The following is a 125172-nucleotide window of genomic DNA, read 5'->3' as shown; positions in this document are numbered from 1 at the left end:
TCATCCTCAAAAACAACAGCCTGTTGCATATTCATACACCTCATTAGTGATGCATAAATTCCATTCAAAGACAGGATTCTGTCTGGTCAGTGTCAGCTTCTTCCTCTGAATCCTAGCGGTGCCTTCAAGGGGGAAAGAAGTTCGTTCTTTTTGATAATGGAGCAATAAATTCCCTTTCTCTGAACGATTCAGGTGTCCTGTGGCTGCTATGTCACTGTGAGTGCTTTCTTTTAAAAAAAAGTATCCTACATAGCACAGTTTCTATTTTAACATTTTTTATATAACTTGAAATTATATTTAACACACTACTTAAGAGAATTAATACAGCATTACTAACACAACACATATAATATGCACTTTAATATTTGCAAAAAGCCAATCATAAAATACATGCATTTTTCACACTGCTCCTACCCACAACACACTAAAAACGCCAAAACCCAAATTTCTCACCGAGTGATGCACCTACACTGTTTTCTATAATCTATTTAATACTTTTTGTGGGTATCCAGTCCATTCTGGAGTTCAGGAAACTTTCCCCATGGATGAGGGTCAGAGCCAGGGCACCCTAGAGCAAACACAGAAATACTCCCTGTGTGCTCAGAGTTTCCACACAGGGTGTCCCCATTCTTGCATCCCTCACATCCCAGCTCGTCCCGGCGTCACTTTGCCCAGCTTTAATTCCCTGGCACGCTTGGCTGAGCGCTCCCCACCCCTTTTTTTGCTGCCTCCTATGGCAGGAGGGAGCGCAGGATTTTTTGCCCTCGCTTTTCAGCGGCTCCAATGTCATTGCCTTGGCGACCGGGACGCTACTCCCGTGTGCAGGGCACTGAATAACGCCGATCCTCAATCCCAGGCCTGCGGGAAACCTCTCAAAATTCAGGTAAGAGATTTAAAAAAACCCCACAAAAGGAAGCCCCTTGCTCTGGGGGTGTGTGAGTTTCTCTACATTGCAGCTGGAGGGTGATTTGTGGTGGGGTTGTGACACAATGTTGAAGTTTTCTATTCTATTAGGTTGGTATTTCTATTCGTCTGTGAAGTTTCTATTAGTTTGCCTTCTTTAATGTTTCTATTTCATACTATTTTCCCCTCTTGCTTTTACAAATGAAAAGCCACGCTTGTATCTTTTAAGGGAAAAAACTCCGGATAGCAACTGGACTGGTTCTTTTCTGGAAAAAGTTTCTGTAAAAAATTTTTTAGAAAGTGAAAAGCAAGCCATGCTTGTATCTTTTAAGGGGAAAAAAATTCCAGATACTGACTGGACTGATGCTTTTAAAAAACTATTTTGGAAAGTGAAAAGCAAGCCATGCTTGTATCTTTTAAGGGGAAAAAAATTCCAGATACTGACTGGACTGATGCTTTTAAAAAACGATTTTGGAAAGTGAAAAGCAAGCCATGCTTGTATCTTTTAATGAAAAAACTCCAGATACTGACTGGACTGGTGCTTTTAAAAAATGATTTTGGAAAGTGAAAAGCAAGCCATGCTTGTATCTTTTAAGGGGAAAAAAACTCCAGATACTGACTGGACTGGTGCTTTTAAAAAATGATTTTGGAAAGTGAAAAGCAAGCCATGCTTGTATCTTTTAAGGGGAAAAAAACTCCAGATACTGACTGGACTGGTGCTTTTAAAAAACGATATTGGAAAGTGAAAAGCAAGCCATGCTTGCATTTTTTAAGGGAAAAAATTACCTCCAGATACCAACTGGACTGGCACTTTTCTGGAAAAAAACTATTTTGGAAAGCGAAAAGCAAGCCATGCTTGTATCTTTTAAGGGGGAAAACTCCAGATACCAACTGGACTGGTGATTTTAAAAAACTGTTTTGGAAAGTGAAAAGCAAGCCATGTTTGTGTCTTTTAAGGGGGGAAAAAACCTCTAGATACCAACTGGACTGGTGCTTTTCTGGAAAACTTTCTTGGAAAGTTTGCTGCCAAGTGGTTTAACTGGAGTGAGAGCACTTTTGGAGGGGCTGGATGCTGGTGGGATGCAGGGCTGCCAGGAAGGGATTGAGAGCAGCAGCCTCAGCCTCCTGCCCCATCTCAAGAGAGAGGATTTCTCTCTCTTTTCCTTGGGAAAAAATTGTTGATAAGCTGCTGGAGCCCATATAAGGGTGCTGAGATTCAAAGTGTGCTGCAGGAAAGCTCCCTGGCTCTCCGTTGCTTTCACAAAGCTCATTTTGAATTTAACAGCCTGGGATGAATGAATGATAGCACAGGGCAGTGTTGGCACTGTGGGACTGGCAGCATTTTTTTCAGATATTAAATCGTTTGCTGTGGGCTGGATGAGCCTGATGGGTCAGATCCCAAATCATGGAGCAGCTCTGTGTGAGAGGTGGAAACAGCTCTGAGAATTCCTGCTGTCTCAGAGGGTCCTCAGGAATTAGTTATAGCCCTGTTAGATTGAGTTTGTGCATTTATCTCCCTTTCAGGTTGTCGTGTTTCCTTCTGGGCTGTTGGAGTGGTGGGATAGCAGTGAATAACAAATTCTGAGCATTTCTGGTGCCAAACCCAAGCCCTGAAGGTGATAGCGAAACTCAGTGGGCAAACCCAGCTAGATCCCAGCAAGGCTGAGATCCCACAGTGCCCTTCACCTCATTGGGATGAAAAAAATTGAGTTTGCAATAATTCCAAAGATCTATTAGATCTTATTAATAATTCTAATATTTATTAGAATTTCTAATGTATTTATTATATATTTATTATATTTTATATAATAGATATATTTTATATATTGTATTATATTATATATATCTGTATAATATATATTATACATTATATATTATATTTATCATGTGACCTCTGTGGCCACAACACATGAGTGAGGCACAGTTAGATAGGTTGAGGTTCATCTGCTCTGCTTCTCCAGGGACTTGTTCTCCAATATTGATGAAAAAAAATGAGTTTATAATAATTCCAATAATCCATTAGACCTTTTTAATCATTGTAATATTTATTAGAATTTCTATTTTATTTATTATGTGGCCTCTGTGATCACATGTGAGTGAGGCACGCTTGGATGGGCTGAGGTTCATCTCTGCTTCTCCAGGGATCATTCCAAAAGTCTATTAGACCTTATTAATCATTCTAATATTTATTATTATTTATAATTTATTTCTTATGTGACCCCTGTGTTCCCAACATGTGAGTGAGGCACGGTTGGATGGGCTGAGGTTCATCTCTGCTTCTCCAAGGAGTTATTCTCCACTATTGGGTTGGCTGCAGGGACCTTGATCCCTCCTTTTCCTTCTCCCTCTGTCTTTGGGGCTGGTTTTTCCACACCACCATGAAAAACTGAGTATGTGGAGCATTTCCATGCTAATCTTTGGGCATTATTTCAGTGGCTGTTCACTGGGAAGCTCCATGGGCAGAGGGAAGCGGAGCCAGTCCCGCATCCCTGAGGTGGCCACAGAGGTCACATAAGAAATGAAATAGAAGCATCCCGGGGCTGAACGGGTCCCACGGGGCTCACAGGTGGGACATCACCTCCTGGCAGGTTTTCCCTCCCTGCTGCCGGGCTCTTTTCCCGTGTGCAGCCTCCCCGCAATGCCCTGACAAGCAACAGAGGGAAGCAGCAGCCCAGGGAACGCTGGAGCGCGGCTGAACGCCGGCAAACCCCACGGCAGCCCTGGATCCCTGCTTTGCACTTTTTGGTCTTTTTTTTTCCTGTCAAAAGCCTGCCATTAATGCAGTGCAGGTCCTTCCTGAGCTGTGCCAGCCGTGCCAAGCATCCTCCATTGCCTCACTGAGGTGGGAGGGTGTGATGGTGTTCACAGGGGTCTGAGGATGAGGGAAGAGACGAGGATCTGACTCCATGTTTCAGAAGGCTGATTTATTATTTAATGATATATATTATATTAAAACTCTACTAAAAGAATAGAAGAAAGGATTTCCTTAGAAAGCAAAAAATAGAATAGCAAAGAATGATAACAAAGGCTCTGTCTTGGACTCTCTGTCCAAGCCAGCTGACTGTGATTGGCCATTAATTAGAAACAACCAACATGGGCCAATCATAGATCCACCTTGTTGCATTCCACAGCAGGAGATAATCAATGTTTACATTTTGTTCCTGAGGCCTCTCAGCTTCTCAGGAGGAAAAATCCTAAGGAAAGTCTTTTTCATAGAAGATGTCTTTCATAAAACATCACTGTGCTTTCCCAGCTTCCCAAATGTGAAAGCCTCCCGCAATCCCTGAAAAACATTGGGGAACCAAAGAAACTTTGGGGAACCCTATTTGTATGTAAATTGGTGGGCAAATTCCTTACCAAGCCAGGTGCTTGGTGCTGGGCTGTCACTCTTGCTGCAGAGGTGATGAGCAGGAATCAGTGTGTCACAGACATCTTTTATGAAAAATCTTTTCTTTAGGATTTTCCCTCCTGAGAAGCTGAGAGGCCTCAGGAACAAAATGTAAACAATGGTTATCTGCTGCTGTGGAATGCAACAGGTGCATCTGTGATTGGTCTATGTTAGATGTTTCTAATTAATAGCTAATTACAGCCCAGCTGGCTCAGGCAAAGAGTCTGAGACAGAGCTTTTGTTATCATTCCTTCTTTTTCTATTCTTAGCCAGCCTTCTGATGAAATCCTTTCTTCTATTCTTTTAGTATAGTTTTAATGTAACATATATCATAAAATAATAAATCAAGCCTTCTGAAACAAAGTCAGATCCTCGTCTCTTCCCTCATCCTGAGTCCTGTGAACACCATCACAATCAGAGCAGCAGGGATGTGCTTTAACAGCACCCACCACCCCAACTTCCCCTTGTACCCCTCAGCTCAGAGCTCAGACACCAGAAGAAGCTGGCCTGGCTTTGCTCAGCCACAAAGAGTGAAAGGGAACTTCTGAAACGCCCTTAAAATAGTCAGATTTGTTCCCTTCTGAGAACCAGAGCAGCCACGTGGTTGGAGCTGGTGTCACCCTGATGACCACACAGCCGGGGCGGTGCAGAGGTGCTTTCTCCTCGGGAGGAAAAGGCCTGGCTGCTTCCTGCAGCTGCTCTGGGCCAGGGAAAGCAGCATGGAAGAGGGGTAAGAGCGCCAGCAGTGCTGTTCTGTCACTTTTATCATCTGTTCTGGGCTTCTCTTTGAGCTGCTCGTGGCTCCTTTCGTTTCTCTGTGTGTGTGTCACACGTGGGGTGAGCAGGGATGGGAGGACATCAGGCTCTGCTTTTGGCTGTCCCCGACGTGGCACCCGTGGGGAACGAGCTCTCTTGTGCCCTCCTGTACCCTCCTCTGCCCTTCTGTGCCCTCCTGTGCCTTCATGTGCCGTGGCAATTCCTCCAGGCAGGGCAGCTGTGGATGCTGCGCTTTGTCGAAACTGACGGGGAAAACTTTGCTGCTTTCATTTTAACTCCCTCCCCTGCATCCAGACAGTCCCCAGCTGAGTCCCAGGGGCCCCACCTGAGTATGCTTGGCTCAGGGAGCATCCCTGGATCAGAAAGCAGCTGACCTGCACTCCATCACCCCTGGATTAGGGAGCATCCCTGGCTGCACCTTCAGGAACATCCCTGGAGCTGCTGCCCTGCACTGGAGCATCCCTGGATTAGGGAGCAGCTGCCCTGCACCCCCAGGAACATCCCTGGCTCAGAAACACCCCTGGCTCAGGAGGAAGCTGCCCTGCACTAGAGCATCCCTTTCTCAGCCCTGCCCTCAGCAGCTCCCGCCCAAAGCACAGGAAGTGTCAGGTTTTCGCTATGAGATGGGATGCTAACACCAACAAAGGGGAAAAGGGACAGCCAGCCGTGCCTGGGGGTGTCAGACAGGGCAAGGGAGAGGTGCTGCTGCTGGCAGGGAGAGGCTGAGGGAGGAGGATGATGGTTGCCCACAGGGGAAGGCAGCACGAGGCTCAAGATGGCTCCGAGAAACTTCCGGCTGCAGCTGCTGGCTCTGGGAGGCCCTGGGCACATGGGGAGAGCTGGGCTGGGCTGCTTTGCTCCAAAAATCCTCCTGCAGGGAAAAGGGGAACGGCCTGGGCTGAGCGTTATGTTATGGTGCTGGTTCTGGTTATGACTGTGCAGCAGCAGCCAGGAGGGTTTGGGTGAAAAATGGGTTAATTTCGCTGGGTTTGGCTCATCCCTGCCTGCTGCCCTGCCTGCACTGCTGGGCTGTGGGCACTGTCCCCCACCATGGCCAGTGGTGTGGGCAGTCAGGATGGGCTCTGGTTCTGAGTGTCCCCCCAAAATGGCCCCTGGGAGTCTCTGGCCCTGGGTGTCCCCATGATGGTTCTGGGGGAATCTAGTCCTGGGTGTCCTTCACGATGGTTCTGAGAGTTTCTGGTTCTGTGTGTCCCCAAAATGGCCCCTGGGGGCCTCTGATCTGGGGTATCCCCCACATTGGGCTCTGGAGGGTTCTGGTTCTGAGTGTCCCCATGATGGTTCTGGAGGGATCTGGTCCTGTGTCCCCCCCAGATGGTTCTGAGGGGCTCTGGTGCTGAGTGTCCCCCATGTTGGGCTCTGGAGGGTTCTGGTCCTGTGTGTCCTTCCCGATGACCTCTGGGGGTCTCTGGTCCTGAGTGTCCCCCATAAGGGACCCCGGGGTCCCTGACCCGACCTGTGTGTCCCCTGCCATGAGCTCTGGGGCTCTCTGGTCCCTGCTGTGCTGCTGGGAGGGAGTTGGGATTGAGGGGTTCCTTGGAGAGCTGCTTTGCTGGAGTGAGATGGCACAGCACAGAACAGCACAGAATGGCACAGCATGGCACAACACAGCGCGGCACCCAATGACACTCTGGCAGCACTAACCCTGCTGTTTCCTTTCCCCCAGGGTGATCTATCCTCTGTCAGACTCCCCTGCTCTGAAGATGTCCCAGCCGTCCCCAGCTGATGAAGGCCCCACATTTGAGCACCTCTGGAGCTCGCTGTGAGTGGGGTGTGCTCATTCCCCATGGGGGCGTTCAGAGGCAGCAGTGGCTCTGTGAAAAAGACAAATTTCCTTTTGCATCCTCTGCTTTCCACAAACCACTTTTCCACCTGGCAAATTTGGCTCCCTGGTTTCAGACTTTGCTCATGGCATTCCATTTGCCACATATGTGCCATGGGTAGCAATGCTCCAGGACAGCATGGGGACAGTGTCAGAGGTCCCCTCAAGCTGGAACCCTCAATTCCAAAGTTAAACATCTCCCAGCCCCACCAAGACGTTTGCAAGCCTTCTGGCCTTTGAGCCTCATGCTCTAATCCAAGGGAGAAGGATTGTGCTTCATTTAATCTTCCTTCCTTGGTCCTCTCACGTAAAGGCATCCCAAGGTGACAGATATGCTGGAGTAGCTGGGTGGGTGCAGAATTTCCTGCACCTACAGCTCTGCCAGGTGGAAATAAAAGCAGAGGATGGAGAAAGAAGTTGGGAAAGAGACGAGGTTTGGGGAAGGGACGAGGTTTGGGGAAGGGACAAGATTGGGGAAAGGGACAAGATTGGGGAAAGGGACGAGGTTTGGGGAAGGGATGAGGTTTGGGGAAGGGATGAGGTTTGGGGAAGGGATGAGGTTTGAGGGGACTGTGAGTTTCTGGGGGTCGGTGGTGGTGGCACAGGCTGTGCTGGAGAGCTGGGGGATGACAGTGCCCTCACCTCCTGCCCAGGGAACCAGACAGCACCTACTTCGACCTGCCTCCAACCAACCCCAGCAGCAGCAATGAGGTCTCCAACAGCACAGAGGTCACCATGGACGTGTTCCAGATGAGAGGCATGACTGACTCGGTGATGGTGAGTGTGCTCAGAGAGCAGGGACGGGCACCTAAGCCGGGCACATCCTTGATTTCCCTGCAGGGATGGGCTGGGGGCTCTGGGGGAGAAACCAACCTTACTGGGGCAGGGTTAATCAATGGCACAAGGGTCAATAAAATCGTGGGTATTTATTGTTAGATAACATCAGTGCAGGCAGCAGTGGGGCAGGAGCTCTAGTTGAGTACCAAGTGTCATTCGCTCCGGGACAAAAGCCATTTGTGAGCTGCTGCGGAGGCAGAGCTGCTGGAGGGACACTCTGTGCTCCCAGCACAGCCCCAGGTCCGTGCTGCTGCCCTTCCTGACAGAAACCTTTGCTTCTATCTGAGACAAAGTCTCGGAAAAGCATCAGGGCTGTGCGAGGCATCCCGGCCGCTTGGGCGTGTTCAGGGATGCTCGGGAGCATCCCTGGGGCTGCCCCAGTTCTTGGCTGCATCTCCCTGCGGAAAGTCTCTGTTTCCCTGCAGAAAATCTGTTTCCCTCCAGAAAGTCGCTGTTTCCCTCCAGAAAGTCTCTGTTTCCCTCCGAAAAATCGATGTTTCCCTCCGGAAAGTCGCTGTTTCCCTCGCTGACAGCTTGCCTCCCCTCCCCCAGCGCCTTTTCCCTCGCTTTCCGCTCGCTTTCCCTCCTTTCCCCGGTCCTTCTCAGCGGGCAGGAGCAGGGCAGAGTGCTGCTAATTGTGCCTGTGCCCCTCGCTGAGCGAGCATCGCCTTTCCCCTCGCTGACGCTGTCAGCAAAGCTGAGCCCGGAGCAGCCTGGGGCGAGCGACAAGAAGGGCTCTGGACCAGAAGGGCTCTGGTAACGGGATGCCAACAGCCGGAGGGGAAGGCAAGAGAGGGGAGGGACCACCCAGTCCATGCTGATTCCTGCTGCTCTTGGCACACATCAGTGCCCTATCAGTAGTGCTGGTGCTCGGTGGCACTGAGCAGGTCACCCCAATGCTGTGTCAGGCATCTATCCCTAAATATTGCTGTCTGTCCCTCTAGATATCCATCCATGCATCCATCCATGCATCCATCCATGCATCCATCCATGCATCCATCCATCCATCCATCCATCCATCCAAAGACAGCTCCACATCTCCCAGACACGGAGCTCTCGTAGAGAGAGCCCTGCCTGCTCAGTGCCAGGGTGGACACCTCATTGTGCTGGGGACAACTGCACAATCCATCCATCCATCCATCCATCCAACCATCCATCCATCCATCCATCCATCCATCCATCCATCCATCCATCCAACCATCCATCCAACCATCCATCCATCCATCCATCCAACCATCCATCCATCCATCCATCCATCCATCCATCCATCCATCCATCCATCCATCCATAACTTCACATCTCCTCCCAGACATGGAGCTCTCGTAGACAGAGCCCTGCCTGCTCAATGCCAAGGTGGGCACCTCATTGTGCTGGTGCCAGCTGCCAGCCCCAGCAGGTCTCCAGTTCCCTGTGGCTGGAAGAAGCTTTGGGGAGCTTTGGGGAGCGGGATCCAGGCAGGTTTGGTGGTGGAGCTGGACCCCTGCTCTCCCTGCAGCGGGAATGGTTGGTATCGCCCAGTCCATCACTGGGCAAGCTGGGGCCTGCCCTGTGCTTTAATGAATAGTCATGAGGGACAGAAGGGGTGGGCCCCGTTTTGTTGTTGGATGCAGCGAGTTGACAGAACTAAGGGAGATGAAAAAAGCACAAAAAAAAGCCAACAGACGGCGGCACACGGACGGGCGGCCGGCGCAGCATCCCTGGAGCTGCCCCGCTCCCGCTCTCCTCCCTCTCCTCCCACCTCCCCTCCCTGCCCGGCGGCCGGCCCGACCCCATGAGTCCCGTGGCAGGAGCCTGCCCCGCGCTCCGTGAGCCCCGAGACAACTAAAATGCTCTACATCAGCGACCCGATGCAGCATTTCACCACGGTAGGTGCTGCTTGCTTTGCTTTGATGCTCTGCTTTGAGTTATCCTCCACTTCTGAGATACCTGATCCGGCTCTGCCTGGGTGCTGGATGCTCCAGGGGATGTCCCAGTGCACTCCTGTCCCTGTCCTGCAGCTGCTGGAGGAGCTGGAGCTGCTCCAGCCCTGTGTTGGTGCAGGATGCTGCAGCCTCAGCAGGCACTCGCTGCTCCTCTTGCTTTGCCCCATCTGCCTCTTGCAGAGCCCGAGGTGGGATTTAAAGCTCAGGTGCTGAGGGTGCAGGGTCCCTTAGTTGTGTGTACCGGTGGGAAGGGGCTCAGGCAGAGCATCCATCCATAAATCACAACCAAGATGTGAATTAAAGCTCAGGTGCTGGGTGTGCAGGGTCCCTTAGCTGTCTATGTACAGGTGAGCCAGAGCATCCATCCATAAATCACACCCAAGGTGGGATTTAAAGCTCAAGTGCAGGAGGTGCAGTATCCCTTAGCTCTGTGTGCACAGGTGAGCCAGAGCATCCATCCACAAATCACAGCCAGGGTGGGATTTAAAGCTCTGGTGCTGAGGGTGCAGCATCCCTTAGCTCTGTGTGCGCAGGTCAGCCTGAGTGTCCATGCAAGGAGCATCTGGAGGTGCTGGAAGTGTCTAAGGAGATCTGGAGGTTCTGGAGACCTCCAGCACCACTCTGTCATCCCAGCTGAGCCCACACTGCTCGCCTGCGTCCCCAGGCAGGCTTCCTTCCCCTGGTGGAAATCCCTGGGAGGGCAGGGCAGGTGAAGCTGTACCTGTGCTGCGGGTAATGCATTTCCAGCCCTGTGCTCAAGCACTGAGGTTGTTTCCTTAGGGAAAAGGGGTTTGTGTCTGTCCCTGGGATTCAGAACCGTCCAGCACAGGCGCAGAGGGAGCTGGAGATATAAGGAAATCTCTTAATTCCTGATTTTACCTTAAGTCTGTTGTTACCAAGCCTGTGTGTCCCATTGTCAGGGCTGTTCCATGGCAGGTCGTTGCTGCAGTTGTGTGAATAATTATCCCTGTGTGTGTATGTACATATTTACACACGCACACAAACACTCCTGCCTTCAATGCATCTTTTAGGGGAATGTTTCCACAATTTCATCAATTTTAAGCAGCAAGTCTGTGGTTTTTCATCAATTTTGAGCAGCAAGTCTGGGGTTTTGCCTGCACACCTGACTCTGGGTCTCTCCACCAGCACATTCCCTAAGTCTGGGGGCACTCAGAGTGCTGATTTTGCTTTGTGCTGAGGCAGCTCAGCCTGTCAGAGGTGACACCCTGGGTCTCACATCTCACCATTCCTCCCGAGGGAAGGTTTTCCCCCACCCAGAGCTCGGGATGCTCCATTCTGTGGTGGGTCCCCATTCACCTGCCCTTTCACAGCCACATGAACGCTCCTGTCTCTGAGCATGGGAGCAAAACAGCTCAGCCCTGATACTCCTGGATCAGCTGAGTATCATCCTGATACTCCTGGGTGCTGCCCCCTCCAGCAGCAATCCCTTTTCCCTTGCTGCTGTTCTCCTGGTTAATCCCTCAGCTTTTCTTGTGCAACCTCAGTGTCTCTGCAGCAGCTCCATTTCCCAGTTGGATGGCAAAAGCTTTCCTAATGTGCCTTTTTCGCCAGAGTTTCTCATAAGTTTTTCTCCCCAGGTGAAGCCTGGATTAAGGAGAGCTTGGCTTGTCTTTGGCTGGGCTATTTATAGAGCGGTGAGGAGGAATAGAGGGATTTAGGCGCATATTTTAGGGGAGAAAATGGCTGGATGCGTAAAAGCAAGCCAGATCTTGTTCGGCATTCCTCCACTTAGTCACAGGCTCCAACGACCTTGTGAGAGATGCAGGCAACAGGAGAACTTCCCTGGAGAAGGATGATTGCCTTTAAAACCATTCCACACCGGAGAGGGTTGGGTGAGGTTGGGATCCCAAGTTAAAACACGTTTTCCTGATTCCTGAGCCGTGAGCCTTGCAGCCCTTTGGAGAAGGCTGAGCCTGCTGGCTGTGCCCACGGCTGCTTCCACAGCTCTTGGGCTTCACAGATCTGCTCCAGAGGGTGCTGGGGACAGGGATGAGGGCAGTCCAGGGGTGCTGTGTCCCTGCTGAAATGCTGGGGTGACACATGGCAATGCACCCGGCACTGTGCATGGTCACCAGCACTGCCTCTGGGGCTGCAGGGTGAGAGCAATCCAGGAATTGCAGATTTCTGGGGGGAAAAACCCTGGGAATTGCAGAATTATGGGGGGGAAAAACCATCCCCTGAGCAATTTGGGAATTGGAGATTTCAGGGGGAAAAACCTGGGAATTGCAGATTTCTGGGGGAAAAACCCATCCCCTGAGCAATTCGGAAATTGGAGATTTCAGGGGGAAAAACCTGGGAATTGCAGATTTCTGGGGGAAAAAACCATCCCCTGAGCAATTCGGGAATTGCAGATTTCTGGGAAAAAAAAAAAACAAAAAACAGAATTGCAGATTTCTGGGGGGAAAAAAACCCCGAGAATTTCAGATTTCTGGGGGAAAAACCCATCCCACTTCATCTGGGAAACAGTTGTATTTGAGTCTGATTTTCTAAGGAAATACTAAGATTTCTTTAGCCACACAGCTCTTGGGAATGTTGCTGTGCTTGGGTAAAGGAGCTGCCAGCTCTTATTGGAAGAATCTGACAGTAATTGATCAGAAGAGGAACAAGGAAAAAATTGTAAAAAGTTATGATTTGGTCCAACAGGTCTGGAATAAGAGCCAGGACCCACCTAAGTGTGTCCATTTGCTCTGTGACCTTGCTGCAGCGCTTTACATCGCAGCCTCCTGCTTTGTAGGTTTGAGGTTTAGCCCAAATTAGGGCTGGGAGCAGCCATCCCACTGGAAAACAGCTACAAACCACTGCTGGGGAGTGATGTGGGGCTGTGTGTGTGTGTCCTGACCAGTGAACACAACAGGGACAGGCTGGAAAAGAGGGTGGAAAATGGTGAATGGCCGTGGCGATGGAGCGATGTCACGGCCAGGGATTGCTGCTCGCCTTGAGGGTGGCTTCACCGAGCTGTGACACTCTGGCTGCTGGAAGGGACAGAGCCCTGCGTGCAGGACAGGGCTGGCTGTCACTCCTCACCTGCAGCTGAACATTTCCCACACCTGAGCAAACCCCACCACATCCCTGCCCTCTCCTCCCCACCGCCATAAACGTGGCGTTCCCAAGGCAGGTGCTCCAGAAATCCGGGATTGGGGCACCTCGCTGGATGGAGCAGCTCAAAGGGGGTGATTTAAGCACACGGATTTCATCCCTCACACAAGTGGCGACCTGTCAGAAAACCCGAGCCACCCAGACCAGCTCCTTTGCCTCCCCTCCCGCAATGCTGGCCCTTTAAGGAGGCTGTAACAGGACACCCCAGCCCTGCAGAAAGGTGCCTGAGGTTTCCCCGTCTCTAAACTGGCTGGTGTTTTCTTTTTTTTTTTTTTTTTTTTTTTTTTTTTTCCCTCCTCCCCTTTTTCCCTTCCTCCAGTCCCAGTTCAATTTGCTCAACAGCAGCATGGATCAGAGCATCGGCAGCAGAGCAGCCTCCACCAGCCCCTACAGCTCCGAGCACACCTCCAATGTCCCAACGCACTCGCCCTACTCGCAGCCCAGCTCTACCTTCGAGGCCATGTCCCCGGCGCCCGTCATCCCCTCCAACACCGACTACCCCGGTCCCCACCACTTCGAGGTGACCTTCCAGCAATCCAGCACCGCCAAATCGGCCACCTGGACCGTGAGTTTTGGGGTTTCTGCATTGCTTTGGGGAGATGCTCAGCGCGGCCGAGCGCGTCGTCATCGCGCTCAGGGTGGTGGCATGGGGAGGTGACACGGGATGGAGCCACCACTGATGGTGACTTCATGGGCACAGGTGGTGGTCTTGGGAAGGGAAGAAGCTGGAAATATCCCTGCTTGCTTTCCAGGGTGTTTCTCCCAAAGGGGAGTGAAGCACAGCTGGGATGTCACTTCTCTCCTGGCGATTTCCTAAATTTGGGTAAATGTCTTCCATCCTGGAGAAGTACCTGCCTTGCTCTCACAGCGCTTCCCAGGGTGTTTCTCCCAAAGGCGAGTGAAGCACAGCTGGGATGTCACTTCTCTCCTGGCAATTTCCTAAATTTGGGTAAAAGTCCTCCAAAAATGAATGTCCTGGGGAAGTACCTGCCTTGTTCTGACGGCGCTTCCCAGGGTATTTCTCCCAAAGGGGTGTGAAGCACAGCTGGGATGTCACTTCTCTCCTGGCGATTCTCTAATTGTGGGTAAATATTCTCCGTCCTGGGGAAATACCTGCCTTGTTCTCATGGTGTTTCCAAGGGTATTTGCCAGCGGGTGCTGTCAGTAGTGAGGCCGTGGGTGAGAGGGACCTTTGCTCCTGTCCGTCCCCAGCTGTGCTGTGACTGCCATTTACAGCTGTGCCGTAAAATGTCATTTACAGTCCTTCTCCATCCCGGATTAGAGGAGTAACTTAATCCCTCCAAGTCATAGCAAATAACCGACCAGGATTTTAAGTGCAGCAGGTTTTGATGCCCGGAGATGTGGCTGCATAGGTCGGGAATTTTAAGGATTTTAAGCGCAGCAGGTTTTGATGCCCGCAGGGGTGGCTGCATAGGACGGGAATTTTAAGGATTTTAAGCGCAGCAGGTTTTGATGCCCGCAGGGGTGGCTGCACAGCCCCTGCTGTCTCTTGGGATGCAGATTTGCTCCTCTGCTGCTCCTGCTGCCCGGCACGGGACAGCTCTGCGAGCAGGGACCCAGGGGCCGGGCAGAGCACAAAAAGCTGCTCTGCTTTTTGTGGCAAAAAATTTCTCAGCCATGCTGCTGGCTCAGCGTGGTGTTTTTAAGGACTTGTGGCCAGTGGCACCAGTGTCAATCCCGCAGTGCCTCTGAGGGAGCTGCTGACCATGCCCAAGCGGGTTTTCTCCTCCGGGCAGCACTGGCAGAGCAGGAAGGTTGGGATGGGACGGCTGACACCCCTCAGGAGCAGCAGAATTCTCTCCGGGGCTGCGGTTTGACATTGCCATGGAACGGGCAGAGCAGCCCAGCGGTGTTTAAGCCCCGGCTGTGATAATGACCTTTGTTTGCGGAAGGTGACGGGTTTAATTGCCAAGACAATCGCTCCTGCTTGGCAGCATCCCTCCTGGATGCTGCGGTGCAGGGACACCCCGGGCAGCGGCCGATGGGATGCTCCCGGCTGTGCTGGGAGGATGCGGGACGGGACGGGCTCCGGCGGCTCGGCAGAGCTGGGGCTGTGTCCTGCCGAAACCAATGGGTGCTACAGCGGGAAAGCAGCAGCGATGGGGTGTTTGAAATCAGAATTCCCGGCTGGTGCAGTCCAGCAGCTTCCCCTGCTGCTTCACGGGACCGAGACTCGGTTGAGCGCACTGCCCTCGCAGGGATGGTTAAATCTCCATTCTTTCCACTTTCTCCCCTTGCGGCATTTCATTAGGAAGTGAGTAAAGCGGAATCCTCGGGCAGGATGTGATTCCAGCCCGCTCCTGTCCCTGCTAGGGGATGGATAACTCCTGTCAGCCGCAGGTAAATCTGCACAGGAGCTTTCCTTTCTTCATTCCCGTCCTAAAGCTCCCAATGGAAACCGAAACCAGGCACTGCAGCGTGTGCTGTCCTGGCACGCAGGGATGGGGGCCAGAACGTGCCCGGTGCTCTCTTTCCACTGTCCCCAGGTGGAGTGGGATGGTTTTGGGGTGGAGCAGAGGCAGTGCAGCAGGGCTCCCCTCCTGGAAACCATCCTGGGATCTTTCCACAGCTCTAAAGAGAGCTCAGGCTGTCTCGCACCACCCTGTGCTGACTGTTCTCCTCTGGCTGTGTCCCACTGGGAGCTCAGCTCACCAGGACAGAATGTGGCTGTTTTACCCAAGCCTCTGTGGGATTCTGAGCCGGCAGTGCCACACGGTGCCCTCTGAGCCTCGGGGGGACAGCTGGACCCGGGAGCTGCCCGGAGAACACGTTCATTCCATTCCAGGGGTGGCTGGGAGCATCCATGGAGCATGCACCCACCAGCTGGGACTGGGAGCCACCCACAGCTGCAAGGAGGGGTCCTGGGAAGGGTCCACAGTGAGGATTTGAATGCCTGAGTTGACTTTACCACTTGTGAGGACACTCAGAGGTGTGTGGCTCTCTGAGCCACAATGCTGGCGTGGCTGCATCCCCCAGAGCAGGTTGGCAGCAGGGCCAGTGCCCACCTGCACTGGGGCTGAGCCTGGTGGAGAGCAGCAGTGGGTTGGCAGCATGGGGCACCCTGGAGAGCACAGGGGGTGTTTCGTTTGCAGCAGTGATTCCTGCAGGATTGCCAGGGGTGGTGCAGCATGTCGGGCTTGCCAAGGTGCCACATGAGAAATTGTCCTGCTGGTGTGACTGCCTGTCCCTCCTGGTGTCCTCCTGGCTGGGGCTGTCACAGATGAGGCCAATGCCTTCCTCCAGCTCACTGTGACCTCTGCAGTGCCACTGCCACACCTGAGAGTTTGTCCTGGTTTAATGGGGAAAGGAGCTCAGCAAAACAAATGTGTTTTGTGTTGTCAGTGAACTTACAAATAACTCTGTGTGAGCTTCCACAGGAGCTGGGCACACACACCTAAGGTGAGGAAAAGCCATTGGGGAATGCAGGGAAGGGAAGGGGAATGTATGGTCAGCAGGGCTGGGGACAGAAAGGGACATTTGACAGACCAGTGATGGCCACACCAAGCTCAGCAGCACCAACCATCCTGGTGCTCTGCTTTGGGGCAGCACTGGGGAAGAACCAACAACCAACCCAGCCTCTTCCTCCTGGGGAAGCCTCGTGGCTTTTGAATACTCTGAGCTTTTCTGCACCCAATAATCCATGCTAGGGTGGTTGATCAATTGCCACCAACACTGACCACGAGCTGGGCAGAGCCATCACTCTGGGCAGCATTTTGGAGCAGAGAGGGCTCTGCTGCACTGGAAGGACTCTTAGCTGAAGGTCTCCTGCAATTTGGGGTTGAATCATGGAGGATCTGGCCACAGAAAAGGAAAGGACAGCTGGTGAGCAGGCAATGCCAAGACAAATGGTTTGTGTGAGTTAGCCTGGCAAAAGATTTGGCATCGTTTTTTGATATAGTCACGAGTTTTGGTTGATGGAGGTGTGTAGCCCAATGGCCTCCTGGTTTTGAAGGGTTTTGACTTGAATCCCTCTGGGAGATGTGGCATTACCTATTCTCTCTCTCCTAGAGCTCCTAAGGGCCAGCTGAGCTGGCCCCTGTAGAGTGCTGGACAAATACTTGCTGTACAGGGCTGGGCAAATCAGTGTCAGTGTCCACACATGGTGCTCCTGCCCACCCTTCAAACCCTCTATTGACAAAACAGCCATGGCCTGGGATGGAAATGTGAAGAAAATGAACAGTTTGGAACAGATGCTTTGTAGAGCAATACCACAGAAATGTTCTGCATGGAAGTTCCCCCCAAGAGGAGCAAGGGGGCTCGATGGTGGTGTACCCAGGAGATGGTTCCTGATAGCAGCCAGCTCTTTAATCTAATAGCAAAAGACAGAATGAGATCCAGCACTTGGAAGCTGAAGCCAGGCAAATTCAGACTAGAAACAAGGAGGTTTATTTTTTATTTTTTTTTTTTAGCAGTGAGGATAATTAACCATAGGAACAATTTACCAAGGAATGTGGTGGATTCTCCCAACTCCTGAAGGATTCAAATGAGGAGTCTGCATATCTCTCCAGAGATAAGATGTGCTTTAGCAGACACCCCTGACTCAATGCAGGAGGAGGAGGAGGAGGAAGGGGTCTGAGGGTAGCAGTGGGAGCAGAACATCATCAGGGGTCTGAGGGTAGAAGTGAGGGCAATGGGACCAGAACATCATCAGGGGTCTGAGGGCAGCAGTGTGGGCAATGCAACCAGAACATCATCAGGGGTCTGAGGGTAGAAGTGAGGGCAGTGGGAGCAGAACATCATCAGGGGTCTGAGGGCAGCAGTGAGGGCGGTGGGAGCAGAACATCACCAGCTGCTCTCTCTTCAAAATACTTCAAAATGCTGATTTTCTAATTTTAGAAAAGAGATGAATGGAGAAGGGTGAAGCCTTGGGACTGGCATTGCCCAGCTCTGTCCTGGCAGAGGGACTCTGAGCAGTGATGGGTGACATTTGTGTCCCCATCCCTGGACAGCAGCACCCGCGCTCGCCCATCCTGCGGGAAGCCCTCCGATCTGCTCCCACCTCCCTTTTCATTTTTAATGGCCTTCTTATCGCAGGGAGCAGCGGCCAGATGCCGAAAATAAGCTTTTCCCTGCGGTTGGAAGCCCCCCTCGGGCAGGCAGAGCCCGGGGAGCTGCGCACGGCAAGCCGGGGCACGCCGGCATCCTGCCCGGCCCCGGCGGCTCCGCTGCCCGGACACGCTGCAGCCCAATGCCGTGGGTTTCTCGCCGCAGCCCCTCGCCACGCCAGCCAGCTGGTAACTGATGGATAATTAGGATTTTTCTCAAGTCAGGTTGGCGGCAGAGCGCTGTTCGCCTGTGCCAGAGATGCGGAGGTGTTAATGGGGTCTTTGGCTTCCCGCAGCCGGGCTGCAAAGGGACGTGGGGGCTCCTGGAACCGGGAGGAGATGGACAAACCCCCGAGCAGGCAGGCAGGGGGGTCTCTGATACATCCATGGAACTACACCCGGGGTTGTCTTGTTGCTGTTTTGGGGAGCAAAGAGCCTGCGAGGGGAAGGCTGGACAGGAGGAGAATGCATCTCAATCCACGCGTTCTCCAAAGCCGTGCTCTTCCTGTGCTCAGGCTCCGTCATTCGCAGCCTAAGTGGTGAACAAGGCATCTGAAAAATAGGAGGGCTCCAAAAGATATTGCCCACAACCACTGCGTGCCTCACCATCGGCAACCTCGCCCTAACAGGAACACCATTCCTGGCAGGGTTCTACTCAAATCATTGAAAGCCTAAACACATCCTACCTAAACACCTGAGCCCTTCTTCTAACCCTTCGAACCACATTGTTCACCACAGTGTACATGATCCTCATGACCGTACTAGTACAGACCGGCTTTGTTTGAATCCGCCCTCAATTCCTGCTCCTGCTCCATGGATGGCTGTCCAGCAGTCACCCACAGCAAACCAGTCTGCATGCCAGTGCTCAGCCAGGGGAGATGGCAGAGTGAAGCTGGCTCCACTTACTTGATAGATCTTGCAGCTGGAGCATGAGCACAGAGGAGCTGAAATGCTTTCTGTGGTCCTGACTGAATGAGGAGGATGGGAGGAAGGTTCTCCCCTTGCTGGCCACTGTCTGTGGCTTTTTGGGGTAGAGGCAGATATGAAGAGGAGGGAAAATTCTTCAGGAGCATCTCTGTACCACAGACCCCCTCTGCAAACTCTCTCTGGCACCTTTCCATATCCCAGGAATGTTGCTGTCCAACAGACATGGCCTGGACTTGATTTGGGCAGAAACAGCTGGGGACACCCTGCGTCCCATATTTTGATATTTTGGTGCACCAGAAGTAGGAAAGCAGCCTCAGCACCAGCCTGCTCCAGAGCCCATCGAAGCCAACCACTGGAGGCTTTCCACCAGCTCTCTCAGGGTGTGGATGAGGCTCCAGGAGCTCCAGACACAATGGAATTAAGAAAAAAAGGCAAAGGAATTCGGTGTGTGATGTTCCAACACGATCCCGCTATCAGTTCCACTATCTCGAACGTGTCTGGTATGCACAGGTCAAGGGAATGGCTTCCTGGCAGTGCTGCTCCATGGGGAAGGAGAGGTGGGAGAGGGTTGGGAGCCCTGATCTCTGCTGCATGGGAGGGGGAAAGGATGCTGGTGTGCCCTTGGCAAACCCACATGCTGCCTGTGCCCACCTCAGCAGTGGCTGAGAGAGGGCAGAGGGGCAGCCCCTCCTGCATGGCACAGCCCTTCCTGCATGGCACAGCCCCTCCTGGGATGCTCCAGAGCCCGTGGTTTCCCCCTAAATCCTGCTCTTGCTGTGCTGGTTTTCCCATTTCCTTCCCAGCAGCAATTCCCAGCCTCCTTTTCCCTCCCCTCTCCTCCCAGCCTGCTCCCTGCACCCTTGGCAGTGTGAGCAACCTCCTTGCTGGATTTGTGGCTTCCTTTTTTGAGTGGGAGGGAGCTCTGGGCTTGGCTTGGACAGGGGATCTGAGTATCCACCACACAGAGGGAGTCAGACCTAGCAGGAGAGATTAAACCCTCAGAGTGCCAGTGCTGGATCAGCAGTGAGTGAGAGAGATCCCCGCTGGAAGTTATTTTAAGGATGTGCTCACTGGGGAAGGCAGGGAGAGGAGTCCTTTGGGGATGAACCAAGGAATTTTAATTAGCAGTAATGGCATGCTAATTAAGGTAGAAGAACACAGGCTGGAGCACAGGGAGCCTCCCTGTGCTGCTCTGCTGCAGAGCCCTGAGATCTCAGCGGTCTGTAGGGCTGAGGGATCTGTAGGGACAGAGCTGATGGTGGCTGGGGTGATCAGGGGGCTCTGCTGAGTGCCTTGAGACCCTCTGTGCTGGGCACAGTTGGTGGTGGCTTGGTGTCACCCCAAAGCATTGCTGGGGCCACAGGGAGGTGAATGTTGGGCATCCCTGAGGCCATCACTTCAATCCATCATTATTGTGGCACAGGGAATGGGGAGATGGGTTTTGGGACATCCCTTATGGCCATCACTTCATCATTATTGTGGCACAGGGAATGGACACATGGGTTTTGGGGCATTTCTTATGGCCATCACTTCAATCCATCCTTATTGTAGCACGGGGAATGGAGACATAGGGAGATGGGTTTTGGGACATCCCTATGGCCATCACTTCATCATTATTGTGGAACAGGGAATGGAGATGTGGGGAGATGATTTTTGGGACATTCCTTATGGCTATCACCCCAACCCATCACCGCTGCCGTGCAGGGACTTGGAGGCACAGGGAGGTGAGTGTTGGGGCACCTCTACGACCATCACTTCATCATTATTGTAGCACAGGGAATGGAGATGTGGGGAGATGGGTTTTGGGGCATCCCTATGGCCATCACCCCAACCCATCAGCACTGTGGTGCAGGGACTGGAGGCACAGGGCACCAAGGTACCTCTTAGAGCCATCCTCAGGGCAACATCCCCCTGTTCAGCCCACCTGTGTGCTGGACAGGTACCTCAGGCCCCGCTGGACACTCCCCTCTCCTCTCAACCACCAGTCGCACTCAACCCTGCCTGGTAGTAAATGAGCAACAAAGTAGCTCGGGGAGGAATTTCCAGCTCAGTGAGGAGTTTACAGGCCGGTGATTAAAAAATAGTTATTAAAAAAAAATTAGACAGAGAGCTAGGGAAAAAAAAAAAAATTAGCTGTGCCGCCGGCACGTCTTCCAGGATCTGCCGTAACAGATTCGTCCGAGCCGGTTAACGGTATTTGCGGTTTGCAAGATGCTACATGTCTGGGGAAGATGACAGACACGTTATTATCACCTCTCGCCTGAGATCTGCCCCAACCTGTCCCAGGATGCAGCTCTGCAGCTGCTTGCTGGGGAGTGCAAGGAAATTAGCAGCCGGAGGCAGCGCTTTTCTTTCTCTCTCTCCCTTGCCAGGCCAGTGGCTTTATTGGGGATCCATTGACTGCAGTCCTGGACACGTCTTGAGTAAAGCTAATGAGAAGGCTGGAATGTAGGAGAAGAGGAGGAGGGGAGGATTTGTGGAAAAAGCAATTGTTGAGCAAATCATTTCCTTCTAGAGGGAAAGGAGGCCTTGGCTGCACCTTCCCCAACAGGCAAGTCTAGACGCTTAGGTGTCAACAGTTGAAGATAAATAAGATTTTATCGGCTCCAAATCTGTTGGGACACATCCTCCTAGCGGTTCTGCTGCCCAGGGACGGCCAGGCGAGATGGACTTGGCCAGGAAGGCTTTCCAGCAGAGGATTCAGGTTATTTTTTGTGTGAGGCTGTCAGAATCCATGGGGAAAATCACCTCTCCCTGCTAATTTCCTGCCTGGGGAGGCAGCCCTGGGGCTGAGCAGCCTCTGGAGCCATCTCCTGGTGCTCTCTCAGGGTGGGCAGTGATGGATGCTGAGGCTCCACATCCAGGAACCATTGTGGGGCATTCACTCAGTGGCATCTTGTGGTGTCCAGCACATTTCCTTGGGGCAGCAGCACCAGGATAACCATGGGAAAGGCTCACAGTGGCTGGTGGCACCATGGGGTGACTGATTTATCTCCTGTTCCATCTGGCAGTGGTGCTGCATGGTCTCATCCCACCCAAAAAGCAGCTGCATTTCAAACACATCCAAAGGCCCTTTGTGGTACCAAGCTCTTGGGGAAACAGAGCTTAGAGATGATAGGTTGCTAGGAGTTAAATAATTTGGTTTTTCCATTTTTTTTTTTGCTTATTCCTGGTACTCTGGACAGACAGCAGTAGCAGGGAAGGGACAGAGACAGAGCTGGCATCACAGTATCAGCCCAGGAATTGGCGACAACACTGAAAGCTGCAGGAAATCCCAAAGGAACAGAGGTTCTGTGTGTTTCCATAGGCTCCCAGGGAGATTGTCAGTGCTGCCGCTGCTCTGTGCTGGTTCAAGCAACCCAGCACCCACAAGCCACAGAAACCATTTGTGTTCCTCAAACACATGCTAATACTCAATAACAGACAGTCTCTGGTGTTTTCCAGGAACAGAGGTGACCTGAGTCCTAACATAACCATGGAGACAGACACCAGAGGTCCCCAGGGTAGAAAAGGGTGTGGAGACACAGACAGGAGATGCCCAGAGCAGAACATAACCTGGCTTCTTTGTATGTGTGAAAGAATCCTGGAGCTGAGGTCTGGACATGTCAGGAAGGGGTTCAGGTGCCTCAAAATGTTGTTGCTATGCCTGGCAGCAAGCTGGCCACAGCTCAAGTGACCTGAGCTTTGGCTGTGACCAGCTGCCATGTCCTGAGAGGTCAGTTTGTCTAAACCCTGCAGAACGGGAAGGATGTGGCTGAACAGACTGAGGTTCCCCTGTGGGAACAGGTGGCAGGAACACAGCCATGGCACACAGAGAGCCAAGCAGCAAGGCAACCATGCTGGTTTGAGATTAAATCCCATCATTTTGATCTCTGGGCTCTGCTCTGCCACTGCCTCATGTCACACTTGAGCAGCACATGGTGCCTGTGGTCCCTGCAGGGTGCTGTGCAGGGTGTGGCTGTGCTGGGAGGCACCAGGACCTCAGGTGATGCAGCAGAGCCCAGCAGAGATGTGCATGAGGCTGATAACTATCAAATACAGATAACAGAGGAGAGAGATGTCTGCTCAGGGACACTCTACACAGTGCAGGTTTTACTGTCCTCTACAGAGAGTGTGCATTGCCAAGCTGGGCATGCAGAACCTCCTTGTGGCATCCCAAAACCACAATGCTGATTGTCCTGGTGGCCATGAGCAGAACCTCCTGGCACCCCAAAAACACAGTGCTGGTCGTGGTGGCCATGAGCAGAACTTCCTGGCATCCCAAAAACACAATGCTGGTTGTCCTGGTGGCCATAAGCAGAACCTCCTTGTGGCATCCCAAAACCACATCTCTGGTTGTGCTGGTGGCCATGAGCAGAACCTACTGGCATCCCAAAACCACAATGCTGATTGTCCTGGTGGCCATAAGCAGAACCTATTGGCATCCCAAAACCACATTGCTGGTTGTGCTGGTGGCCATGAGCAGAACCTACTGGCATCACTAAAACACAATGCTGATTGTCCTGGTGGCCATGAGCAGAACCTACTGGCATCACTAAAACACAATGCTGATTGTCCTGGTGGCCATGAGCAGAACCTACTGGCATCACTAAAACACAATGCTGATTGTCCTGGTGGCCATGAGCAGCCTGGCTCTGTGAGACCTCTCAGCCCTGGCTGCAGCTGGAGGTTGGCACAGGACGGCTCCACAGGGAGAGGAATCAGCAGCACAGCCTGGACTTTTCTTGCCCAGAATTATCAGCAGGGAGTTCCTTAAAAGAATAGTTTGTTATTGTGGAGGGATCTTTGAAGGCGATCCCGGAGCTGTTGGGACATGATAAGGTTATCAGCAGAGACAAGTCTGCACGGAGCGGCCGCCTTCCCCCTGCAGGGCATCACTCTGCTATTTAACAGAGATTTATCCATGTCATAACATGGTATAATGAGAGAATTTGTTACCAAAGAACTTGCCATAATGCACCTCTGCTCTTCCAGAGCAGTTATAGTTCCCAGGCATGTTGAGGGCTGCCCGGGAATGTCTACATGAAAAGATCCTTTGACAGGAGTTGTCAGTATTTTAACACCTGGCAAGGAAGAGCCCCTCCAAATAACCCTTGTTTTGCCACGGTGGCTCCTCTAAATGAGGGTGTTGAACCCCATTTTGTGGTGGGTGAGTGGGTCCCATGGGCTGCAGCCACATGGGAGTTTCCAGCCAGGAAGAGCAGAGTCACCACGTTGTGAGTGGAGCCCACACTTCCAGCTCAGCCCTGAGAATCCCTGAGAATCCCTGCTGGGGATGCAGGATCACACCCAGGAAGCCAAGCTGGCCATGGAGTCAAGGTGTAGTCAGCATTATCCGGTATGAGTGCAAAATTTGGGGATTTCTGTAGGGGTTTCCGAGCATCCTCTCTTGTTGGGTGAGTCCAAGTGCCTGCAAAAATAAGGATTAATGCTTGTTGTCAGGTTCAGGTGCATGTTGTACCTTTCAGCCACCACCCTCCAGTGACCACAGCATCCTTCTGCTCCCCCAGCACTGAGCAGGATCTGATCTTGGGACACCCAGGACACCCCATTGATCAGGTTCTGATCTTGGCACACCCAGGACACACCACTGAGCAGGTTTGATTTTGGGACACCCAGGACACACCGCTGAGCAGGTTCTGATCTTGGGACACCCAGGACACACCAGCTGAGCTGGTACCTGTGGCTGGCCACCACCAGTGCAGTGCTGGAGGAGCTGCAGGAGCTGCTGCTGTTTGCCTTGGCAGATCCTCTGCCCTTTATGTCTTCCAGAGACCACCTTAATGAGGCAAACCCAGATATGGTTTCTGTTTTTTGCCCTGTTCCAGTCCTCATGGTGGGAGCAGCTTGCTCAGCCATGGGTGGATCTACTCCTGTATCCAGTGCAGCAGGACTGGGAGATGCAAATCCTTCTTGCCTGACCCACAGCTGCACTGGGACATGTCAGAGCCAGGAAAACTGGGGACTGAGCCATCACTGTCAGCCCCTGAACACCCTCCAGCCCTGTGCTGAGCCCCTGTTTTGGGCAGCCCCAGCTCAGGGACTGACTGGCACAAGAAGAGCAGAGCCTGCCCTTGGCACACCTGTATTTGGATGGCTCAGGACAAGCTTTAACATCCCCACAAACGCTCTCTGCACGGTGGTATTTTTTTGGCACCGGGCGCTGTGTTGTGGGGATGAGATAAAATACCTGGAGCAGGAACATGCCCTGCCATGCAGGGATGGGCTGCTCCGAGCACAGGGGTGGGCTGGTGTATAGCAAACACATTCCTTGCGAGGTGGAAAACAGCGTGGCATGGCTGGGGTGGAAGGGAATTGCACATCCCCACAGCTGGGCAGTTCCTGGAAGGTGAAGGACAGGCTCTCCTTCCCCTCCTTCTCTGGAGGGGCACAGGCTGCAGCCCCCAGAGCTTCTCCCATCCAAGTTTGCCACTGAGCAAAATTCACTGTGTCCTCACGGGGAGGAATTTGGTGGCCACACACCATTTTCTGCTCAGCAGTGACTGCTGGCACTGTCTGCAGCTGCCACAGAGCATCCTCCTCCCACAGCCAGCCCAGACAGTGGTCCCCATCCTGTCCCCACCCTGTCCCCTCCATGAACCACTGCTGCTGCGAAGGATTGAGTCAGGATCAGGGCAAAGCCATCTTTGTCAGAACTAAACTCCCAGGTCCTGCCTAAACACTGTGACAGTGTTAATGGCATCAAGCATGATTTGCTCAGGCTGTGCTGTGTCAGTGCTCTGAGTGCTCCGTGTGTTAGAACAGACTCAGGATTGTTTCCAAAATGGGCTGAGTTTGAGGGTTATGGTGATTTCCAGTGAGATTCCCTCTGTCTCAGTGCAGTGGTGCCAGAGCCCTTGCCCATCAGGGAAACCCTTCCATGCCCCAAGAGGTGGCTGTATCTGGTTTATGTGGGTGAAATTGTCAGATTCCAACATTTCCAGGATAAAGGGAAGAGAAGGAAGCCCTGCCTTTACATCAGAGCAGCAGAGGAAGCTGAGGTTGGATGGGGCAGCACCCTCCACCCCACCAGTGATGCTCACCTGAGGGATGTCTCCTGTTTTCCAGTACTCCCCGCTGCTGAAGAAGCTCTACTGTCAGATCGCCAAGACATGCCCCATCCAGATCAAGGTGTCCACCTCACCTCCCCCAGGCACCATCATCCGGGCCATGCCCGTCTACAAGAAGGCAGAGCACGTCACCGAGGTGGTGAAACGCTGTCCCAACCACGAGCTGGGCCGTGACTTCAACGACGGTGAGGGCTGCATGTCCCTGGTGTCACCACCCTCCTGGGCTCAGGATGAGCACCCTGGGCAGCCATGGCTCTAACTGCAGGTTTTCCTTGCAGGCCAGTCAGCCCCTGCCAGCCACCTCATCCGGGTGGAAGGCAACAACCTGTCCCAGTACGTGGATGACCCAGTGACGGGGCGGCAGAGCGTGATGGTGCCCTACGAGCCCCCTCAGGTACCCGGCTGCTCGTGATGGGGACAAGGACCAGGAACCTCCCTGGTTTGGGGTGCTGGGCCCAATGTCCCCCTTGCCCTGGCACATCGGAGACCACTCTGTGCTCATCCCCTGGCACACTCCAGAACCTGTAGGTCCCAGCCCTGTGAAGCATCCAAGAGCAGCTCGGTCTTGTGAAGTGGGATGTAATGGGATATCCCCTCCACTCCTTCCCTTGGTGCCCCCACAGTCCTTGTGCAGTCCCCTTTTACCAGCTGGGACCATCCCCAATGTTCCCCTGCTCATCCTGCCAAAGCACCAGCCCTGTGCCAGAGGGTCCAGCCCTGATTCTTCACTCTGTGGGGATCCCAGCCTGCCTCCCCTCCTCTTCTTCACTCCGTGGGGATCCCAGCCTGCCTCCCCCCATCACTCCCCGTGGATCCCATCCTGCCTCCCCCCATCACTCCCCACTCAGCGCCTGCTCTCCCCTCCCGGCCAGGTGGGGACCGAGTTCACCACCATCCTGTACAACTTCATGTGCAACAGCAGCTGCGTGGGAGGGATGAACAGGAGGCCCATCCTCATCATCATCACCTTGGAGACGAGAGAGTGAGTGGCTGTGGGAGCAGGGTTGGGCATCCCTCCCATCGAGGGAGGCTGGGGAAGGAACCCTCCCTTTCAGGGAGCATCCCCAGGTGTCAGAACTCAGTGCATCCCTCTGGGTGTCCAGAGTTGCTGAGGACCCCATCAGGGGGCTCGGAGACCCTCGCACGCTGCCCAGAACACCTGGGGATTTGATTGTGACCCCTGGAGCAAGTTACCAGCTTTGTATGAGGACCTGAAAGTCACACAAGTGTGAATAGTATAATAATAAAATTATCACAGGGTGAAAATGTAGATTTTAGGATTTTTGGTATGGGGGTTATGGGGACAAGATGAAGGAGCTTGGGCATGTCCAGCCTTTCTCCTTCTTCTTCTTGTTCCCCATTTTCTGCAGTGATGTTGGCACTTTGGGATTGGTTTAGAGTAGAGGTGCACTGTCTAACAAAGGTGATAGGTATTGGGAATTAAGTGTAAATATGTTATACGTAGTTTGTAGTATAAAAGGACAACACAGAGTGCCTGTGGCTGCCCTGCTGAGCAGACCTCAGCTGGGCAGAAAGAAAATTTTATAGATAAGAATTGATAAACAACCTCAAGACCAAAAAGTGAAGAGTCCAGACTCGTTCTTCAGCCGCACAGGCTGAAACAGAGACATCCTGCACATCTCAGAGCAGCAATTAACCACCAAAACCCGAGACTCAGGGAATGGGATGGGGCTGCCCCAGCTCTTGGCACAGCAATGCTCCCTCTGCCAGCTTGGAGAGGGGCTGGCACGGAGGGACCAGGGACTGGTCAGATGGAACCTTCCCCTGCTCCCAGCTGCTCAGGGGCTCGCTGAGGGTCTCTGGTGTGGTTTCTGCCCTTCCCAAGGGGAAGCAGGGCCACTGACTGTGCTGTTCTCCCAGCGGGCAGGTCCTGGGGAGGAGATCCTTCGAGGGGCGGATCTGTGCCTGTCCTGGCAGGGACAGGAAAGCTGACGAGGATCATTTCCGAGAGCAGCAAGCCCTGAATGAGAGCACGGCCAAGAACGGCAACGCCAACAAGCGCAGTGAGTGCCCTGACAGGGGTGGGGGGCTCGGGACACTCAAAATCCCTGCCCTCCACAAGCCTGGGCTCAAATCCACACTCTGAGATGATGCTTTGACCTTTCTCCACTAAATCTCATAAGCTGGACCCCGGCCCTCTCCTCACAGAGCCTGGGCATGGCTCTCATGGCTGGATATATAAATTCATTATTGACAATAACAAAGGGACACTCTCCCATGCCAGGCCCCAAGGGAATGGTTACCTTTTTTTACAAAATTATCAACAAAATAAGAACTATTTAATAAACCTAAAATAATCAGGAAAAAAATACCTCAGGAGAATCAGCAACATGTACAGTAATATAAACAAAAGTGTATTTCTCCTATGAAATCACCTTTCATGGCCTTCCATGTGAAGTCTTAGCCATGTATTCATAACTTTCAAAACAGAGCTTGAAAACACAAAAAAAAACCACACAAAAAACCCCCACAAAGCCCCACCAGAATATATTTTCCAAAGCTATGATTACCTGGTAATCAAACAACTTTTAACTTACCAGTAAGCAAATGACTTTTAAAATGTTCAATGTACCACAAAAAATTTAGCTTCATAAACTTGTTCATAACATCATAATATTCCCTGTTTTGTATGATGCATAACCTGAATTTTTTCATAGAAAAGAAATGTTCTCTGATTTTAAAAAATATTAATTTTAATCCTGTCTCCCACAACTCTATCAATTGTCTTCTCCTCTCCTTTCCAGCCTTCAAGCAGAGCCCCCAGGGCATCCCAGCGCTGGGCACTGGCATTAAGAAACGGAGGCACGGGGAGGAGGAGATGTACTATGTGCCTGTAAGTGTGGGTGAGCTGCAATGGGGTCAGAAATCCATTTGGGACAGTGGTGGGACATCGTCCCCTCTGCCAGAAATACTTTGGGAGGGGGATGTGGCTACTTAGGACAGTAGAGGCCTTGGGAATAGGAGCAAAAGCATCCATGGAAGCACATGTCCAAGGGATTGGGGCATCCCAAACAGTCCCTGGCCACAGTGACAGTAGTCTGGGTGGAAAAAAAGGGAGCATGAGGAATTGGCCAGGTGGGACGGGAATAAAGCAAAGTCCTGGTGTTGTTCCCTCCTCCAGGTGCGAGGCCGGGAGAACTTTGAGATCCTGATGAAGATAAAGGAGAGCCTGGAGCTGGTGGAGCTGGTCCCACAGCAGCTGGTGGATTCCTACCGGCAGCAGCAGCAGCAGCTCCATCAGAGGCAGTGAGTCCTGCCCCAGCCCCTGAGACCCCCAAAACTCCATGAGACCCCCATAGCCCCTGAGACTCCCATAGGCCCTGAGACCCTCACAGGCCCCAAGACTCTCACAGGTCCTGAGAACCTCACAGCCCCTGAGACCATCACAGCCCCTGAGACCCCCACAGGCCCTGAGACCCCCACAGGCCCTGAGACCCTCACAGCCCCTGAGACCCTCACAGCTCCTGAGACCCCCACAGGCCCTGAGACCATCACAGCCCCTGAGACCCTCACAGCTCCTGAGACCCCCACAGGCCCTGAGACCCCCACAGCCCTGGAGACCCTCACAGGCCCCGAGACCCTCACAGCTTCTGAGACCCTCAAGCCCCTGAGACCTTCACAGCTCCTGAGACCCTCACAGCCTCTGAGACTCCCCAGTCCCTGAGATCCCCCCAGTCCCTGAGAACCCCCCAGTCCTCCAGGCCCCTGCAGCCTCCTGAGACCCACACAGTTCTGAGACATCCACCATCACTGAGGCCTCCATCATCCCTAAAATCCCTACAGTCCCTCAGAGCCCTGAAGCTCCTCAAGCCCCTGCAGCTCCTGAGACCCCCACAGTACCTGAGACTGCCACAGTCCCTGAGACCCCTAAAGCCCCCTCAGACCCCTGCAGCCCTTCAAGACCCTCACAGCCTTTGAGCACCTTTACTAGGGAGGCTGGATGGGCTGGGAGGGAGCTCCAGGCCAGAGCAGGGCAGCTCTATCCCGCTCACCCCAGTCTGACCAGAGTGCTCTCTCCCAAAACAGGAGCCAGCTGCAGACACCTTCCTCCTACGGCCCCGTCCTTTCCCCCATGAACAAAGTGCACGGAGGAGGGATCAACAAGCTGCCCTCTGTGAACCAGCTGGTGGGACAGCCTGCCCAGCACGGCTCCAGCTCTGCACCCGGCCTGGGCCCCATGGGTACGTCCTCTGTCAGCAGGCAGGGCTCTCCCTGCTCAGAAATGGGGTTTATTACTGATGTCTTGATTTCTGGGCCCCTCCCTGGGGGTTCCCCTGTTGGGGAAAACCCTCATGGAGCAGTTCTGTGTCAGGAAAAGGAGATGCACTGGATTTTTTCGGTCTTCAGCTAGTTGTTTATCATTATCTTATCAAAACCTCAGCACATTGTCTACACCAGACTTTGAGCACAGGAAAAGCACCCCCAAAATGATGTACAGATGTACAGATATACAGTTTCAAGGTCTTTTAAAGTTGCCCCATCCAATTAACTTTTAAAACATGCTTTATTTTTTTACCTATCTACCAATAACTCATCCCTTGTCTGTCCACGTAACCCAAAACTGCAGTTTTCCTTGACCAATCACCCTGTGCCACCAACACTGCAGAAAATGGAGTAAATGAAGAAGAAGAAGAAGCTTGGGACAATGCCCAATGCCCTTTATCTTGCCTCCATCTACTACATACCAAAAATCCCAAAACCTAACTTTCTCACCCAAGTGACATACTATTCTACTCTCTATAATATATTTCACACTTTTGTACACTCTAATCTATCTTGAAGTCCTGGAAGTTTTCTCCATGGGTGAGGGTCAAAGCCAGTGCTTCTCTGGGGGTCAGAGCAGAAAGAGAAATATTCCCTGTGCAGGGTTCCCACAGGTTATCAGGTTTGGGTGGTTTCTAATGGGTGCATTTGTTGCCACTGCCCAGGACCTGGAATGCTGAACAGCCACCCCATGCAGAGCAACGGAGAAATGAACGGGGGCCACTCCTCCCAGCCCATGGTGTCGGGGTCCCACTGCACCCCCCCTCCACCCTACAACGCTGACCCCAGCCTCGTCAGGTAGGGAAGGCACCTGGTGTCCTGTCTGTCTGTCCTCTGTTCCTCGCTGTGTCCCTCGCTCTAACCTTCCCATCTGTCTGGCAACTGGTCAGCTGGCCACTGGCCCCAACTGAGAAATCACTGCTGCTCCTCTCACCTGAGCAGCAGCACCTGAGCAACCAAAGCCCAGCTACCAATCAGTCAGGAACCTCCACTGCCCTCATACACCTTCCTGATCCCTGATCAATTAGAAATTAAGTACATCCTGAAGAGGGTCTTGTCCTACCTGTCCAATGGCACGTAGCTTTATGAGCTTCCCTCTTCCCCTTCCAGCAACACCTGGAAATGGCTATGTGGCTTATTTCAACCAGAAATGCATTTACAGCTCTGCAGGTTTTTAATGTTTTGGCCTTTAAAAAGACCACGGATGTTCTGACAGACCTTGGGCAAACATCCACACAGGGCAGAGCCCAGGGCATGCCCTGATCCCCCTCCCCAGTAGCTTGAGCTCCCTCATATTGTATGAGTTCCTGAGCCAAAATCTCAGATAATCATGAGGAAAACGTGTAGTTTTAGGAATGAACACAACCCCACAGTGTGCTTTGACCTTAGTGCCAGTGGAGCACCCATGGAGCTCTCCACATCCCCCACCTGCCATGGTCTGTCCCACAGAGATGGGACACAGCTGTTGTTCATGAGAACTTAATGCCACTTTATTTTCCAAACTTTCTCTGCAGTTTTTTAACAGGATTGGGGTGTCCAAACTGCATCGACTATTTCACCTCACAAGGGTTACAGAATATTTACCACCTGCAGAACCTATCCATAGAGGTAAATGCTTTGGGGAGATCTGTTCTTATACCACTTGTTTCCCACACCCGTTGGTCTGAAAAGCAAACCTGAAAGTGTTTTGGAGGAAGGGAAACCTGTGCCCCAGCCCCTCACACAGAATGTGTTCCCAGGATTGATGCCTGTCATTCCTGCCCCTTTGATGGTCCTTTGGAGGTAGCTATTGCTCAGGCCTTGGTGAAAATCACAACCAGTCCCAAAAAACCACAACCAATCTCAGCTTCCTCCAGACTCTCAGAAACAACAGAGATCAAAGATCCCCAGGCCAGAGCTCAGGGAGATTTTCCACCTATCACAGAGAACACAGCTGAGGTGCTGAGTGTGCCCCATATCCCACAGAGCCAGCAGGGACACCCCACAGCAGCTCAGGGAGGTTTAATCTGGTCTCACCTCTTCCCCTGCTAATCTTTAGAATGAAAGAGGCTGAAGTCTGGAATGAAATAGCCCAGATCAGGTAAAAGCAGGAAAAAGTATGGAGAGGATGCTGGAAATACCTGTGTGTGCCCAGAGCATCATCCTCTGCTGCTGGTACCTGGGGTGGCAGCAGAGCTGCTCCCCAGCCCATCAGAGGAACAAGAAAAAGGAAAACAAAAAATAATCCTGAACCCTTTGAGCCATGGAAAACCCTGTAAATCCCCGAGTTGGTGTTTTGACTGAGACAGAGCTCCTGCCTGACCCTGTTTTGACCTCGTTTTGCCCCAGGCAGGTGTAGCAGTGTCTCTACCTGGCAGCTGCAGCATCCCGCAGGAGAGATGATGATTTGTCACTGGTGGCTGGGGCCAGTTGTGTAACCTGAGCCTAGTTCTGGACCATTTGCTGAACTAACTCCATGACTGCCTCTCAGCTGTCCACGGGAACGTTTAGGAATGGCCAAAACTTGTGTCAGGGCAGAGCTGTGTGTCTGAGTTGTTTGTAGCTACTAATTGCATACTCGCTGTCTGCTCCAGTTAACACTCCCGTGAGTCTCTGTGCTGGCATTAACACGGACCCCTGGCAGCTCCCCCCTGTGCTGGTGTGCGTCCTGGCACATGTCCCCAGTCTGAGGTCACCCACCTCAGTGCTGGAGGCTGGTGCTGCTCCAGCCTGCTGGGCCAGGACCAGAGCAGAGGGCATCCCAAGTGCATGGCCACAAGGATGCTCCACACGCTGCTCTGCAACCTGTGTTCAAGGGGAATGATCCCTTCCTTCCTCCCATTTCCACATCAGTTTGATGTGAATCCCTCCCAAAACAACAACAAAAATCTCCAACCTGCAAACCTGCAGTTACTTGGTTACAAACGGGAAATAACCCAGGGTGTGGTGGTGCTCACAGGGGTCCCAGGATGAGGGAAGAGATGAGAATCTTGACTCCATGTTTCAGAAGGCTGATTTATTATTTTATTATATATGATATTAAAAGAAAATGATATATTAAAACTATACTAAAAGAATAGAAGAAAAAATTCCATCAGAAGGATAGCAAGGAATAGAAAGGAATGATAATAAAATCTTGTGACTGACCAGAGAGTCCAAGACAGCCAGACTGCGATTGGCCATTAATTAAAAACAACCACATGAGACCAATCAAAGATGCACCTGTTGCATTGCACAGCAGCAGATAATTATTGTTTACATTTAGTTTCTGAGGCCTCTTCTCAAGAGCTTCTCAGGAGAAAAAATCCTGGCAAAAGGATTTTTCATAAAATATGTCTGTGATGCCCAGGGGAGGCATCCATGGCCATGGGTGCATTGGGATGCATCCAAGGCCATGGGTGCACCACGATGGACCCATGGCCATGGCGGCAGGTCCAGCTCTGCCGTGTTGGGCTTTGCACCCATGTTTTCCCCCAAAAAAACAATCTGGGCCTCTCTCCTGCTGGTCCAGCCCCATTCTGCCAGCCGTGCCTCAGCAGTGTTATCCTTGCAGGATCTCGCAGCACTGAAGATCCCGGAGCAGTACCGCATGATCATCTGGCGGGGCCTGCAGGAGCTCAAGCAGAGCCACGACTACGGGGCCCAGCAGCTGATCCGCTCCAGCAGCAGCAACGCCTCCACCATCTCCATCGGCAGCTCGGGCGAGCTGCAGCGGCAGCGGGTGATGGAGGCCGTGCACTTCCGCGTGCGCCACACCATCACCATCCCCAACCGCGGCACCGCCGACGACTGGGCCGACTTCGGCTTCGACCTGCCGGACTGCAAATCCCGCAAACAGTCCATAAAGGAGGAGTTCACGGAGGGAGAGATCAACTGAGGGGCTCCAGACGCTGGCGGGGTGATAAACTCCCCTCCACCCCCTCAAAAATGTGTTTGCAGCCTTGGGCACCTGGAGAAGTTTAAGTTTGTTATATCCAGGGGAACTGAGGGCCCTGAGCCAGGCAGGAGGTGCCTGCCTGGGGAGGAAACTGGAGGTGAGGAGGAGGAGGAAGGAAAGGAGGAGGGCAGCCGAGCCAGCTCAGCAGCCGGAGTGGGGTTTCTGCCTGCCCACGGCACAGGAGGCACTGTGTGGTTTGTGTTTTCCTGGAGCATCCCTGCATCCAGCAGTGTAAGGACAGCACGTTTTTCTCATCCCTGCTTGCCGTCCGTGCTCTTCATGGTGTCCCAGACTGAGAGGGCTTTGCCACTGCAACAGACTCAGCCCTGACCTGACCTGTGCAGGGACTGGTGTGAAGCCACATCCTGCATTTCCATGGACTGCCAAATGCACCCCTTCCCTCAGCAGAGTCAGAAAAACCCTGTTTGTCCATTACCAATGTGTTCTTGTACTTAAAAGTTGGTGTATATAAACAGAATGTACATACAGGAAACTCGCTGTGCTGTAAGGAGAAAGATTTATTTTCATGTAAGCTATAAAAATTGATACTGACTCCTGAGACACTGCAGTGTCATGTAAATTAATTCCATGTTGTAGCATGTAAACATGCAGACAATCCTGTCTCCAGCCTTATCTGTTCAAATCTCAGTTTTTTCCCCTCCTCTGAATCTCTTGCATGCAGTTGTGGAGGAGGGGGAAAGCCAGTGATTGTCCTGGGATGTCAGAGATCTGGATAATCCCTCCCTGCTCCCTTGGGGAGTTTTGTTGACAGGTCAGACCTGACAAGCTGGAATGTCATGGTGTAAATTCCATCCTTTTGGAGCACAGCATGGACTGGCCGACCAATTCTCTTCTGTTCCTCGTCATTTTCCCCAGCTGCGATTTCTCTGTTGATTCAGACTGGGAAAAAAAGCCTTCACAGAAAGGAAGCACACAAATAGGTGTGTTCCCTCCCTGAATGTTTATTCCCTACACTTTTGGGAAGGCAATGTCCCACAACAGGTCTTGGAAAGGCACTGAAGTCTCAGGAGCTGCTGCTGTGGGAGGGAGGGCAGGGAGCTGCATTGCCCCCTCAGCCCTGGGTCACTGGACATTTTGAGGGGACCTGCACAGAGATGATGCTGCCCAGCCCATTCCCACTGCTGCACTCTCCCTCTGGAGGCCTCCAAAGGCAGCCCTGCACCTGCTTCCCACCACCCCCAGGCTGGGGAAGGGGCTGGATACCCTTCCCAAAGCCCTGCACCCTCTAAGCAAGAGCAGAAGTGCTGAAATCCCACCAGGGCTCACCTGAGATGTGACTTCTCCCCAGGCAGGCAGTGGCTGCTCCCTCTCCAGGGGGACAGGAGTGTGACCACTGGATGGAGGAGGCTGGGACCCTCCTTCCAAGGCTTTGTCTGGGTGTCCCACAGCAGCTCTGAGCCTTCAGCTGCCTCTTGTCCCTCCTCTTCCTCAGAGTCTGGTGAGCTGCAGGTGCAGCCACCATCCCTGAGGCCTCACACCACAGGGATTGGGAATCTTTGGGATTGGGAATCCCCTGGTGTGGCTGACGGTGATCTGTGTCCCCAGGAAATGGCTCAGCACTTTAATGCTTTAAAGCTTTGGCAACAACCACTCACATTTCCAGTGTTCCCGGAGCTGTTCCCAGCAGTATTAATGGATCACTCTGTGATAGGAATTGTATTTTTTGTAATGTTATCTTTGGAAAATGTGTTATTTTTATAGCTGTGGTTACTCTTTGTTTTGGGTTATTTTTTTGTTGGTTTGTTTTTGCAACACAATAAAAGCACATGTGGGAATTACTGGATTTGGAAATTAAAACTGGACAGAAAGTGCCCTCTTAACCCAGAGTAAACCTTCAACTGTAGGACCTCAAAGCTACTGAAACAAAAAAGAAACCCACCATTGTGTACTAATCTGCTACAGCAAGTACAGAGAGGCAAAAAACAGCTTCTGGACACATAAAACTTTTTTTTAATAAATGGCTAAAAAATAGTGAATGGAATGGAGAACAAGCATTAAGACACAGTTTTTCTGAGCTTGAAAAATTACACTGTTAAAAACAATTTCCCAAAAAGAACACAAATTTCACCGTTATTTCTAGTTTTAGGATTGTATATTCCACAGGTAGGAATTGGAAATCGATTGAACTAAAGGTTCTTGCAAGAAGTTTATAAACTAATGCCTTGGAATGGAAGAAGTCAAGAATGTTGTTGTAATTCAATAAAAATACAAAAAAAAAAGGTTTCAAAAAGTCTTGAAAACTCGCATGTGCAGAGCCACACACCTGCAGAGAGCTCCACACACATGAGAAAGGTCCAAAGCTCCTGGCAGAGACAGTGCCTGGCCTGTGGCTCTGCCTTCTGCTGTTTATGTCCCAAACAGGATCATGGAACCCAGACTGGTTTGTTTGGAAGGAACCTTAAAGCTCATCCCATCCCACCCCAACACCTTCCACTATCCCAGGCTGCTCCAAGCCCTGTCCAGCCTGGCCTTGAACACTTCCAGGGATGGGGCAGCCACAGCTGCTCTGGGGAATCCATTCCAGCCCTCACAACCCTCAAAGGGAAGAATTCCTTCCATATATCCACTCTAAACATAATCACAGATGCTCCTGTGGTTTTTTGAGCATTAAATCACCTCCCTTGTGGCACTGCTGGGAAGGAACCTGCTTGTGACTACTCCTCCAGGCAGAGGAGAACAGTGGCTGCTCCCTCTCCAAGGGGAGACTTCTCCCTCCTCCCAGCTACTGGTGGTCCTACACCACCCTGCCTGGCCCGAGGAGCATCCCTCTTCTCCCAGGAAAACAGAGCTCTGTGGCCACCTGGATGAAACCACAGAGAATTTCTTGCAGGCTCTGGCTGACACGGCAGGAACCCTGCCCTGCCCCAGCACCAAGTGCTCCTGGTTCAGAAGTGCCTCTGTCTGCTGGGCATTCCCAGTGGGAACACCAAAGCCACCATCCAGGCTTCTGCTGAGGCCACTGGGTGGGAGTGGCTGTCACACGAGCTCAGCCTTGACCCCAGGTGGATCAGTGGCACTGCTGTGCAAGTCCACAGCAGATCTGCTCCTCCAGGACTGCTCAGCTGCTGCAGCAACCTGGATGGTCCAGAGGAACTGCTCCTTGGTGACCACGGGGGGCTCCTGGCCTGTGGGACAGGAACAAAGCACTGGATGAAACCTGTGGTCCCCTGTGAGCACAGATCCCACCACAGCACTGGGGCCACAGGACTTAAAACATTTCAGCCCCTCCTCCTGCCCTGTCAATGCAGCCACAACAACTGAAATGCTGCTGAATAAAAATAGCTTGGACTAGATGGTCTTCAAAGCATCTTTGTACCCAAGCCACTCCATGATTCTGTGATTTTTATCCCTTCTGGGCAGCCAGGACTCCGTCTGAGGATAGTGTGGACTAGATGGTCTTCAAAGCATCTTTGTACCCAAGCCATTCCATGATTCTGTGATTTTTATCCCTTCTGGGCAGCCAGGACTCTGGCTGAGGATCTCTTGGCTGTCACAAACAGCAGTAAGGTCCAAGGCAATTTCCCCTCCCAACTCTCATTTCTTCCCAGCACAGCGTTTCAGATCATCATTCCCCACCCACCTCCATGGCCTGACATGGTGCATCCCCTAACAAAGCCAACCCAAAGCCATCCATTTAAGCCTTGTCCCACCTTTCAGGGTTCTCAGGAAGTGCCTGAAGAGCTCCCTGTAGGCATCTCTGTAGCGCTCAGCTTGGGTCTGGGGACAGATGGACACAGAAGTCCCATGCTCTGTGATGCCCAGGGGGTTCTGGTTGTCCATCCTTAAGGTCCCCTGAGACCCATGAACCTGAGGAAAGGAGCAAAACAGGGAAGAAAGAACATTTTGAAGTTATCACACTTTCAATCTCACACAGATTATCACCAGAGAAGCCCTGGTTTGTAAAACCAAGACAAAAGTAGGTTCTGAAATGAGGAATCACAGCTGCCCCAGTCCTAGTAGGGCTCAGACACAACAAGAACACCATGGATCTGCTGTAGTACAGCGGCTTTCGCTTGTGTGATCAAAACAAAGCCCCTTAAACAAGTGCCTGACAGAAATTCCTCCCCAAGACCAGCCCCCCATAGCTGTAATTATTCATTACTGTAGGAATTTTCATTTTTCTTCCCCTTTCACATGCAGGACTCCTGCTACACAGCTGAGACCACCCTGGAAAGGACAAAGGAAATCTGCACAATTTCAGCCTCAGGAGAGATGACACCAGTTCTTGCACTGGTATGATTCATGCAGCTCTTAACACCACATAATGCATGGGACAGAGAGAAAATTTGGGTGAGAAAAAGGAAGGTGGATTGTAGATTGAAAAAGGACAAGAAGCCACTGCTGCTGAGGCAATAGGCAAACAAACATGTGGCACTTAAAGCTCTGCTCTGGGTGACAAGGTGTTGGATTTGATGGTCCTGGAGGTCTTTGCCAACCTCAGTGATTCTGTAACAGAGGGGTTTTGGGAAATGTGCTGCAGGCACACTCAGGAGTCAAAACAGACTTGACTGAGCAGCAGGACCCCACCTCCAGCCGCTGGTCACAGCTCCTGGTGCAGTGCTGGCTGATGTCCAGGGTGACAATGGCTCCGCTGGGGAACTTCATGCTGATGGTGACCGTGTCCACATCCCTCAGGCAGCCCATGTCTGGGGACAAAACAGGCCTGGCTCACCCCAGGAACAGCAAACCAGCAAGTTCTACAGCTACAAACTGCTGTTCTTCCTTGGGGAGGTGACACTGGCTTTGTGACAGCTTCCCACAGCACCCCAGCTGCTTCACCAGCATTCCTGATGGAACACAGGCAGTTCTGCAGGAACACACAGCCCCAGGCCCAACTCCACCCTCCCAGCCTGCAGCTCTCTAATGAGGGCACCCACCTGTGCTTCCAGGATCAGGCAACTTCCAGCACGTTGCTGGGGCAAGGCAGAGGGTACAGAACCCTCCTGGAGGGCTCTTGTTTGCTGCATTTCAATGTGTGCCATGGAAAAGAGCATTGCATCCTGCCCCTCCTCACCCCAGCCAGCCAAGCTTGGCAGCTGCTGCAATTTCCTTAATTAAAACTCTGCATTTCCATTTCAAAAATGGCAGCTTCCACCTTTTATGGTTGGTTTAAATGAGTGTGGTAACCCAGAGCAAGCATATCAGCCCAACATGACCCAGAGCAAACACACAGCTTTGTGCTGGGATCCACAGGGAAGGGCCAGAGAAAGCAGAGAATGAACATTTCATTGACATTTTTGTGAGCTCAAACCTTAGCTCAGTTATTTTCTGCACTCTGGTTCCAAACCTGATGTCCTGCAGAGTCATGTTCAATGGTAACTCCACTGCAACTGCTTCACCTCAGCAGGAGATTCACCAGATTCAGAGATCTTCACCAAATACCCCCAGGAACCTCCCTTACATTCCACCAGCCTGTTTATTCAGCTGCTCCATAATGGAACAATTGCCATGGCTATAATGCTCTCGTTCCTTCTTTCTTTCTAGTTTTAACCCTGAACTCCAGAGGTACCCAATAAACCATCAAAAGACTCATTCTTACCTGCACAGAAGGCATGGCCCAGGGAAAATATTGTATCTGGCACACTCTCTCCCAACAGCAAACTGATAATATCTATGTCATGCATGGCAGCATTGTAAAAAATTCCACCTGGAAGAACCAAAACTGGGCATTAATGTCTCCATATTGAAACCCACAGCCACTTCTGAATTGCACAGAGATGGTATAAAAAGCCCCCACAGTGAAGAAACTAATAAAGGGACAAAAAAAACACACAGAAATTAAGTTTGGTAAAGAAAACATTCCTCAAAAAACGCTCCTCCCCATGGATCAGTCTTAAGGCTATACAAATTCAGGGGAATTCCCACAGAACACAGAGGCATTTCCAGGACAGCTTTTGGATCAACCTGATCTGGTTATGGTGTCTCTGCCCATGGCAGGGGGTGGAACAGATGAGCTTAAATGTCCTTTCCCACCCAAGCCATTCCATGACTCTGAGTGAAGGGAGCTGCTGGGTACCTGAGGCTTTCAGCAGGCTCAGAGAGGCTGCAGGATAGAGGCTGCTGATGGTTGATATCCTGTGGATGCTGCCCAGGGCCCGGCTGTCCCGAACCTTCTTGTACAGGAACTGCAGGGCTGGGTCAAAGCGCCTTCCAAGGGAAACAAGGATGAGGCTGTTAGGAAATTAACCCACAAACATCAGAGGTTTATGTCCAAAAAGGAGACTGAGGAGTCCTTTTTGGCTTTATTTGAATAAAGGCAGAGGCCATGGGGCATTCCCCCGGGATCTCTCCAATTTTTGGAGGACTCAGCCTCCTTTTTATCCCAATTTCCTGGCCATATTTCCCTTCTCTCTTTCCCCATTAACTGAGGTACTTGAGAGGTTCAGACTTCCTGATACACCTGATACCAAAGATTTCCCTCCAATGTACAACTCTCCCTTTTCATTTTTAATTCTTACGGAATTTTTCTTCCCTATTGTTTCTTTCATCTTTCAATGTCTAAATTCATTTATCAGCAAACCTAAAGTTTATTTGTAAAAGCAAGTATCTTTTTCCATTCATCAATCAGTGGAACCCTTCCCATTGTTTCTTTTCTCTCCCAGTGCTAGTTTTATCTACCAGCAGACCCACAGCTTGTTTGTAAAGACAAATCCACTGTTCCTCTCAAGGTGAAACCAAGCTGATTTGAGGACCAAGTCAGGAAAGCCTGAGGAATCAGTGCTGCTTCCAGACATGGGATTTTATAAAGAATAAATCACAGGAAAACCATTGGTCTTACTTGTAGAACCCACACACGAGTGGCCTCCCACACCTGTCGGCCTCATCAAAACAGGCTTCTGCTGTCTGTCTGTCCAAGCTGGGCAGCCCCTCACAGAACACACCTTTACCTGTGCAAAACAGGACACACACAAGGCTCAGGGGAGACACAGCTGCACTAAACACCTTGATCTTGCGGTAACAGCTCATTACATTTCTGGTTTTGATGGCATTTACCCCCTTCTGCCTGCCCGCTGTGGTTTCAGCTGTCTCAGGAGTGGGACTGCCCAGTCATACTGGGACCAGCACAGCACAAACCCCACTGGTGTCCAGCCATTAACATCAGCAGGGATCTCAATTACTTTAATTACACAATTTGAGAGCCTGCACAGCTCCAGGGCTGCTGTTGAAACACAAACACACTCACAAGTGCACACCAATGGGCACAGGGAAAAGCTGAATGTGCAGCTGCTCCTCTCACCTGCTCGTAAGGCATCTCTTACCATCTCAGGGGCTTTGTCAGGTGGGGAACAAATAATGGCTCCAGAAACTCTGCAGGAATCAAGAGAGATCTTCAGTAAGAACAAGGTTTTCACTAGATCAAACAATGCTCAAAAGTTCTATTTGGTTACAGTTAAAAAAAAACTAAAACCCCATTGCTCTGGAAGAGCCAGCTGGGTTATAGAAGGAACTTGGTGCCTGCTCCAAGGATGAAATATAGTGACACACATAGGTTAAAATCACAAGTGGCACAAAGGAATTGCACTACTTTTCCTGCATCTTCTACGATAAAATCTTTTAAAGGTTTCCTTTACAAGGGATTTAAATCCGAAGTATTTATGTGGTAGAGCTGCTGATCAATGCATTTTAGCTTCCTGTGATTCTTTGCTTTCTAGTATCAAATCTGCCTTTCCTAAAAGCTCTGCCTTTTGCTCCTGCAATATTTTAGACCTGACAGCAACAGCACTTCACTGATGTTACAGTTGTTCAGTTCAACTGGAAAGCAAAACGCCACAACCCTCCCACAATTTACACCAACCCTTGCTTATCTCAGAGCTCCAAGAGCCACCAAACTCAGCCAACTGCTCTGATACAGGGAAACTGGCAGGCAGCAGGAAAGGTGCCATTTATTATTGTTCTGTGGGACTAGAGGAAATTTTTTTTTTTTAATTTCTTAACAAAACAAGAAGAGGGGAAGGCAAGGCTTGTATGGAATCCCCCCACCCTGAGAAGAGCCACATCCAGGAGCTGGTGGCCAGAGGCACAGTCTGGGGCTGCTACAGAGTTTCCCAGAGGGGAAGGCAAGGCTTGCATGGAACTCCCTGCCCTGGTCAGTACCGTGGATCACTGAGTGCGATGGTGGCCTCTTGCTGCCGCAGCACCCTGGTGCCAGCCGGGACCTTGGCACCAAAGGCTCGTTCCACCTCCTCCAGCTGATCCTCCACCACGTAGAGCAGGCAGCAGCCAGCTTCTTCCAGCAGGGTTTGCAACAAGGCTGTGCTCACAAGCCCTGCGCCGAAGAGCACGAGGCCGACGCCGCTGCAACCGTGACATGAGGAGGGTGTCAGGCTGTTGGAGGCATCAGGCGCAGGCCCACTTTGGCCAAGAGGTGCAATCCTGGTGTAGGAGGTGGCCAGCGTTGAGGGGTAGCTGGTAGAGGTGGAGGGTGTTGGGTCATCCGTGTGTGTGGCGGGGATGGGGTGGTGGGGAAGCAGGAGTTTGTTGTAGGATGGTGGAGAGGGGATCATGCTGTAGCCAGTGCTGGATCCAGTGGTGATGAGGAAGGACGGATGGGAGAGCAGGGAGGGTATATTGAGTGGCAGGGGCAGGCTCAGGCTCAGGCTGGAGTCGGGATCTGCAGAGCTGAGGAGAGAGATATCAGAGGATCAGAGAATATCCTGAGCTGAAGGGGATCCACAAGGATCATCAAATCCAACTCTTGAGAACACCCCACATAAGAACACCCCAAGAATGCCACTAGATGTTGTCCAAATGCTTCCTGAGTGGGGTCAGGTGAGACAGACATAATTAAAGAATCATTAAGGTTGGACAAGACTTCCAAGATCATCAAGGCAAACCTTTGACTGAACACCTCCTTGTCAATTAAACCACACCACTAAGTGCCACCCACAGCTCCCTCAGGCACTCCTCATAGGACTGACTCCCCAGCTCCATGCCCTTCTCTGACCACACTCCAGCCCCTTAATGTCTGTTTTGTAGTGAGGAACAGAACTGGGCACGGCACTTGAGAAGCCTCAGCAGTGCCCAGGACAGGGGGACGGGCACTGGGGACACTGTTCTGGGGTCGGGTGAGACTGAGATGGAGCGAGTGAGGCAGGGAAAGACCGGGTGAGCCCGAGCAGGGGCAGTTGGGTGAGACTGAGATGGGGCGGGTGACGCAGGGAAAGGCAGGATGAACCTGACCAGGGGTCGGTAGGGTGAGGCTGAAATGGAGCGAGTGAGGCAGGGAAAAGCCGGGTGAGCCCGAGCAGGGGTCGGTCGGGTGAGACTGAATGAGGCAGGGAAAGGCCGGGTGCCCCCGAGCAGGGGTCGGTCGGGTGAGGCTGAATGAGGCAGGGAAAAGCCGGGTGACCCCGAGCAGCGCTGTGTCCCTCACCGGAGCCCCGGGGCGCGCAGCCCCAGCTGCCGGAGCAGGCGGCGGTTGCGGCAGTGGCGGCCCGAGCTGAGGTGCTCCAGGATGCGGTCGCGGCGCACCCTCAGCGGCAGCTGGCACGGCGTGCACAACAGCGTCTCCACGGCGCCCGCCGGGCCCGGGCCCGGCCCCGCCGGCTCCCGCCGCACCGACAGCTCCGAGAACTCGGCCGCGTAGTCGTGCAGCGTCTTCCTCCTCCGCCCCATGGCCCGGCCCCGCTGACTCGGAAGCGGAAGGCCCGCCCGCCTCACGCCGTTGCCCGGCAGCGGCCCCGCTCCGAGCCCCGAGGAGACGGGAGAGACTCCGGGAGAGACCCCAGCCCGGTCCCAGCCGCGGGCGATGGAAGCCGATGACTCGCAGGAACCAGAGCTCGCCGAAACCATGGGACAGCTCCAGCAGGAGCTGCGGAAAGCCAAGGATGACCACAAGATGGCCATAGGTACCGCGGGAGGTGCCCAGAGCACGCCTTTACCTGCCTAGGTTTCCTTCAGTTCGGCTCCTTTCACCTTGGAAATATTACAGGGTATCGCTCAAAGGCTGAAAAGCCGCTTGTTTTGAGAACACTTTATTTCTGCCCTTGGAAGTGAAGACCATGAGAAAACCCAGCAGAGAAAGCGCTGAGCAGAGTAGCAAAGCAGGGCTTGAGATGCCCACTCTGCATGTCCTCAGAGCAGCGCCCACCTCAAAGCTGGGTTGTTTAATACACAAGGAATCACAGAATGGTTTGGGCTGGAGGAACCTTAAAAATCACACAGTCTCATCCCTGCCATGGGCAGGGACACCTTCCACTATCCCAGGGTGCTCCAAGTCCTGTCCAACCTGCCTTGGACACTGCCACGGATGGGGCAGCCACAGCTTCTCTGGAAAACCTGTGCCAGGCCTAACCACCCTCACAGGGAAGAATTTTTTCTGTATATCCACTCTAACCCTGTTCTCTATTAGTGTGAAGCCATTCCCTCTTGTCCTGTCACTTCAGCACCTTGCAAACACTCTCTTTCTTGTCAGCTCCTTGTGGTGCTGGATGGCCACAATTAGTCTCCCTGAAGTGAAACCACCTTTTCTTCTCCAGGCTGTACAAACCCACAAACCACATTATAACCCAGAATTACTGTGGCTGCAGCATTAATGTGACCCAAGTCTGGTCCCAGACTGTTCCCACAGTGGCTTTGCTTATGCTCACCTGAAAAAAGCAGCCACGGAGCGTTCAGCAGGGATTTGCTTTGCTAACAGAGTACTCTCCCACTTCACAGGTGCCATCTCTTCCTTGCAAAGACAGATGGAGATCCAAGAATCTGAGCTTCGGAGAATCAGATCTGAAAAGGAATTGCTCCAGAAGCAGCTCAGAGAGAGAGAAGTCCAGCTCCAAGCTATGTCTGACAAGGTACAGCCCAAGAGCGTGGTGGCCATGGCTAGCAGGAGACACAGCAGCTGGGAATTTGGGATTTTTGCACCATTCACTCTCTCACAGGCAGGAGGGGAACCTGTAGCTGTGAAACTGAAGAGTAAAATATTCTCCTTCCAGTTTTGCAGCCTGACAGAAGAACAGAGGCAGGAAGAAGCAGTGGTGGCAATGGTGGAGGAGAACGAAAACCTTCAACAGGTGAATTTGAGCAAAGCCTCTAGAGAAAAGTCTGGTGTTTGCTGCTTCACTGGGCTGGTTTTAGGGCTGGTGGCGTTTAGCATATAAAACCCCCACTCAATCCAAGTACTTTTAGAGAAAACACCAAATAATACGAGTTATCAGTACTGGTGACATAGTCAGTCCAGAGATTCTGCCCAGGAAACATTTGGACCAAACAGTGGGAAAATGAGGCCAAACTTGCTTACTTTCTTCTCCCCAGTGACAGCTGGATTCCTGTATCTGCTCAGGTTGTCACAGAACAGGAATTCCAGCTGGCTGAGCAGAACAAGCTCATCAGTGAGCTACAGGGGACAATCAGCCAGCTGCAGGCTGAGGCTGTGAGCACCCGCCTCCACCTCCTGCAGCAGAAACAGGCCCAGAGGGAGACCCAGAGCCAGCTTGAGGCACTGCAGCACACAGAGCTGCAAACCAGAGTGGCACTGGAGCTCATCAGCAGCAAGGTAAGCGTGGCCTCTTTCACCTCAGAGCCCTGTCTCCCTCTTGGGAATCTCAATCCATTTGCTCCCTAGCTGTGGAGCAGGCAGCTCTTGTGCCACTTAAAAACAAAAGAGACCTCAAATACCAGAAACTCTTGAGAAAGGTGAGTTCAGGTCAGATTTCTAACAATCCTTCCAGACCCAAGGTAACAAGAAGCACCCTAAAGTCATCTCCTGCAGGCAGATCTGCCAGGGAAAGAGCCTTGGCCCACCTAGACCCACATGGTTACCACAGCACTTTCAATGAAGCCCAAACTGCCTGTAATTTCACAGTCTCTGTAGATCAGTGCAAATGCCAAGGAATTGCACATAAAGCCTGAACACACCTGCTCTCCTCTTTTACCCAAAGTTTGAAAGGTACAGAAACAAAATCATCCAGGCTACGTTCAGCGTGGAGGGCATCCAGGACCCCCAGGGCGAGCTCACGGATGATGACGTGCTGGAGGCAATGCAGGTATGTGGCTCTTGCAGACAGCTTCCAGCAGCCAGGAGGGGACTGCTGAGGTAAGAGGACACTTTGCAGTGCTGCTCCCAGCCTTCCCACCTCTTCACACATGGCTGGTTTTCAGAAAATCTTCAACGAGCGGACGGAGTTCCAGCAGATGCTGAAGAACAAAGGCAGCAGGACGTCCCTGCTCAGCAGTGACAGCAGCACAGCATCACCAGCAAGGAGAAGGAAATCCTCCAGGATGGAAAAGCTCTGATGGCTGAGAGCCAGAACCCATCACCAGCGCAGGCTCTGGGGTCTCAGCTCCGAGCTGGTGCCTTACAACAGATTAAACTCATTTTACTGACACCAAGTTCTGTGGGAGTATCTGATTCAATTGTTTCAGCCATGTTAAAGCCATGCTTTAAATGGTTAAAGCAAATTTCTGACACCTCTTCAATTCGATTATGTTCAAGATATAACTCCTGTAAGTTCATTGGGAAGAAAATTTGTGAAATCAGAATGGGCTGAGTTTTCCCATTGCAAATTCCAAGTGCAGCAATTACCTGTCCCCTGTATTCCCTGGTTTATGTTAATTCTGAATCAGAGCACAAGTCACTGGAAGTCCTTGGTCTGTAGTCACACTTGACTTCCCAGAGAAGCCTGAAGCACAAGGCTGGCTTGGCTACAAGCAGCTGGGCAGTGTATAATTCCCATTTTTGCCTTGGGAAGTTTCTAAGTGACCTGACTGAACATCCCCCAGTGCCAAAACGAGGGACAATGCCAGGGCTGCAAAAGCTGTTTTATTTTTCCATTCCATGTGCAAGTCCCAACATGGGGATGCATTTGACATAGTAGCAGTTCAGTTGGAGCTCTGAGATGTCAATTTACCAGAAAAGAGTCAGTCTGGGGGCCACCTTGGCTTAGGGAGAGGTGTGAGTGCACACTAGTGCTCACCCACACATATAGAGACTGCAAAACAAGAGCTCCAACTGCCTGTATTTTGGAAGTGCTCACCCACAGTAACTCTCTGGGCACACACAAGGTCACCACAATTCCCACAGGGATGGAGGATGGCCCTGAAATGCACTGGGACACACAAACCCTGCAGGTGACTCAACAAATCCCTTAAAAATGGAAGCTGTGCTCATGCCTGAACACAAAAACTGTCACTTTAAAATGCATCCCTCAAGTTCTGACAGCAATTAAACGCTTCTGACAGCAACTAAATGTTCACAGCTGCTCCAGATAAAATTCTGCAGAACAAGATGTCAGCAAAGTGCTCTGGCATTGTGGCTCCAGGTTGTACCCAGCAGAGGACCTCAGTTCCACACTGTCAATTACTGCATTTCTCTGCTGCCATAATAATGATCCAGATGAAACACCAGGAGGACAAAGTGATCTTGCAGAAAAATGTGACTGTGCTTGTTTTAAATGTTGTAATGATCTTCTCTACTGCATTCTGACATCCAACAGCTTCTCTGCCTTCAGTCCATGTTTGAAGATGCTGCTCTTTTGCACAGGTGATCTCTGTTAAGGATGAAAATCCCAATTTTCCTTGCTGTAGCTCACCATACTCTGAAGCCATTGCTTTCCCAGCAGGATGCTCCACATCTTTTCTTTAAAAACCCAAACCATCTCACTGTGCACCAGTTATGTTGTTGAATACACGTAAAAAAACCCAAATAAAGGCAATGGAATCCTCTCTCAGCTCAGGCAGCTGCTAACGGATCACAGTCAGCAGAGAGGCCACTGTGGCCAGGTCAGTTTTGGAAGGATAAAGTACTTTCAAGTTCCCATCCATGTCCACCACTCGCACCTGCTCCACCACCAAGGGCAGGTTCAAATTCCCTGGTCCACAGAGAGCATCCGATTCCATATCTGAGCCAGAGCCTTCCTTGTTCTCCAAGGCAGATCTGTTCAGCTCTGCAATTTTCTGTTAAAAGCAAAGTACAGAGAACAACATCAATTCTGTGGCAGGGAACGAAGAGAGGGAGTAACAATACTACAAAAATACAAATCAACTTCTGCGTTCTTCTCAATGCATGTGAGCAATGACACATTTGGCAGGAGCCCCCCCAAGAACAGAAGAATATTTTCCTGAACTCCCTACCAGGATAAGGGTGTCCATGACATCTTTGCAGATCTGTAAACTGGTATCACTTGTCACTTCCAGAAACAGGTCCCGGGTCTCTTTTCTAATCTGTAAGAGTTTCAGAGATGAAGCAAGTCAGGAGTCAGAGCAGCTCACCCACAGCCCCCTGGACACATCCCAGTGCACAGAGTGAAGGCTTTCACCCTGTTTAATCAGGGGCAAAGCTCTGCTGTTCTTTACAAATAAAAAAACATATTATTGCCCGTAGGCTGGTGTTTTGGAACAGATTTAAAGAGATAAAACTATAACTCCCAGATCCCTCTCAGTCTGACAGTGGAGCCCATATAAACTGTAAGAGATTGTACTTGGACTACAAACACAAGTTTCACAGAACTGTGTATGCCTTTGACTTAAACATCTCTCAACAGAAAGAAACACTGCTTAGTTATTAATGTATTTCCATGAATGGGAAGTACCTTTGTTTTCTCACTGTTGGTTATTGGTGGGAAGGAAATCACAGCACCTTCAGCATCCACCAGGCACGGGTAGCTGTCTTTGCCATCCAGCAGCTGCAGGTACCTGCCACGAGAAACAAAGCAGCAAGAAGTGAGTGACTGAGAGAGCAGCTGGACACAAGGGCAGGAAATAGTGACAAAAAGGAATCGGTGCGTGATCTCAGCACTGCTTTGCAGCCCATTTGCTACTACATCAAGTTTACCTCATCTCTGATGCCCCCAGCTCACAGCATGTGCACCACACACCCTTCAATCCTCTCTGCTTCCCTTCTATCTGCTGTTCTGAACGCATCTGTCACATCCCCAGTGCAGTCACCTAAACGTATGTGGGAAAACCACAACAAGGCACTGACCTGTGCAGCCCAGAGACGTTCTGACGCTTCTTCTGCTTCCGCTGCTCCTCAGCCTCCAGCTGCAGCTGCCGGAGAAGATCCTTGGCCTTGATCTCCTTCCGACCCAGGGGCGTGATCTGCACCACACAGGAAAACAAAACATTTTTGTCGCAGACAACTTTTACGAAAAATCCTTTCTTCAGGATTTTTCCTCCTGAGAAGCTGAGAGGCCTCAGGAACAAAATGCAAACAATGGTTATCTGCTGCTGTGGAATGCAACAGGTCCATCTGTGATTGGTCTCATGTGGTTGTTTCTAATTAATGGCCAATCACAGTCAGCTGGCTCAGACTCTCTGTCCAAGACAGCTGCCTTTGTTATCATTCTTTGCTATTCTATTCTTAGCTAGCCTTCTGATGAAACCTTCTCTTCTATTCTTTTAGTATAGTTTTAATGAAATATATAAAATAAAATGACAAATCAAGCCTTCTGAAACATGGAGTCGGATCCTCATCTCTTCTCTCATCCAAGAACCCCTGTGAACACCATCACACATTTTAACTGAATTTCACTCAAACACCAGGGTTACAACACTCCCCTGTAAGCAAGTCAATAATTAAACAATATTCCTGCATGTTGTCATGCCTTTTTCAGCATGGAAATAATTTCCATTTCACATGGATTGCTGTAACACCCACTTGAAAAACAGGCTCAGTCACTAGTACTAAACCAGGCACCTGGTACAGCAGGACAGCAAAGAAATCAGTACAACATCTAAAGTTCATGGAGTTTGTTTTCTAGGTTCTAGGGGATAAGAAAACATCCTTAAGCCCTACCTTGAGCTCGTCAGGAGGCTGAACATCATATGTCAGAGGAGCTTTGACCAGCTGCAAGTCGTGGGTGGCAATGGTGGCCACTGTGCGCTTCTCACAGATGTCCTCATGCAGCTTGGTCTGAAACATAAAGGATGCCATCAAAATAGATCAAAAACTCAATGTGATTTATCCCTCCTATGGGCAGATTCTTCTGTATTCAATGCTGGCAGCACTACCAGCCAGGTGACTACAACAGAGCCCTTCCCTTCACCTGCATCTCTGTTACAGCCCAAATGCAAGGGTAGCAAAGCCTGACAACATGTGACATGTTTTTCTACAGGGAAACCAAATTTTAAGTCAGAAAGCAATTCCAAATACTCAAGCCTTGTAACCTGAAAGCAGCTGCCACCTGCCACCTAAGGGACAGGTGAGCAGCAGGCCCAGGGACAGGTCTGTGAGTCAGGAAGCTGGAGCCAATTCAGGGGATCTCTCCACATGGACACAGGGTTATTTTTAGCTTTTAACAGGTTCCACAGCACTAACAAGCTGCTGTTACAATCACAACACAAATGTGCGTGTGTCCATTGCCCTCACGGCAACACCTGAGCTCTGATGGGTCCTTCCCAAAAACCAGTTCTGCTGATTTCAGACTGATTGGGCATGTGCTGCTGGCAGGGACAGCTCACCCTGTATCCTCACAGCTGCTGGGTGAGGAGCTCACCTTAAGTTTCCAAATTCATCTGCTGGAAGAGGCCTAGAACAGTCTATTTCCAACTCTGCCAGCAATATTCCCATTCCAAATGAGTACCATGAGGCTGCAGCTGTTACCTGCATGGTCAGGAACCTCTTGAGAGCATTGCCCGGCTTTAAGTTCACTCCTTTCAGCACACAGCACACGATGAAGGCTCGCACATCCTTGACACCCGGCCTCACTTTGACCACCAAAGGCGCTGGGTTCTCAGAGACGTGCAGAACCTTCACCAGCAGCTTGCTCGCCTCTTCCACCTCATCCTGCTCCCCATCCCCGCCGTCCTTCTTCTGCTGCTTCTCCCTCTTCTTCTTCCTGACGTCCTCTCTGCCAGTCTCAGCCTTCCCCTTCCCACGTCCCCCGGCCCTTAGGTACTCCAGAATAGCCTTGGTCTGGCACCCATTGACCATCTTCTCCAGCCGCTTGTCCCTCAGCTGGTTGCCCTTGAAGTTGGCCTCCTTCAGGCGGGGGCAGTCGGCCAGCGCGGCAGGCAGCTCCCGCAGCTGGTTGTTGGCCACGTCCAGGCTCTGCAGGAGACAGAGATGGGTATGGGGTGCGCGATGGGGACGCTCTGGAGGAGACAGAGATGGGTCAGGAGTGCGTGATGGGGATGCTCTGGAGACAGAGATGGGTATGGGGTGCGCGATGGGGACGCTCTGGAGGGGACAGAGATGGGACGGTCAGGACTGCATGATGGGGACCCTCTGGAGGAGACAGAGGTGGGTCAGGGGTGTGCGATGGGGACACTCTGGAGGAGACAGAGATGGGGGGGTTCAGGGCTGTGCAATAGGGATGCTCTGGAGGAGACAGAGGTGGGGTGGCCAGGGCTGCCCCATGGGGACGCTCTAAACAAGACAGAGATGGGACAGTCAGGGGGGCGCGATGGGGACGCTCTGGAGGAGACAGAGATGGGGCGGTCAGGGCTGCCCCACGGGGACCCGTGCGGGGCGCGGGCTCGGCTCCCACCTTGAGCGCCGGCAGCGCCGCGATGTCCGCGCCCAGCTCGGCCACCTCGTTGTCCGCCGCGTCCAGGCGGCTGAGCAGCGGGAAGGGCGCGGGCGGCCCGTCGGGGGCCAGGAGCCCTCCGGGCAGCGCTCGCAGCCGGTTCCCGGACAGCAGCAGCTCCTGCAGCTGCGGGGCCGCGCGGGCGAGCCCCGGGCCCAGCTCCCGCAGCCGGTTCGCGCTCAGGTTGAGGCTGCGCAGCTGCGGGAAGGCCGGGGCCGCGTCCCCCGCGCCGCCGCCCGTCCCTCCGAGCGCGGCGGGCAGCGCCTCCAGCCCGTTCCCGGACAGGTCGAGCAGGCGGAGCGCGGGCAGGGGCCCGCCCAGCCCCTCGCCCAGCCCGGCCGGGCCCAGCGCGTTGCGGCTCAGCACCAGCGTGTGCAGCGCGGGCAGCGCGGCCGCCACGCCCGGGCCGAGCTCCCGCAGCGCCGCGCAGCCGCTCAGCTCCAGCGACTGCAGCAGCGGCAGCGCCAGCAGCGCCTCCGGCAGCCGCCCGCCGCCCGCCGCCACCCGCTCCGCCACCGCCGCGCCCGACAGCGACAGCTCCCGCCGCCGCTCCCGCGCCGCCGCCTCCAGCTCCGGCCACGGCCCCGCCGCCGCCGCCGCCATGGCGCACAGAGCCCGCCCCGAGCCGCCGCCGTGCAAGGGCCGCCCCCGGCTCGGTCCCGCCCGCAGGGAGGGTCCGGCTGCCACCGGAACCCGCGGCGGGAACGCGGCAGCGGGAATGCAGCGGAACGGGATGGGATCACCGCTCCTGGATGCAGTGGTACCGTAAACAAGGCAAAATACGGGACCGCATGCTGCTGAGCCGCGGGTCTGCTCCAGCGGTGCCGCACAGGCCCAGGCACAGCTTACACAGGTAAAGCTCACACACGTGCAAGTCACACAGGTCCAGGTACAGCTCACATGTGCAGTTCACACAGCTACAACACACACCTGTACAGCTCACAAGTCACACAGGTCCAGTGACAGCACACACGTGTGCAGCTCACACACACACAGCACACACTGGTACAGGTCACACAGGTCCAGTTACAACTCACACATGTGCAGCTCACATACAGCACACACTGGTACAGGTCACACAGGTCCAGTTACAACTCACACATGTGCAGCTCACATACAGCACACACTGGTACAGGTCACACAGGCAGGGCTCACGCAGGTCCAGGTACAGCTCACACATGTACAGGTCCAGATACAGCTCACACACAGCACACAATGCCACACACTGTCACGGCTGGTACAGGTCCCACAGGCATGGCTCACACAGGTACAGCACTCACAGGCACCCACAGGTACCACAGCCTCACACCACTCTGCACCCATTTCCATTGCAGCAGGTGGAAAATGCAGACGTACCCTCCAGACTGGCTAAAGTAATTTATTAAATATGTGCAATAAAAATAACTGGCATTTAACACAAGTGACTCCTTTTCCTGATAATATCTCCTAGATTTCAATATGTGATTAGCTCATCCAGCACTTAGGAACATGCAATCACTATAAATTGCTCTCTTGGAGTAGAGGAACACCAAGAGGTCTTTTGGGATGAGATCAACTCCTGCACCCATGGACAGGGGCTGCTCTGGAACCATCTCTGCAGTGACAAACGAAAATGCCCCAGCTGACACTCAGGCACAGCTCAGATGGACAGAGATCACTCAGGACCACACTCTTTCCTTGCTTTCCTACTGAGGCCCCATTGTTGCCAAATCCAGGTTCCAGTCCAACCCTTTGCAGCCCTTCTTTCACTGCCCAGACCCCCACCTGTGCAATGGATTTTCTCTGGAATATTCTGCTCAGGACTTGGTGGCATAGCATCAAACCTCACGGTGGTTTTCACTCCAGTGTTTATTCTGCCACTGCAGCAAAGCCAGGTTGTTAATTAAGGAGCAATCCCATAAATTCACCTTTAAACATGACATTGGTGGTACTTCTGTACTCCAAAAGGGTCCTTTCACATTCTAAAAAATTGTTATTTTATCACCACTAAGTTATTTCCTGATTGTACTACAGAGTAGTTTTCATCCTTACACCTCTGAGCAAGATCAAAGGCTATTTTGAGATATTTATTATTTATTTAGCATAGAGAATCAGGCCCTCAAATAGGAACCCATGTCACTAAAGGGAAAATAAAAACACCTATATATATGTTCCTAATTGTGTATAAATATTGAGATATGTATTTTGAAGAGTTAGAGAAACAATTTATACAAAGAATTTTGAAATCCAAGCACACTGATCTACCTGGAAAATCCATAATCTGGTATGCAGGCTGCAGGCAAACTAGAAAAACTGTATTACAAAATCAGCTCTATATACAAAACAACACCACAAAGTCACTCCATGGGAGCAAAAACCCCAAATTTCCCCTCATATTATCATCACCATTCATTCCTGTGCCCATGGTACCAATTCCACACTGGAAAGCAACAGCTGGAATGTTAAAGAGAGAATGTTAGAGATGTGAGAATGGCTGCTTTGGTACAAAGCTTCATGCCTTGGGTCTTTATAATAGACTGTCTCTCTGAAGCTGTTCAAGACACGTGCTCCAGTCTGTGGATGGTTATTTTAATCAATACCTAATTAAAGGAGCTCAGTATTTGAGCTGAAAGTGCACTAAAGCAGGCAAAAATGACTATATTTACTAATTCAAGCTCTTCAGGACCCAACCAAGATTATTTTTTCATTTCTGTAAGGGGAATACAGACTTGGAGGGTTTAGTTTAACCCTCCTGCCAAGTGGGCTCCTAAGGCACTTGGTGCACAGTGAGAGGCTGCAATGTCCTGTCACCTCCTGCACAGTGGCACAACCAGGAAAGCATCCAGCCAGCCCTCTGGCTTTTCATTTGGTGCAAATTCCTGGGGTTGAGCAGTGCTTTGGGTACAGCTCTGCTGCCTTTAGAACCCTAAAGCTGACACACACACAAGGCCAGGCTTCCCCCATGTGTGGTTCCTGTTCCTCAAGCACCAGGAAATAGACTTCTTGACATAATTAATGTCTTTGAACCCATTAAATTACTGACATGGGATTGGAAAGGAGAGCACAGTATTCTGTCAAAATAATGTTTTTGTCCCAGAGCATTTGGTATTTCCAACATGAGCATTCCTAGCAAAGCAAAGCCCTTTGCTGCAGCGACAGCAACGCCGTGGGGATCACACCAGGCACTGCTCAAGCCTAAAAACAACCCACAAAAAGATGATACAAGTTGCCTACAATTTTTAAATAGCTCAGAAAAGCCATGTGCCCAGTTATTCAGACAAAGGAAGAAATACTTGTCCTGTCATCGCTTGGAGTATATTTTGCCAGTGTTTTTATTTGGGGCCCCTCGAGTTCTGATCTTGCTTCCTATTGAAGGAGATTGAAACTTTGTTCCTGAAGGACCTGGTCTCCTTAAATAGTGGCCAAATGCTTTGGCTGCAAAGAGAAAAATAGAGATCATTATTGCAAGCACATCTAGTCCCCAGGAGTGAATTTAATCCACTGTTTTGATTCCCAAGATCTGTTAAGTCTTAATGACTGAAGCAAGCAGCAGCTGGCAGGCACTGAGCTCAGCATGTTCCACACCAGCAGTGTCTGAATGGTCAGGGCTCCTTTCCTACCTCTAGGAAATAGAATCAGAGCTTATCCAGGCAGGATTTGCTTCTGTTTCCAAATTCTAAGCAGCAATAAACTAACAACTGACTGGTGCCTCATTAGCCAGTACAAACAGCAAAGCGGAGGACAGACAGACAGGATTGTGAATCCAATTTAACACCAGAAAGTGATGATTTTAACCCCTATGATTCACTTAGGTCAGCTAGAATGGGCAATTCCACAGCTCTTTCCAGGAACCTGGGATAGTGACATGCAGATATGAGCAGAGCACAGCTCAGACAATGTGAACTGAACACACAGCTGACTAGAAAACTCCAGAGTCTGAAGGAGGAAAGGTTTGGATGTTACTGGCCAAAAGTTCTGCTGCTACAGGCAGTTTTTTAAACTTCTCTGTTCTGGAAATAAAAGGATTTTCCATGTTCTTCAAAAAGGAAACTGCTGGAAAAAACACCACCTGACATCATCAATGTCTCTTTGATGGTGAAAAAGCTGCACAATGATAAATCTGTCAGGTTCCTGAGTCTGGCCTGGAAAGGAAAAGCAGTGCACAGCACTCACTGTTCAGTTCACCCTGTAATTAGGATCAGATTAGCAACCTTTGATTGGACACTAAAAGCTAAATCAGGCTCTGGTTCCCTGTGTCAGCATTCAGGAGCTTTCCAGAACACTGTTCAGCTGATTGTTCTATTCATGGTCATCCTGTTCTGCAGAAAAAATCCCTGAACTGATCAATTTGTCAAATCTGCCAGTTCCCCACCAGCTGAGCTCGTGTCCTCCTTTGAACATGACTGCTATTGCATGATTTTGGGAATTTGCTCCCAGGCACACTGCTCCAGCACAAGAATTATCATTTCTCACCCAAATGCAAACCAGGAGCTGCACAGACCCAGCTCTTGGGGATATAACACTTTCCTTAAGCAAAGGCAACACAGTAAAAAGTATAAATGTTATTATCATTATCTGATGTCTTACCAGGCTGCAGCAGAATGGTTTTGTTCAGGAGGGATGTCCTCCTCTGGTTCATTTTGCAGCCATCTCTGCTCATCAGGTGAGATCTCCAGGCCTGAAGTCAATTACAAAGCAATGATAGCACAACTCCAGCAAAATTAGCACTAATTTATATCAACAGCACTTTAATCTGCTTTTTTAAAATATGAGCTCCTTGCTATGGAATAGAAATTAATATCTCCATTATTTTAATATATCTTGGAAGGTCCATCACATTAAACCAACCCATACCAACATCTGCCCAAAGGGAAGGGTGGCCTCACCTCTTCTCCAGGAGGAAAGTTCTCATGGCACAAAGGGCAGTGGTTTGCCACATTTTCTGGTTTGGCAGCTGAAATTGTTTGAAAAATAAGGTAAGAATTGCAAAGAGAGGCTAATATCAGACACAAGAAGAGAATCTGCAGAGCAAGTAGCATAAAACTACCCAATGACTAACCCAGCTCCTGTTACCATTAACTGCTCCCAAAGAAGCCCTGTGTTTAATCATCTTCATCAAAACAAAATCAAAAGCAATCTCAGAATCTAGAATCACAAGGATTGAAAGGAACCTTAAAGATCATCCTGTTCCCCCTTGTCCTGTCACTCCAGGCCCTTCTACACAGCCTCTCTCCACCTCTCTTGTAGCCCCTTCAGCCCCTACTAGAAGGCCACAATTAGGTCACCCCAAAGCCTTTTCTTCTCCAGACAATCCCAATTCCCTCAGCCTTTCCCCACAGTGTATGTAGGGAATAATAAAGACATGGTCACACCACAGAGGGGACCCAACCCTCTGATCACCTTGGTGCCTCCTCTGACCTCACTCCAGAACAGGGCCATGTCCTTTCTGTGCTGGGATAGTGTTTAATCTACAGGGATATGGAAGAGATTTCCCAATCCTCTCACTCACCCTCCCAACAAACATTCACACAGGCCAAGCCCCAGAAAACTCAGGCATTTATCCCATCCTGAAGATTTACACAGATCCCTAAGCCTGACTTGCCAAAGATCCCTGGTGTTTGAAATCTAAACCTCCCTGTTTGGAGCTACTCACGATTGCAAATCCTGCTCTTTATGTGTCTGGGCAGCTCGTCCTTGGGCACGGCCTCTCTGCAGCGTGGGCACCTCCCAAAGCTGTCCCTTTTGTCACAGTCAGTCAGCAGGTGCTCTGTCAGGCTGCAGATCTCCAGCATCTGCAACACAGCCAGCAAGGTTTGTGCTGAGCAAGCAGAGATGGGATCAGCTCAGCCTCACCTTGCAAAATGACAAAAGGAAAATTTCATTTCAGTCCAGTTATTAACTCATTTTCTATTGGTGCTCTTCTCCAAAAGCACTACTCAAATCACGTGGGTGTGTTCAGAATCCACCTATGTGAATTAAATATCTTGCAGTGATAAATATCTTGCATATCTAAACCAGAATAACAGCAGCCCATGTCTCAGCAGCTCTGGGAATTTCAGTCTGACCTGTTTGCAGTGCTCACAGCGGGTTAACATGGGGCAGTGCTTCCAGTAGTGCAGATCCAACCCTTCCTCAGTGAAGGACTCGTTCCTTTCACCACAGAATATACACAAGCTGGGAAAAAACCACAAACATCAGTGACATCAGAGAGAAATGGATGAGCCCTGTTCCTTCTGTTCCAAACTGTTCTCAAAAGCCCCCACTATTTTGAAGATTTTCTTTCCCCTGTGTAGAGTTGAGCTTAGAATGGGGCAGGTACTGGCTTGTAATTTAGGGTAAATACAATCACAGAGCAATTTTTCTTAGAGAATGATTAATTCTACAGAAGTTCTGAGGGCACCTCATCAAAACTGGCTTTCTGGCTCCAGAATTTTCTTCTATGCCCTCCCCGTACAACACCCAGCAAACCCCCACCATATTTCCCCCTATTTCACACTGGCAGCTTAACATTAAACTGTGGCTACTTCTTAGCCCACAAGCAAATACTCAGAAAAAGTACAAAGTCACACTATCCAAGAACTTCAAAGAAAAGCACCTAGGATTGCCTGGTGATCATTTCAAATCTGTTGGAAGAGATTTTAGTCTTTATTGTTTCATTGCTGAAGGAATTAGCTTTGATCTACTGGAAAAATGTTATTACTGTTAGGAGCTCACAGGTGACACCAAGGCTTAAGGTGATTAGAGGCTCATCTCACTTACTTATCCAGGTAATTTGCAACAGAGGAAAGTTCCTCCTGAATATTTCCTGCTGTAGCTTCATATACCTGGGAACCTGTAAGGAGAGAACTATTAAACCAAGATCACAATTTAATTAATCTACATTTCTTAACTTATATTTCAAACTACTTACCTTCATTCTCTGACTTCTGAAAATAAGAGTCTTTCTCCTATCAAACAAAGAAATTTAACTCAAAAATTTGCCTTCCAGAGAGAAAGGGAACACATTACATTCTGATTTCTGTCTGGAATTTAAAATTTAGAAGCAGAGCCAATGCACTACAACATTTGTGCTTCTGGTTCTAGGGCAAATCACTTGTACTAAGGTATTATTTTATATTAGAAAGGTATAATTGCTATATTACAAAGGTATTATATAATACATATTATGTCATGTTATATATTATTATATTATATTGGTATTATTGTTTTATTATAATAAAGAATCCAAATTTTACACTATGTTAGAACAACACCCCAGATTTTAAGCTGGACTGCTAAGGAGAAAAGTCACCCAGGGTATGTCTAGAGTTTCTCACTCTTTTTAATAAGACAACACCAATGTTCATTATCTAAGTCCACGATATCCAAGGAGCAAAGGATTAAAACAACCTTAAACTGAAACATGCTCACCTCTTCATCTTCAACCTCTGCTTGTAACACTAATTTGAGAGCTTCTGAGTGGCTTTTTAGAATTTTCATTCCTTCCTTTGTCTGTTTCTCTGCTTCTGTTGCTGCTTTTCTCTGTGCCTGGCAGGAAAGAGTCAGGAGTTCTCATTATCACCTTTTTAGCCTTCTGTAAGTATCCTTTCTGTATTTTTAGTATAGTATAGTATTCTTTAATATAATATAGTATCATAAATAATAAACACATGGTTGTTTCAATGGTTTCATGTGAATTGTTCTGACTTATTGACCAATCATGGCCAAGCTGCGTCAGGGCTCTGGAAGGAGTCATGAGTTTTCATTATTATGTTTTTAGCCTTCTGTCTGTATCCTTTCTGTATTCTTTAGTATAGTTTAGTTTAGTATTCTTTAATATAATATAGTATCATAAAATAATAAATTAGCCTTCTGAGAACATGGAGTCAGATTTATCACTCCTTCCTTTGTCTGGGAACCCCACAAATACAATCCACCATGTCTGAAGTGGCCCTGCAAGTTCTGCCTCTCCTTACATACCCTCACTTCACTCTCAGAAGATTTCCCATCGATTTTGGCAAAGCCCTCAAACAGAGTTTTGTAGCGCACGGTCCTGCGGGCGCCGGCGTCGTCCAGAGGGAAATATTCCAGCACAGCTGCCCTGTGCTCCCTGTACATGGCAAAGATGATCCTCAGCACCACCTCACGCACCTCATGAGCCCTGTGCTCCAGAGCTCCCGTGGCAAACTGGAAATAATGATAAAAAAATTTTTTTATCTCTCTTTTTTCTTGCATTTTTAAGGATTGGTTTATTAGTCCAAGACTCTCCTGTAGCAGGAGAAATCTTCCTACAGGATTTCTTGCAAACACTTTTAAACTCATTGGTCCTCTTTTCCAGATATTCAGATATTCATAGAACCCACAATGGTTTGGTTGAAAGGGATCTTAAAGCTCATCTCATTCCACCCCATACCATAAGCATGGACATGTCCTACTAGACCAGGTTGCTCCAAGCCCTGTCCAACCTGCTCTAAAATTACCAGCACTGTTGAGCAGGGGAATATACCTCTCCAGGAATTCTCAAGCACTCAAAAAAAGCCAGGCAAGCCCCCAGAAAATCATCAGAAAATCCTCCCTGTGCTGTAACCTCGACCTCTTACCTTCATGACGTTGCTGACAGTAAACCCAGAGTTTTCAGTCCCCATGGCTACCAAGAGAGATTCCACCAGTTCCACGTGACTCATTGCCAGGTGTGTTGGGGAGTTTGGCTTTAATGTTTTAGCCAGGTGCCCTGGAATAATCTGGAGAGGTTTTACTTCAGGACACAGTGCGATTTCCTAGGAACACAGAGTCAGTGAGCACACTGGAAAAGCACAATTACCTGTCTTTGCAAAGCAGTTTTGTTATCTCTGTAGGTCACTTGCAGCAAAGAACACAAGAGTCACACCTGCAGCAGCAGCAGGTACCCCCAGACTGCTCCAGGTGACCCTGATTTGGCAGGGGTTGGACTGGATGATCTCCAAAGAGCCCTTCCAACCCCAGCTATTCTGTGATAAGATTCTGTGATAAGATATAACACTTCACAGCAGCCAACCCTAGTCTCACAGTCCATTCTGATCAGGTGTTTCTCACCTATGAGCTCCCTAATTTGAAGGGAAACACCCACCTGGATGAAGGTTGAAGCCAGAAGACGAAGGCGGGATGAAGAGTCTCCTGTTCTAGAAAGCAAATGTGGCAGGGTTGTTTCCACACAATGAGAGGTTTCCATCTTCCCCAGTTTGTGTTTTGGTATATATTGGGTAATGATCATTTTTAGGAGTTTCAGGGATGCCTGAAAAACCTAAGTTAAAAAGGAAAAAGAAAACACTGAGCAAAACCAACACAGAGCCCCCTGTTTTCAGACAATACAGTAAAATCTATTTTTAATCTGAATTACAGTAACACCCTTAATGGAAGCTACTTCAGACAACTGTCTTCCAGAAAACCTGTTGCTAGGACTTAGGTGAAAGGCTTCAGAAATTGTTTCATAAAGAGTACCAGCTCAATTTTCTTCTTTTCTTCTTATTTAAGGTTTATTTGATGCCCAAGTGTCCTTCAGCTAAGTGCAGTACTTTGAGCTGGAAACTACAAGTTATTTCATTGTTGTATTTCAGATTTAACAAAGAAAAAGGATCAACCTCACTGCACATTTACTGCACCAGCTCATGGCTCAGCCCTGGGCAGTTTTCTCCATCTGTTCAATGCCAGATATTGCCCAGTTATCTTGGGAGTTTTGAGGGTTATTGTTTTGGTTTGGGATTTATTCAACAGTAGTGTTTGTTCAAAGTATCCTAACCCCAAGGTTCTGCAATTTTGGTTGCCAGTTCTTCACTGGAGAACCAAACTTATCCCAACTTACTGAAGATACAGTGTCTTTGATGGCCCTCCTCACAAGGAAAACAGCAGCCCTCAGCATGTTCCTTAAATCCTCCTTTGGAGTGTCCACTGACACTTCCATCAGCTTCTCATACACAGCCAGTAAAGCCTCTTCTCGACATGACCAAGTTCTGGAATATGCTCCTGAAACCTGAGCACACAACAATCCATCTCTTAAAAGGTCCCAACAGATATTTCAATACGTATTTAACATTTTTATAGAGAACCAGCCTCAAAATAACATATGAACTGAAGTGTGAAGTCCCCAGGTGTTCCCCACAGGAATCTGGCTTTATTAAAAGCGCATGCTTTGAAATGAGATGAGTGAAATGGGATTAACAGGTCAGGCTCAGGGAGCCCTTCCAGGCACTGGGAGGGTTTCCCTCCCCCCAAAAGACAGTGGCAAGTTATGGGTGTTCTGGGTCCATACCCTAAAGCAGTCTGCTGGATCCTGTCTGTCTATCAGCACATCAAATAATCAAACATCAAAGCTACAGATTGGTAAAAATACTGTAAACAAGTATCCATAGAGCCAAGGTCAAATTTTAAGCTCAGATTTCAAAACAGCATCTCTAAACACATAAAAATCCTCTTAACCCAAAGCACAATAACCCATGGGTTTGTTTTACTGGGGTTTGGGTTTGTTTTACTGGGTTTTGGGTTTGTTTTACTGGTTTTTACCAAAGTCTCTCCAAAAACTTCCACAACAGGGCTGGCTTCCCTCAGTGCCTTCTGTGTGAGCTGTTCAGGCTCCCCAGCATTGCCAGTCCTTGGAGCATCACCCACATCCTCCTCAATCACCTCTGGCTCAACATAGGCAACAGCTTCATCCACCTGCTTGCAGATGGTTGGGAGAGGTCTCTCATCATAAGGTACAATTTCAACCTAGCAGAAAAGATAAAATTTGTTGTTCTTGAAAGGATGCAGATGTGAAGTGGTTTTATCACTAATTGGTCTTATCACCTCAGTGCAATTTTCTCAATTAAAGCAGCATCACACCCCAGTTAACCATGAGTTAACCACATTATTTGGAAGGTTGGACATCAGATTGTTTGCTCTGACAGGTTTCTGTAGTAACAGAGGGAACACTACTCACATTTTCCTTGGGAAACACTTCCTTGGAGGTTGTGGGCTGAGTCTGAGGAGAAAGAGGGGACTGGTAGGGAAGAACAACAGGCTCAGAAGAAGTGGGATCCACCAACTGCTCTTCCAGCACAGGCTCTGCCCTCAGGGGCTCTGCTTGGGGAGGGTCTGCAGGCTCAGGAGGGGAGTTCTGGGAGCTCTCAGTGCCACTCACAGATCCCAAGGGCAACTCAGTTTTTCGGATCTGAGAAAGAGAAGAAGATTTTTACAGCAAGGCTAAAAATGTGCTAAAATCTCTCAGTACAGCTACAACTCTGTCAACAGGCTTCTGGTGATTTCAAGTAAAGATTGAACCTGGCTCACAGGTGTGTCATCATTCCCACTGAATGCAGCTTTATGAAAAAGTCAGAAAATAATTCTGTGTGGGTGCATGTGTGGAGAGATTATAAAACTTCCTGTTCTGAGCACATTACATAACTCTATGGATATAAAAAAATCACATGGATTCTGTATGGTTAGCCTTGATACCATCCTAAGCCCCCTCTACCCCTCCAAAATATGAAAAAGTACCTTATTCATCTGCATCAGGTAGTCTTGAAATTATGCAAAACATTCAAGATTTTAATGTCATTTTCTTGAGACTTCAACAGTTTAATGGGATTTATGAACTAAGCATGTTCATAAAACACCACACTGAGAGTCTCAGGTTGAAGAAATCCACAATCCAAAGAGAAAACTGAAACGCTTTAGTAAATCCCAAAATTTCCCTTAACCTGTGAATGAAGTTTGGCTGCTGTGCCATTTCTATTTAGAACACCCTGTTAGTTTGGACTAACAGCACCCACCAGCAGCTGTGCATCCAGGAGGTCGTGCAGCTCCAGCTGCTGGTACACCCTCAGCCTGTACTCATCCATCTGCTCCTTCTTCTTCTTGGCAAGGTCATAATCCTCCTTCTCCACGGCGTAACGCTTCTCCACCTCGTAGCGGCCGAGTCGCTCGCCCACCTAGGATTGGTACAAATCACCTTGGAATCATCTCACATTTCTTGGAAATGTGACATTCCATTTCTTGGAATCACTTTACTGAGCATTTCTTGGAATCACATTACTCTACTTTTTTCATTGCTCCCAGGCGAATTACTCAATCAAGCTATGTGATTTTAAAATTAATCATTTGGGAAATATATCGAAAATCATAATGGTTCCACACAAACAAAATCATTATGATTCCTGATGGGTCACTGGGCTTTGCTTCACTTAGGTGTCAAAGTTCTTCCAACAGTACCTTCTGCAAGTCTGCAATGGCCTGTTTGAGCTTCTTGGCGTGGTCATAGCACTCGAGACGCACAGCTTCCCTCTTCTTCTCATCCAGCCTCCGGATTATCTGAGCCACTTCTGGGTCCTGGTACATGTCAAAGGCCAAATCATCCAGAGGTGAAATAGAGTCATGTTTCCTGAAGGCACAAAATGAATAAATGAAACCACAATAAAGCAGGCTTCTCTTTTCATTAGCAGGGAATTAACAAAACACAGAGATCAACAACTGCTTTACACCAAGCAGAGGTTTTGCCAGGGTATATGCAAAGAACAAACTTACCCAAGGTAAGTTCCATTCAAAGCAGGGTCATCTGATTTAATTCCCATGTAGTGATCTATCAGCTGCTCTCTGGTAGGCTTTGGAAGGGTGGAAAAAGAAAATCTCAATGCACATTCACCAACATCAGGTGTGTGTTCAAGACAGAATTCTGACTTGCCACAACCAACATCAGTTTTGCAACATAAAGCACTTATGTTTTAGGGCACACTGAAGCAAAAGAATCTGGAGACAATAAAAATGAAAATGTTCAAACACTTTAATGTTTGTATTCCCATATTAGGTTCAAATTTCTTGCTTCAAGAGAACATTAAAAATAAATTAATGCAACACAGCTCTGCTGAAGAGCTGGCACAAGAAAGGTTCATCCCATTACTCCAGGAACCTGTACTTGAAGAAATGGAGCATCAGTAAAAGGACAGGGATGCTTTGGACTTACAATGCTCATGTCAATGCCATAGTCTGCTGGATCCCCAATGATGTTCACAGCTACCAGGGCAACCTGCAGAAATTCACAGAAAATGGAAATGTGTAAGCACATTCCTCTTTTCTTGGAACAAAAACCAGGGACTGTGGTCAGGAGGGTGATATGGAAGCAGAGAGAAGCAGAGTGCTAAATGTTCCTCCTGCTCCATTGAAAATGTATCACCAAATCTACAACCCCATGGTCTGAAACAAGTCCCAGCAGAACTGAGCAGGTGTTTGTGTGTCTGCACCACGGTGGCTGTGCAACATCTTCACTTTATGCCACAACAGGTCCAAAACACTCAGAGTGGCTCCCCAGAGCTGTTCTCAGAGGGAGTTCCTTGTCCTCAACACAGACCCTGCTGTGTGGGCTAAACCTTAGCACAAACCAGAGTGACAGAATGTGCCCTTGACTCGTTTGTTCTGGATGAGGTGCATCCACCTGATCCCAACTCACTCCTAACCTTGTGTTTTGTGCTTTAAAACAAAGTAAAATAAACACAGGAGCTTTTAACCAACATTTTTTGCTTCCATAAATCAAGGGAGCAGATTTCTGTGTCTGTTCTTTACTATGGAAGTGTCACCTGGGTTACCAGGTAAGGACTTCTAACTCACCTGCCCATACAAGTTGTATTTATTGACATAATTTTTATGGAAAATCAGCTTCAGGTACTGGCCAACTGCATCCATGTACACAGATTTCAACTCTCGAGCTCTGAAATCAGTCTTCTCATTGTCTGAGAGAGGGACATAACTGGGAAGGAAAACATAACACATGAGCAGAGGATACATCCAAACACACAGGTGGGGTTTAAAATCCCCTCCTAACTGAAACAACTGTGAAACCTCCCTCATAACCTCACAACTGAAATAACTGTGTGCTGTCACCTGGTAAGGCAATTCACCTGCATCTCCAGCTTTGTCACAGATCCACACAAGTCCAGGATCTCCCAGCTGCTCACACAGCATGACCAATCACCCACAACCCACACTGAGAATTATTCTCCCCTGAAACTTTTCTCATTAAGACATTAAACTGATCCAGAACTTTCTGTCTCACCCGAGTCTCTGAAACCTCTCTGACTGATAGGGAGCAAAGTATTCAGGCAGACTTTCACTGATGTAGAACTCAATTTTGCTCGCAATCATGTACTGGTGAGCGAGCAGCTGCAGCTTCCGGATCCGACACCGCTCCACCAGCTGCAGGGTGATCTCCTGGGGGTACTGACAGAGCCTGAAAGAGACACAGCTCCTGAATTCAATCATCATTTCAAAGCAGATTTCACTTCCAACTTAAGCAACATTTAATTATGGAACTTTCAAGTTGTTAATTGTAAGCTAATATTATAAATATTGTAAGAATCCCAAGAGTAGAGTGGAAACACTTTTCCCTTCTCTTTACTGCGTGCATATCTTCAGGTGCCCCACACATGTTAAGATGTGCTGAGTCAAATGGATTTTTCATACTAAGCCAAACTCCAAGACTGCCAAGAACAAAAACATTTTCATTTTCCAGGACTTTCTATAAATACAATGCAGTGCCTTTAGGTGTTAACCAAAGTGCTTTGTTCCCCCAGGATGAGGGTGCCATGGGATTATGGAAACTTTTTTGCTTTATCAGCTTGGTTTGGCATACTATAAACTGCTCTGACCATGCACAGTACATCTGCCACTCATTTTAAACTTGGTGCTTCTGAAATTGAGTGCTCCAAGGCCATTCCCTCACAGTACCTGGGCGAGCGCCACCCGCTCACGGTCGGTGCATGAACCATCAGCTCCCGAGCACTGAACCCATCCTCGTGTCCCGACGAGCTGATCACCGTGAAACCGATCTTGTGTGGCATCCTGGGCAGATGAGCTGGTCACAGCCACGGCCTTCAAGCTTAGATTCATCCCTGGAAGGGTGACAAAAACCCACTGAGGCACTACGGTCAAAGAACTGCACCCTGAGGTCAGTTGAGTCAGTAGATGATGAGTGCAAATATATAATCCCTTTAATTAACAATGGCACCATAAATGTTCTTTAGGTGTGGGTCAGTCAATATAGACCAAAAGCTAAAAGATCAGTGAATATAACTGATCTTTTAACCTTTTGTTGAGCAAAACGAGGATTTAGATCACTCGCAGAGCAGCCTACCAATAAATTAAACCTGCTAACCCAAGACGGACCTTGAAACTATGAGTTACAAATGAATACAGCAGCAACCTGTACCAAACCTGTAGCTGCACCATGCTCCGGGTGTCGGAGTCAGACGAACAAAAAGCAAAGCACAAGGTCAATTAAGTCTTTGGGAAAGCCACACACCCACTGCCGGGGACACAAGCACCGGGAGCACCGCTGCCCACGCCAGCACCAACACCGGCCCCGTCCCTCCCTCCCCTCGCCGGCCCCAACCCCGCAGGCGGCGCAGGCCCGGAGGGGTCACGGCCGCACCGCTCCGGGAGCACAGCCAGGCCGGGCGGCGGACAAAGCACGGGGGAGCCTGGCGGGACCGGGGGGTGTCCCTGGGGCGGAGGGGGAGCGGGGAGCAGGGGAAGCACCGGGCCGGGCCCCACCTGGCTCAGCGCGGCGCCATCGCCGCTCTCATGGCAACGCGGCCCCGCCGCGCAGGCGCGACCGCCCCGCCGGCCCCGGGGCGCCTGCGCGGGGCGGCACCGGCCCCGGCCACCGATACCGGCCCCGGGCGGGGAGCGGCACCGGCCCGGCCATGGCGGAGCCGCTGCGGCCCTTCCGCCTGCGCGGGTGCGGCAGCCCGCAGAAGTTCGGAGTGGCGGCCGGGAGCCTGCGCGGGTTGCTGAGGAAGGGCTGCCGGCTGCTGCAGGTGCGGGGCGGACCGGGACGGGACGATACCAGGCTGGGATGCCGCTTACAGATGCTGGACGGGACCGCGAGTAGCGGGTGCCGCCGCTCCGGGCCAGGGCTAGAGCTGCCCGCCGAGACGCGTGCGGAGCTGCAGCCGCTGCGGTCGGGGCCGCCCGGAGCCGGGATCTCACCTGGAGCAGGGTCTCACCCGCCCGTGGGGCAGCTTCCCTTGGCAGGCAGCCGCCTCTGCCTCTACGAGGACGGCACGGAGCTGACCGAGAGCTACTTCCGAGCGCTGCCGGCGCAGACGGAGCTGGTGCTGCTGGGCCCCGGGCAGAGCTGGCGGGGCTGTGAGTGCGGCGGGGCCGGGCGGGGGGCGCGGGGGCAGCGGCGGCCGCTGGGGCTCAGCCGGTGCCGCCTCACCTGCCCCAGGTGCCAGCGACATCGAGCGGCTCCTGGCCGCCTTCTGCAGCCACCAGGGCGCTGTGGTGGAGGCTGCGCGGAGGCTGCTGACGGACGAGCGGGCTCCCCACAGGCAGAAGCTGCTGGCGGATCTCGTCCACAACCTGAGCGAAAACATCCTGGCCGAGGATAAGGAAGAGGACAAGAAATGGTTTGAAGGTGCGTTTGTTGCTGTAGGAAGCTGCTACGCGACTCCCGGGTTTTGCTCTGCTCTGAAAAGTCACTTCTGTCAGGTTTGTTGCTCTTAAAGCAAAGTTTGGGAGTTCTGGCTGGTGCGATTGGGTGCTTGATCGGAGTTTTAGTTATCCCTTCCGTTAGCGCCATTTAGCTTTAGATACTAAATGTGCATGTTCTTTAAAGTACATGAACATTTAGTATCTAAAGCTAAATGTGTTAGTAGTTTAGTATCAAAGCTAAAATGATTTTTTTTAATAGTTCCCTATTGGTTTAATAAAGATAGCTCTGGAATGCATTTCCTCTATTAATATAAATCTGCATTGATGATGTTTTAATGATTTGCTAATAGTATATGGATAACTGGGACATCTCTGCCAGCTTTATGTTCTCTTTACAATCTGCAAGTTTCCCTTCCCATTCCCAAGCCGTTACTGCAGTTCTTCCCCAACAATTGTTTTCCTTTCACAATTTCTTGGTGTTCATATACAGAATAACAAGAAACATAACAATACCAGCTCCTGCTTTTTCAGCAGATGCTCTACAGCATCCTTTTAAGTGCTTAAGAGCACAGTGGTCCTGAACCAGTCAAATAAAAATGAGAAATTAAAAAACCTGTGCAACCTAATAGCCAGTATGAACTCCCAGCTGGGCAGGAGCTGTGCTGAGGTACAAAATAATCTCATTCCCTCCAGGGCTGGAGTCTCGGTTCAAGAACAAATCCAGCTACCTGCGGCATAGCTGTGAGAGCAGAATGCGGGGCTACATGAGAGAGGTAAAAGTTGCTGTTGAAGTAACTTATGTCAAGCTGTAACAGTAATTCTGTAGCTGCAGGAATATAAAGTATTTCTACAGTTGTGATGTTAGAAAAGAGCCTCAGGCTGCCACAGGAACTGAGGAGTGATTGCTGGGTTTGCCCTCTCTAGGTTACTGGTTTTATTTCAAACGTTCATCCTTCAGCACGAGATGCCTACAGAGGGATAATCGACCTGATGGCAGAAAAACTGAAATCTGTGAAGTACAACGGGTGCTACTTTGACAGAAGGGAGAAGGAGGAGGCAGCACGCCTGTGCACTGCAGAGGGGTGGTTCTCCTGTCAGGTACCTGCAGCCTTCCTGAAGAATCGTGAATGGTTTGGGTGGGAAGGGACCCTAAAGATCATTTCACTCCATCCCTGCCATGGACAGGGGTGGAATGAGATGATGGACATTCCACTGGCCCAGTTTGTTCCCAGCCCCATCCAACCCAGCCTTGGACACTTCCAGGGATGGGGCAGCCACAGCTCCTCTGGGCACCCTGTGCCAGGGCTCCACCACCTCACAGGGAAGAATTTCTTCTGTATACCTGACTTGAACTTCCCCTTTTATCAGTTTGATCCCATTCCCCCTCAACATCAGAGGAAGGAAACAGCTTCCTGGGTGCAGTGCCAGGCTGGGGGGGATGTGGGTGGCAGGACCACTCTGGGGTGACAAGTGTGACACCTTTCACAGGGACCTTTTGACAGAGATGACTGCCCATGTAAGCATTCCATCAACCCCTACAGCAACAGGGAAAGCAGGATCCTCTTCAGCACCTGGAATCTCGACCACATGTATGTACAAAGTGTTAATACAGACCTACCTGCTTTGTGGCCTTCAGCTTCACCAGAAAGGTTCAGCCTTAGTCCATTCCCCCTGCTGTGCAGTCAGCTCTGCTGGGAATATGTGGTGAGAAGAGGTGCTGGGATGCTGCAGCTGCTGTGAGAACAAAACCCTGAAGACAGATGAAATGCTGCCTCTCATTAGCTGCTCTGCTTCTGTGCAGATTTTCTGTGTGTGGAAGCAAACCCCTCCTCACTGTGCTATCCGTGTCAATTCTCCTCTCCAGCAAAATCCCCTCTGAACCATTTCAAATGTTGGTGTGAAGCAAACAAGATTTGCTAAACTAATTTCCTTGGGGGGAAAAAAATCATATGCCTAGTAATGGAGAAAGAATTGCAGTTCTGCCTGGCTCTGAAAGGAAGATGGAGGCTTGATTATTCTGAAAAAACTCCTGATGGCAATATTGTCTTGTCTTTTGTGTCCCCAAGAATTGAGAAGAAACGTGCTGTTGTCCCAGAACTGGCAGAAGCTGTCAAAACACGAGACGGGAGAGAAGTGAACTGGGAATACTTCTATCAGCTGCTGTTTACCCTGGATAATTTAAAACTCGTACATATTGCTTGCCATAAGAAAACCAATCATAACCTCAGCTGTGACAAAAGCAGAATTTACAGAAAGAGGAAACAAACCCAGGAGATTTCCTAGTGCTGTCTCTGGAAGGGACCTGCTGCTTTTTTCAATCATGTCAGTCTGTTGTTTTTAAATAGCTCCAATTTCTTAAATAAGAACTATTTGGTACAAGACTGGCTGGGTAACCCAACCAGAGCCTCACAAAGCACACTCCAATATCCCATTTAATTCTCTTCTCCTGCCTTCCCACTCCTTACAAGCCTCCCTCAAATCAAGCTAAAATCAAGTGTGATAAAGGTAGAAAATGAGCCAGAGGCTGACTCTGACTCTACCCTGTCATCTCTGGCCAGCATTGACCCAAAACTCACAGTACACAGAAATGAAACTTGGACAAAACATTTTTTACAAAATACCCTGCAGGGGCTCATAGACTCATATTCCTCTGGAGATGAGGCCAAACAAAGAAGGATTTAGGATCATGTTTTATCTGTGCCTTTTGCAGATAGCTTCAGAAATTCCAAAGGTGGTTCAGCAGCAGAGCTGCCACCTCACCTGTGCCAAACTCCTGCCCTCATCCCCACCTGCCCCTTTGCCATTGCTTCAGATGTGCATCTCCTAGAAAGAATAGCAAGCCCATGAGATTTTTTTGCTTTTTCCACCTTTGTTTGCCATCTTCCCTGCTGATTTTCCTCTCCTTTCTAACACTTTCTGCCTCCAGCTTGAGTTTTACTTGATGCACTGCCAGAAAGGGCAGCTACAATGATCGTGTTTACAGTAATGTTTACCCACTGCCTTGGAGAATATTGCTTTGGTAAAACATTTCCTACCTCAGGCAACAAATCAGGAATAGTTCAATTTTTTACTTGAATTTTTTTTTTTTAATAGCAACTGAACTTTTGGGATTGTCAATGTAAATCGTGTGAACATTTCAAATAAAAAAATGCCCCCACATCTGTGAGTGTGTGAGTACATGAAGGGGCACAAGACATTAATCAGGTGTGATAGAGCATGAAGGGAAATGTGTTTATGAATTGAGCACCAGTTACTTACTGCTCTGTAAATAACTAGAAAAAGCTCTGTTTTCCCTCATAGTGTTGGTCCTGGACCAGTTAGTCCACATGAAATTGTGTGGAAATGACATTTCTGCCTGAGCCCCAAATTACTGGGTTTTGGAAGCTTTGCTACATAGAATATTGATTTAAACAACAAACTCAGTCCCCTCCCAAACAGTGCATTCTGAAAAGCAAGGAGGTGCATTTCTATCACAGGATTTCTAATTCCACTGCATGCAATCAATCCTTCCAGCTTCCCCTCCTGCACTGTTTGACACTGGGGAGGGCACTGGGCAGGATTCTGGTGACAAACCCGGTGTCACCTGTGTGGCATGTCCCCCAAACTGAAAATGCATTCTGCAAGTGAAATGAATGTCTGTGTGTGAAACTGTGTTTGCTAGAAAGAGCCAGCAGCAAACACAGCACTGAAGGAATGCTGGGAGGAGCTGCTGCAGCACAGAGCTGGGCTGGAACTATGAATATGCAATTAAAAAATCTGGATTTTTCCGTGTTACAGAATTAGAGTGAAAAGGAGCCAAGAAATATCTTTGACAGAAACAATGCATCAGCTGGAGTGGAAATGGAAATGCATTACCATGCCATGCATATGCAATTTGTTTGCCTTACAACTTTTGAATGTTTAACAAGCTCTAGCTGTAGAAATTAATATTTATTTAAACCATCTGCTGATAACATTTTCTCTCTATTTTTAGAAACACAGAAGGAGCTATAACAATAAATATCTGGAAGCTTATTGCATAATCACACTTTCAAAGAAATATTCCCACAAACACTGGGTGAATTAACAGTTCCTGGAATTGGCTGAGGTTGCTCCTTTTTTTTTTTTTTAACATGCAGAGGGAGCTCAGCAATCTTTCCCTGTCCATCAAATCCAAGGGAAGGTATTTGTTGTGTATCACCACCAGAGCATTTGTTTCCAAAATCCCTGCTGGAAACCAGTTGGAAATCAACAGAGGACAACACTTACAGCAGCAGGTGGAGGGAGGAGGCAGCACCACGGGGTGGGTGTTTGGGGAGCTGACGTGCAATGAAAACGTGCTGAACTCGCAGAGATGAGCACACTGAATCCACTCTGACAGCCTGCATTTCATTTTGCCAGCAGAACTGCATTTTTGAGGTTCAATTGGTGCTGGGTTAGGTGTAAACAACCCACACAAGGAAGACCTCTGACCTTCTTTGTACCAGGGAGTCAGTTGGCTCCTTTATTACCTGGATGGCACAGACCTTGCAGAATTAAAAGATGCTCCAGCATCCTTTTCTCGACTATTTTTCAAAAAAAAAGGAGTGAAACCAAATACTTTCTCAAGATAGAGGCTCAAATTTACAAAAAAAGCCATAAGAACTTCTCTATTCCCTGGGCTTTTTTCTGAAGTATCAGTGGTAAAGTGCTCAATTATACTTTATTTCCAAACCACTGCAAATTCAGTATTTGCCCCAGATAATAACTGCAATACTGTATCCGCCAATTCCAGCAAAACAAACTCTCCCAATTCTCTCCCTGAGAAAAGGCAAACAGACACCTCATGTTACTGACACAGCCATTGCCATGTGGTCACAAAGAGAAAGAAGAAGGGTTTGTTTACAGTCTGTTGTTAGACATCTTCCTCTTCCTCCTCCTCTTCATCATCTTCCTTTGCAATGAAATGGAGCTTCCTGGCTTCTCGCCTGCTCCTCGTCACACTCGGGAGCACAACTGCTGGGAGGTGCTGGAGGAAAAAAGATCAAATCAGCAAGGAAAAGGTCTGTGGAGGCAGAACTGCTACCTCCAGCTCCCATGCTCCCTCAGCTGACAAGGAACCAACCCTCAGCTGGGGAGCAGTGGCACAAAGCTAAAGCTGTGGGGCTTTGAGGGGAGTGTGCACAAACCAGACCCATGGGCACTCTCAGGGCTGAGATTCCTTTCACTGGTGTGAGGATTGGCAGAGGGTGAAGGGCTCCCTAAACAAATCCTCACTGCTCCCTAAATACCACAAGAAACAACCAAAAGGCAGCAGCATCACTTGCCCCAAAGTTATGCTTGTTAAAGGGATTCAGATGTAAAACTCTGGCTCTTGGGTCAGTTTAAAAGCTGAGGTAGACAGAAACCAGTTTCCATTCCAAACAATCACAATGCAGCAAGGCTGGAACTGGTGATTTCTAAGATTCCTCCAACCCCAGCTGTTCTATGATTCTGTTAAGAATCAAAGACCGGCATAAACCTATTTTCCCAACAATATTGTGTCTCCATAATGTTGTTATCAGTAAAAATACCTATGTCATGGAATTGGACTAAAAAATCTAAATAAGAAAGATTTTACACCTGAAATTAATTCAGCTCAGCAAGTACTTTCATCTCTGATAGCTGGGGTACAAGGCCCAACAATACTGGCCAAATTCACCAGTTTTGAGGTAAATTTTAAGCAGACCAGGGTTGGGTCTAAAACAGGAACAGACTCATCATCTCACCAGCTCAACATCTCCAAAGAACCGGTGCACTGGCATGGGCTGGTTGCTGTCCTCATCCGAGAGGCCACTGCTGTGCTCCAGGAACATTGGCCTCCGTGGGCAATCCGTGTCCTCCGAGGTGGCCCCATCAAAGCTCCCACAGCTGCTCTCCTCCTCACTGAATACGTGATAGTGGTGCAGATATCCACCTGTTTTTAATGGAGCACCGCTGGATTTCACCGTGTGTGGCTCCTGCTCCTTCTCCTGCTTCCCTTCATCAGTCTCTGGAATGCTTTCATCTGTTTTCTGTTGGATTACGCTGCTGTCTCTTGGATCTTCTGAAACTCCATCCTCATCAGATGTTTTAGGTGTTTCCCCCAGCGCAGCAAGGTTTCCACTTTCACATGTGAGTCCCTCTAGCTCTGATTTTAGATTGCTTTCTTCGTATTTCATCCTCTTTGCAGGTTGTCCTTCAGCAGCTTCATGTGATGAACGCTGTTAGAAAAAAAAGACAAGATCGTAAAGCTCACTTGAAATAAAAAATAAAATCACCTCCTCTCTTTACTTACAAAGGAACAGAAAGGCTCCATCACACAAGTGGCATTTTGATCCAAGCCTTCTAAGAAAAGTAATTAGTATAAAGTACATATAAAGAGATGAAAAGAGGAGCAGACAGCTCACATAAACCACAATATACAGTCCATCACCAGCAAGAGAAAAACACTTGTCTCAGAGAATAAACTAGCACCGTAAGAGGTCAATCACCATGTTCTTATTTTCTTAAGGATGATGCTAATGGGAATTACTGTGCCAGGCCTGTCATCACCCAGCACGGCAATCGGCTAAATCTGCTCTGTATTTCTGCACCGGCACAAACAACGTCATGGGAGGAGCGGGAAGGGCCATAAATTTACTTCAATTCTCCTGATAATTCCCACACGATGATGCTCAGATTGTAGCTGTTAATAGTCACCTGAGATCCCTCCACTGCGACCGCCCGGCCCCGCGGCCTTTCCCTCCCACACTATCCCACCTGGCCCCGTCCCTCCTACCGGACTCGCCGTGTTGGCTGCTTCTCCCGCGGGCTGTGCGGGTTCGGCTGCTGAGGCCGCCTCCGCGGAGCGCCGGGCCCGGTGCCGGGGCCGTGGCCGGGCCGAGCGAGAGGGGCCGCGGGTGTCCGAGCGCCCCCGGCCCCGTGCCGTGCCGCCCGCCGCCATCTTGGGCCAAGCGCGGGCCCGCGCTCGCCATCTTGTGGAGCTCCGTTCAGGAACCCCGGGGCGAGTGCGGGCACCGGGCAAAGGGCTCTGGGCACCGGCACTCATCCCACTAAGCGAGGGCGGGGAGCCCAGGGTCCCCACACGCCGGAGCCCCCCACACGCCGGAGCCCTTCACACATAGCAGCCCCTCTCACAAGGGAGTCCCTCACACGCCGGAGCCCCTCACATGTCATAGCCCCTAGCTTGGACCACCGACAGCATCACCTTAAAAGTGAGCACAAAGCAGCTCCTCACGGGTCACGCAATAGGGGTGGGTTGGAAGTGACCTTGAAGATCATCCAGTCCCACTCCCTGCCATGGCAGGGACACCTTCCACTATCCCAGGTTGTTCCAAGCCTCATCCAGCCTGGCCTTAAACACTTCCAGGGATGAGGCAGCCACAGCTTCTCTGGGCACCCTGTGCCAGGGCCTCACCACCCTCATAGCCAAGAATTTCTTCCCAATATCCAATCTAAACCTATTCTCTATCAGTTTAAACCCATTCCTCCTTGTCCTGTCACTACAAGGTTTAGTATATTGTCTTGTCTCATCTTTCCCATAGGTTTCCCATTAAGTATTGGAAGGCTGCAATTACAGTTTCTGAAGGACCTCCCTCCCAGCTGCTTGGGGAAAAACCCAGCCCCATCCTGCCTGGGAGCTATGTAGCTTATAAACATTTGAAATCGTTTGCTTCCCATTGTGTCTCACTCTGGAGCAGCGCTCAAGACGTGGTCGAAGAGTTATTATTCAGATGTTCTTCTCTCTGCTTTCCACAGCCCTCAGGGAACAAATTATGTCAGTAACTCAAATCCCTCTTTAACTTCAAGGACTCTGAGGGTAGCAGATGAATTTCTGTGTAGTAAAGCACCCAGATTTAAGTAGGTAATTATCCTGTCTGATGTTCCCAGGGAGGTGCTGCGGGGAGCGATGGCAGGTACCGGTGCCCTGACGGCCACGTCCCCACGATGGGGCCCGCGGGCTCCATCCATCACATTAAACACAGCTCCTTCTCCACTTAATTCAGTGCTTTGGGGATGCTGTGGGGATTTTTATAATTCTGTCCATCTGAGGGCACAGGAGCTTGTTTCTTTATAGCAGCCTTTAATGTTCTTGCTCATTGCAGAGTTGTCCCACGAGTCTCAGTGGTACCTGTGCTCCTCTATCCAACTTGGCTGATTAAATGCTTGTCCATTCAGCCTGGCCTTAAAAAACAGAAGCAACAATTTAAATCGCAGAAATAAGTGGCAAGACTGTACCTATGGGGATATTCAAGAAATACATTTTTTCTCAAAAGTATAAAATCCCCCAGTTAAACCATGCAGGTTTGGAGACTCGCACGCACGTTGTTGTGCAATTTCCCTCGGTGCTCAGGGTCCGTCTATGCTTTGTTCTCCGGGTGAGATAATTCATATTCTTCTCCAAAACCTCCTTGACTTGCTCCACTCTCTCACAGTGTTGTTGCTTGCAGCCATGGAATACAGATGATTGTTTTTATTAGGCAGTGAAAACTTATACTGTCTTGTAAACAGCCGCAGACTAAAGCTGGCTGAAAAGCAGCATTTCTGCAGCTGGAAAACGTGGTTCTTGTTTTAATTTCCACAACAAACTGAAAATAGTAAGGAAAATTTAATTCTAATAAATATGTTTCACAACACTGTATGTTTCTGGGGTTTTATGCCGCTTTGGAAAGCTGATGTGACTGAGCACTGAGAAGGGGGTGGCAAAGCCCTGAGCAGTGCTATGGCCTTCGGTGGGGTGAGGTACAACTACAAGCACATGAGGCTCTGTGAGGTGACCTTGGACACAGAGTGCAAGGGACACAGCAGCTTAGATGGACCTGGGATGGCAGGGCTCTGTCCAGAGCTCTCATGTCACATTCTCCTTATTCCCTCCTTTAACCACGTTATTTTGGGGGCAGGTAGTGACAATTTCACAGCTTCAGATGTTGCTGCATATTCTGAAATATAGTTGAGATAAAAACTGTCACATAGCACAGGAAGCACCCAGGAGAGACTGTGGATCCCTGTGAGATCCATCCCCATCTCAGCAGCAGTGACTCCCAAGTGACTTGAAAGGCAACAGAGGGACTGCCAACAGCCCACAGCCCTCTGAGAGAATCAGAGCAGCACGAGCTATTTACATTAAACCCACATTTCCACATAAAAGGGGGCTTATTCTCCATATTAAAAAATGGGTTATGTTAGAATCTGTTGTCTAAGTAGGGAGGGAAGTAAAAATAAAAAGAGGGTTTTGTGAGCTCCATCATTCCTGTGAAAACTGGCGGCTCTGCAGCAGCAGCTGATGAGCTTATGGAGCAGGAAGGGAGAGCCGGGCTGTGAAACTTGATGTGCAAATGAGCTTCTTGCAGCACTTGTCTCTGCGCCTGTCACTTGCACCAGTGTCCCTGTCTGTTATAATCCTCCCAGTTCATTTGGCTAAACATGACTGACATGCCAGGGACAGCAGCCAAAAAAAATGTTGCCTGTAAACATGCTGGCTGTTAACTGTTGAATGTGAGGTCTGTCATGCTGAACAGCCGTCCATCAGGAGCACTGGCTGGCCTTTTCCTGCCACGGAAAAGGTGGGTGGGGTTCAAGTGGCTGAATTCTTCTGGGGAGAAAGCAGGAGGAAGATTCACTTCCCAGTAACCAGGACCAGGAGCCTTGCTCCCTGCTGCATCCTTCTGGCTGCCTCCTCAGCAGGAAGAGTTGGTCTTGTGTTGAAAATTCGAAGAAAAAATGTTTAGCTGCTGTTCCCTTCCATCGCATGGTGCTGTCGTGCCAGCTCAGGTAATGTTGGTGAGAATTGAGGCTGGATGGGGCTCTGAGTAACCTGGTCTAAGGAAGGTGTCACTGCCCATGGCAGGGAGTTAGAACTGGGTGATCTTCAAGGTCCCTTCTAAGCCAAACCATCATTCTATGAACTGCCATTTTGGGCTCCCAGAGGCACTGTGTGCTGGGAAATTCTCTGGGAGTCGATGCCCCATCTAGAACTAAAATTCACAAGGATCTGCAGCCCTCCGATGCAGCTGCCCTGAGCACTGCTGACCTGAGGACATTTGCACCACTCACATGGAATAAACTCCTCATTTCCATCACAGAGGAGTGCTCACATCAGGAGCTGGTGAGCCTTGACACAGAAATCACAAGCAATTTACAGTACATAATGAAACTTTATGCTTGCCATGTGAGAAATATCTTTGAGTCTTATTTTGGATTTCTAGCAAGTGTTTTATCAACGACCAAACATGGAAAGGCAGTATCTGAAGAAATTAATTAACACGACAGAGCTGTACGTGGGCTTTGTGAGAAAGAGCAACAAAGAGGAAACCTGTGACATTCGTTAATGACAAACCATGAGGAACATCGGAGAACAGCAAGTGCAGAGAGCCCAGCCCAGCCTGGGGGGCTGCAGCACCTGCCTGAGGAACTGTTTGGGACTGGGCTTTCTGTGATGGGCACAGCTGGAGCCCTGCCAGGACTCTTCCCCAGACCCTTTCCTGGAGCCCTGCTGTTCATGCTCTTATCCCCCTGCTACTGATGCACTTTTTGTAACCATCTCTAGTGTTTACCCGGCAAATCCTTCCTAAGGCACCTCCTAACACTGCCCATTGAATTCCGCCTGCCCCAGGTCTCCTGCCCTCCCTAAGCCCCTCTTGCTCCTGGCATATTGATTTTTAAAGTGTTTCACGAACCACAAGTAAATCTCTCCCGGCACAAAGCGTCTCACTGGGTCCAAATCCTTACCTTTGCTCCAGGAGACTGATTACAAGGATTTTAATGATTTGCTGGCAACTTGGGCTGGCTGTTAAAAAGCATCAGCTACAGAAACCTTTTCCTGGCTCAATTTAACTGCTGCAGTAACTGCAGCCGTGGGAACAGGCGCTCCCGCCCCTCCGCTTCCCACTTTCTTATGTCGCTTTGCTACAGGCTCTAATTAGGGTTTAATTAGGGTTCCATTCCCATCGAACTTCCCGGCCGGGGCAGCAGCTCGGGCTCAGCCGCCGCCCGACGCTGGGGGTCAGTGTGAGACCGGCGGTGCGGCCGCGCCGCTCGTGGGCTCGGGGACACGGGGGACATGGAGGGACACGGGGGACACGGTGGGACACGCAGGGTGGGCGGCACGGGGAGATACGCGGGGGGATACGTGGCGAGATGAAGGATGTGGGAGGATCAAGGGGTTCTCTCCGTTCTCGTGGGAGAGGCTCAGCCCCCACTAAGCCTGTCTGCCTTCCTGCCAGGAGCCCAAATCAGGGACACGCAGGATAGTTGGGATGTGAGAGATGTTAAGGCTTGTCCCATTCCGACTCCTTGCTATGGGCAGGGACACCTTCCATGATCCCAGGTTGCTCCAAGCCCTGTCCAGCCTGGCCTTGGACACTTCCAGGGATGGGGTGGCCATAGCTTCTCTCAGAAACCTGTGCCAGCGCATCACCACTCTCACAGTAAGGGAAGAATTCTCACAGGGAAGATTTTCTCCCTAAAATCAAATCTATATTTCCCCTCTTTTAGTTGAAAGCCATGCCCCCTTGTCCTGTCACTCCATGCCCTTGTCCATTGTCCTCTCCACCTCTCCTGGAGCCCCTTTAGGCATTGCAAGGGGTTCTAAGGTCTCCCCAGAACCTCCTGTTCTCCAGGTTGGATACCCCCAGTTCTCCCAGCCTGTCTCCATGGGAGAGATGCCCAGATTCTGCCTGGTTGCTTTGCTAGGCACCCCAGGGAGCTGGAGCAGTTGTGTTCTGCAGCTCTGAGTGTGCTGCTCCCAGCTGGAACAGGGCATCTCAGGAACAAACAGCTTCTCTCTGTTTCCTCCAGTTCCCCCGCCTGCAGGTAGCTGAGCCTGGTTCTGGCATTGCCACCCTGCCCAGCTGTCAGAGGGACAGGCTGGGAACACCACACTCAGCAAGGCTGAACTTCATCCAAAAGCTGAGCCCAAGCTGCTCTCAGCATAATTTGCTTAGTTAGATTTAAAATAATAATAATTTTAAAATGCCCTTCCTCTGTCCTACATGCCAGTGAACATCAGGCTCACCGAGCCCCAGCCTGATTTTCCACCAGTGACAGGTAACATTTTGGTGAGTGTTGTACATTATTTAACACCATATCTTTGGGGAGATAAAAATTCTTTGAGTGAATGCAAGTGTCTTCTCTACACACCTGACAAGGATGGAAGCGGCTGTTTTACACAAGGCTCATTAAATATAAACCCACCATGTTGATTTCAGCATCTTAAATTACTTAAGCCAATGTAATGGGATAAATATTTGATGGTGAATTTTATTAAATTTCCGCCACTATTATGTTACTGCTAAAAATATAAAGATTACTTTTAAGCCTGCTTGGTGGTCTCCAAAGGCAGATGATTGGAAATCTGACTCAAAACCTGCCTGCAGGGATTGCTTTGGGGATGGGAATGAATTATCTCCTTCCCTCTGTCCTCTGCAGGTAACAGCAGATTCTTCCTGCTCCCATCAGGATTAGTCACTCCCTGAAAATAGCGACAGTATCCTGGGCCAGGCCCAGGGCTGGGGAGGGCACAGAGCTGAGGCTGTGCCCACCAAGGGTGGCTCTGCCCAGGGTAACCCTTGGGAGCACTGAGGGAGGGCAGGGAGTGTCCCACAGGAGGGTGACTGCAGGATGGCTGCTTGCAGATGTTGATTGGGTTTGATCTCAGCATCCTTTTTGTCTCCTCTCCCAGCTTCTGCACTGTGCAGCTCTGCTTGAAAGGCAGAATGGAACAGGAGTATTGTGGTGTGGTGGGAAATCACCCGAGAAATGGGAACCTGCACAAGCTGTGTGTGTGCCCCAAATCTGGAGGGGCCAGGGCACTGTCCCCACAGAGCTGGTGGTGTGGTGTGGGCTGGGGTCACCTCAGCGAGCACTCACAGCCGCTCTGCCAGCCATGAAGAAAGGGAAATCCACCGAGGGACTGAAAAGAGGACATCACCGGGATGTTTTTAAACCCTGATTTCACAAAATCCTACCAGATTTTCTCTCATTAGCACTTGCCTCTGAACACAGCTTGAGGTGAGACCTACCTTTCAGCAGAGCTGTGGCCCACACCAGAGCCCCATCCCAAAGTGCTGCCCCGTGAATCAGTAGCACATCTCGAGTCAGAGCACAGCAAGTTGTGCAGTCCTGAGTCTATAAATATTTCTGTTTGCCTTTGAAAAGATTGCTGCACAATGGCACTTTCTCTCCCTGTCACATAATTAACTCTTGCTCACTTTCTGTCACTTGTCTTGCAATAATTCAATACGTAAAGTCTAAAACCCCTCAACAATTTGATTCTTGGCATATAAGAGCTGCCAATTTCTGGGCAGAGGAAATCTCCCAGGACAGAGCTGGTCCAAGCAAAGGCACATGCCCATGGATGAGCACCTGAGATGGAGAAAGCAGCTGGGCCAGGTGGCATTTTCTTAGCAGAGCAAGAAGCCATCAGCATTTTCCTGAAGAGGTGTCTCTTTCTCCGGTATCCTACAGGAGGGGGAGTTTAAGCCACTGCAGGAATCTCATCACAGTTCAGTAGCTCCCTGAATTAAAAAAGGATAATTACAGCTGAAGCACCCTGGAGCAGGGCCATGGAACACGCTATTGAGGTCAGTCTCTTGTCCACTCTCACAACTTCCTTCAGAACTAGAGCAAACTGTGCCAAAAGATCCCCAGCTGGATTTATTTCTTTTTACCACTGGTTCTTAGTGCCAGAGGTTACACGTAAAGAGCTGTAACTGCACCTCAGAGAGGACCTTCTACCACTGGGGATCCTCAGACAGCATCTATCTTCAAAAGAGCAGGAAAAAACAATCAGAGGAGACATGTTCTGTTCATGCAACAGCAAGCAATATTGTTCCATGGGTAGGAATCACGCTAGGACAGCGGCTCCAGTGGCCCGGTGCGGCGCGCTCTTACGCATTCCTTCCATCTGGGGACTGCAGTGCAACAGGAGCGATTCCCTTATCAGCCCTGGGAGGCTCCGGTAATGAACCCACATCCTCATTACAATCTGCTTAAGTACTTCCTACATCAGGTACTGCCTCCATCAAGCACCGCTGGTGATCTCCTGTGTCCCGACTCTTTTGAAGCAGGTTTTCCAGGAGCAGCTCCATTACACGATGCCACAGCTCTGAGTCATCTCCCACCTCTCCACAGGGCTGGCTGCGTGCCTTTGTCATCCACACTGCTTGCATCCCGCACAGAAGATGTCACACAACTGTCCAGACACCGTCCCAGTGTGTAATAGCTGCTCTTCAGAGACAGATTAATCATGTAAGCAGAGAAAGTCTTCAGCCGGGCACTCCTGCTCAAGCAGCACATTTCTAGGGCTCTTTTCTGCATGCACCGATAGTGCTTAATGCTTAACACAGAGTCAGAATTAAAAACCACCCAGGAAGAGGGTTTAGGGCTCAGAGCATTCTAATAACACTGTCACAGAGCCAGAAACTTGACTGCCACATCTTCCTGTCCCTTTCTGTAGTTCTTCCTGGGGCAGAGGGGTGACTGGTGTAATACCAATCCTCCCAAGTTCCAGTAGAAGTGCCTTGGTTTCTTCCCCATTATCTTGGGTTATTTTCTTCACTACATGACCCTTGCTGGTTATTCTTTTCTGCTAAAAATACCTGTTCCTCACATGTCTGTCTGGTGGGCAGAAGCTGCCGCTGGAGTGCCGGGGATGTTGTTTTGACACTTTGATTTGATCCGAGGACACACGAATAGAAAGCCACCAGTGAATAGAAGAATAAATCTGTATGTTCCTTGCTGTCACTTCAACTAGAAAGCAAAGCTGGCAGCTCTCGCTCTTCAGGGAATCTGAGATTATTTGGACAAAGGTTTCCCCATGGGTGGCACACTCACAGGAACAAAGGAGCAGGGTTCACAGGAGGAACATGTGTCCTGCAGCCAACGTGATCAAAAGCAAGCCCTGGAACCGTGTGTACACCAGGTTGGGTAGGAGAGATTGAACAACAATCAGGTGCACAAGAAACCCATTCAGAGAGAGGGTTCTGAGGGAATTGAAACAAGCGTTGGCCCTGCTTCATCTGCAGACAATAGCACTGTTTAAGGAGAAACTCCTACACTGTGTGGCTGTGCTTTTGTTATCCTGTTTAATAGGGAAAGAAGTAAACCAAGTTCCTAGGCAGTGCCCAGGAAGTTGGTGGGTAACTTACCTGTGCACTACTGGCACGCTTTCTATGCCCATCCATATGCCAATGTTTGTCATTGTTTGTCTGTGTCCTGCCAAAACTCAGCCACGTCACCAGAGACTTCTGCTCTTGTGCTTAATTTGGTGCATTTTGCCATCAGAAGTGTTTCAGGATAGATTTTATCATGGGGGAGAGTGAGAAAGCACTAACCCCTGCTCTGGCCAGCTTGGAGCATCCTGCACTGCTCCAGGGGCCAGAGACAGCAGCACTGTCAACTGTGCACCTCACTGTCCCAGCTGCAGACCTCCTGTCCCACCTGCAGACCTCCTGTCCCACCTCCCAGACCTCCTGTCCCACCTGCAGATTGCCCATTCCACCTTCCAGACACTGTCAGGCTCTTCTCCACCTGCATCAGAGCCAGTAGAGCTGCTCTGGCCCTGGAAGTGAGCCTGGCCCTGTGCCAGCCAGCATCCATGGCAGGGTGATCCTCTCTGTAATGGATTTCTTCCAGCAAGGGAAAGCAGTGCAGTGCCCCTTGTTGCTCACACACAGCTGAACACCGCCTTCTCCTCCCCTCTAAGCTCTCCAGAGACAAACTGCTCTGGCCAAGAAGGCAGCAGGCTGGAGCAGCCCCTGCATCTCACTATTCCCTGGGGATTAGCATTTTCACCACTGCTGACGTTCCTGCTGTGTTGCCAAGGTCGAGCTTCCCTCGCTCCATGTGCAGCTTCCCTGCGTGACCCGCAGCAATCTCTGTGTTTGCAGCTCCGCGGTTCTCAGGGTTCTCAAGGCTGAGTGCTTTGGTCACACTCCTGCACGAGGGACAGGCACATCCCTCATTTTGTCTCCACACTCAGTAACCACCCTGAAGGAAAAAGAACCCTGAAGAAGTGCCTAGGTTGCATCTTTGGGCAGCAGAACTGTACAGGTGTGCACTTCCAGAAGTACTGCAGACAAGAGTTTATTAGATTCCACTAGCATGGCAACTGCTGCATTACAGATGCCGGAGTCTTTGGAAGGAAGCCAACCACCAGTTTCTCAAGGAATATTTTATCACCATTGGGATGTGCTGAGTGAGGATTCTTCTCCTCAAAGCAAGGAGGAGGAGAGGGGCCACCACAGTCAAGTTGAAGCAATTCTTTCTTCTGTAGTTTAATCCTCTTCCCTCCCCTTGACACTCAGTTTATTTAATTGCGGAGACAAGATGCATTGCTTTCCTGAGGGATTGTGGGAGAATATTTGTAATCCAAGGGCTGTAATTGAACTTGGTAATAATAATTATACTTCTCTTCATTAATATGTCTTAAAGCTCATTACAAACTATTTTCGTGCCAGCATCTTTGCCAAATCCCTACAGGGTTAGAGATAACTTCTTATTCCAGTAGAGCAGCGATTTTAAGGACTCTCGCAGGGCAGCAGCAAGAGCCAAAGCCCTGAGCTCACTTTGGAGGCCAGGGAAGTGTGATCCCAAGGGATATGAGGAACTGACCAACACTGTACAGCTAGTCAAGGGCTTGCCTAGGATGGGGAATCCCCAGGTTTGGTGCAGTTCAGCCTGCAGCAGTTTTACCTCTCCCCACTGTGATGGAGAACCTCAGGAAAGGCTGAGAGAATTGGGATTGTTCAGCCTGGAAAAGGCTTTGGGATGACCTAATTGTGGCCTTCCAGTACCTGAAGGGAGCTGACAAGAAAGATGGAGAGAGACTATTTACAAGTAGTCTCTTGTAAATAGAGCCTGGAGTGACAGGACAAGGGGGGAATGGTTCAACATTGATAGAGAGCAGAGTTAGATGGGATAACTGGAAAAAATTCTTCCCTGTTGTAGTGGTGAGGCCCCTGGCACAGGTCTTCCAGAGAAGCTGTGGCTGCCCCTGGATCCCTGGAAGTGTCCAAGGGCAGGTTGGATGGGGCTTGGAGCACCCTGGGATTGTGGAAGGTGTCCCTGCCCATATCAGGGTGTTGGAACAAGATGAACTTCCAACCCAAACCATCCTGGGGTTCTGTGATTCATCTGAACTGGGGTCGGTTGAGCTCTGAGAATGCTGTTTCAAGCTCAGTAGTCACTCATGGCACAAAAAGCCCTGCTTGAATCTGCCTGTCTAGAGCAGGGGAGCCATTCCTGAGCCATGAGGCTTTCCTGAGCTGTTCTGCCTGGCTGGAGTGCCTGCAGAGCTGTGCCCACCACGGGGATCCAGCTGAGCTCTGACAGGCAGTGCCTGACAAGGGGTGCCTGTGTCATTGTATGCCCCGAGGAGTGGATCTAAAAGCGGATACTTTTCAGTACAAGAATGTCTATTCCAGATCACAAGTCAGCAATTAAAATGAAAAATTCAAACTCATTTTACTTAGACAAGAGATATGAGGAACACAGTGCATTAAGATGTGTTCTAAACTCTCAAATCTCATTATCACTGTTGTGAGGTCTCAGTGCAAATCCCAGTGTGCAGAGGGCAAAATACTCCCTAGGTTTGAGATAACATCCTGCCCCTCTCCAAGGAGGGATGTGGCTCTTTCAGGAATGCTGCTCGTTCAATATTTAAGCTCAGTCTGTGCGACACACGAGGTACCTTAGCATTCATTATCCTGTTTGTGCCAGCATCTCTGCCGGGTCCCCAGTGCACTGGGGAGAACCATTTTCCTGCTACAGCAGCAGCACTAAGGTGTGCTGTGGCAATTACAGGGGAATATAAATTTTCAGCTCTCCTGAAATCGCAGCACTCCTATTAAAGCAGCCCACTGGCTATGTGCTAAATTTGCCCAGACAGCGGCAGGGCCAGACAATGATGGCCTGTGGAGATCCTCTGGAATAGGCCATGTGCTGCTGGGTTGGCTGTGGATGAAATGCACTCCTCTGTCACCAGCTTTCCAGCTCAGAGCAGTTCCAAGAGAAAAAAAAAACATAAAATGAAAAAGGAGCAGAACAAGTGAGAGCAGCACAATAGGCTTTCTTTGAAGCAATTCTTCCAGGTATGTGTGCACTTGCTCCCTGGATCTGCAAGTATTTGTCAAATAAATTCAATTAATTCTCTCAAACAACCCTTTCTGCTTTTCATTGGAATCTCTCCCATCCAGCTCACCCATGACATTTGAAGTTCCCATTCCCCAGAGCCACAATAGCCAGGAGGAGCAGAGCTGCAGTGTCCCAGGGGGCTGCTGGTCACCCAGCCGGGCACAGCAGGAAACAATTCTGCCACTTTGCCTCTGCAGAGCCCTCACTCCACGAGCAAGGAAAGCTCTGAGCTGGATCACTGTCTCCGGGTAGAATTTGCAGAGACAGAAGAAAAACAGATGACAACAGAGGAAGTTTGGAGGTTTAAATGGCAGGCACAGACATCTGGAGCAGAATGGAGCAGAGATCATGCCCAAAGCTGTCCTGGCTGGGGGGGACCATCCCCTCCTCCCCATCACCCTGTGGCTGCACATCCCTGAGCTCACGGGGGATGTCAGAGAGCCCCGGCAGCAGCCAGCATGGCCGAGAGCAGCAGAGCACAGAGCAGCAACTTGGAAATCATCTCTGCCTGTCTCAAAGCTGCCTCTGTGCTGTGAGAGCAGCTCCATGCGGCAGCCAGACAGCTGGGATCAGACAGGCACCGCACCGCCAGGCTGCCGCTTGTCAGCTCCTGCCGAGGCATGCGGGGGAGCACACGCCGCACGCCCCCGCTCCCGCTGGAGAATCCTCCTCTGCGGCTGGAACCGCTCTGCTGAGGGCTGGACTCATCCTCCTCCTCCTCCCCTGCCTCTGTCCTGACACAGCTGAGGGCTGGACTCACCCTCCTCCTCCTCCCCTGCCTCTGTCCTGACACAGCTGAGGGCTGGACTCACCCTCCTCCTCCTCCTCCCCTGCCCCTGTCCTGACAGAAGGGAGGATGGAAGCACTCACAGGATGGCTGCAACCACAACAATCCTGTTCCCACATCTTCCTCCCCAGCCCTTTGCTTCTGAGAAGATTTTTGCCTCTGAGTTTCTCATCTCCATCCAAAACATGACACGTCCCTTAAACTGACTTGAATGTAAACGATGCAAATGCAGGGAGAAAGTAATTAGTCTCTGGAGGTTACAACTGGGTTTTAAGCAATGAAATCGTTGGAACTGGGTTCTATTTCACCTCACTAAGAAAGGAAGAAATCCCTCAAGAGTTGGTTTGGGGAGGGGTGGGTTGCAGCCCATCGCTGCTGAAAGCTGCCACCCTTCTCTTTCAAGAACTGCCTTTGATTTAACCTGCCTGTGAGGCTTTGTTCCCCAAAACAGGGCAGGAGGAGGCTCAGGCAGCAGCCCCCAGTGACTCAGCCATCTGCTCAGCCCATGCAAACACACCACCCCTAAAAACCCCCAAATGCTCTCATCCCCTGTGCCCTGACGTTCACCCCGTGGGTTCTGCCTCCCTGCAGCATCAGCTTGCCAAAACCCACTCCTACTCTTGGCCACAGAGGCCTGAAAGTCATTCCTAGCCTGGCCCAGGAGCTGCAGCTGCAATCGACTGGCTGGGCTCATATGTTCCAAATCACCCTAATGGCACTTCAGAAATGCAAATAAAAGTGAGATTATGATATTTTACGTAAATAAGCAATGTGGCAATCCCAGCCTGGCTTGGCCTGCCAGGCAAATTCACTGGAGAGATACTAACGTTGAAATATGTGAGCGTGTTTGCACGGAACATTTATTGTATAACTCTGGGCTCCAATAAAGCCTTGTATAAATTATTCATTTTGGAATCGAGATGAAATGCCAAAACCCACCCACCAAGGGACTGCTTTTATTACTACCAGAGATCTAGTCTTAGTTAGCAGCTGAGCTGTTAACACAGCTCCCAGGGTAATTCCAAACGGGGAATAACCCATTGCCTTTGTGTCACCGCTGAGGGCAGCACCTGGGCACCTGCACACCCACACTGGGTGGGAAACAGTGTAAACTCCATCCTGATGTGCTCATCTGGAGAGCTGGGAGGGCAGGGAAGTGTTTGCAGGGCTCGGACATGAGCCTGGCGTGCTGCGGGCTGAGCTGCGGGAGCACCCGGAGCACAGAGCCCGGGGCAGCCTCACAGCGGTGCCCACGGAGCGCTGCGGGCACCGCGGGCTGCCTCGGGGCACCGCAGTGTGACTGCGGGGCACACGCAGCGCCAACACCTCCGGTACCAGGACACGAAATCCCGGGTACCAGTTGCCATGGCAACTCCGCTTCTTAAACAGTGATGTTAAACTGTTGCATCGAGGCCTCATCCCTGCGAGCTTCGTCACTTCGGGGCTACTGTAATGACAGGAGCCTGTCCTGCTCCTGCTCCTGCTCCTGCCCCTGCCCCTGCCCCTGCCCCTGCCCCTTCCCCTGCTCCTGCTCCTGCCCCTTCCCCTGCTCCTGCCCCTGCTCCTACTCCTGCCCCTTCCCCTGCTCCTGCTCCTGCCCCTTCCCCTGCTCCTGCTCCTGCTCCTGCCCCTGCTCCTGCTCCTGCCCCTTCCCCTGCTCCTGCTCCTGCTCCTGCCCCTGCTCCTGCTCCTGCTCCTGCTCCTGCTCCTGCCCCTGTTCCTGCCCCTGCCCCTGCCCCTGCCCCTGCCCCTGCCCCTGCCCCTGCTCCTGCTCCTGCCCCTTTCCTGCCCCTGCCCTGCCCCTGCCCTGCTCCTGCTCCTGCTCCTGCTCCTGCTCCTGCTCCTACTCCTACTCCTGCCCCTTCCCTTGCCTCTGCCCCTGCCCCTGCTCCTGCTCCTGCTCCTACTCCTGCCCCTGCCCCTGCCCCTTCCCCTGCTCCTGCTCCTGCTCCTACTCCTACTCCTACTCCTGCTCCTGCTCCTGCTCCTGCTCCTGCTCCTGCTCCTGCTCCTGCTCCTGCTCCTTCCCCTGCCCTGCTCCTGCCCTGCCCCTGCCCTGCTCCATGCTCTTGTGCTGTTCCCACCATGCTCAGGCATCACCACAGGTCACTGCTCTTTCTGCAGCTGAAGGATGACATTAAGGAGCCAGTTAGCAATTTGCTGTTGAAAATTACTTCTTTTTTTTTTTTTTTTTTTTTTCTGTCTGAAATACCTGCAGTGCCCAAGGTCCCCAGGTGTAGCTGCAATTAGTCTTCCACTCACCCCTTCCTCACACTTTTATGCCTCCCCCTCTGCAGTTGCCAGGAGGCAAAACAAAGTGATGGATCATGGATATGAGTCTGGGAAGTGCTGATTTCCCCAGTATGAATGGGGAGGGCTGCAGGGACATTTGTTGAGCTGCATGTAGCCTTGTCCATCCTCACCTCCAGCCCAGGAATGTCAGGCTGTCAGGATTCTCCTTCAGCCTCCCCACAGCCACTATTTCCCCCTTCTCTTCCAGCTCTGACAAAGACTCAATGGTCTTGGAGGCTTTTCCAAAATAAATTATTCTGTGAGTCTGTGATTCTGCACTGGCTGTGCTGACAGCACTGGACATCCCAGACAAGGAATCAGAAACCCATGGGTGCCTCTGCAGTCCCAAGACACCCAGCCCTGCTGGTACATGACATTCTGGGAGCACATCTGGGGCTGGCAGCAGCAGCAGCAATGTTCTATTCCAGCAGCACTTGCACACTCCCAGACATCCACAGTCCCAGGCATCCCATGCAGCCACATTAAGTTCTCCTTCCCTAATGTAACTTTTTTATATCAGCAGCTGTCTCAGCCTCCAGCAGGGTTTCATGGATCATAAGAAAGGCTAAGTGGAAGTTTTCCTTTTTTTACATTTTTTTTGGAAGCAGATCAAACGCTCCAAATCGAATGGCTTGGTGTGGTTTGGAGCAGGGAGCAGTGACAGGTGGGAAGGGACACGTGTCCCACAGCTCTGCCTTGGCCCTGCAACACCCTCAGTGACACCAATTTTGGTCCCAAAGCAGGGATGGGAGATGGGAGCCACAGAAGGGCAACAGTGACACGGTGATCTTGTGCACCAGCCTGCTCCTGGCTTGTTTTGGCTGCAGGGTGGGGAATACTCTCACTGCAGGGAATGCTAATAAGGGGTTTTGTGTGTGAGAGAGAAATAGAGGTGAAACCACCTATCACAACTGTGAATAATGGAATTAGGAGAGTAATAATTACCCATGCGTGAGATTCCAGGCAGAACAATCATCACAAGTGCCGTATTGCTGACTGTCTGGGTCTCCACAGACATCTCCTACCCCTTGGTTTGTATCACACTGCACAGCTCCAGGCAGCTCTGATACCCTACCACAGCTGGGACCAGAGCTGTCAGGACCAGGGGAGCCCTGGTGGAGCATTTTCTTGCTTGGGGAAGCAGCCAAGTGATTTCTATCCCTTGTAACCCCATGTTCAGAAGGTGAAGACAAACACACCTCATGTGCTGTTGGATCTCAGTGGTGCAAGATTCCATGGGTGGGTTAGAAAATATGCTCTGGAAGTGCAGCCCAGGCACTGGGACTTTAACAAAACTTCCTTCTGGATAAGTCTAGAAAATGCATCTTGGGCTTCAGAGGCCAAGTGGTGACATCTCATTGTGCAGGAGAGATGAGACAGCTCCAGATGGTGACGTCTTTAGCGGGGATTTTATCTCCTCGCCCACAGGGCTGTGATTTGGGAGGCTCTGTGTTTTGGCAAGGAGATGATCAAGTGCCTCTGAGGACCTGGAGCCAGCGGTGTCACAGCCTCTTCACAAAGTTGGTGTTTAAAGCCTGTGCTGGAACACTCTTTGCACAAGTTTCTGAAGCTGGCTCTCCTCAGAGTCAGTTCGTGCTCGCAGGGAGGAGCCAGCCAGATTTTGGCTGCCAACAGTGCTGGGGCTGCTGCCCGCCTCCCTGGGTGTGCAGGGGAAGGGAAAATGGGATCAGGGCCTGCCCTTCCTTTGGAGATGGGCAATCATCCCTCACGTTCAGGTGCGGGGGGCTGAGCTCTGCCCCTCAGTTTGTGGAGTGCATCCATCTGATCTTACTTGGGGCTCATTGCACCACTCAGTGCTGCATGGGGCAGTTTGCCATGGCTTCCCAGCTGGATCATGCCTGGCAAAAGCAGCTCAGAGGGGCCACATGCCAGGCCCCTTCCCCCCTGGCCCAGCCCCTGGAGGAGAGTCTCATCCTGTGCCAGCATCTTCCCACACAGCACCGCACGGCACTCTGTGGAGATTCACCCTGCAGAAATCCAAACAATGAGGAAAAGTGTCAATAAACATATATTTTTTACAGTCCATTATCTTACCCTTGCCAGCTTTCAGCCTGTTATTGCACCAAGCCATTAAATCCCCTCCATGAGGGCAACATGCCATTTGTGTAACACAGCGTAATGGGAGCATTAATGCCTCCCCTCCCCACCACAGCACTGCTCCAGGAGAGGCATTAATATCCACATTCACAAAACCAATCCCTTAGTTCCAGGTTATTTGCCTTTAATGCAACGATATTGCCGAAATCCCCCCTAAAATTAGCCCAGGTGCTTTTAGCAAAACCAATAAAGCATATTAATTAATAATCCCCACGTTGAATACATGAATACAAACAGGTCATTCTAGCTGCCTATGAGCTCTTCCAGGAGCAGAAGGGCTTGTGATTTCTTGATGATGGTCACCAGAGGACAGGAATAATTTGCAGTCGAGTGGCTCGATGGAGTCACAGCTGACTTGCCCTGAGAGCTGGGCCCCATTTGTTGCTGTGAGACTGGCAGCATGCTCGTGTTCACTGGTATTTCCATTTACTGCCCTTCCCTGGTCTATTTTTGAAAAAATAATTAAACAGCATTTCCAGTTCAATACTGTTTGGCTCTATTAGCGATACAATCTAAGGTGTAGAATTAAAATAACAAAGGCGAATGTTCCTGAAGCCTGCAGCCCCTCTCCAGGATGCAGACCCATCCTGAGGCTCCCTGCTGTCCCTGTCCCTGCCGAGGCCAGCTCAAGTGATGGTGACAGGGATGGGGATGGGCTGCCAGTGGAGCAGAGCCTGGCTCTGCCAGCCCAGCCCCCGGCTCCCCTCTGTGCTCTCCGGAGTGTCCTTGTTGCCCAGCCCACAGCTCCACTCAGAGCACACAGCTGAGCCATCTCTGCTCTTTTCCTGCTTCTGACGTAGCGGCTCAGGCTGCTGGCAGAGTTTGCCAGCCGAGGAGAACGTGAGAAACGGCGTGATGTGATTATTATCCGCCCCCTTCTGAAAGCCTTCTCATTAGCAGGGTGATACGGGGACAGCCACTGAGGTCCTGTGTGCTCTGGAGAGAAGGGAGGACCATCCAAGGCCGAAAACAGCTTGGGGAAACCCTGATTTGAGCATGTCTGGCTCTGGAAGTGGACCAGAGCACAGTGCAGCATGGGGCTGGAAGCAGAGTGGAGTGACCCAGACGACGTCCCTGAGAGCGGTGGGAGAAGCTGCCAGTGCCAGGCCTGGACACACCAGCTCCAGCAGTGTGACCAGCACTAACTCACAGTTATAAATGTTTGGATGCTGCTGAGATATGTATCGACAGCAGCAATTAATCCCCTGCTTTGTTTGCTGACCTGCTGCATGGGAAGGGTCACACTCAATTCAGCTACTGAAATATGCCGTTATTGTTGGAGGCAGCCACTTCCCTTCATGTCTCTTGCCAGCTTTTAGATTTCATTCTTCTAAATCCTGGCACTGAAAAGCAGCACCCCAGGCAGCACTGGAGGCTCGAGCTGGTACAGACGGGAGTGCCAGTGAGGATCTCCCAGGGGATGAGCTCAGGCCAGCCGGGGGAGCTGGCTCTGCTTCCCTGCCTGCCCCGCAGCGCCCCTCTGCCAGCGAGAATCAACATTACCCTCCTCCACCTTCTCCTCCTCCTCCTCCTTCTCCACACAGCCCCAGCTCCTGCTGAAGCAGCTTTTGGAAGGCTGTGGCATGGACATGCCTGCCAGCAGATAGGACCCCTACCCCAGCAAGGGAACTTGGCCTCATCCTCACAGTTTTCCCTGCCTGAACGTGCAATCCAAGGGGAAATGAGTGCTGGACCCACATCCTGGTCATGCCACCCACTTGGCTGCTGCCCTCAAGGTGACAAACATGTTCTGAGACCACAAACATTCCCCATGTGACTGGACCCAGCTCTGCTCTGGCTTTTCCTTCCAGCACTGTCCTTATGCATTTTCTGTTAGGAATTGATTCCTACTCTCCTTTCAGAAAAAGATCAAACAAGCCCTTATGTCTCCCTTGGCTGCTTCCTTTGCGGATGTTTAAGTCGTTACCCTGGGTTTGAAGTTTGATTAAAAGGAAAGCAAGCAGCCCTGGTTTGGGGACTACAGGCTGGAGCCATTGTGGGTTGGAATCACAAGACCTCAGAGACCCCAACTTGCCCCTCACCAGCACCTCCTGCCCCACACAGGATCCTCCAACCTGCTCAGCCTGTTGTGCAGGGGAAATCAGAGCCTGTGGCCACCACTGTCTGCCTGACATTTTATTTTTTTCTGAGCAATCACTGGCACCTTTAATCTCCTGCCCAACACTCCAGTGCAGCCATCCTCAAAAAGAGCCACTGAGGAGCACAGCCCTCTGCAGCTTGGGAGCCATCTGCCTCCGGATTGCACGGCAAGCAAGAGCTTTCCATGAGATAACACCCGTGTACTAAACCTTCATCCCTCACCGGCTGCTGCTGCTTAAACAGCAGAGCTGGAACTCACAGGATTATTATGTACATGTCGTCATCTCAAACAATGGACATGAATTTGTGACAGACGATGTGGGGACGAACTCCGAGCAGGAATTGTCTCCCTGAAGACAATGCCCTTGATGGATAATAGCGGAGCCACCTCCGAACAATTGGGGGCTGATTTTTATTTTGGCTTGAACTCCGCTTTCTCAGCGCAGGTGTCCAATTTGTCCCTGCCTGTATAAATCCCACCAGTTAAATGACTCAGCTGTTGGCACAAATCAACCTGGGAGATGTTTCCCTGGCTGGGTTTGTACCTCAGGAAGGCAGAAATACCATGCCTGTAAAAAAAACCAGTCAGCTCTGATATCTTCATGCCCTAAAGGAGATTTATGGGGATGAGTGAGGTTAAGCCAGCAGTGGTTTCTGACCCACTGGCTCAGGCCTCCCAATGCTCCAAAAATCCATCTGATGCCCAAACCCTGCCCTAGGTACCAGCACAGGCAGAGGCTGGAATTTATGGCTGGGGCTGGCAGTGGGTTAAGCACCATAATCTGAGCGAGCGTTTCTGTAACCTTCTGACAAGGGTAATAAACTGGAATGAGATGCGCATTGTTCCCAGGAATTTATCAAGCTGAGAGTGTCTTTCCCCTTTGGGAAAGGTCGCAGTGTGCCTCATTTTATAGAGAACAAAAGACCAAGGGCAGCTGCCCTGGGGTGCGAGCGAGTGTTTGTTTGCAAAACCTTTAGGTGAAAGGAAATTCATGGTAAAATGATGGAGAGCGAGGCTGGGCCTCAGCCTCAGAGTGAGCCTGCTCCCATCCCATTTTACCTTGGCAGCCTTATGAATCCCATGGTTTTCCACATACAGCAGGCATGGATTGCTCTCACTGGGGCAGGGCTGTCCTGGGCAGGTGGGTGTGGGCAGAGCAAGGTGAGGCCAACCCGTGCAAGCCCCCTCTTTGCAGAGGAAATCTCTGTAATGCAGTGTTTGTGTGTTGTGCTCCTCTCACAGAAGCTGCGATCAGCACCTGCAGCCCAGCCATGTGCCAGTCAGCCCCCAAAGGTGGGAAAACTGAGAAAACTTGAAGAAACTTCAGAGCACCCAAAGCAAATAATCTTTTTTTTTTTTTTCCCCTGGACCAAGTTAACTTGTGGGTGTTCCCACCTCGTTGCCCCCCCTAGCCAGCCTGAGGTTCCCAGGTGCCCTCAGACTCCCAAATTCTCAAGCTGCCTTTCCCGTTTTCCCCCCCTCCCCGAGCTGCTGGAGCCCCATGTGCCTCAGCACCTCCATCTGGAACTACAGAAGCTTTGAGCTGTGGGTCCTTGCAGAGATTCTGATCATTTCTCATTGTTTGAGGCTGAGAAGTAGAGCCTGGATTGTATAAAGTAATCAAATAAAGCCGTCAGTCCTCCCTCTGAAGTGGCTGTGCCAGCAGTTTCATTATGTTTTGTTCTCTTTGGGATGTGACCTGGACAGATCTTACACCACCCTAAGGTTTCACTTCAAGGATCTTAAAAGGAAATCAATTATTTTTAGAAATATAAATATTTTATGATGCTGCTTCTTTTTTTTTTTTTTTTGTAATGATGGAATAAAGAAAAATCCGGCCACTTGGTTCTTCAGTGACAGGTGGGAAATGCAACAATCCCACCTCAGAGCCTGCAGTACCTGAGTCACCTGCTCCAGGCATCTTAGCAAGGAGTCTGAAATGGAATATCCTCTGTTAAATGATACATCTCAGAGCTGCCCAAGTGAGCAGACTCTGATTGAAGTCTTCCATGCCCTGGCTCTGCCAGGGGAGAGTCAGCAGCTCCCTCCTGCCTCAGTGGTCCTGGTGCACGGGGAGGTGATGGCCTTGGCAAAAGTGGCCAAACAGCTTTGGGACATCCTTGCTGGTGGGTGAGGGTGTGCTCCAGGGAGGGCAGGTGTGTCCCCTCAGCTCCAGACAGACTTTCTGTACCCCAAGTGGTGTGAAGGGCTGTGGGGATGCAAGTGGCAGTGGTGCCTCCAGTGCCTGGTGGGGGACTACAGGAAAGACAGAGAGACACTATTTACAGGAGCTTGGACTCACAGGGCAAGGGGAAACAGCTTCAAACTGAAGGAGGGGAAGAAATGGATGAAATTGTTCCCTGTGAGGGTGGGGAGGCCCTGGCACAGGGTGCCCAGAGAAGCTGTGGCAGCCCCATCCCTGGATGTGTTCAACACCAGGATGGACAGGGCTCGGAGTACCCTGGACACGTGGAAGGTCTCCCTCCCCATGTCAGGAGGTAGGATGATCTTTAAGGTCCATTCCAACTCAAACCATCCTGGAATTTCATTAATCTATCAAAGGGCAGATCCAGGGATGCTTCAAGGATGCCATCAGAGCCACATGTGTGTGCTTGAACTTCCAACCCCAGGGAATCCAGCCCTTGGGCAGGCTCCACGTGGGAGAGAGCACCCAGCCCTACTCCCTCCCTCAGCCTGGGACCTGAGTGCAGCTGGAAAATGCCGGCATTTAAATCTTGAAATTGTTATTGTTTCTATCAAAGGAGTGAATCCCCAGCCGCTTCGGGTTGCTCTTACATAATTTAGGCCAATCAGCGCTTCCTCACGCAACATGAGCTTAACTTCGACGAGCCCTAAGGCAGTGCATTTATATTCTGTTCTGCTGCTGTGAAATGAATGGTGTGACGGTGACAAGAGGAAGAGGGAGCTTTAAAGAGAGAGAAGAAGCCAAAGAGAAAGAAAGATAGTTGAAAGAAACAGAAAGACAGGGAGAGGAGAAGATACAGAACAGCAAAGTGGTTTATAATGGAAGGACTGTAATTTATTTTGACACTAATCATGTATTATTCATTCAGAACAAAAATAAACCTTATTAACCAGGAAAAACAGATCTCCCATCTCCAGCCCACGTTGTGACAAGCGAGTGGCGGCGGTGAGGATCCTGGCAGCCGCCTGGCTCCGTGCCGCGTCCTGCGCCGCGCGTGCACCGCAGCGCCCGCGGGCACAGCACGAGGAGCTGCTGCCCTCGGTGCCCTGGAGAAGAGACAGCTCTGCCTGCCAGGGAGGCCGCGTAATGCACTCGTATTGTTTCCATCCCCAGACGCTGTCCCTTGTCTCTGAGGCGCTTGACATCCTTTCCAGGCTATAAATAGCCGGGTGGACGCGCGGCACCGCGGGGATGGGCCCGGCGGTGGCAGCGCTCCGAAGCCCAGAGAAAAATTAGTTTGTCCCTGTGAGTTTGTGCTCAGCACAAGGGCATGGTCACAGCCAGTGGGAGCACTGAGCTGGACACGCTGCTGGCAGAGGGTGCTGAGGAGCTGGGACGTGTCAGAGCTGCACATCAGCACCAGGAGCTGTCCACTGCGGAGAGAGATGCGCATGCCAGCCCTCTCCCTTGGATGGGTATCCCTCGAATGGGTTATTGTCGTAGACATCTTTTATGAAAAATCCGTTCCTTAGGATTTTTCCTCCTGAGAAGCTGAGAGGCCTCAGGGACAAAATGTAAACATTGATTATCTGCTGCTGTGGAATGCAACAGGTGGATCTGTGATTGGTCTCATGTGGTTGTTTCTAATTAATGGCCAATCACAGCCCAGCTGGCTCGGACAGAGAGCCCAAGACACAAACCTTTGTTATCATTCTTTCCTATTCTATTCTTAGCTAGCCTTCTGATTAAATCCTTTCTTCTATTGTTTTAGTATAGTTTTAATGTAATATATATCATAAAATAATAAATCAAGCCTTCTGAAACATGGAGTCAGATCTTCGTCTCTTCCCTCAACCAAAAACCCCTGCGAACACCATCACAGAGAAATCCTTCTGGTCATGGTGAGTTCCCAGCACGCTTTGGAACCCCATGTGGATTTTTGGGACTGAATGGTTTTTGCCCATTTGTACCACCCCTGCTTTTCCCCATAAAACCCCCAATTTCTGCCCTGTTCAGAGGGGCACCACTGGTGTCCTTTGCAGGGTGCTGGAATAAAGGCAACCTCTGTGGAACAACCCCAGAGTGCTCCTGTCTCTTTGTCCCTGTGTTGGCCTGGATACACCTCGCAAGGCAGAGCTGAAATCACTTAGAGCTGAAATCAGTGCTCAGAGCTGAGCTGCCTGACCCTTGCTGAGGGTACCCTGAGGCTGAAGGGCTGCCTGAGACCCCTAGAAAGTTGTTTCTTGTGGGACCTCTCTCTGGGAAGGTTGCAGCATCCAGGTGGAGCCATCAGAACAGCAACTAGCCGCTCCCCAGAGTCCACAGCATCTCAGATTTTTCTCTCTTGCCCACCTCAGTGCTACCAGTCACTGCCCATGCTCTCAACTCCCTTCCATCCCTGTTCACAGCACAACAAAAGCAGCTCCTCCTCTCCCAGCCTCAAACCAACCTGCCCCGGCTACCGGCAAGATTTAGGAAGGATTTTAAAACGTTATTACTGACTTATGAGCCTTTAAATAATATTGGGGTCTGCATATCATTCAAATCTACTGTCTTTTAACACCCACAATTGGGTTTTAGGGGCTGAGCCTGGCGATGGATGGGGCTGTCCCCGCCGTCGCTCAGCCATGGGTGCTTTGCCACCTCAGTGTTTGTGTGGCAAACACTCCAGGGGTTTTAAACCAGTCTTAATTCACACTTTGGATCTTCCCTTTCAACATGAAAAGCAATCACATTTCAGCAGCACTTCCCTCTGCTGGTGTAAGAAGTGTCCTGGGCAGAGGAAGGGAGTGCCACAGCTTACCCAAGCACCCCGAGGTGCTGTTGGCACCCAGAGAATGCCAAACCCCTCGAGGGAATTCCAAGCCCCTCTGGGCTGGATGAGCTTTATGCACCTGGTTCCCCCCTCTGCAAGAGTGGTGGGTCTGGGAATGACTCTCACAGTGAGATTTTTGAGGAATGGAACAGGAATGTTCCCTCTTGGTGACATCAGCCCTCCCTGGTGTCACCAGCATCCTGCCCTTCTGTGCCCATCCCAGCTCCTCTCCTGATGCTGCAGCCAGGTTTTGTGCTCACCCCTCATCTCCACATGCTCTGGATCACCAGCTGAGTTTATTTACTCATTACAACACTGAAAAATTAGAAGGGGCTCCCTGTGACCCCTTAACAGGAGTGAGGGTGGTGGGAGCTGATGGAGCCGAGGGTGGAGCAAGCAGGAAGACACAAGACAGTGTGCTTTGCAAAGCAGCAAATTACAAACTGGGGTATTCAGGCTGTAGAAAGCTCAAGGCTTTAATTGTCTAGCCAGGCCTTCAGGGAAAAGAATTAGAACAATAATTATCAATTTGTTCTTTGTGTCCAAGGGCAAATTCAGCACTTAGAGGACAGAGTTGTTGCTGGCTTCTTTATCCCTGCTCTTTGTAATCCTGATTAGCAGAATGTACTTTAGGCTTTGAAATGAATGATTCCACCTCTCTGGCCAGCGGGCCCTGCTTCCCTAGAAAACATCCTGCATCTGGGAAGCCTTGGGCCATGCTCCGCCTTTATCTGGGCGAGCTGGAAAAGGTGCCAAAATTCCCCCTCCTGCATCTGGAAAAGCAGTTTTGCCCAGAACCTGCTGTCCCCTGACACTTGCCAGCAATGGATGGTGCTATCTGTGGGGTTTTAGGGACTAGAAGTTGTAGGGTGGCAGAGCAGGGAAGCCCCCAAGCACCCACCTGTCCCCCACCCACCCCTGCCTGCCCCTAAAACCCACCTTTCTCTGTGGGGTTTCCATCACAGCCTGTTCCCTGCACTCCCTCTCATTATTGATTCCATTCCCTGTTAATAGCCCCTGTCATAAGCCCACATCGACAATAATGAGGCATTTTATGGTGATCTATGGGAATTTCCAGAAACCACATTCTTTATTTATTCAGCGCTGTAATGGTAATTCAATATTGTAGCAAGGCAAATTAAAGGTGGGGTTTTTTTTCACTCCTGGGCTGGAAGATGTGACTTTCCAAAAGAGAACTGCTCCTGAGCAGAGGGGTGAGAGGACTTGTGGCCATCCTGGCTTTAATTTACAGATAATGGACATTTTTTACAGTCATTATTTGAATACATCAGTTCCCGCTTGACCTGTCTGAACAATTCTTGATGGGTCTTGAACCTCGTTCATAAAGGGAGCTTATCCTTCAGCTTCAGGAGATGATGAAGCATTAACAAGAAATATAAAAAGTAATTTGGCCTCTTCACGACCAGAATAATTCCTGCTCAGGGCTGAGTGTGCAGGCAGGAGCACGGCAGGGAGCTGATGACCCATGGGTGTTGTGTCTGTCCCCAACCCACCACCCCACAAAACACACGGATGTAAATGTAATACTTAAGAATGGGGTTTGGTTTTGTTCTTTTTTCCAGACACAAGAAAGCTCAAGATATGTGACTCAGGCATTTTTTCTTGGCTTCCTCCTCATTCACGATCACAGAATCACAGAATATGCAGAGTGGTAAGGGACCGTCAATGTGATGATGAGAAATGTAAGTTTTACTTTGAGCTTCAAAGTCTCTGAGATTTCGTGTGAAGAAGGATAACTTTCCTGCTTAAAACACCTGCTGCATGCAGCTGCTGAGGGAAAGCAGAGAAATCTGACTTCCCTTGCATCTGCTCCCCAGGTTGTGTGGTAGCTCCATAGAAATAAATTTTTTCCCAACCTGTCCCCTCCTGCCTTGGGCTGGTGTGCAGGCAAACATGGGCTCTGCTTGTTTCTTCCTTTTGGGCTGTTTTTAGAAGTGCAGGAGGGATGATGATGCCAAAACCAGCGTGGAAAAGCTCCGAGAATGAGCTACATGATTAAAACTGCCCGGTGTAATTCAGATTGATAACTGCATTAAAGTCGTGGGGTTTCCCTTCCCTAATCGAGGGAACAGCGCTGAAGGTAAAATTATGGCAATCACCACCAGTGCTGGGTGATGGATGCAAACTCCTGGTGTCACTGCCACTGCTTGGGGACATTAATTAGGGATCCTAATTTCTGTTCCTGCTCTTCTCCTCATGCAGTTCTGAGAGCCAGAGCTGTGGTTCTGCCCTTGGTGAGCTCCTGACTGCTCCTTGCTGCCCTCGTCCCTGTGAGCATCCCCAGCCCTTTCTCCCTGTCATTTCCTGAGGTATTCCTTTCCTTGCTGGATCTGTAGAAGCCTTCACACTGGCAGGTCCATGGCACCATGCAGGGGTCTGGCCTTGATGCAAAAATAACACCAGGATCAGAGTCTGCAGCCAGAGGGGAAGTGGTTCAGCCCCTCCACTAGAAAATGGGTGAGAAGCTGGAGCCAGAGCTGAAGGATCTCCCAAGCAGACACTCCTGAGGATTCTCCCAAGGAGACATTCCTGAAGGACTATCCCAAGGAGACATTCCTGAAGGATTCTCCCAAGGAGACATTCCTGAAGGATTATCCCAAGGAAATACTCCTGAAGTATTGTCCCAAGCAGACACTCCTGAAGGATTCTCCCAAGGAGACGTTCCTGAAGGATTCTCCCAAGGAGACGTTCCTGAAGGATTCTCTCAAGGAGACATTCCTGAAGGACTATCCCAAGGAGACATTCCTGAAGGATTCTCCCAAGAAGCTGCAGCGGTTTGACCTCAGTTTTTCCTCTCCCCCATGTGGTGCCTGGCTATACAATGTGGACATGCACAAAGTCCCCCGGCCAGGGAACACAGCCCTGGCGCTCTTTTATTTTGACATCAGATAACCTTGATAAATTCTCTTATTAAATTTAATATCTTTGATCAATCACAGTAAAACTTGAGGGGATGAATTATTAAAACGAAGAATTGCTTTCTAGGTTTTATGGTTATTGTGCTACCTAAATTAAACATGTAGGTGCTGTTATTTAAAAGAAAAATACTCCCCTGTCCCTAAAGCCACATGCATCACCTCAGCTCAGCCAGAGATCTCTGATAAGCAGAAACCACATCACCCTCCTTGCACACACTAATTACACAGTGACCTGCTTTCCTGAGCCATGGACAGCACCAGTGTCACCTGTGCAATGGTGGCACCAGCTCAACGTGTTCTGAACCTTCTCCCACTTAATGGAGAGGAGGACCTCCGTGGACCATGGAGGTGGTCCGTGCTCTCCAGGCTGCTCCATGAATGGTAAAACATTGATGCTTGAGCGACCTTTCTTTGGAGGGTGCTGAGCACTGGCAAGGTCTGTGCAATGCAGGAGGAAGGACAAGGAAAGCTTCCAGCAGTCCAAGATCCTCAATGTCACCGTCATATTTTCTGAAAAAACCCTCCACCAAGATTTTTTCTTCTAGGAAGCTGGGAAGCCTCAGAGAAAAATGAAAACACTAATTATCTGATTCGCTTCTCCTGTGTTTTGCTGCTTTGGAATGTGGTTTAGACATTGCTTACCAACTGGTCATTGTTTCATTGGTTTCATGTGAATTGTTTTAACTTAATGACCAATCACTGTCAAACTGTGTCAGACTATGAGAAGAGAGTCACGAATTTTTCATTAGTATTTTGTTAAACCTCCTGTAAGTATCTTTTCTCTATTCTTAAGTATAGTTTTAGTATAGCATTCGTTAATATAATATAGTATCATAAAATAATAAATTAGTTAAATAATAAATAATAAACTTAATAATAAAAATACAAGATTATATATAATAAATATATCATTTATATAAAAATAATTTTAATATTATAATATATAATGATAAAAATTAAAATAATAAATAAATAACAATAAAATAAATTATAATAAAATAAATGGTAATAAAATAAATAATAATAAAATAAATAAAAATAAATAATTTATATAATGAATAATTTATAATTAACAATAAATATTAAAAATAATAAAGAATAAAATTAAAATAATAAATTAGGTCCCCTTCCAATGACAGAGACCCCAGAAAACACCACACCTCAACTCCCTCACCTGCATTCCCCAGGTAATCCCTCCTCCTGCCCATAACCAAGGGCCATTTTTCAGAGCTGATCTCTGTTTGCTGGCTGCTCCAGCCTCCAGCTCCTGTTCTCCCTGCGTGGCTGGACAAGGTGTCATTACAGTGATTGAAACTCAGCTCAATTTCCTGCAGGGCCTGTCTGTGCTCCACGCTCACGCTTCCATTTCCCAGCCAAGTGCCTCCGTCTATTCTTGCCTGTTACACTAATTTGATAACATTCTGTATTTTTGAAGCTTAATTGTACAGGATGTAATGAAAGTGGTGAACATGTCAGCACCAAAGGGGCAGGCACAGGGGATGGGGTTTGGATGGGAAGGTGCCATGGGGCACCATCAGGATGTGACAGCACCTGCAGGGCTCCCCAGCATGCCCAAGGGAAGTGTTGGATCCACAGGATCACGACTTGAAACTTCACAGCTGAGCAGCTGCAGAAAGGCTCAGGGCAGAGAAAGCAACTCCTCCACCCAGGAGACCTTGAAATGAGGTTTAACCTTTTCCAGACTTATTTCAATGCCTGCAAATCCAGGACAAAAACTTTTGGGGTTTTTGTGTGTATGTGTGTGGAAAGACACAGAATGACATATATTTTGGGATCAGCAAGGCAAAAAAGAAGTCAGGGAGTGTGTGCAGCTGGCTCTGGAGGGGGAATGCCAGCCCTAGTCTCCTGCTTTACCTTCAGCTGCCATGAGTAAGTAACTTTGGCCACCACCATGACCTCCTGGATGTGTCTGCTGCACCACACCAGCAGTGCTGGGGCTGCTGAAGCACCCAGACAGGCTTGGAGCCCATGGAAACATCAGGAGATGGGGCAAGGCCAGCGTGTCCCACAGCTCAGCTCTATGTCCATCCATCTGTCCACCACACCTGCACAACCTCCCCCCAGAACTTTGGGATCTCAAGGATCCAGCCTGAAAGCTGGCAGTTTTACATAGTGGGTTTTTTTCCCCTCAAGATTGCAGGGAAAAACAATTAGAAGGGATAAAATCAAATGTTTTTTAAAAGAATGGGTTATTAGGCACATACAGTGCTGCCTTGTCAGGATGAGCTGCGAGGGACCAGTGGGGTTTGGGGTGGATTATGTGTTTAGAGGGATAAAGAGCAAATCCACAGCTACAGCTCTGCCTGAGGGAAAACCTACAGGGGTATTGGTATGTGAGGGAAGGAGCCAAGGTCCAGGCAGGAATTCATAATTACCTGCTGCCTCCTGCTCTGAAACTTTGCTGCGCCATCAGTTACGGGTTATTTTGGGAGAGAAGACACTGGGATGATGGGCACGCTCCTGCCTCAGCCACGCTGCAGAGAGGCCAGGCAGGCACATCTCAAGGTGGGAGAGCTGTTCCCTGCACCTTTTCAGCTCAGGGTCACAGGGAGTAATGACCAGCCCAGCTTCCAGAGCAGGAGTGCAGCAAGCCACCGTGTTTCAGGTGACTTAATCAAGGTGAACCTCTACATTTCTCACCCACCACGAATTTTCTCTGTATCCTTAAAACCAGCTTTAACCACTATTGCAGACATCTTTTATGAAAAATCCTTTCCTTAGGATTTTTCCTCCTGAGAAGCTGAGAAGCCTCAGGAACAGAATTTAAACATTTATTATCTGCTGCTGCGGAATGCAACAGATGGATCTGTGATTGGTCTCATGTGGTTGTTTCTAATTAATGGCCAATCACAGTCAGCTGGCTCAGGCTCTCTGTCCAAGACAGAAGCCTTTGTTATCATTCTTTCTTTTTCTATTCTTAGCTAGCCTTCTGATTAAATCCTTTCTCCTATTCTTTTAGTATAGTTTTAATGTAATATATATCATAAAATAATAAATCAAGCCTTCTGAAACATGGAGTCAGATCCTCATCTCTTCCCTCATACTAAGACCCCTGTGAATACGGTCACACCCCAGTCCTTGCAAAGATCTGCCACGTGCTCCCTGCATGGCTTTGGACAGACATCCCAATTCCCCAAACTTCAGCAGGCAGGATGGGACCAGCCAGGCTCCAGGAAATATAACTCTTATATTGACTCCTCCATTCCTTTGGCACCTGGAATTAATTTTGTGTTTGTTTGGACCGCGGTGGGTTTATCCTACAGGAAGAGCCAGCCCTTGCCAACCCTCAGCAGTTTAATAGCTAAAGCGTTTGATTAAAAAATTTAATAGCCCCTGGAATGATGGAACAGCTTCTGTCCACAATGTATTAAGCTTCTGGCATTCAGATTTATATGCAGTGTAAACTCCCTTTATATGAAAACATTTGTTTCCTTTCCCGCATCCACAGCAGAGCTGCCCCTTCTCCTGCTTCATTTCCAGCCGCTTGTTTAATTGCACAGCTTTGGGAAGCTGCCACATACGGGGAGGCGGATTCCAGCGACCACGATTCGGAGGAGCAGAAGGAAACGCCAGTGCTGGCAGCTGCAGCCAGCCCAGTTGGTGCCTGTGTGCTGTGTGTGCTCCAAAGAACCCCAAAATGAGCAGCTTTCCTGTGGGGAAGCCGCCGTGGAGCCTTGCACCTTCATTAATTTCTTGTTGGGGCCGGTTTAATGCTCGCGGCCAGGCTGGGCTGAGAGACACTCCTGGTGGCTTCTGCCATCCTGTTGAGTTACACACCCATGCCCCTCTCTCAGGAGCACTTTGTGGGAGACCAGATAAACTCCTGCCACCAGCAGACCCCATAAATCCTCGTTACCATTTGCTCCAACCGATCTGCCCGGTGTTTCTCCTCTCCCCAACAGCTCCCAAAGCCACCGTAACTCTTCTCCAGGTCAAGTGGTTCATGGCAGATGGATATATCCAATTTACATCTGCTGCCTCAGCCACATGTTTTTAGGCAAACCTTCATACTGAAGGAGCAGCTTGGGGTGTGCAGGCAAAGCCAAATGCCAGGGCCACATCTCTGGCTCAGCTGGGACAGACCCAAGGGCAAGAGGAATGGGACAGTTCAGGGAATCAGCGCTGGTTCCTTCTCCCAGGAAGGACATTTTTGTTAACCAGCATCTCTGAGAACCAGGAGGGCACCAGCAGAGCCTCCTCCGCTCATCTTCTGGAGAAACTGGCATTTAATTTCCCATCACTTCTAATCCTCTTACTCCCGTGGACTTTGCGAGGGTGGATTTTGAGCTGTTCCGAGCTATATCATAATGTCAGGCAGATCCTCGGGCTTTGGGCTCTGCTGAAGGGCTTAATAGAGATTTTTGTCACCCTGGAGAAGCTTGGGAGAGAGGCAAATTTCCTTTGGGGGGCCTGGTGGTGGCTGGAAGTGGGGGAGAACAGAGGGGCCCAGCTTGGACAAGGAACTATAAATATCCAGCCCGTGTACAGGCTCTACAGTGAAAGGAAATTGCCGATTATCTTTGGCGACACTTTATTAGTGAGGAACAGTTTGTTCTTTACACTCCTCTGCCTGTCTGCCTTTTTTTAGATGAGAAACTACATGAAATATGCTGTAAAATACCTAATGTGCCTTTTTGGGGTAATAATTCAAAGTCCGTGTTCATAAATTCACTTTTTTTTTTTTTCTTAAAAAAAGGGGGAAAAAATAGAAGCAGGAGATCCTAGGTAATTTATAAACCTTGCTCTGTGCTATTGCTCCCCAGCCACCAGGATGCTGCTGCTCAGGGATTTGGATCCTGCACGGAGCCAGCACTCTGTTTGCAGCCCTTCATTTCAGCTGTTCAGGCTACATTAGGTTTTTCAAAGCCGAAGAATAATTTGGAAAAACACATAAAGCCGCTTCTGAGAGTTGGAGGGAAGTATCACATCCCTGGGATGGAACAGCACTGATACCTGTTTTGATAGACTGGCCAATTAAGAATTGCCAGCAGAGCTGGGGAATTTGCATTGGGATGTCATTTCAGTGGTGATGAATTGGAGCTCCCTACCTACGCTCTACCTGCTGGATGATCTCGTTTCATTTCCAGCGAGGCTCTGTCTCTGTGCCTACACTCACGGCATTACTCACTCCAGGACACAGAACACACTCCTTTCTCCCCAGAGAATCAGCCAAGGGACCCCCAAAGAGGCCATTTCAGGTCTGAATGCAGGAGATGCCCAGGGCAAAGGCAGCTGCAGCTCTGGGCTCTTCCTTCCCAAGGCAAACAGCAGGGCAGCTCTTTGTTTGCTCTCCCTCCCACTCGCAGGATTGAGCTATTATCCCTGCAATCATATTCTTAAGGTTAAGAACAAATATATGTAAGAACCCCGTGGAAAATTGGTCCACTTTGGAGTTGACAGAGGAGCACAATACTTCAAGCTGTCCTAACAGCTTCTCTGCTCAACAGAAACATTTTTCATTTCATTAGTGCCAAGTGCCCTCGTCATGCTGAGATTTGAAGATGAGTTTCTGTGTGAAATATGAGGAGTCTCCACTTGAGGCCACGTGGAGAGGGGTTGGTGCTCTCACTGAAGGGCTGAGGAATTCCCCCTCTCCCAGGGAGTCCAAAGCAGGCACATGGGCAGCAGCAAAGCCAAGAGGGTTCCCTGCTAATAAAGCCCTAACAAACCCAGATTAGGATTTATGGTGCCTCATAGACAGTTCTTCAATACCTCGAGCCATGACCTCAGCGCTGGTTTTGAGCTACGGTTCAATTTTTGCTTGTTGTGATTTGGGACTCAGCATGTGATTAGTGACTGGCCTGGAGCATCCAGGGCTGCACAAACAGGGATGTGGAGGGGAATTAGGGAAGGGTGTTTGGGTGCACAGCTCTGCATCTCGAGCTGCTGCATCCCAAACCCTGCCAGCACATCCCAGACCTGCAGGAAAAGGCCAGAATTTGGTTCCAAACAGATTGTGAGGACCTTCAGTTCTAATAACAGCTTTGGGGAATTGCTGCGCTGTGACCGTGTTCACAGGGGTCTGAGGATGAGGGAAGAGATGAGGATCTGACTCCATGTTCCAGAAGCCTTGATTTATTATTTTATGATACATGTTACATTAAAACTATACTAAAAGAATAGAAGAAAGGATTTCATCAGAAGGCTAGCTAAGAGTACAATAGCAAAGAATGATAACAAAGGCAGCTGTCTCAGACTCTCTGTCCGAGCCAGCTCACTGTGATTGGCCATTAATTAGAAACATCCAACATGTGCCAATCAAAGATCCACCTGTTGCATTCCACAGCAGCAGATAATCAGTGTTTACATTCTGTTCCTGAGGCTTCTCAGCTTCTCAAGAGGAAAAATCCTAAAGAAAGGATTTTCCATATCTCTACAACACGGCACCTTGTGAGAGACCCCAGGGTCACCATCACTGGCCCTGTGATGCCTCTCACCAGCCCTGGGCAGGGATGCAGGAGATGTCAGTGGAGTCACTTTGGAGACATCAGGAGATGGGGATAAGGATGTTGAGGGTTACCAGCACTGGGGCTCTGTGGAATGAGCAGTGGCTCCCACTTAGCTTTTATTAGCCAGATACATCATGTGCCAGGCACGCAGGAGGAAAATCAATGGCAAGAACTGAAGTTATGGACACTGATCCGGCAGCTGGAGCTGCTTCCCAACACCTTCTGCAGCCAATTCTCAGGGGTCTTGTGCAGACAGGCCGTGGATCTTCCAAGAGAAGCTCTGACTGATGAAAATTACAGATTTACAGGGATTTGTGGACACCTTAGGGCAGAGGGCAAAGCCTTTTCTCACAGAGAAGCATCCCTGGATAGACCCAGCTGCATTCCCACCCGCAGTACAGAGTTCACTCGTGCTGCTGCACTTCCCTTTTGGGACACCAGTAACTACATGAGGGCCTGATTTCTTCCTCCCAGCTCTGCCCAGATCTGACATCTTTTATAAAAATTTAAATCCCAACCAAAGGTAACACTCAGACAAGGACAGAGCCCAGACGTGGCTCAGTCTTGACGACTTTAATAAAGTTTTAATGTTCCTTTCACCTCCAGCTAATCTGGCAGTGGTGATTGGGAAAAGGAGAAGAAAATCAGGCTGAGGAAATGATGAGCGCCATGCCTGGAGCTGTGTTCCAGTGAGGGCTCCACTCCCTGGCTTGGCTGCTCCCATGCCCCCATTTTTTGCCACATTTGGCACTTTTGGGGAGAGAGGGCATCCCGTTGAGCCCATCTCTGGCTGCTGTAAGTGTTAATAACACCCTTACAAAAACAGTTCAGCCGGGATGGATGGATGGATTTGCTGGGAACGCCCGCACCTCCTGCAAGCTCCTGCAAGGACATATTTTAAAATGGAAATGAAACGCTGAGCGAAACCTGATTTGCTTAAAATAACTGCGGAGGTTGAATTGTTTTGTGCTGGGAGAACAAATAAACAAACAGAAGGCGCGGGTTTGAGGAACGAGAGCACGCTGCGTGTGACACTTTTAATACAGAGTTATGGATGGCACCGTGGCGGGAGAACATCCTGGTGGGACTGTGGAACATGGCTGCTTGTGCAAACAGCTGCATCACCAGCCTGCAGGCCGGGGGATTATTAATGAGCACTTCATCAGCACCTTCTTTTGCAGAATTTCTAATGGCTGCTTAAAAAAATATGTAAATATGCATCCGTGCTTTGGCAGCCTGTGCTGGTAGCACCGAGGGCGCTGCCAGGACTGGTGGGTTCTCTGCCCCTGGGCCCTCCCAGGGGGCTCCATGTTCCACAATCCCACCAGGAGACCCTCCTGGAGCAGTTCTCTGTCAGGAAAACGAGACCAACAGGATTTTTTTGGTTTTCAGGTTCTTGTTTATTATTATCTTACCTAAAGTTTTGCACGCTGTCCACACCAGGCTCAGCACACTGGAAAAGCACCGCAAAAATGGCCAACAATCTCTTGTTACAAGGTCTCTTAAGACCAAACTGTCCAATTAAGAGCTGACACCTGGATTATTTTCCCTTTTAACCCAATAACTGATCCCAATGGGGACTTTTCTTCCCAATTACAAAATGCCACCCAAACCCATGAAGAAGGAGGAAGAAGAAGCATGAGGAAGAAACCCAGGACAACACCCTGTGCCCTCCATCTTGCTGCCATCCACAACGCACTAAAAATCCCAAAACCTCAATTTCTCACCAAGTGATACACCTACACTGCTCTCCATAATCTATTTCACACTTTTGTGGATTCCAGCCTATCTTGAAGTCTGGGAAACTTTCTCCATGAATGAGGGTCAGAGTCAGTGCTGCCCTGGGGGTCAGAGCAGACAGAGAAATATTCCCTGTGTGCTCTGGGTTTCCACAGGGACCAAAGGGGTTGTTTGAGTCCAAGGCAGAGTCTGCAGCCCTTTCCCCTCCCACAATTCTGGAATCTCCTGTGCGAGGAGAATTCAGTGTGAGGTGTCACTCAGAGGACAGAGGAGATGCTCCTCTTCCCCCAGCTCAGCTGGGTTACCAAGAGTGAGAAATGGCATTCAGGGAGGGATGAGCACCAGGACGAGCACCAGGAACATTCCCAGGCAGCGCAGTGCAGGTCGATGGGAGACAATTGCAGAGTCACTGAATTGTTCTGTCCTGGACGCAGCTCCAGGCAGCGAGGAGCCGGCAATAAACAGAATTTGCTGTGGGACTCTTGGTGAAGCCCTGCTTATCGCCAGCTGTAAATTTGCCGTGGACACTTCCACTTTTATTTCCCATCCTGGGAACAATATCCCCTCGCTGAACTGGGATATACTGCTGTCATTCTGCTCCAGCAGCCTCGCCCAGGAGCTCGTAAAAATTAAGGCACAGGCTTAGGTCAGTGAGATAAGGGCCCTGTGGTGCCAAAAACCAAGCACAAAGTCACTCCCTATGGCAGCAGTGCCAGCTTCCCTCTTCCATGCTCAATTTGCTAAATTTTTGGAAACTATGATTAAAGAAGTGGCAGCAGTTCCAGGAGTCTCATCCAGCTTTTCTCTAATCCTGAATTTTTTGCAAGGAAGGATGATTTGAGATGAGCACGGTGCTGGTGGCACTCAGGTCCCACACCAGCCTCAGCAGCAGCTCCCACCTTCCTGCCTGTCCCCAGAGGAGCAGGAATGGGGGGGAAATGGCTCTCCCAGCCAGTCCACACCACCCTGGCCTGTGGCCCAGCTGAGCCTTCACCCCACCCTTTGCAGTGCTTTCAAAATGACTAATCAATTATTCTTTATTAGGGTTATTTCTTTCATTAGTCGTTCCTTCAATGCTTTCAATGTTTCATTAGTCTCCTCTCAAGTTACAGTGGATTTCGAGCACTGTGGAAGAGGATAATTCATTTTATTAGGTCATTTATTTTCTGGGCACATTTTTAAAGGTCAATTAATCCATCTAAATGGAGGAGGAAGTATGGAATAGCATATAGAGCCTCCCTCCCCCTCTGCCTGAGAGCCTGGTGTGAGTTCCCTTGCCCAGGTAGGGAGGGATGCAGCAGTGCAAGTGAATGCCATGTCCTGGTGTGACATCCCAGATGGAATTGTGCTTCCAGAAGCTGCTGGGAGCTATTATCCTGCTGAGAAGGAAAGAGCTACTCATCCCTCCCAGCCTGAGGGTGGTTGCTGTACCCATCCCTGTCCCCTGAGTCCAGAGCATCTCCTGACACCAGGATGGCTCCTGTCACACCTCGCAGGTGCCAGGAGAGCTCCAGGATCAGCACAGGGTGGTGAAGATCCATGGAGAGCTGGTCAGCCCTGCTCTACACTCCTTTATCACTCCTTAGAGAACCTGAGACCAGCTCAGCCCAGGGGGCCAAACCCAGGACACACATCGCTGCCTTTCCTGCTCATGTTTACATTTGTATTGATGCCCATGGTGTAAAACACCAATTATTTTAACTGAAAAATCCATGGGCTGACCTAATAAAACCTCCCTTAAAACAAGCATGAACGGCTTGATGCCTCCATAAAACGTTAAAGGTGAGTTTTATTCCAGATGGGAAATACCTGGAGAGCTTTGAAAAGTCAAACCCATCACGAGCAGGAGCTGGAGAGGAGCCAGTGTGTGACGGGGTTCATAGAGGTTCTTGGATTGGGGAAGAGATGAGGATCTGACTCCATGTTTCAGAAGGCTTGATTTATTATTTTATCATATATATTACATTAAAACTATACTAAAAGAATAGAAGAAAATGTTTCATCTGAAGGCTAGCTAAGAATAGAATAGCAAAGAATGATAACAAAGGTTTGTGGCTCGGCTCTCTGTCCAAACCAGATGACTGTGATTGACCATTAATCAGAAACATCCAACATGGGCCAATCACAGATGCTCCTGTTGCATTCCACAGCAGCAGACAATCAATGTTTACATTCTGTTCCTGAGGCCTTTCAGCTTCTCAGGAGGAAAAATCTTAACGAAAGGATATTTCATGAAAAGATGTCTGTGACAGGTTTGTGATTAGTCCCATTCCTGTGAAGGTGAAGCACAGAGCAGAGGCTGCCCCTGGCACCAGACAGGACAGGACACATTTTTTGCCCATTCCAAACCTCTCCAGGTGTGTGCACCAGCCAAGGGCACAGGGTGCCCTGATTCAGATTAGCTCCTTCATCTTCCACTTATTAAAAGAGCAGAAAAGCTTTGCTGGGGGCTCTTTATAAACCCCGATCAATGCCGCCTCTGCAGCAGAGGGGACGCTCCTTTAATTGCAAAACAGATTTTTTTTTTTCCCTCCTCCCAGCACAGGAACGAGTTCCAACCTCTCGTGATGCCAGGCAGGTTTCAAACCACTTATTAAATAATGCAGAGCAAGAGTTAAAAATTGATGTTAAACTTGATTTCCTGTAGCCTCCTGAGAGGCCACTCAGCTCGTTACAGCTGATGTCAAGCCTGCAGCGTGTTAGTGCTTATCAAACTCATGGAAAAGCTCCTTTATTACTCTCCTTTCCCATCCCTGACTTTTCCAGGGCACTGCCAGCTCTCTCTAAAGAGGGTTCACTCTGGTGTGGGTCAGGGTCTCATCTCATGCTTCTCTCTCTGAGTTCTCCCCATACTGTCCCTGAGGTTTTATCCAGAATAGATGCCTAAAATTGGAAGGGCATGGATGGTGGCAAGCAAACCTGCACTGAGAAAACCCTGGGGTGAAGTATGTGACCTTGGTGCAGGAGCAGATCCCATGGACTTTGGTTTCAGCACCTCCAAGGGGAATCCCTTTGCCACACCCCATTTGCCCTCTGATGGTGCAGCAGCACCTGAGCCGGGAGATAAAATCCTTGTAGATGTATCCCAAGTCTCCTGTAATGGGCTTAGGTTTCAAACAGACTAAATAAATATTAATAAACCATAAAGAACCGGGGCTCTGTTAGCAAAGGAGAGGGATAACAGATGGGCTGGAGCTCACCAGAACATTATTTCCAGCTGAGGAGCTGGGCTGGGCCAGGATGAGCAGCCCTGGAGCTGCTCTCAGTGCTCCAGGGGCCCTGAGGTGGGAATGCTGTGCTGGACTCCAGCCATGGCTCCAGGTGCCCCTTTGCTGGGCAAACCCAGTGCTGCCACCAAGGACTGCCATCATCACTGCCACTGCCACCCAGGGCACGTAGAACACCCTACCCTGTGCCCCCTGTGACCAGCACCCAGGGCACCCAGGGCACACAGCATCCTCTGGAAATGTCACCCAGCATGCTGTGGCAGCCAGAATATGTCACCGCTGCCACCCTGGGTATGCAGGACACCTAGCATCCGCTGTCACCAGCACCCAGGGCACACAGCCTCCTCTGGAAATGTCACCCAGTGCACACAGCACCCTCTGGAAATGTCACTCATGGTGCCAGTGGCAGCCAGAATGTGCCACCAGTGCCACCCTGGACATGCAGGGCACCCAGCACCCACTGTCACCAGCACCTAGGACACTCATCACAGCGCCTGCCATCAGCACAGCCTCCAAAAAGCTGATTTTCCAAAGCTGATTTTCCAAAAGCAGGGCAGCATGTTTTGGGCTCAGCCGCTGCCCAGCCACAAAGTACAAACAGTGAGGGAAAACTTTCAGGAACCAGGAAGGTGCAGAACGATCTTCAGAGGAGCTCTGGAAATGAATGAGAGCAGAAAAGGCCATTCAGCTTTTTAATATTTTGAGCCAGGCTTGGAAGAACAAACAACCGTGTGAAAAGGAGCATCCTCTAAATTACCAGGGAACCGAGGGGCTCCCGGGCTGGTGAGGGCTTTCCTGCAACCCACGAAGCATTTTGTGAGGGCTGCTGCTGGGAAAATGATGAAAAGGGAGGGAATGCATTGAGAGTTTTGTGAATTTGTTTTGTGTTTTCTTTTAATAGGGCAAAAGGTGTACCAAAAATGGCCTGGCCACCTTGGATCCCCATCAGAGGGAGATCAGAAGGCTCCTGGCTTTGCTGATGGTGTGGGGGATGAGGAAACAAGAGGGAAGGCTGGCGTTTATAAATTGTAGCTATTAAATCTAAATGGGGGGAACGAAACAGGCCATAATTGAGCTAACCAGTCGTTTCAAGAGTAAAATCCCAATTTCAGCAGTCAGCAAGAAAGTTTTCATAAATAGAAACACCAACTGTTCAGGTGGAGAACTTAAAGATCTCGGCAGAAGTGAATGATAAAAGAGTTACTTGAATAAATTCAGAGCCCATTGTTCGAGAGAAGAAAGCAGTAAAGAAGAAGAAAATAGGGCTCCTCAAAGTAATGAGTGGAGCAGATGAGGGAGAACAAAGGGCCGGCAGCTCTGCACCCACTTCATTTGTTCCCGGCTCATTGAGGGGAATGAGAAGCTCGAGGCTGTTTGATACCACTGAAAGGGTGGTGTTATTAAAGCTCAGATAAATAAACCAGCAGGCACGGGCTGCCAGGGGGCTGCTCACACGCATCAGGCTCTGGAAACGGAGTTTGGGGATTCTGGAGAGGGAGCAGCATCTCTGGGGTGGCTGTGATGGATCTGATTGCACCCAGTGCCTCTGGCAGCCCTGGCATGGGGAGCCCTGGCTCTGTATTCTGCTCAGGATGTGCCAGCGCTGCCAGGGGTGTGCCAGCATTTAAATCACATTTAGGAATCCCCAAAGGGAGCTACGAAGATGGGGAAGGGGCCACAAGAGGAGTTGAGGACACTGAATGTGTTCGGCTGGAGGTCAGACCCCATCAGGCTCTGCAGCTCCAACCTCTGCTCCTGGGACAGGGACACCCCCAGGGAACCCCTGAGCTGGGCCAGGGGGGTTCAGGTTGGATTTTGGGAAAGGTTCATCCCCAGAGGGTGCTGGGCACTGCCCAGGCTGCCCAGGGAATGGGCACAGAGGCTGTCAGAGCTGCAGGAGTGTTTGGTGGTCACTTTGGTGATCTTTGTGGGTCTCTCCTATCTCAGCAGATTCTGTGATTCAATGAGAGATGTCCCAGCGCCTTGGACAGCATCTGAGCCAGCACCACACTCCCTGCACTGGAACAAGCTGCCCATAACCTCTCCTACCAAGCTGTTTATTGTTTTGGGCTGCGTTTATTTCCAATTATGATTCAGTTTATCCCAATTAAACGCCACTTATACTTCAATGTAGTTATCCAGTCCAATACTCCTAATTAGTTTGTAAAGTATTAGAAGTCAATTTTAATTATTTCCAGTGGGTTTCAAGGAAATCTCAATTAGATATCTGTGCTTTTACTGCAAGCTCTGGCTATTCCTTCACTTCCCCAAGCACCATTTCCCTCCCCACAGCTCCCTGTGCCCACTGGTGGATCCAGCTGGAGCCACGGGGAGCTCTGCAAGTGGGGGGCACCCAAAGCCAGAGGGGTGCCCAGGCCAGGCCACCCCTCCCTGGCACAGGAGCATCCCTGGGGTGGGCACCAGGCAGGGCACAGCCTCTGTGCAGATACCTGGGGAGCCTCCACGCTGATCATTATCTCTACTCACACACAGAGTGCCTTTTTTTTGGTAATTGCTTCATTTTGCATGGGATTTAATTACAGGATCTCTCATGTTGCTGTTGATAATTGCAGCCCTGAGATGTGCAGGATGTCTGGTGCTTCAGCCCATGCAACTGAAGAACGAGTCTGGATTCTTCACTTTTCAGTCTTGAGGTTGTTTATTAATTCTTATCTATAAAATTTTCTTTCTGCCCAGCCGAGGTCTGCTCAGCAGGGCAGCCACAGGCACTCTGTGTTGTCCTTTTATACTACAAACTACTATACCATATTTACACTTAATTCCCAATACCTATCACCTGTGTTAGACAGTGAGCTCCTACTCTAAACCAATCCCAAAGTGCCAACATCACTGCAGAAAATGGAGAACAAGAAGAAGAAGGAGAAAGGCTGGACACACCCAAGTTTCTCCATCTTGTCCCCATAACCCCCATTCCAAAAATCCCAAAATCTACATTTTCACCCTGTGATCATTTTGTTATCACACCATTCAAACCTGTGTGGCTTTCAGGTCCTCATACAAAGCTGTTAACTTGCTCCAGGGGTCAAAATCAAATCCCCAGGTGTTCTGGGCTGTGTGCCAGGGTCTCCCATTTCCCTGGTGGGTTCCTCAGCAACTCTGGACACCCGGAGGGATGCACTGAGCTCTGACAAGGATCCACATGGGGAAATCACTGCACAGTTCAATTTTCTGGGGCTGGTTTGTGTCAAGGGGAAGATGCAGGGAGGAAGGTCTGGCCTGGGTGTCCCTGTCCTTGGGGCAGTCCTGTCCCAAAGGGGAGGTGACAGAGAGCAGAGCAGGCAGTGTGTGGATCTTTGGATCCATTTTTATTTATCCCATGCAAACCTGAGGCTGAATTGATTCGCCCCAGCTCCTCCTTGATAGGAGTGGTACTTGCTAAACTTGATTTTGTGCACAGTCAAAAGGGTGTCACTGATGAGCAGCTCTCTGGTGCTCACATCCCTTCCCATGTGGGTAAATGCTCCTCCTTGCACTGGGAATGCTGAGTGGCAGAATCCCCACTTTAGGGTGGCAAAATAACAACGTCAAACAAAAATAACAACACCAAAAAAAAAAAATCTAAAGCAATTCTGGGCTTTGACTGGAGATGAATCTTCCTCTTTGCTCATTATAAAATACCTATTATCTCCCTTTATCTCCGAGCCACCGGTGTTATTTCAATTTAACAGTGTATGGGAAATGCAAGGGAATATAATAAAAGAACCACGGATGCACTATTTAATGTCAGAATGACAGATGCTTCAATTAGGCAGACACGGCTATTTCTCCCCAAAATAGATAAAGATGAAATTTTTATAAGATTGCCCTGTTTGTGTTTGTGATACCGTGCTGCTACACGCTTTCATCACAATACAAATTAATACAAAACCTCCGATTTCGGTGGAAACCCGAAGGGATTTGACAGCAATTTTGCAAGTTGCCAAGCTGGCTGGTCATTCCCTCAGCACAGGGAATGCCTTGGCTTTGGCAGGCACAGGGTGGGCAGATTCAGGGTGTTGAACATTACAATGCAAGATGTTTTCCATTTCCCATCTGCATGGCAGATTACCTTTGTCTAGTGGGCAGTTTGCCTTTGAGTGACCACATTCACACCTCCCTCTGGAGAGGACACCTGCTGATAACAGCTATTGAATGTCACTGCATGGCTGATAAGAGCTATAACATCCCATTGGGAGATGCTCCGCCCACAGGGAGGAGCCAAGCATTCCTACCCAGATATAATCCTGAGGTTTTGAGACACCAGCACGGCTTCTCCACGGGATTCCCCAGAGGAACAGCAGCTGCCTCTCCTTCCACTGGATCTTCAGAGGAAGAATACATCCTTCTCTACAGGATCCCTGCTCCAGCAGAACCAGCCCTGACACTGCAGGAGGGCTGAGCCACAATTCCAGTGGGACTGCCACCAACACCCTGACCCACAGGGTGTCAGTTTGGGTTCTGACTCTGTCAGTGTTGTTCTAGTATACTGCATTGTTTATTTTAACCTTTTAGGTTTTTTTTTCTTTCCTTATTAAAGAACTGTTATTTCCTGCTCCCATATTTTTTGCCTGAGAGCCCCTTAATTGAAAATTTATAGCAATTTGTAGGTGTGGGGAGGGTTTACATTCTTCATTTCAGGGGAGGCTCCTGCCTGCCTTAACAGGCACCTGTCTTTCCAAACCAAGACACAGGGCACCAACACAGCACTGACACAGCCCTGGCACTGCATGGCCACACTCTCCTGGTCCCCTGGGAGCCCTTGACTCCTCTGAAGGTCTCTTCTTCCCAGTGCTGCTCCATTCCAAGGCATGTTTGCACAGTAAGTGGGTCAAGGAATAGTCAACAGAAAAGTTATGTCTGTGTTTACCCAGGAATTACAGATATAGCTTGAATTATGCATGAATTAAAAGAAGTCAACATGAGCTGCACAGTAAACACGTTGGCTTTGCCAGGGGGTTTGAAGAGGGGGGATCAGGGTGCCAGGATCCAGCACTGTGTGCCCTGGGGCACAAGGGACTCCTGCACAGCCCTTGTGGCACTGAGCTCATTCCTGGTGTTGATTGTTCCCCTCCTGTCAGCTCTGGCCGTTTGTCCCGGGTCAGATCCCTCACCCTGTTTGGGTAATGAAGCGCTGCAGACATCATTTATCACTCTATTTCAGCCAAAACAAGCATTACCCTCATTTATTTATTAATCACTTTTCAAATTCAAAGGAAACATCTGTGCAGATTTGCAATTAAGGGGGTTTGTGGCTAGAGCGAGATTTCCCTGTAATTTCTATAAATAGACCCAGTGTTTATTCCTCATTGTCCCAATAATTCCGAGCACTGATGATCATCCTGATCACCCTTCCTGAGAGAAATCCTTTCTTCTATTCTTTTAGTATAGTTTTAATGTAACATATATCATGAAATAATAAATCCATCCTTCTGAAACATGGAGTCAGATCCTCATCTCTTCCCTCATTCCTAAGACCCCTGTGAACACCCTTACAGAAGGGGTTTTGCTGCTCTGCAAACCCCAAAAAGGGGAAATCCCAGACCTCTCGTGCCACCAGCACGTCAAGGATGACTGTGCTGAGCTGCTCTCATTCCTTCCTGCTTCTAATTCAGCCCCAACGTGTCACTCATCCATCACAGCCTGAAGCCTCATCCCCCCACAGCACTGCTCCATTTGGGGCACTCTGAGCTCCCCCTGCTCCCCAAAGCCATCCCTGTGTTCCCGAGAGCCTGGATCAGCCTCCCAAAGTTCCAAGTGCTTTTAGGAACAGGGAGTTTATTTATAATCCTAAAGGCATCCTCGGGGACAAAAAATTATAAATGAGGTGTTACGACTCAGCAGTTTGATCCAGTTCTGGGACTTAAAAAGATTTGTTAATGATAAATATGTTAATGCCATTAGCATTTCAGAGGAGGAGAGGATGATGGAGCACAGGAGAGACCTCAGGCCATGCAGACAGCTTCATCTCCTGGCAGTGACGTGTGACAGGCAGAGCACGCTGCCTGAGCTGCCACAGCGAGTCACACCTTGACCCCAAGGCCACCAGGCCACCATTTCTCGTTCTTGCCTCTGTTCCAGCACACGAGGAGCATCTCAAATGTCACACCTCATCATCTTGTGTCATCTCCTCTCATCTCATCTTGTCTCGTCTCATCTCGTCTTGTCTCGTCTCATCTCATCCCACCCTCCTGCCATACTGGGGCTGCTTTTTCCCATCCCAGCCCAGCCCAGGCCTTGGCACCAGCCATGCTGGCTGCACTCTCAGAACTTTCACACCTGAGAGCCAAAATGCTCCTTAGGACTTTGGGAATGATTAAAGAAGTGGCAGCAGTTCCAGGAGTCTCATCCAGCTTTTCTCTAATCCTGAATTTTTTGCAAGGAAGGATGATTTGAGATGAGCACGGTGCTGGTGGCACTCAGGTCCCACACCAGCCTCAGCAGCAGCTCCCTCCTTCCTGCCTGTCCCCAGAGGAGCAGAAATGGGGGGAAAATGGCTCTCCCAGCCAGTCCACACCACCCTGGCCTGTGGCCCAGCTGAGCCTTCACCCCACCCTTTGCAGTGCTTTCAAATGACTAAGTCACCAGCAATGCTGTCTGCATTCTCACAACTTCCACACCTGAGAGCCAAACTGCTCCTGAGGTCTTTGGGAACTCCATATTTCACCAATTTCTTCAATTTCACTTTCAGGTCTATCCATCACCATCTCTTAGCAGGAATTTCCATATTCCAGGCGTGCTCTGCTCTGCCAGCCACCCCTTCTGAGCAGGCTCTAACCTGGTTTGCCTCACGCAGATATGAGTAACACATTTAACCTTTTTCATGAGCCATATTTATTGTTTTCAGGCCTCCACTTTCCAAATCTGCTCCCGACAGACATTTGTCTTTTTGAAGTTCCCAGTGTTTCCAGTGCAGAGCTTGAAAATCAATACAGCTCACATCCATCCCTTCAGCTTTTCCCAGCCGCTGGATCCAGATTGGATTTAAGCCGGGCTCCATCCCCCGTTAGGCTTTAAGCAGCCTGAGATGGAGCTTTATTGACTGTGGTGGGAAAGCCTGATTTATCCAGGCTGCTCATCAGCTCCATTTGCCCAACGGAGCCGCTCCTAGGGATGGCTGGGAGTTGGGGCTATAAACATATTTCACACTCTTCTCCTGAAAGAGGTAAAATACGAAGTAGACGGCTCTATTCTATCAGCCTCTGGTTACTCTCTCCAATATTTATTTCAAAGCCCCCTTTGTGCAGGGAGGAGATAAACCTGTGTTTGAACTAATTGCAAATCACTTTTCCTGGCTGTGCGAGGGTGGCTTTGCTGGGGCAGCTGCGAGTTCAGGCAGCAGCTCTGAACGTGCTGGGAACCCAGAACTTTGGAAGTGAGAGGAACAGTGGATTTGTCTTTCCAAACCAGCTGTGGGTCTGCTGGTAGATAAAACCAGCACTGGGAGAGAAAAGAAACAATGGGAAGGATTCCGCTGATTGATGAATGGAAAAAGATATTTGGTTTTACAAATAAACTTTAGGTTTGCTGATAAATGAAATTAGACATTGAGAGATGAAAGAAACGATGGGGAAGAAAAACTCCTAAATTCCGTAAGAATTAAAAATCAAAAAAGAGGGTTGTACATTGGAGGGAAATCTTTGCTGTCAGCCATTCTGGGAAGTCTGAACCTCTCAAGTACCTCAGCTAGTGGGGAAAGAGAGAAGGGAAATGTGGCTGGAAATTGGGATAAAAAGGAGGCTGCATCCTCCAAAAATTGGAGAGATCCCAGGGGAATGCCCCATGGCCTCTCCCTTTATTCAAATAAAGACAAAAGGACTCCTCTGATTCCTTTTTGGACATAAACCTCTGGCGTTTGTGGGTTAATTTTGCTAACAGAAGCAAAGCCGAGCAGATCTCCTATTGTATTTGCGGGGTCCCTCATGGCAGGGAGGACTGATGAATCTGACTCCATGTTCTCAGAAGGCGAATTTATTATTTTATGATACTATAATATATTAATGAATACTAAAGTAAACTACACTTAAGAATACTGAAAGGATACTTGGAGACGGCTAAAAAGATAATAATAATAATGAATTTGTGACTCTTGCCAGAGCCCTGACACAGCTTGGCACGGATTGGCCAATAAGTGAAAACAATCCACAGCTGAAACCAATGAAACAACCCCCTGTTTTCTCATTGATTTCCCTCACCGAGACCGCTCAGGTCCCGCTCCTGTTGGGATCTCTGTTATCACCACTCCATGTCTGTCAAAATCCACAGGCAGAACTCACTCCATGTGCCAGCCATGGGCACCTGACCAGGAGGGGAAAGGGAGTGAGCCCATGCAGCCAGGAGCTGGCTATACCTGGCATACAGTATTCCTTATTTGTGGATAATTCCTGCACAAGTAAGGAATACTGTGAGTTCTGTTCTGTTTCCTCCCAGGAGAGGGCAATGCCACACGCACCTTGGCCACCCTGCTGGGAGGGTTCCTGCCCTCTGGGCTGGGGAGATGCCCCTGGAAAGGGCAGCAGGACAGGGCAGCGCCCCCACTCCACACAACCCTCCCACGGGAGGCAGATCCATCTGCAAACCAACCTCCCCTCGCCTCCACCGAAGGTGGCCTGAAAAATCCCGGAGTGTGTGTGTGTGTGTGTGTGTGTGTGTGTGTGTGTGTGTGCGTGTGCTTTAGCAATTCAGGAGAAATTAAACCAGCTTATTCTCAGGAAATCATCCGTTTCCCAGCGAGGCCGGGATGACGGCTGCTGGCGCCCGCCCAGCTTGCTGTTAACAAGCGGGCTCGGAATGTGAGGCAGCGGATCCGATGCGAATTATTTTTTTGCAAAGCCGGAGGATTTCATCTCAGATGAGCTGCCAAAGTGGGAAGTTTTAATAAGTGCAATCCTCCAACATAATTAACCAGTGAAGAGATTGGCCCTGGAAGGTTTAAGCGCTGCGGTCTGAGGGCTGAGAACGGGTGCTGGGACTGCAGCTTCGAGCCCTCCTCCACCTAATCAATGGTGGCCCTATAGCCTGCCCTCCTTCTGGCATTGCTCCATCAGTATTTCCCAAGGCAGCAGGAGCAGGTAGAAGACCCTTGGATACAGCAAATCCCCCCAAACTGCTCCTTGGAGAAGATGTGGTGGGCAGAGCTTCACACCAAGTGAGTCTGGGATGGCCCCTCCGGTGCTGGTTTAATACAGAGATTTGGAAGCTGGTGAGCCCTTCAGGATGTTTGGATTTGGGATGAGATTCCTGACCACAGGAGCGGGAGAGCCAGTGCAGCTGATCATCCTTTCTGCGCTTAGCCCCACGCTGTTCCCCAGCAAGCAGAGTTACTTAAAGACACATATTAAGGCAATCATGTTGTCTGCTCTGCCCTGCCCCTGTGACAGCTTCCCCCAGCATGGCCAGGGCAGCAAGTTCTGTTTATGGCATGTCAGGAGTGTGGATGAGCTCTCAGGAGAGCCCTTCTTTACTATGAAGTGGCATCTCTGTCGTGTAGTCAGAGAGAAATCAATGAGAAAACAAGTCAGGGATCAGTGCATGAGGCTGATGAGTCTTTCCTGTTACACTTTGGTTTGTGCAAACCTGGAGAATTGTTGTGGGGTATCTGGGGCTGCCCTGTGGTACTGGGGCTGCTTTTCCCCATCCCACCTGTGTTTCCCCATGCAGCAGCTCCCCTGGGAGCCCAGGACAGCAGTCAGCAGCTCAGGTGTCCTTGGGGTGAATTCCTTCATGCTCAGCAAGTCTTTCTTGCCACAAGCAGCAAGAGGGAAATAGAGGAAAAATGATCAGATTTTCTCCTTCATTGAATCAGTGGAATATTGGCTCCTGGTAGATAAGACAAAGAGGGGATAAAGGGTCGCATTTCCATTAGATCTTCTTAATTGGGCTTTTTCATGAAAGCAAAAAAATCAATATTTTCATCTACATGAACCCACTAAGCTCTTTGGGTCATTTGTAATAACACAAACCTGGGCCTTGTACGTGTGGACTGTAGGAGTGAGGGCAGCTGGGACCCACAGCAAGGGTTAAAACTGCCATGTGCAGGGAGTTGCTGTGCTGTCCCAATGGGATTGGGGCTGTCCCAAAGGGATTTGGGCTGTTTCAAAGGAATTGGGGCTGTCCCACAGGGATTAGGGCTGTGCCACAGGGATCAGAACCATGCTGGCATTCGCATTCCAGCTGGGTGCCAGTGTTGGGATGCCAGCCAAGGTCTGGTGTTGGAAGCCCAGCTGGGTACCAGTGTTGGGATCCCAGCTGGGTTTGGTGGATGGAGCTGGGATCCCAGCCTGGGTTTGGTTTTGGAAGCCCAGCTGGGTGCCAGCATTAGCATCTCAGCCTGGGTTTGGTGTTGGAAGCCCAGCTGGGTACCAGCATTAGGATCCCATCCTGGATTTGGCTTTGGAAGCCCAGCTGGGTGCCAGCTGTGTGCAAGCGATCAAAGATTTCGGTGCTGGAGGAAAAAAACCCCAATTCTGAGCCCAGCATCCTCAGTCAATATCTGCCAATTCCTAAGAAATTGGCCACCTTGAAGTAACCGAGGTGCAAAATAGAGCCGATTAGAAAAATTAAAGTCAGGCTGAGCTGGAAGAAAGGCCATTCAGCTCACTGCAAACATTATCTGCTCTAATTGGAAGCTTTGTTTAATTTGGCTTTGAAATTGAATTCCTTTTCCTTCCTGGAGAACGGTTATTACCTTAATTCTCCTCTTTGAATAAGACCATTTATATGGTCAAATACAGCTTGTTTGCAGCACAGCAAGCCCACGAGCAGAGCAGCCACAGCCTCTCCAGCCCCCTCCTCAACCCCTGAGCTGTTCTGTGGTGTCGATGCACGATGCAGTTCACCCTCCCCATGCTGGCCTTGCTTGGTAACTGCATTATTCATGGGGAGAGTGAAAGATCTGTTCTCGCTTCAGGCAGACTTCCCACGTTCCCCATTTTGCCTTTGGGGCAGCAAAAGTAGAGGCAACTCCAGGGCAGGACATTGGGCTTCCCCAGGGAAGAGAAGCACACTCTCGTGCCTGTATGGCTGCTGCTGTTCAGGGTGGAGACATCAAAGTGGATTTTCCTGTCTCCACACCAGCTCTTCTTCACTTATTCCACCATCCTGTTGCTTATTTGCAGAGCAGCAATTGAGAGAAGACAACAGCGTAATGAAGGCATTGCATCCCAATTTCCAAGTGTGGCCAACAAGATCCATCAGGCACTTTGGGAAAATCAAGAACTTTATCTCCAATCAGCCAGCTTTTATCTGCTTAGGGATAAACAAGGCTGAGGAACCAGCGGTAGCAACAGCTGCATCGTAAACAAGCTTGAAACCAGACCCTTCTGCTGGGAGTAAATAATTGATCTCCGAAAAATTCTGCTTAGGCAAAGCCATTTCAATTACCTGCTAGATGACGATGAGTGTGGAGAGAGGTTAACAGCTCTGAAATATTCAAGGAGAAGATGTTTGCCTGGGTGTGCCATAGTTTGCCTTTCATTTACCCAAAAGAGGAGATTATTTGAGCAGTGAAGTGACAGGGAGGCACAACTCCCTCCAGCCCCAGGCTTGTGGTTTGTGGAAGTTGTCCCTGCCCATAGCAGGGGTTGGAACAAGAGAAGCTTTAAGGTGACTTCCTCTGCTCCAGCCTGTTCCCTAGAGGTGGCAGGTGAAACAAACAGGGCAGGAGACTTTTTCTCCTTTTAAAGCCTTTATTAAAAGTGATCAGCTCAAGGTTGGGAAGCTCGACGGGTCTGCTTCTCCATCATTGCTCCCAGGGTGACATGGAGGAGGAGGAATGTGCAGCTTTGTCCACTAAAGGGCAGAGCTGGGGGTCCCATCCTCATGAAAGAAGTGGGTTTGTACCCTGTATTTCCACTTTTGAGTTTTCCAGGCTTGGGTCTTGGTTCCAGATGAGGTCTTTGCTCAGGGCGAGGGGCAACAAAGGTTCTCACCATCTCTGCAGGCTCGGTACTTTGTTCCTCACATCCAGACATCACTCTGATCTCTTAATTCCGTGTTGGCTCATTGTTTTGGGGGTCTTTTCAGTAAGTTTGGTGGGGCGGCTTCCCATGGCATGTTGGTCCTCAGGTTATTTTGCATTCTCTCTGATGCCCCCCATGTCCCCTCCTCTCACCTTCCGGGGAGAAGGGCTATCAACTTAGCTTTAGGCAGAGCCATACTGACACAAAAGGAGTAATTAATGAAAACAACCAGTGATTACAATAACAAACAGGTAGAACTTCACCTTGGCAGCAATTGGTCCAACCAGTTCACTTTGCAACCTTTTTACAAAAAAATAAAGAGTAGCCTTTTTTACTCATAACAGAAGGTGTCCCTGCCCACAGCAGGGGTTGGAACAAGATGAGCTTTAAGGTGCCTTCCTCTACTCCAGCCTGGAGGTGACAGGTGTTCCCTGGGTGGGCACAGGTGGCAGAGGAGCCCTCCAAGCTCCGAGGGAGCGGACGGGAGCCTGGCTGTGCCGTGCTGTGCCACTCACAGCGCGCTATCAAAGCCCTGGTGTTATCA

The 125172-nt window shown here is 50.0% G+C and overlaps 7 protein-coding genes across 10 annotated transcripts; 3 read left to right on the top strand and 4 right to left on the bottom strand.

Moving 5' to 3' along the window:
* Window positions 1–9571: 9571 nt before the first annotated feature.
* TP73 (tumor protein p73) lies at window positions 9572–33987 on the top strand. 3 transcript variants are annotated; one of them, XM_058818622.1, is made up of 12 exons: window positions 9572–9610; window positions 13104–13349; window positions 25846–26032; window positions 26126–26241; window positions 26720–26829; window positions 27729–27871; window positions 28613–28701; window positions 28990–29114; window positions 29895–30049; window positions 30797–30929; window positions 31646–31739; window positions 33664–33987. In XM_058818622.1, the coding sequence occupies exons 1-12, from the start codon at window positions 9572–9574 to the stop codon at window positions 33985–33987; spliced, it is 1761 nt and encodes a 586-aa protein (XP_058674605.1). The 3 variants fall into 3 exon arrangements, with proteins under 3 accessions (XP_058674605.1, XP_058674606.1, XP_058674604.1); XM_058818621.1 differs by lacking the exon at window positions 9572–9610 and having other exon boundaries at window positions 13116–13349; window positions 29898–30049; XM_058818623.1 differs by lacking the exons at window positions 29895–30049; window positions 30797–30929.
* A 3057-nt stretch (window positions 33988–37044) lies between these two features.
* On the bottom strand, window positions 37045–43683 carry LOC131567083 (myo-inositol 2-dehydrogenase-like). Its single transcript, XM_058818553.1, has 9 exons — window positions 43442–43683; window positions 42163–42687; window positions 41306–41376; window positions 40847–40955; window positions 40085–40215; window positions 39608–39715; window positions 38596–38714; window positions 37719–37875; window positions 37045–37193 (listed from the first exon to the last, which is right to left on the bottom strand). The coding sequence occupies exons 1-9, from the start codon at window positions 43681–43683 to the stop codon at window positions 37045–37047; spliced, it is 1611 nt and encodes a 536-aa protein (XP_058674536.1).
* A 133-nt stretch (window positions 43684–43816) lies between these two features.
* CCDC27 (coiled-coil domain containing 27) lies at window positions 43817–46299 on the top strand. Its single transcript, XM_058818552.1, has 6 exons — window positions 43817–43916; window positions 44728–44858; window positions 45000–45077; window positions 45347–45559; window positions 45945–46049; window positions 46165–46299. Exons 1-6 carry the CDS (start codon window positions 43817–43819, stop codon window positions 46297–46299), a joined length of 762 nt encoding a protein of 253 aa, XP_058674535.1.
* Window positions 46300–46815: 516 nt separating this feature from the next.
* On the bottom strand, window positions 46816–52133 carry LRRC47 (leucine rich repeat containing 47). The gene is made up of 7 exons (XM_058818823.1): window positions 51492–52133; window positions 50606–51052; window positions 49799–49915; window positions 48986–49101; window positions 48594–48696; window positions 48136–48225; window positions 46816–47958 (listed from the first exon to the last, which is right to left on the bottom strand). The coding sequence occupies exons 1-7, from the start codon at window positions 52131–52133 to the stop codon at window positions 47746–47748; spliced, it is 1728 nt and encodes a 575-aa protein (XP_058674806.1). The 3' UTR covers window positions 46816–47745.
* Window positions 52134–52925: 792 nt separating this feature from the next.
* On the bottom strand, window positions 52926–67071 carry CEP104 (centrosomal protein 104). The gene is made up of 23 exons (XM_058818717.1): window positions 67041–67071; window positions 66216–66379; window positions 65545–65718; window positions 65100–65238; window positions 64459–64521; window positions 64023–64099; window positions 63711–63879; window positions 63272–63430; window positions 62641–62670; window positions 62440–62499; window positions 62025–62228; window positions 61327–61494; window positions 60595–60768; window positions 60089–60265; window positions 59469–59675; window positions 58920–59036; window positions 58420–58456; window positions 58269–58341; window positions 57575–57683; window positions 57163–57301; window positions 56396–56463; window positions 56097–56187; window positions 52926–54944 (listed from the first exon to the last, which is right to left on the bottom strand). The coding sequence occupies exons 2-23, from the start codon at window positions 66326–66328 to the stop codon at window positions 54811–54813; spliced, it is 2682 nt and encodes an 893-aa protein (XP_058674700.1). The 5' UTR covers window positions 66329–66379; window positions 67041–67071; the 3' UTR covers window positions 52926–54810.
* Window positions 67072–67192: 121 nt separating this feature from the next.
* Window positions 67193–71048, top strand: DFFB (DNA fragmentation factor subunit beta). Of its 2 annotated transcripts, XM_058818861.1 has the most exons (7): window positions 67193–67306; window positions 67511–67637; window positions 67720–67908; window positions 68619–68698; window positions 68850–69023; window positions 69414–69514; window positions 69992–71048. In XM_058818861.1, exons 1-7 carry the CDS (start codon window positions 67193–67195, stop codon window positions 70206–70208), a joined length of 1002 nt encoding a protein of 333 aa, XP_058674844.1. In that variant the 3' UTR covers window positions 70209–71048. The 2 variants fall into 2 exon arrangements, with proteins under 2 accessions (XP_058674844.1, XP_058674843.1); XM_058818860.1 differs by lacking the exon at window positions 67193–67306 and having other exon boundaries at window positions 67358–67637.
* An 827-nt stretch (window positions 71049–71875) lies between these two features.
* On the bottom strand, window positions 71876–74856 carry C22H1orf174 (chromosome 22 C1orf174 homolog). The gene is made up of 3 exons (XM_058818851.1): window positions 74683–74856; window positions 73652–74125; window positions 71876–72912 (listed from the first exon to the last, which is right to left on the bottom strand). The coding sequence occupies exons 1-3, from the start codon at window positions 74845–74847 to the stop codon at window positions 72799–72801; spliced, it is 753 nt and encodes a 250-aa protein (XP_058674834.1). The 5' UTR covers window positions 74848–74856; the 3' UTR covers window positions 71876–72798.
* Window positions 74857–125172: the final 50316 nt, after the last annotated feature.

This window comes from Ammospiza caudacuta, chromosome 22 (genome assembly GCF_027887145.1).
Source record: "Ammospiza caudacuta isolate bAmmCau1 chromosome 22, bAmmCau1.pri, whole genome shotgun sequence".
NCBI classification, from domain to species: domain Eukaryota; kingdom Metazoa; phylum Chordata; class Aves; order Passeriformes; family Passerellidae; genus Ammospiza; species Ammospiza caudacuta.
The sequence above is the reverse complement of the archived record's forward strand: the minus strand, read 5'-3'. Positions and strand labels throughout refer to the sequence as shown.

Bases quoted from the DNA above. Each gene is read 5' to 3' on its own strand.
- TP73 (XM_058818622.1), top strand. From the start codon at position 9,572: ATGCTCTACATCAGCGACCCGATGCAGCATTTCACCACG. The intron at 9,611-13,103 runs GTAGGTGCTGCT...CCCTTCCTCCAG, and splicing joins CGATGCAGCATTTCACCACG to TCCCAGTTCAATTTGCTCAA. The intron at 31,740-33,663 runs GTAAATGCTTTG...TTATCCTTGCAG, and splicing joins TGCAGAACCTATCCATAGAG to GATCTCGCAGCACTGAAGAT.
- LOC131567083 (XM_058818553.1), bottom strand. From the start codon at position 43,683: ATGGGGCGGAGGAGGAAGACGCTGCACGACTACGCGGCCGAGTTCTCG. The intron at 41,377-42,162 runs GTACTGACCAGG...TGATTCCTGCAG, and splicing joins ATCGCACTCAGTGATCCACG to AGTTTCTGGAGCCATTATTT. The intron at 37,194-37,718 runs GTGGGACAAGGC...CCTGTCCCACAG, and splicing joins CTTCCTGAGAACCCTGAAAG to GCCAGGAGCCCCCCGTGGTC.
- CCDC27 (XM_058818552.1), top strand. From the start codon at position 43,817: ATGGAAGCCGATGACTCGCAGGAACCAGAGCTCGCCGAAACCATGGGA. The intron at 44,859-44,999 runs GTACAGCCCAAG...TTCTCCTTCCAG, and splicing joins TCCAAGCTATGTCTGACAAG to TTTTGCAGCCTGACAGAAGA. The intron at 45,078-45,346 runs GTGAATTTGAGC...GTATCTGCTCAG, and splicing joins AGAACGAAAACCTTCAACAG to GTTGTCACAGAACAGGAATT.
- LRRC47 (XM_058818823.1), bottom strand. From the start codon at position 52,133: ATGGCGGCGGCGGCGGCGGGGCCGTGGCCGGAGCTGGAGGCGGCGGCG. The intron at 49,916-50,605 runs GTAACAGCTGCA...TTTATGTTTCAG, and splicing joins AGAGGTTCCTGACCATGCAG to ACCAAGCTGCATGAGGACAT. The intron at 49,102-49,798 runs GTAGGGCTTAAG...TGTGTGGTGCAG, and splicing joins AGCCTCCTGACGAGCTCAAG to ATCACGCCCCTGGGTCGGAA.
- CEP104 (XM_058818717.1), bottom strand. From the start codon at position 66,328: ATGCCACACAAGATCGGTTTCACGGTGATCAGCTCGTCGGGACACGAG. The intron at 62,500-62,640 runs GTGAGTGGCACT...CTTCCCTACCAG, and splicing joins CTGAGTTGCCCTTGGGATCT to TCCCCTCTTTCTCCTCAGAC. The intron at 60,266-60,594 runs GTGGGTGTTTCC...CTGTGTTCCTAG, and splicing joins TGGCTTCAACCTTCATCCAG to GAAATCGCACTGTGTCCTGA.
- DFFB (XM_058818860.1), top strand. From the start codon at position 67,358: ATGCTGGACGGGACCGCGAGTAGCGGGTGCCGCCGCTCCGGGCCAGGG. The intron at 67,909-68,618 runs GTGCGTTTGTTG...CATTCCCTCCAG, and splicing joins GGACAAGAAATGGTTTGAAG to GGCTGGAGTCTCGGTTCAAG. The intron at 69,024-69,413 runs GTACCTGCAGCC...CACCTTTCACAG, and splicing joins AGGGGTGGTTCTCCTGTCAG to GGACCTTTTGACAGAGATGA.
- C22H1orf174 (XM_058818851.1), bottom strand. From the start codon at position 74,847: ATGGCGGCGGGCGGCACGGCACGGGGCCGGGGGCGCTCGGACACCCGC. The intron at 74,126-74,682 runs GTAGGAGGGACG...TTTTTCTAACAG, and splicing joins CAGCCAACACGGCGAGTCCG to CGTTCATCACATGAAGCTGC. The intron at 72,913-73,651 runs GTGAGATGATGA...TTTTTCCTCCAG, and splicing joins TCTTTGGAGATGTTGAGCTG to CACCTCCCAGCAGTTGTGCT.